Source organism: Apis cerana, linkage group LG13 (genome assembly GCF_029169275.1).
Source record: "Apis cerana isolate GH-2021 linkage group LG13, AcerK_1.0, whole genome shotgun sequence".
Classification (NCBI taxonomy): Eukaryota; Metazoa; Arthropoda; class Insecta; order Hymenoptera; family Apidae; genus Apis; species Apis cerana.
This window is the reverse complement of record NC_083864.1, coordinates 7,321,411-7,465,589: the sequence shown is the minus strand read 5'-3', so window position 1 is coordinate 7,465,589 and position 144,179 is coordinate 7,321,411. Positions and strand designations below refer to the sequence as shown.

Here is a 144,179-nt window from a genome sequence, read left to right as displayed (position 1 = left end):
CTGGTTCCTCCCAGAAAATTTAATAATGATTAATTTTTAATAATATCGCTACTTCAAGATAATCGTGAGAATTATAGATTTTCCTACGAAAAGTGATGAAGAAACCTTCGGTATCCCAAACGATTTTTGCATATAATTCCATTATTATCATAGATACAAAACTTGGATCAATTACGTGTGAATTACAATCTACGAGGAAGAAAATAATCGATTGGATCGAAATTCCTTTCGGATGACTTTTTTCCTCGACACACCGCGCACAAGCCTCTGAACGGTGCAAGCGAATTTTCGAGCGGCGAAACTCGACGAGAGCGAGCGCGAAATAGTCGTCGTTCCAGCCCGATCGTGCAAGCATTCGTCACACCGAAGAAACAGCCGATTTGTTATTTAATTAGAGATTTCGAAAAATGTTGGTGGCGTCTGGCTGGCAGGCAATTTGCGCGTCCAGACGAGTCCCCGTGTCTGTCTCCTCACCCGTGTGTGTTGATTCAGCGTAACCGATTTAGCTTAACCCACGCGATGGACACACTTATACCGTCTTCTCGCCCGCCGATACCCATAAATTTCACGGACAGACGAAACATCCCCGGGACGAGATGAGAAACTCACGACTCGCGTCGGCACACGGCAAAGGACGCGGAGAATCGGGGAACGATCTCCGTGCCTTCACCATTTCTCAATTTTCCCACCCTTCTCCTTCGCTGCCGATCTCTCGGGCCCCGATTCGATCCGAATTCATTTGAGTAAATGCCGAGAGGTAAATTTTGACCATCGCGGAATTTGAGAAAATTGGAAAGAAGGAAGGGTTTATCTTGTACTCGAATCACGACACGATAATTATCGTAATAGAAATCGGTATAAATACGTCCACGTGGCCTTCAACTTGTTGACGATACGCGGGAACCTCGCGCAAGACACTTGCTATCCAAAAGGCGATTCGAATTTCGCTTCGAATCGATGTACATCGATCTAGATCTACATCTAGATCGGAATGTGAATCGAAAGAGCGAAGGGGGAAAAGAAAGGAGAGATAATGGTGTTAAGACGGAGGAAAGGGATAACGAAGAACGAAGACGCAAGGAGAAGTGGATCCTCGAAGGAGAAAGAAGGTGTTCGGATGAAACTGGCGCCAAGACGCCCTCGCCCCGGCGATCCGCGGCGGGGGTTAAAGAAAAAAGTCCGCGGATGCGAATCGTATTATTTCCAGCGGCGAGGAGGATCGTTTATAAAAAAAGGAGGAGCAACAAACACGAAAAGAAGACGAGAGAATCTTATGGCGCCGCGACAACTCACGTCGACAGCTTTAAGATTGGCTGGTGGTGGTCGGAAAGGTATATCTGTTGCCGATATCGTCGCAACGGGACGAGAGAGGGAGGCGCTGCGCGTCGTGGTGGTCGTGCACGTCGTCGGCGTCGTCCCTCCGTCTCATCTTTAACTTTGTTTTCACCGAGGCGCCGGCTAGGTAAATATGCGGTAAATTCGGTGGCGATACGCACCGGATTCGACCATCATCAAACGTGTTTCGCCTTTTAATATGTCTCTCCCGCGTGCTTATTATACACAAATATATAACCGTGGCGTGTACGAGGCCCGGATACGATCGTAACATCGTCCTCGAACGTCACCTTACATTTTCACCCGTGCTCTTTCTCCTTTTTCCTTCTTTCTTTTCTCTTTTTCTTCTTTTTTCTTTCCTTTTTCTTCTTTTTTCCTCTTTTTTTTCTCTTTCTGCATTTTCGAACGAAGCCCGGCGCCGCCTGTATGATAGCCGTTTTTCAGTATTTACGCGGAGACGCGGAGTCGATCGTGGCGGGTTTAACGATAATTATCGCTTTGGCGCGAGAAACGCGAGAAACGAGAAAGACGAAGAGAGAGAGGAGAGAGCCACAGGGCTGACTGGTTTCGAGTGGAGGATGCGAAAATAGCGTTGGCCCATACCTGGAAAACGAGATGCTCTCTCTCTTTCTCTCTCTCTCTCTCCTTCCCTCTTTTCGCCCGAGTAAACAGAGAGGATACGATAAAGTTCCTCCGAGTTCTAATCATCTTACTCCTCGTCGTCGTTGATCTTTCTACTATGAATCGAGAAGTGAAATAAGAAAGTGTGAAGAAAGAAGAAATAGCGATATAAATTGATCGAAATGTCGCGTTGACGCAACGTTCATCCTTGAAAATTCGAGTCTCTATCTCCGGATAAACGGATTAACGATAGAATATAACTTTTCTCGTCCTATTTGTATTTAATACTTTGCGAATAACGGATTAGAATAAAGTTGGCGAATACGAAAAATGTTTTACGAGAAACCACCTCCTTCCATAAATTTATATTGGAAGAGTGAAAGACGATATTACTCGTCAGTTTCACGAGCAATCATTCGGAAAAACGATTGGCGAATTAAGATCTACATAGCATTGATGATCCCGAGACACATCGATATTTTAACACGGCATAAAATAACAATAAAACCGCATTATTGGAATCTCAAACGATCCAATAAACAACGAAAATAACAATAACAAACTTCCAAACGAATTATCGCCTTATCCTAAAAACCAAAAAATCTAATTTTCAACGATACGAGCGGAAAACCTTGAAAACCTAGAAGAAGCGAATGCATCAAGGAAAACGGACACGCTTGCCATTTTAGCTTCCTCCCGACATTTCGAGTCCGCGTTGACAATCGTTTAGACGTACTTTTTAGAGGAAAATCGACGAGGCGAATAGACACGGCGTTCGACGTGCGGGCGGGACGAATCGTGGCGAATAAGACGGGTGTGAAACGGGAAGAACCGTGGGACGCACCTGTGCGGCGACCCGACCGACGTCCCATCACACGGACGCAAATAAACGGCGTCGCGCCGTCTGCGGCTCGGCCGACACTTTGCTCGACCGAATGGCCAAAGGCGACCCCGATCATCATCATCATCCTCCTTTTCCAACGCTCGCTCCACCCCTATCCCCGATCGGATATCCGATCTGCGGGAGGACAGCCACTCCGCCCTGGACGATGATCACTCCGATTCGTCAAATTACGCAACACCTAGTCATCCATGCCCTTGTTTTTCCCCCAATGATTACGCGTTGATCTTTAAAACGCTCGTGACATTTTTCACGATCGAAGCTGCCAAGAAGGAGAGTAACGTAACAAGTCGTGATCGAAGTCACGTTCGTAGAATTTTTCTCTCCTCCTTCGCTTTTATCGATTCAGATTTTTCCTTTTCTTTTCTTTTAGATAGATCAAGATACATTTTTTGTCGCGTTGATGCATAACTGCGAACAGCTTGAAGAAAGTCTATCGCGAATCTCGAGCGGGGATTGAATGAATTATTAATGAATAATATATGCGCGCGTATTGATATTTTACAGCGAAATTCGTGTTTTTTATAAAGAAAATTCTGTGTATCGAGGAAGATGGTGTAAATTGGAAGATGGGAAAGGAAGTAGCTCGGATGAAATGATTAAAAACGTGTAACGCGTGGAGAATAAGTTGTTCTAAGGAGCGATACATTCCTTTGTGCGATGTAACGATAGCCAGATGTATCTGCTCACGTTGCATTTATAAGTGCGTTGTCACACGTTTCATGACCTGGATAACCAGAGACTCTCGATGATCGCGACCACGGATAATAGAGATCCCATTACTCGAGATCCTCACCGCCCGATCACCGTCGTAAACTTTTAATTTTTCCATTCGTGTTTATCGTTGGTGGGAAATTGGTGCCAAATCACAACTTCGTCAGGCGATGAAGAAGTTCGAGCAAAGTCCACTCTCCACAGATAATCGTGGAGCATCGTCGGCTTGACGTGATCGTAGCGCAAGAACCGTTCATTGATCGTCGGAAAAGGAATTAACGCGTTAACGAGTGTGACTATTCCTCGCGAGGAATTACGTCAATTTCTTTGTATCTACCGAAACGAAGACTAGTAGAAGGGCAACGTCTGACACGATGACTCGTACGAATGATGAATGAAGAGCGTTCAATGGAGATATGCTAGGTCTGACTGCGACTTTTGAGGAATCGTTTTACGAATGAACAGCTGTTGCGAAATCGTTGTTAGCGGTGTCGTAATAAGAAGCTTTCAATGAATGAATTTATTATGAAAAAGATATCGTGTGCCGCTTGAAAATTGCATTGCCTTTCTGATATTTCTTTCTTTTTCTTTTTTTTAATCACTTATCGATAATTTATCTCCGTAGCGAAATTACTCGTTTCGATTATTCTTCATTGACACTTTTCATTCCGATTAATCACGATCGATCGCGACTTTGATCTTTCGTGTCGCAAGGATTAGAGGGGGGAAAAAAAAAAAAAAGAAAAATGAACGAAGAATAACAGCGAAGAAATTCAATCGCATCGTTACGAGGGAAAATGGATGAGTCACGCGAGGGATACAAAAACCATTATCTCGGTGAAGAATTTCTGAATGTTATGTTACGATGACCGATGAAAGAAGCGACTTGCGTCAGCCACCAGTTTTAAAGCCCGCCGTACGAGAAGGGTAACCGAGGGGTACCTACTTCGTTATACGCGAAGCAACAGATCCATTGACACCGATCTTTGTCTCGAATATGTGTGGAGCGTGTCAATCTTTTGACTCGTGTTACCCGCGTGCCCCTTTATCGCCAATTTATCGAGCCGAGTGGTGAGCTTTTTTTTTTTTCCTTTTTTTTCTTCGCCACCGACATGGCACACGCACTGTTTCGACGTTTAATTAATGCGCGCGTGTCGAAATTAATCACTTGTTATCTAACAGATACGCTGCAGGCTGTAATGCGTAGTAATTCTTCGTCGTATTCTTCCACCCCCGAGCCGAGTTTTTTCGTGGAAGTCGTGTGCGTCACGAAGTTGTACAAAGTGTATATCGAGAAAACTTTCAAATCTGGTATATACGTGTGTACTTTTCTCTTGTGTCCACTTGCGAGAAAGAGAGAGAGAGAGAGAGAGAGAGAAACGGAGAAAAAGGAAGTCGAACGATAGATATTTATTTAAGAGAAAGAGAGAGAGAGAAAAAAAGCGTAAGATAACCTAAATGTTTCCCTAAGAAAGAGCTCGTAAATCGTTCCAATGCTTGCCGGAAATGATGAAAAAGAGAGGGGGAGGGGGGGAAGAATCATTAAGCGGAGACTTTTCTCTTCTTTCATTCATCGAGACGCATTGTGTAATTTTCATTCATTCATGAAAGTTTTGGTGAATATTTAAAAGAAATTCTTCTTCCCGAGTTAAGTTTGCTCGCGTAAAATATTATTTTTACGAATTTGACAATTTTTTTTTTTTTTTTTTTTTTTCCTTCTTCGAGTATGGGATGACTTTCAACTGTCGTACTATAAATAATTGCTTCCGAGAAAACCGAAAATATATTTCCTTCCCTCTGAGAAACCGTCTGACGATCAGGTTTTGTTGAAAAGCAAAGACAGCCACTGAAATAGGTTATGATTGACTTTCCCTAAATTTTCTACATTTTCTCAAGTTTTGCGGAGAAAGATTCTTGCAAATTTTTGCATATTAAAATAACAGCTATATTTTCCTAAAAATAATATATCTCGAATAATAAATCCACTCGGAATAATCAATAATAAAAATTCAAATAGAATGTACTGAATTAATCAAACGTAAATATAACGTAAACAGTTTCGTTAAATTAAAAATTCGGACATTTTCATTTCATGCATTCAACGAACGTAATACTTTTTCACAAACGCAGTTCGAATAAACGCAAAATAAATTAGCTTCGAAAATTTTAAGCCTTAATTAATTGCCTTCGAGCAATTTAAACGCGATTACAAAGAGATTATACATCATCGGCCGTATAATGTGGCGTTTCATCCCTGCGTCTAGGTGGAAGCATCGAAAAGTTTCCTCTCTCTAATCACCTACGGACAGCCGGTGATTTTTCTTTTTTTTTTTCCAAGAATTTCTTTCCTCTTCGTGGATGATGCTGACGTCATTAAAGACCTACGATAAACCAGCCAAGTTCCCCGTAGCGAGAGGTCCACTACGTGATGACTGTCATGCAGCGAGTTTTGGTGAATGTGTCCTTTATGGCTCGACATGTGTTTCATATTTCTTCCATGCACTTTTAATGAGCGAACGTGCTAGGACAAGACGTTCAGTTCCCGATATATACGTTAATTTCCGATATAATTTGATCGTTTGCGTGGAACTAATTTGATCGTAAACGAATTATCGATTTTGAAGAAGAAAAATAAAATAAAAGCAACGACATCTTGGCGATCTGTACATTCAATGCGTTCAATTTTAATTTGAACAGCTTGCCAGGGAACGGATGATTTCTGATACAGAGAAAATTCGCGTTTGCGCTGGGACAATTAATCATACGATTCAGTGAAAATTGATTCTAATAGGATTACTTAGAAATTCTTATGCAACAATGATCAACAACGATCTTTTTACAAGGATATTGCGAGCAGAAGAATAGAATATCTAACGGAGGAAAATACTGGATACTTCTAGATAACACAAGTTTAAATAAAACGTAGGATCACACGTATCGTTACATCTGTTGATACAATTATATTTAATTCAAGTGATAAAAATTCCGTGAGGAATCTCACGGCCCGATTACGTGACCAGTGGTACGAACTCGCCTGATTTACTTCTCGGAATACGCAACCTCTTAAACTGCAAAACTGAAACGTCACACGTGCACCGGCGAAATTACAGCGTTAAATCAGCAAATGATCATTATCCCGCGGGATGGCGAGAGGGAAAAATAGCGGAGAAAATGGAAAATTAATTGGGAAGACGTTTTAATAGGGCAGTTGCAACGATGATAGAGAAACTTGAGATCGAACCATCCGACATTAGGTTGTTGGAAAAAAACTGTATGCTTTATTTCTCTCGTAGAGTATAAATAGAGGAATACGACATTAGAGATACCAATATTCGCGAACACAGTGTGATTTATTGGGTTACATTATACATTTAGACGGCGGCAGGCAGCCAGCCAAAAGAATATTATACACGCTTATTTTCAATGGAAAATATCCTCGGTACGGGTTACCAACCTCCAAGATGTCATCTTTGACAAAAATATAAATTAAACTTCTGGCAGAATGAAGATCACAGGAGAGAAAAAGTTGACGAGTCACATTTTGTAATTTTCTTTTTTTTTTCTTTTTTTTTTTTGAACCACAGCCGTTCTAAATTTGGAGCTTACCTACTAAACCCACGACACGACAAAATTTAAAATACTTTTTTCCCAATATTTTTAATTGTTACACGAACATCGATCAAATTCTAAAATCGTCGCGTAATGGGGAAAAAAAATAAAAATTTTCCTTTCGAAACAACTTTAAATACGTTGTAGACAACTTTCAATTGCAAAATCGAAACGTGCAATCGTGCGAATTCAAATTTCTCGAATCGTCGAACGTAAAAAGTAAAAATCGTAGGGGCGACGAATAAAGCGTACGACATAATGAAGGCTAGAAAAAATGATGGGGATAAATCTCGAGATGGACTAATCTGTTCGAGTTATTTGTCGGTGAAAGGGTTAAGATGGATTCCTGGAAGGATATATGTATTAACATCCCGAGGACATTTGTCTTCCATCACGAAGAAGAAATATGCGCGAACCGTTCCACTAAATCATCCTAACTAATTGGTTGCAAGAAACGTCCTTTCGAGACTTAAGATTTCGGGCGGTAAGACGAGGGGTGCACAAGGGTGCGGAACGTGACGAAATGGCATTAATTAGCTTTGCACGCATGGAGCCGGAATGACGCAGCGTTATTCGAGTCGCAAAAGCATTTTGGCATTTGTCAGGGACCCTTCTCGTGTGTCTTGTTAAAGGTGTCCCGTGTTCAGTTTTGCTGAGGACTGATACGGACATGTGACATCCCCACGCGTAACTCTATTCAGCCGAATCGCCAGCTGGAACACCGAGCGATTATATTACCCAAGGCCGATCAAATCGATTACGAATCAAGTATAAATCGTTAGCACGCGAGCACGCGGCCTTGTCCACCGCGGTTCAATGCCAACCGACTCGATCGAGTTTTCGATTCAGCGTCGTAAATGATGTTTCGAAAATGACGAAAGAGATTACGGATGATCGTACGCCTAAATGGCACTTTAATGAATCAACGTGGAAAACTTTTGAAAATTGAACGGTTGAATCGATGTGCTCGCTTCATTCATTTCGTCTTAATCTCGATGATGGAATTTTTCTTTTCAAACTCGATCTTTTAATAGGAAAATATTTGGACCAATAAACGTTACAGCTGCGTTAAGATTATTTATAAACACATTGATTACATTTGTCGATTTCTTGAGTTTGAGAATAATGTGAAAAATTAGCTTCTAAAATATACTTTTCACGCATTGATTCGATCCAAAATTATTTTCATTTCATTTCCAACTTCAGAATCGGTCTTTTTCTTCGGCCGTGATCAGCTGTTCTCACTCGGTATTGGAATATTGCGAAGTTTAATCGAGACGTGTCCTTCAAAAGTCGCAACAACGAATTCCACGTGTTTCTGGAAAACATCTGGAATCAGTCCTGCGATCACGAAATTCGATATCGAAGCGCGGGGTTTCGAGTATTGTAAAAATATGCGCTCACCGAATTTCTTACGTCTTACGTTACGCGAATGATGCAACCCATCGTTGACATAGAGAGACCACCGAAAGAGGAACAGAACAGGCGCGTGTTGCATCGTATATCAAGCCGTTTTATCACGAGTCTCGCGCCTTATCCCACGCAAGCTAAGATTTCCTATCTGCAAATACCGCTTTTGCGATGCTTTCTTATGGAAACGCGTGCTTTTCTTTTTTCTATCGCTTTACAATTTTATTAATCGCATCCAAAAAAGCGATTAAACTGCAAATGCAAATGGATCGTGGAAGAACAAATTTTATTTTCTCTTGTCACTTGTTTTTTTTTATTCTTTTCAATCTTTTATTCTATCCTCTTTGGATAGAATAAAGGATAAAGGAACTTCGTTCGTCGTTGCCTAGGTTAGGTTAGGTTGTTCTTTCGATAAAAGTTATAAGTCATCTAAAATTTGTTTTTTTTTTAGATTTTTTCTAGTAGAGAGATGCCTATTCCACGAGCCCAAAATAAAAAGGTCCAAAGGTTCTCTCGCACGATACAATCCATCATAGATCTTTGACTATTAATATTAGCAATTTATGATTTATGACTCGTCAAATTTTACTATCGATCAATTCTGCGAAAGGATTTAGAATTTCAAATTAAATCATATATTCATCTATGTGTTCATCGATTATTTATGATTCTCATTATACGATTCGATTATACAATTGATCTAAACTATTCATCCGACCGATAGATCCGATCGAAAGATCTGTGATTTTTAATAATATTAAAATAAAATAATATTCTAATAAATCGAAACATCAAGTCGTTCGTATAAATAACAATATTCACTAATTTTTACCATTATTTTTAACATCAGGTTTAAACATAAATTTATTAAATTTCGAGTATTCAAATAATTAAACGAATTTTGAAAATTTCATTGTAAAAATTTAATTGGAAATTAAATCTAGAAAAATAATGGAAAAATCTTAAAATCAAAATACCGAATAAATCATGATATTGAATTAACAAGATCTTGGAACTTGGATCCGATAATTGCACTATAAAAATTAATTAAAAAATCGATAATAAATCGAACGATAATTAAGGCAGGAATTATATTCAAAAAATAAAAAATCTTCCAATTGTGAAAACGATGTCGAACAGAAAAGAAAAGAAATCGCAGCTCGATTGCAACTCTCATTGAGAATCCCGTGAAAGAAACACGAGATTCGTTCGCTTCGATCCACGCTCGATGTCCAATGCGAAATCGACGGTGCGATCAACGGAGCAAGTTAATGAGGCACGATAGATCGTGTCCTCCGCACATGATGCGACCAGGCGTCACGTTTAAGGCCGTGTGCCATTGGTCGAGATGCTGACAAGCCCCCGTCAAGCCTCTGCACTTCTGACTCACGTGCGTTTATCTGTCGTCCAACTAAAATGCCGGTGCCGAATAAACAACGCTGTCATCGATCGATGTGCTTCGATCATCGTGGCACAAGTCCGACATGCTGATCAATAGGACTACCGTATTCGAAGCCGATCGAAAGCGGTTCGAAGCGGTTTCATCGCGGGGATTTTCAATCGTGGAATTATTAAAAATGACCGTGACTCATATTCGAGAGACGGAATCGATGGAAAATAAGAGGAAACTTTTCAAATCGGAGCAACGAGATCAATGGTAGAAATTCGATCGTATAGGGAATTTATCTTGAGAATCGAACTCATAATTAAGCTAAGGAATGGATGTTTAATCTTGGGATTTTTTTTTTCTTCTCTTTTTTGGAAATTCGTAGTCGAAGAAAATATGATAAAACGTGATAAATTTGTTTCGATAATGGATTTAATTTTTTTTTTTCCGATCGATGGAAAAGATCAAGGTTACATAATCGAGATTAGCCTCGAATCGTACGACTTTTCGTTTCACTAAATTCAATCCGACAGCGCGATGCGTTTGATCTTTCCTTTACGAGTACACAAATGATCTATCGACGTCATCATTTTTCTGGCTTGCAATCAGTGTTTGACTAATGCTCGGCAGTTTAAATGATTAATAGAAACGTATATTGGAAAATATCTATAATGGAATGAACGAGATATAAGTATATATAAGATAAATTCAATTTAACAAAATATTCAAATTTTTAAATTGAAAGTGTAAATAAAGTATAAATCTAATCTAAATGATATTTAAACTGAAAGAAACGAAAATTTAAAATAACGGAATACCGAGATATATTTTATGATATAATTTTGTATAGTCAGTGAGTAATAAATTGGTTTAGGTAACAATAAACTCTAAACGATAACCGAAAGCTAAGAACAAGCAAAATATTTTTGCAACGTGACATTCGACTACATGATCGAATCGTTACAACCATTCAGTGAATATGATCCAATAATTCCACAGACATAACAATAAAATGATTTATAATAAAAATTGGCACAACAAGTGTTGACGTAGAAAATTTGTTTATTCGATAGAAAAATAGAACGAGAAATATCACAAAACAAGTAAAATTGCAAAACCAATCAGAAAAACTGTCTTATAAATCTCTTCCTAATTCCACATCTATTAAATCCACCGACTCGCAAGGATTTAAACTTTCCTCAATCCAACTCAAAATAATTTCCAAAACGAAGAAACTAAAGAATAATCCCTTCGATTTTTTACCAAATTTTTTTAAAATAAAAATCACAAGAAATTTCTTTCCCAATCTCATCGTATGAAATCGCACGTATGAAAATCTCCAGCTCTCCAACTTTATCAATCGGCATAATCATGAATATCCATCTTTCCACCATTGTCGTATATGTAACGCAAACATAGCGTATTTTTTCTTTTTTTCCTCGAAATTGATCAACTGGTAGCTCGAAATTAACCCCATGAAACGATCTTCGAATCGACCGACGAAACAGAAGAAACGCGAACCCCCACTCCGCCAACTCAGCCTATATAAACCCGCGGCATCTCGCAAGTCTCTTCATTCTATACGAGGCGACAGTCTATGTATACGGTCAGTAGTATCGCGGGTTTGGTACACAACTATCACTGAACGAAGAACGAGAGATAGCACGCGTGTATTTTATTACAATTACGAAAAATCGGCAAACTCTAGCAAACGCGAATAAAATCGCTTCACGAGAACGAGCACCGTTCCTCGAGCAACCATAGCCGCGAACCATAACCACATCCTTTGCTATCTAGTAGTTTGAATCAAGAATCAGTGCGCGGGTCTATCCCGCGTCGAAGTTCGTTTCTCAGAAGATTATCGCCTAATTCGAGAATAACAGAGGTTTCTATAAATTGAAATTGGAAGGAAAAACGGAAAGGATCTATCAACAGGAAGAAACTTGATACCATCTTCGTTCGTCTTCTCAGGCGATAGCCTTCACGTGCCTCGTTTTTTGGAAAGAAGAATTGATTATCTACACAACAGGATGAAGCTAGTACTCTTAGTGACTTTGCTGGCGGTTCTATACATCGTCCAGTATTCCAATAGTGCGGCAGTCAGATCGGAGGTAAGATATATATATGTATATCAACTGTTTATCATAATCGATACACTTGTTGAAATAAAAATCGATGATCGAAATGATTTTTCGATAGCGAATTTGCATGAATAACTTGGTTTTTTTTTTTGTATTTCTGATCTGAGCACGAAGAATTCGTATTATATCGAAGAAATTTTATTAATACGTGATATTTGAATCCCGTTTGGGATTTGAAATAATTTCACGTGATACAAGATTTGAATTTATTATTTTTTAAAAATTAAAAAATACTTAAACTCAACTTAAATTGCATGGTTTCTGAAATGATATAAAGTAACAGATATATTATCAAAATTTTGTAACTTATGTCATCAATGATATTTCGAATCGAATATATTATATCAGTCTTTAAAAAAAATATTCATATTTTATATATTTGAAAATTTGTAAATCACGAATTTAGCGATACTATATCTTTACGTTCATTAAATGGAACTTGAACATTATCGTATGCGATATGATTGCAATTCGTCCGATTCATGATTTCACACTTCAAATACACGATAACATAACGCGTACAAGACTCAACATTTTTTTTTCCGAAATGCGAAATCGATAGCATTGATGATCTTATTGCGTCGATAATTTTATGCGTAATATGTAAAAGATAATCTTCAAAAAAATTTCAATATCTTTCAAAATATTTCTAATGTGTACCAATTATTTTACCAAATCTGATCTATCGTAATATTCTATTCTCTAATCTTTATCTAATCTTATGTGTAGCAAATATAAATTATTTTCTTTTTTTTTTTTGGAATTTTCTGAAATTCAAAATTATGTCAATTATTCCTATATATAAATATATTTCTCTATCATGTGAAATTTGTAGAATTTTTAACATTTAATACTATAATTTTCTAAATATATTTTTAATTGAATTTTATGCAAAAAAAAATATATGTAAATTTTTAACATTTGTTGTAATTTTTTTCTTTTTAGGAATTTGCCGAACAATTACGCAGGATTGTTCACGAAATGCATCCCGATAACCTGAGAACGCAAAGAGCAACCGAAAGCGGAAATGACGACCGTCCGAAACGGAATTGTTATGATACACCCTGCGGATGGAATACATACAATCCTGTCACTCGGCGAAGCACGATTTTCATGCCGAATACGTAAGTTGGAATTATGCATGCATAATGATCAAAATAATTATGAGCACTACACAACATAAAGCAAATAGTTTTATGAAAATTATATCTGATATAATTATACATTTCCCTTTTAAATATTATTTTAATTTATCTTTTGATTGAATTTTTATATTTATATTTAAATATTATTATTATACATAAATATGATATATTGTATGTATATTTTTTTGTTATTACCTAATTTAAATAAAATTATGTAATAATTTTATTATTGCATTAATATATGATATATATGTATAATATTGTATAATTATATATAATTATATAATTTTCATTAACATATTTGCTTATTTATGTCATTGTTTGTAATTATTTATTTAATACTTTAACATATTGAAGATGTTAATCGATATTTTTCAATTTTCAAATATCGTTGACGAAAAATGTTAATTAGCATTTTTTACTTCTCAAATATTGGTGATTGGAAATATCAAACGACGTTTTTCATTTCTCAGATATTAATAAAAAATTAATAAAAGCATATATTCCAATTAATAATTTTAACAACAATAATCAACAATAAACTATATTAATGATGAATCAAAATCATCATCACTGTTATTAAAATTATTATTTGACTAGTAATTTTGAATTCCAATGGTAAACGATTGATTCCTTGCATTTTACATGCTTATTTATAATTTTGATAAAAACACATAAGCCTTCTGTTATGACATTCGATACTCGCTGAAATCTGATATTCGGAATGGAAGTTCCATACTTATTGCCATTTTTCATTCGTTACTCGAGTTTCATGTAAAATCAAATATGTGAAGATTTATTGTGAAAGTCGCCACTTGAATATAAAAAGTTCAATTCGTATAACTAATCAAGACATTTTATAGAATCTTAATTTAATTTTGTTCGAAAATGAACCATTATATTTTACATAATTTCTAAAAATATCCAGAAACTAAGATTTAATCCATTTTATATTCCATTTTATATATTATTTTATATACCGTCAACAATGTATTAAAATTATATATTTATGAATGAATTAATATGTAATTTCTTCAAGACAGAAAGAAACCATAAATATTGTTTATTAAATATTCATTTGCTGCAATGAATACTTAATCTATTTCATTATTTTCTTATACAAATAATAATGATATATATAAACTTATTATTCAAATTAATATCAAAATAAATTTTGCTAAATTAAAAACTTGACTTTTTTATATCTATATTATATAGATATTTTATTATAATAAATTGTTTCTTTTTTATGTATTAGATGCAAGTGTCCTGATGAAACGTATAAGTGTGTACGCACTGGAGAAAATGTATCTATGAGTGCATATGTATATCACTGCCGTCAAAATACGACAGCGGATGACATCGAAGGCGAGACAGCCGAAGATATGGATTATCTTAGTTAAGAAACATGATAAACAGACATACCTGAATGACAAACGTCTTCTCAAACAACCGTGGTCATGGTGGCATCACCGTCCTTATTGCTGTCTCACCGTTGAACGAAGTGAATTTTCCGTTTTTCAAAAAACACTTTGACACTCTGTTTAAATATTATATCAATTATTATACTCGCGTATATAGTTCTATAACAAAAAACATGTCACAATATCACAATTTAAATATGTATTAAATAATTTTATGCGGCCTGTCTAAGTGCTATTAATATTTGAACGAACACTGCGGAAACGAAATCAAATATCGGTTCGATATTTAAAATCAAATATGGCCGCGATATATTTCGATATATTTCGATAATCGAGATTACAGACAAGACAGAATACCGAAAATTTTTTATTCGAAATTTATTAAATTTAGAGCATAAATCAAGAATTAATTGATTGTATTTAAAGATTTTTAACGAATTATTAATATTTATAGATGAATAAGATGAAAATCGAAACAAATTATTTGAACGTGTAATATGGGAATATTGGTCTACCGGCGTAAGAATATTAGAATAGATTTTAACTATAAAAAGTATTTATTTATATATATTCTTATATAAAAAACTTTCTGAGATTATTATTTACAATTTTTTCATAGCTTTAGCAAAAAAAAGTGTTTAAAATTATCAATTTTACCTTTAACTACACGAGATGAATTGGGTCTTCGAATGATGCACCACCTATGACTGGTAACGAAAGACTGCGTACAAATTTCGCGCTGCTATTAAGCAAGTCTCGTGCAGTGGCGCTATTTTCAAATTCGTTTAGTTTATAAATTATTTTAAATTTCAATTTCGTTAAAAATCGATAAAAAAAAATTATAAATATCGCAGTGTCACGTTTATTTTAATGTAAATTGAGAGTAGAAACGGAAATTAAGTTACTATCGTTCGGAATATACAAGACGCACGGAATATGAAGCCGTAAGTTAATTGCAGTTTTTTTTCAAATTATTCATATAGAAAATTCATCATAAGGTAATTAAGCAATAACTAACATGCATCAATATTTTATGAATTTTAATCATAAGTTTCATTTTACTTTCTCTTGATATGAAATAGAAGGAAGTATGAAATGAAATCTTTTCAGACCTGATTGATTTTATCAAACTAAATTATCACAAATGAATTGTACTTGTCTCATCAAAAATATCTAAGTTATAAAAAAGTTACTTAAATATTTCAAGAATGAATAAGATTAGGTCTAAAAAGATTCGAGTTTGTATCAAACTTTAATAAGATTTGAAAATTTGTAATTTTATTTTTAAGTTATAGTTCGTTTATTACACTTGAACTATCATTTAAAATTAAGCGAACTATCATTTAAAATTCGAATATTCATCTCGATCATCATTTTTTTCAATTTTTCATAAAACTATTTTATTGCCAATATAAAATTTATTATTGAAATTTACGAGAAATGTATCTTTTGTTTAAAAAGAAGACAAATGTAAAATTTTTTAATATTTCATCAATAATAATGATGCAATTGAAATATCATTCGACTTTCAAATACGAATTAGCAATCGATTCTTACAATCGATGACAAACTTCGACGAATAGTTCGATATATCGATTTATATTTGAATTTAAAAATATCAGTTACATATAAAAACGAATTTATTTTTTATCGAAGTTTATCAGCGATTAACATTTAATTATTCTTAAGTTAATATGCACCTTAAGAGTACTCAAGGTGGTGTAAAATTAGCAAGTATATAGGTTACAGTATTTTGATAAGGCACGATTCACAATTTTGTACTTAACAGGGAAAATTGTTTTGAATCTTTTTTGTATATCATTATCGATTATTTATAGCGTGCAATAGTAATGTATAATTGATGGATGAAATACAGTAGTTTAATTTACAATCTAATTATATTTCTTTCATCAATTATAATTATCATTCATTCATTATAAATGCCATGTTCGAATTTTTATTCAAAGACCAAAGAGGTTCTTGCCCCAACAATTATTTTTCAACATTTTTCACATTTCATAGATATTACACCGTCTTGCAGTTGCTTTGCAACTATATTAACACAAAACAGAGATGATAAATCATCTTATTCTTTGTTTCCAATTGCATTGCAATAGATATACATGAAAAGATAAAACAGAAAAATAATTATATAGAACCACTTTTCTACACGTTTATAACATCAAAAATATTTCAAAATTTAAGAATTTAATATGTTAAATGTAATTATGTGTGTGTTTAATTATTTAGAAAATTTTTATTATTAGAAAAAATACTTAAACATTACTTAAATGAATTAATAGTTTAGAATATTTTTACTATTTCAAGAAAGCGTGTAGAAAATAGTACAGGCAATGTATTCATATGCAGTATTTCACTTAATATTTAATACACAGGAAGATTAAATTATCTATAGTTGTACAATGATTATCAATGTTATCATTTTTAATAAAAATAAGTAATGTTGCTGGAAATATTATATTGTATTTTTTTAATATTATATCCTCCTTTCACCATTTCTACCACTTACCTCAATTTTTAATTCTTAATAAATATAGATGAATTAATTGCGAATTGTCCTGAAAATAATTTAATAAATCAAATAAAACAGCTATAATATTAATGATTTATTAATATTAATAATGATTTGTGCAAAATATATCAACATTAAATTATTATCTCGAGTAATAAAATTGCCTGTACATTCACTTTTGATACATGGACATACACTTTTAAAATTAGCAATTTCTCGATAAAATACACTATCATCATTCATCATCAATAGTCACAAGTAGTCGAGCATCGGAAGACCGCGTCTCTCTTTTCTTTGTTCATCTTTAATAAGATATACAGTTTAATGTACAAGGGATGAAGGGGTGGGGGCAGTATTATTGCATAACTGAGTAGCACGGTGTCTGTATTTATATGTCTAAATGAACGTAAAATGGCATCTTTTGAAAATTAATCAGAAAAATAGAGACGTCAAGACTTCAATTAAATTTATATAATAAGGATAAAAATGTATTCAATTAAAAATTTATGTATACATTATTATCCGTCAATATTTTTTAAATGTTATTTTTTACTTGAATGTCTTGAAAATCACAGAAAATCCATATAATGAAAGCCATTCATTTTTTAATATTAATATAAAGATTTAAATTTTATATAGAAATTATATACTATTTTCTTTTTTTCACCACGCACGAATTCCTTCATTTAATTATTTTATTTTTTCTTTTTTGTGAATATTTCAAATAATGCAAATCTTAAACACTGTAATCGATATTAACAGTATAAAAAATAATTTATAAATGTTTAATCAGTTCATAGTTTGTATCTCATGCGTAGACTTATAAAGTAAAAGAACTAATAAAAAGATATATACTTAATAATAACATAAAATAATATCAATAGCCATATATCTCGTGCGTGATGAGATAATGTCTTTCCCAATGAACACCGCATTCTAATGTTGTCAACAGCTTTGCACTGTACAGGAACACCGCCACATTTAAATATTTTACAGTTTTTATCGAATAGCCTAAAGATCAGGTAAAAAATAAGGCCTAGTTTTTTCTCATTTCATATGTGTATATACGTATATATGTTTTCAATTATTATATATCCACATATATACACATACATATATATATATACAAGCATGTATTTATTTATACATATAATTATATGTATATCGAATTTAACAGAACGAAAATTCTAATTACCATATTCGTAAGAAAATAAGAGAAGTAAGTTATTAAAAACTTCGAACGAAAGATATTTTACATACATGTATATACAATTTATATTATTAAAAAAAAAGTATACAATTTTGGCCAATTTATTATAATCCAATATTCTGTTACGTTTTAGTTATATATAAATAGAAAGTGTTTAAATAATAGAACATATGTAAATCGAAATTTTAATAGATTTTTAATTACTAACAATATTTAATGTTTCAATTACAATCGTGTAAGTCTCTCTCTCTATAAAAATAAAATACTTAATAAAATAAAATTGACTGAATCTGCAATACGCTTATAAACGACAATTACATGACGATAGAATATTCTTTCTAAATCTTTTAAGATATTACATAAAGTATCAAAAGTTTTACCGTAACTTTACTCTCTTATGTAAAACCTTACCTGGAAAATCTATATCTAATTATATCGGAAAGTATTCGATCTTCGGAAATGAAACATTACGTTTAGATATCTTAGATATTACCTGATCACAAGCTTGATCTTTAATACAACTGGAAATATCGCTCGTTACAACTGTTTCTCTTTTTTCTAATATTCGATTCGATAGTTTATTTAATATTTTAAATTGAAGAGACTCTTTACATTAAACTTTTAGACAAACAACAACAAATCAGCGATATTTCCATTTGCATCAGATTATTTATAACCTGTACAGTTAAAGAATCAAATTTAGTAAAAATTGAATGAATAAGTGTAGTACACAATGTAAAGACGATTCGTTATAGTCTTCGATACTTTCTTTTCTAATGACCATTTCTGCACCTTCTTCGTTCCAAATGAACTTCGTTGGCAAAATAAAACATGCGTTTCATTATACGTGCACGCAATATAGTTCAAGAATCATCTTTAATTTTGCCTTTGATAATTTTCTCTTAACTATTAATTTGTTTTAAACAGAAAATATGAATGTGAGATTACCGAAACGAGTTCTCAATAAAGAAATGATAAGAGAGATCTCTCGTGGTAAAGAAATGATAAAAGACATATGATTATACACAGGATTCTGTCAGAAGATCAGGTTGCAAACGTTCCACTCTATAACGATTGTATTGTCTGTAAGGCGATCTCGTTTGATCATTGTCTGTGATCACTCGTGTCTTATGAGGAATTAAGTTTTCGTAACGTCCCATCAACCAATCTTGACATAATCGATGCTGAACGTCCGCGACATTTTTAGATGCCCAAGATGCCAACCATTGATGGAATTTTGAATTCAAGTGTTTTGTCACAGCTGGATGACACTGTTGAAAAAGCAAATAAGTAATATCGCAAATATTGAAAATCAATATATATTTAAACTTTAATTAATAAACATACCTCTCTGGCACGACTGAATGAATTTTGTTTATATAGGAATGCTTCCTTACTAGCAATATAGAGCATTTGGTAACTATTAGGATTAAATCTGCATTGTGTTTCATCAGAATTGATGATATCAGATGTATCCCCAGAATCTGCTAATCTTAAACTAGGAGGCCGTTTTAAAAGTGCATCAACAGAATCCAATGATTTTTCTTTATCTGTTGTTCTAAAAAAAAAAAAAATTAAAATATAATATATATTGTATATATATATAAATTATTATAGAAATTGAAAAAATACTTACTCTGCACCTTTCTCGGGATGAGGCATGGTATTAGGCATAGATGCCGACATCATTCTCGCAGTTCTTTTCCTCCATTGCCTAACATTACGGTAAAGAAATACAGGCTTACGTCCTGCCAAGATCCTGCCTAAACTCCAACCATTCCCATCCATCTACAACAATCGATTTATGTTAACTTTTTTAACAAGTACACCATGACATGTGAATATAGATTTCTTATGATAATGTTCATTACACTATCGTGGGTAATTACTACTAAGTTCAATATACTTCAGAGCTCTTATTACAGTACAATTACAAAATAATTTATTACAATATTTTACACATTGTACCAAGTTACAAACATTCCTTTTATTTATTTTACGCTTTTTTAAAATAATAATAATAAAAGAATTTAAGTAAAAAAAAAAAAAATTATAAAACAAACTACGATCAAATACAAAAATAAATAAAAAGTATATTCAAAAATAATATTCAACTTTTCTACATAAATTTTCATAAGAGTTTTTCACTTATTTAAAAGGAACTTATTTTTTTATCCTATCTTTCTTCTTTTCATTTTTGAACAAATTATTTGTCATTATGTGATTGTCATTATACACTGACACATTTAATCGCTTACATATCTGTAAATAATTGTATTCTAGAAATAAAAATTATTGATTTGAAAAAACATGGATAGGTAAAAGGATATTTTTTAAAGAATATAATAAAAAAAATTAATATTTTATAAGGAGAGGTTTTATGTACGAAAGTAATAAACGAAATTCAAACACATTCAAAATGATATGTATGCAATCTGTTGTTTTACTATTTTTTAACATATTATCGGTACTTGATAAATAATTAATAAGTAAATAACAATTTCTTAATTTAAACAATAATATATTAATTATAAATTTTCATAAATTGAATAATTAGAGGATATATATTAGCATTTAGTACCAATAATATCTGAAAATAATAAAACAAATTTTTTTTTAATAATTTTGCACGAACAAAGTAAGTGAACATAAGATGAAATGAAAAATGAGTTTAAAACAATATTTTTAGTTCAATTTTCGATCTATGTAAATACATTCATAGACGACGAGTGAACTATTTAAATCGAAAGCACAACAAAAAAAAAGGCGTCGTATTAACATGATTTGGATGAAACTGTTTAACAATTTCAATTTATGACAGTTTTACTATTTTTAAATACAAATGTGTTAGAAAAGAGATATATTACTCTTAATATACATATATTTATCAACGTTTAATATTCAAAACACACATGACATAATATTGAAATGATAAAGCAGAATAAATCGAAGCTAAGCGATAGAAAATATCTAAAATAAAAATTAGATGAGGATAAAAACATAAAAATTTCAACATCTGAATTAAATGTTTGTATGATTACGAAGTATTTAAATATAGTGTTAAAAAATATTTGGTTTACATTGTTTTTTGTCTTGTTTCATTCGTAAAAGCAGAGGCAAAGAATTCTTCTTCTTTTCTTTTCTTTCTTGTTACAAAAAATTAATATTATCGGAGAATCAAAGTAATAAATTTAGTGGTACAAAATGATGTTAGACAATAATGTTTAAAAGCATTGTTCATGTATTTCAATATCTCTCTTCTATACAATATTATTGTTTATCTATTATTATATGTATATTCATTTCATATACAGATTACAGTTACAAAATATATATATATGTCTTATATATATATAGAGTTTAAAATTCACTGCATAAAGTGAAAACGGAGATATGAGCTTATAACAATCACATAAAATCTGTCTGCACGTACGATCTCATAGTCTCAATGAAACTATATTACAAATGTCACAGTAACGTTTAAATCAGATTATTTGTGGCAATAATTACATATATATAAATATATATATTTAGGTATATACATATATATGTATATATATATATATATGTATATAGTTTAAATTAATTTAAATTTGTGCCACGTTATCTAATAAAAACGTATTGAACCGTTAAATAAACGAAAAATATATATATATATATATACACGTACATAATACGTGTAGTTTTTCTCTCTCTCTATATATATAATAGCGCTTAAAATTCCATGATGCAGAGCCTTGTCAGGAAATGCATGTTTTACATTTTGTACAAAATACGAAGATATTATTCAATGAGGAAACAACGTTGCGAACACTGCATCTGAAAATCCACTTGCGTCATAAACGTGTTTCTATAGCTGTACAGAATACTATGGCAAAGAAAACTAAGAAGTAGTACCTGTTATCCATAAAATATACAAAACGTAGATTTTTCTTTATCTCGACGTCAAACAATAAAACTAGCAATCGTCAACAGTATTTCTTAATATTGTTTAATTTAAAAAAAGAAGTCCTAAACGACACAAATTAAAAAGCACATTTTCAATTATAAACTTGGTTAACTCGTTCGTCAAACCTGCGGAGGATACGACATTAAAACCGATACTCTTGAGCTAAAGTTTAATAAGCAACAATTTATATAATTTGCACCGTAAAAAATTATTAACACCTTTGACAGAATTGTGTCATTTGCAAGAGAAGAATGTAGTTACGAGTGAAATTACAAAAAATTTAAAATTGAAGTATCAAACAAAAAAAAAAAAAAAAAAAAAGAAACAAGAAAAAAATGAAAAAAAAAAAAATTAATGGACCTTATCTCAATGCAAAAACCAACAACAACAATCGAGAGAGCTAAAACTGTGAAACCTTTGGCAGATTATTCAAAGTCAATTGAAGGGATATCAACACTTCGTACTGTTACGTTTCAATTAGAGCTATGAATTAATTAAAAGATACAAGTGATTTTCTATTTACATGCTACACCATATAATCTTTGCTTTACTACTTATATATTAATATATATACACAGCAAAGAATTATCATACACGTGTATTTCACAGTGGCGCAACAGTTAAGCCAGGAACACACTTGGTCCACGCCATTGATAACGCTACTTCCAGTTTTCATTTAAGTTTAAGCTAGAACCAATGCATACTATAATTTTACATATCACACTACTTCTAAATCGAACAAATTTGATTCGAAGAATGTAATATATAACACGTCGAATCGACAAGTGTTCGTCGTAATTAAAAATCTTTTAAATAAGGCTGGTATCCTAGCCTAATGTCTAAAAAATATACAATTTCAATGTATCGTTAACATACCCTAATTTAATAGTACGGACGAGAAATTTCCCAAGTTTCTTTCATTAATTTCCGTAAGGAACCATAACACACAACCTTTGGAAGTGTTCGAAAAATCTTCAAAATGGTACTTTATCGTATTCTGCACCTTTTTTTCCAGCACTGGTTTTCTTTTTTCTTTTCTATTTTCTTTTCTGGACTCAATAGTTACTCCGGCATACTAGAAGTTTCATAGTGACAAATTTAAAGTTGGAACGATCAGAAGATAGAAAAAGCCACGATTACCCTGCACGGCGTGATGTGGCGTGGAAGTAATGTGTTCACGAGTCAATATCCATAATTCCTTCCCAAAGGCTTCACTAATGTTCGAATGTATAATAGCGAAATGATGAAATTTCAGATTTAGATTCAGTAGATGCACACTACCAGTCAACCTATGTTGCGTATCAAAACATATATACAAATTTATATCAAATATTTACATTTTTTTTTAAATTCTATGTCGTTAATAAATTCTAGAAATTATTATCTTATCTAATTTATAATAATAGTACGATGAAAATGAACTAAATATTAAGAATTGACCAATATCAAATGTTATGTTCTTTTCCTTTTTTATGCTAACATTTTACATTCATTTATGGCACTGCTCGGATTTTATTTTGTGTATGCCGTGTCCCCTTGATACTTTTTTTTTTTTATACATTTGTAAAATGCGATTAGATGCTGATTAATATCCTTCATTTCGTAACTATAGTTTTGTTCTAATTAGTTAACTTTCTTTTCTCTCTTTTCTAAGAAACGCGAAGTAGGCAATGGAGGCAACACGATGAAACAGCATATTGTAATTATATGTACGAAAATTTTCCTTGTTTGTTTCGTTGAACCGATTCTTTTTTGTGTCAAGTGACAAGTGACAGATTTACAGGAAAACTATGTTTTTAATATAAAAATAAAATAATAAATTTAAAAATACTCTTATCTTTTATAAGCTTTTAAAGCTTTTGTAAATGTATACAATCATCATTTTTAACATATTTTTATTTCAAATAAAAACAAAAAAAAAACAAAACAAAAAGAAGTTATTAGATAATCGATTGCAAAATATAAAATATAATTTTAAAAAAATAACAATAACTTGGAATTTTTTATACGGGATTCTTAACATCGCGCATTTCTTTCCCTCTTATTAAACTACTTTTAATACGAACTATCTTTCAATCCTAAATAAAAATCGCGAATAAAAGATATCACCGGATGAAAGAATAAATCGTCGCGTAAATGATTGCATGGACAGACAAGAATTATTCACGGCATAAAAAACGAGGAAGCAAAGCAGTGAATCGTATTCTTTTGAACAGTATTCTTCTGAATGCCTTTGATAAATATTTGCATTTGAAAATTTAAAAAAATTGCTATTGAGATATCGTTGTTTTATTATGAATCGATATTTAAAATATAGAAATATAATTTATAGTTATGTAATATTTAATGGTGTTGCAATACACCAATAGTACGAATATATAGAATAAAGAATGGGGATTCGTGTTGTGCACTATATTCTTTTTTCTATTTTTTCTTTCTTTTTTCTTTACTTAATTTACAGCACCACAATGGACGCACTGAGATGAAAATCATATCTCTCTTATCTCTTTAAACATTATGAAAATAAATATATGACTTTCCATTCTTTTTCTTTCTTCTTTTTCTTCTTCTTTTTTTTTTATTTTATTTTTATTTATATATTTTTTTTTTTTAGCATTTAAAAGAATATTAGTTCATTCTGGTTATGTATACAAAGTTCTGCAACTTCTATATAATGACAAGCATGAACCAGTGCTCTGACCCCATTCGCATGATAAAGCATTGGTGATAGCAGATCGTATATGGCTACATAGCTTCCTCGTATTAGCAAACAACCGATATTATATGCAGCAATATTCGTTCCTAAAATATTTTCTACTTCTTTTTTTGGTATTTTTCTTAAAGGAAGTCAACAAAGATTTCTTGAAGACCGAATTTGTTTTGGAAAGGCGCCTGATTACGAGATCAAACGTTTCACACACGAATATCTCTGGCATATTTTCATAGTACGATCACACGAAATAATTAGAAGAAAGTAAACTTTCGTTCTTTGGGACACTAGTTGTACACTGAATGGCAACGGTACAACTTCCAATCACAGACATCAAATACGAATGAATGTAAACTTCAACGTTGGCAATGATTATGAAAAGGGATGTGGATCCTATACCTTCTTGCTAGTGTCAGTGTTCTTGCGCTTTCTGCCCCTCCCCCCCCTTGCTGCCTGGTCGTTACTCACAGGATGATTGGTTGTTGGCTCATTGTCTGTTAAGGTAGGGGTGTCTTTCGGGCTAGTCTGACCAGCTGGAGCAGAAAACCTCTCAACATATGTAGACCATTTTTCAGATACAGTAACTCCTTCCCTTTCTCTTTCCCTACAATTGTTGTCCATCGCCTCATCACCTTCCGTATCCAACAATTCCATTGTCATTTTACAGTCTTTTTTATACTGTAACAATAAAAAATTTTACATATGAAATATCCTTCTTTTAATTCATTAAAAAATAATATTTTTTAATATTTATTTTTTTTACATCCATAAATTATATAAATATTAATATTGCCAGCTGAAATTAAAAAATAAAATATTTAATAAATATTAGAATGAAAATATATTATTATATATAAATTTAATTATAATATTTAATACTTAACAAAAAAATTTTATTTTTTAACAATAAATTGTAAGAAAATAATATATTATGTGTAAAAAATTAAATTGTCATTAAATACTTACAATGTATATCTTAAAACAATTCTCATCTGCCATAGCTTTTTCAGCTTTACGTTGATACGACATTTCTGCACCAAGTCTCATGTACGCTGTAGCACATAAACCACCTGCACCACTACTTTCTTTTGGTTGACGTTGTTCTCGCTGGAATAATTCCATGCATTGTTGGCATATAGGATCTGAGACCAAATGCTGCAACTGAGAATTTTATATTTTTATTCTAAAGTTCATTTCGAGTATAAAATTATAATGGAAATGTTTTAAAATACTGATATATATATATGTGTATATATATATATATATGCTTACTTGTCTTACGGCATACGTCACAACCTTATCTAACGTAAAAGCGATATATGCGTGAATACCAAACATTTCTCGCAAAGTATCCTCATACGCAGTACTTTCCATATTACCGTCTAAGACATTCTTAACCATGTCCAAAAATGCAGGATAATAGTCCTCAATTTCAATTTCATCTAAATAATTTCATTAAAAATATTAAATTACAACAAAAATATCTTCTCTGCAAATAAAATTACGATTTATACTCACTTTTGGGTTTTAATCGTAATGCGACCGCTGTACTCTCCTTACGTTGTTGTTTATATCGTGATTCCTCTTCAGCAAGAGCCACAGCTCGATCATACATTTTTGTTAATCTTTCGCATAAAATATGATGTAACCTTAAAAAAAGGTACCAATTGTTGCTCCCCATGAAAAGTGTGTACGCTTCTTCAGGATCATTCGACATGGCATGAATTGGTACTTTAATATCAGGTTCAGTTTTAATCGATGTGGAAGACGGAATCGGAGATACAGGGGCCTTATTTCTATTCGCTTGGAGACCACCACTCAATGGAGAGATATTCATCGTTGCCGATTGAGAATTACTACATGCTGCTACATTGAGATCTTCCTTCTCATCTATAATTGCAAGTGTATAAAATAAATTGTTTTGACTATATAAAAATATTCAGCTATATAATAATATATTTATCAAATTATGATATTACCATCTTCATCTCGTTCATCATCACTCAATTCCTGACGTGGATGGAAAAAAAGATCAGGTATAAAATGCTTTAATAAAAGCTTTATTCGTTGCTTATCTTCCTTGTGGATGGCTGTTTGACGTTTTACATGGTGAATAAGAAGATTAGCTGCGTCATCTAGGACAGATTTATCTTTATAAGGTAATACAAGATGTGGACCACTATTATTTTGGCCATCTCCGCTGCCATCATCTACTTGTTCGTGTCTCTATAAAATAAATTATTAAAAAAATAAATTAAATAACAAGAAATATATAAATATTAAAGAAAAAATAGAATTACGAACCTCATCATATAATGTTTCAATTTCATTAAATAAACTTTTAGATCTTAAAGCTTTCACATCATTTTGCTTGAAATTGATACCTTGATGATCTAGAGATTTCAAGTAGTATTTTTCATTTTGTTCTCTCCAAATTTTATTGAAACCCTTTTGCGCTTCCCGCCATTCTTCTTCTTTACTCTTTAATCGACGAAGAACTACTGGTACTGCTACGACAGGATTTTTCTTAAGACCATCTATAATATCAGCAGCCTTATCACCATATATCCTTTTCAAAGCTCTTTGATGAATTGTAGGAGAACAACCACCGAGACAATCGTCTAACTTAAATTTTTGAAGTTCTTCTTGGCTCATTCTACTCATTTTTTTGTGAACACCCTCTAGAACTCTAATCGTTGATGCATTAGTTTCTATCACACCATCTAACTCGAATCGTTCATCCTCGCAACGATAAATGAATTCTTCATATTGAGTTTTCCTAAACATTCCAAACCAATAAAAAATTTTCTATTGTTCAATATTTTATATAATAAATATTATATAAAAATAATTTTAAAAATATATATACCTGGATGTTACAAATGTACTATCTTCTGACCAAGTTGGAAATGAAACCCATGTATCGTTAAGAACTTCTTTACATAACTGTGTTCTTCCTGTACACTTTGGTTGAACGTAAGACTTTGGTAATGCGCAATATGATGCCCCTAAGCGCTTGCATGCCGTATAGTCAATTTCCATCGCCAAATCACCTTGCGGTCTCTCCTGATGACTTCGTACAACATTATTTGGTAGTGCCTCAACATTTAAATTGCTACTCGCATTTGTTGTATTGGTGTTAGAAGATTCAGGCAAATGGCCCAGGAAATCTTTAAACCAACGTAAAAGTTCAGGAAAGCGACCAAGAAATGGCGTTACTAACTGCACCAATTCAGATTTGGAAACTATTTCTTGATTAAATAAAACCAAACATCTGAGGAAATTTTCATATACTTCTTGAGATCTTAATGCTTTACGAACCTAAAAATATAATAAAAAATATTTTCTTTATGATGTATTTATTTTATTTTTCATTATTGTTATAAAAATTAAAAATTAAAAATACCTTATCGAAGAAAGCATAATCGTTTAGACTACCATATTTTCCAGCTTCCGCTATGGTAACACATTCACGCATAGATGATACTTTATGCTTTTTTAAAGGAGGTGGACCATGTTGTATATGATGAGAGTTTCCAGCTGTTACCGAAGGTGAAAACGATGGACTTCTTTTTAATTGTCCCGTATTGTGGCCAAGTTTTTGTACACTATTAATATCTCGTATACCAGATCTATCTCTTTCCCGTTCACGATCTCTATGATCACGAGTTTCTCGTTCTATTGTATTAATACCGCTCGATTCTCGAAGATCTCTCGAAATATTTCCTGAATTATTATAAGGTGCTTTAGGTCCCAATGGTTTTTTAACGATTGTTGTATGATCGTTAACAGTAGCAGTCTTGTTACTCTGAAATGTTATAAAAATGATGTTATAAAAAAAAATAGTAATTATTTTCAATCTTTTTTATTAATTTTAACAATATGTCAATTTACCAATGCACTTTGTTGATTAGTAGCATCTGGTAAAAATTGTCCAAATTCAGCAAGTAAATCTTCTTGGTTTTCGAATAATTTAGCAACTTGACTATAAACTTCTGCTTCTGTTAAATGTTTTGCTCCGCCTGATGCACCAGATCCACTTGTGCCACCCATATGTCCAGATTCTTTTAAATTTCGTTGTTCTTTCTGATAAGTGTGTAGAATTTCTAAAAATCTTTTATATTTGTCTGGTTGACCTTGGAACCGATTCTAAAATTAAACAAAATTAGATATGTTCAATATTGTATTTTATATTCTTTAACAGAATACAAACCTTAATTTTGTTAACGTAATTAATTGCATGATTAAATTCAACTGGTTGACTCTGTTGAGTTTGCCCACTAGTCGGAATACCATCTTGCGCTTGACTTAACGCTTGACTCACAGCCTGTGCTTGAGCTGCACTAACATGTGAATTATTGTATGCCTGTACTGGTGGTGGTGAGGGTGCATGTACAGTTAAACTGTTATTCGAAATATTATTTGCCAATGAATGATGTATATTTCCGGATCTGATTATAAATAACATGTAAAATATTATTTATTAATTTATTCTACACAAATAATGACGAAAATATATATAATATTAATAGCATCTTACCCTTGCATTATTTGTAAAACTGGTGGAGCTTTTGCTGGTTGTGTCGGTGGACTTGCAACAGGAGGCGAACCAACATTTACAGTGCAATGATGTTGTGACAAGGTAGCAGTATGTGTTGCTGTTGGACTTGGCATACTAACTGATACTTGAAATGCATATCCTTGTTCATTTGCTTGTACCTCTATTTTATATCCAGGTGGAAGAAAGGTATTAAAACCAACAATAAGTTCAGGATGTCCTTTAAATAAATGGCTCACTCTTGTTATTACTCCTGGTGTATCTATGCTTTGTGACTTAAATTCTTTCATAATATCCAAAAAATCATTATACACCTGAAATTAAACATAATTGAAACTATAATTATCATAAATTTTTTTCAAAATCAATAATCATCATATTTTATTTACCTGAGGCTGATCACTAAATTTGTACTTTACTTGATCTAAATAAGACAACGCATCTTCTACTTTTAATCTCTGAAACTGTTGGGATCCACTGCCACTACCTAGGCTACTGCCTGGTGGAGTAGAAGCTAATGGTGCTACATTGCTAGAATGAACCTATATGAATACAATGCAATTTGTAAACTAAATCGTTCGTTAGTTAAAAAAAATCTATCTTATTAATTAAATAAAATTATTTTTAATATTTTATTCTATTTTTATATAATTATGAAAATATATTATATATTATAATTATATATAATACATAATAATATATAATATATATTATATATTTATAAAGATATAATTTATAAGTCTCAATATTTATAATTTATTGATTTATAAAATATGAACCTTATGCCTTATTGTTGGTTGCTGTTGGCTATGAACTTGATTTTGGGTTCCTGGTGCAGGCTGCTGGGAACCCATACTATGATTACTCCCACCACCTATTCCACCATGTAATCCTCCACTAGTGTTTACATTGCTACTACTACATGTAGAAGTAAGTCCTCCAGATCCACTTCCCTGCAAAAATAATTAATAACAATTTGCATATCTAATTCTTAAAAACTTGATTGTATACATGAACTTAAAATATAAGAAAATTTTTTTTGTATAAAAAAAAAAAGATTGTATAAACAAATATAATTGATTATTCTTTCAGTAATAATAATACGAAGCATAAAGATTATTTTCACAAATTTTATTTTATTAAAATTATTAAAATTAATTATAATTAATAATAATAACAATAATAAATTATTAAAATTAATTAATTTATATAACTTATAACAATATATCAAATATAAAAATAAAAACAATAATGTAATATATTTATGTGAAAAAAATATTTCATAACATCATAAATTTATTAATGCAATAATTTAAAAAAACATAAATTAATATTTAATTTAATTTAAACCGCTCTTAAGCAGATTAATCTCATTTTGCATCATTTCATTATACATATTTTTAATACATGAAGAATGATTACGAATGATAAACTTTATATAAGAAAAAAAATTAAAATATGAAAAAAAATTTAAAACAATGAAACAATTAAAAAAATAGTAAAAATTTTAAAAAATGAAAAACCACGTAGTTACTCACTAATATTATTATTATAATGTAGATAATACATACCTTAATAGGGGACGGAGCCGCAGTTGGCACTACAATTGCTCCAGTATATTGCTGTTGAGTTTGAGTAGTTCCAAATTGTATGCTTCCCGGCATTTCTTTCGAAGCAACTGATCGAACTGCTTGGCCAGGTACAACAACGCCTATTCCACTGCTTGAATGGTACTCCAAACCACCTCCTCCGCCACCTAAGCCACTTCCTGCACTCACTGATGAGTGCTTTAATGTTGCTGCTGCTGGTGATGCTACCTCGTCCAGCCCGCGAACACGTTTCATCGCAGATCACATTGGAAATACTATGGATCGAAGAATGATTATTGTTTAGTGACGTTGTAATTCACCAGAAAACTAATCGTATGTTATTTAATGTCGGATTTAATAGAAATAATTATCGTATTCCCATTAAAACTGTCATAAAACGCGACGCAACTCTTTCGCGCGTATCGTATGTTTAGCGCGCCACGAACGGACGGAAAAGGTATAGTAGACTTTGAAAGTATTCGGTGGTGGTATTGTTTCGTTTAAGGTGATAAATGACGTGATCGACGATGCATCCGTACTACGCTAGCTAACATCGTGCGTGAATACATTGATACAATAGAAAAAGCATTCACTAAATTTCGATATTTCCTTTCTAGATCGATTCGAATTTACATCGTAGTATTCGTAATTTTGAAAGCACCGCGCGCTCGGGCACCGTATGACAGAACTTCCGAAGAATCTAAAACAGCGGGAGTATTTTCCTGTAACTTCGAACAGCACAAAACTTTTTCATTGTAGAATAGAATAAAATATGAAATTCAACAAAGATTTTATTATTATTTCAATAAAGAAAATATTTTACAATAATAAAATTCAAAAAAATTTTTAGTATTTATGTTAAATTTAAACACGCTATGTGACCATGTTTAAAATTATTTTTGTACGTATATACAATGATTCGTATATATTAATAAATATTATATTATTTATAATATATTATTTAATTTTATAATTCAATTTTGAGTAATTCGAAACGATTGTGACTTCAGTTTCTTAGTCAATTTAAAGTTAAAAATAATTGAATTACTCATACTCGCAACTGTTATATATATTGCATAATATTAAATAATTAAAATGCACGTGGTTGTATTTTCATGATATTATTTGTGATAATATTAGAAAATAAATTATATGAAAATATGATTGTATCTTCTAGAAAATCAAATCTAAAAGACATATTTAGATAATATAACCTCACAGAAAAAGTGCTATATAAATCATTTAGAATTAAATCTCTAATTTGGAATAAAAGAAATTTTTCTTTCAATAAATATTAGCATTATTATTATTAATAATAATTATATTTATAAATTATTTCATTTATTGGTTTTGTAATTATTTGTTATTATTGTATATACTATCATATATATTCATTTTTATTTCATGCTTTTCAATTAATTATCTATTAGATACGTAAAAATTTAATGAATATAATGAGTATAATGAGCGAAAGATAGAATACGTTAATAATATATTTAATAAAAAGTGAAGATTATATTTGATATATTATCTATGTAAAATTTAAATTTCACTATATACACAATAAAAGAAATGTCCCTATAAGATCATTCAATATTACACAAAAATATTTTCTATTGCTATTATATTATTATTATATTCTATACATTGTTTAAATTTATGAACACATTGATTGGTTTTTTATAGATAAGCAAAAAACTATAAAAGATATATTCTCTTTACATTTACTTTTATATATGAAGTTTTATAAGCGCAACTGCAATTCTTCCAATATTATTTACAGTTTATCAATAATAAAAAAATATATTTTCATAATTCTCATTTTTTTAGAATGAAAGTAAGAAATAAATTGTAACAACAAATAAGTAAATAAATAAATTTTAATATGCATTGATCAATATAATATATAGGAAAACATATTAATGTAAATTTCTTGCATGTAATTATTTTTAAGAATAAAAGTATAATATTATTTTAATCAAAATGATTTATAAACTAAGACTTAAATTGTATATCACAAAGAAAGTTATACTAAAACTTAAATGTGTGTTATAAAAATAATTATAACCTAATACTTCTATAAGACACAGTCTACATTCACATAGTAGTTTATAATGACCTTGCATGAATATAGAAATGTCAGTGACTTAGAAGAAAGTAAAAATCTTATGAAAATATCAAAGATGTACATACCAATTTCCATTTGAAAAGAAGTTGAACGTCCTTGCACCAGGGAATTTCGAGAGAAGTTATCCAGAAGCAAGTGGTCGAGGTTGAAATCAAGTTGATCGCGAGGAAAGTTTGTGCTGTTCCACGAGAAGATACGAGCGTCGGTGGAGTTTCTTCCTTTGGAAAATTTCGATCGCGGTATCGCGAGGGGAATTTCGCTGGGATAGAAGAGACGAAATAGAGCCGGTAAAGCCAGCTGCACGGACGCGTAGAGCTCGTGCTGCCCGTGCTGCAAAGTCGTCGAAGCGAGGTTTGTCAGTGTTGCACGTTTCCAAACACTTCCCGGCCCTCGACGTTACGCAATATTCCACGTAAATACATAACACATTTTCTCGAGAACTCCAGTGAAAATATTCGTCCTGCGGTGCTCCTTTTACACAGGAGTCACCTCGAGTATTCGTACGCGCACTTAGATACACTGGTTTTCGTCGTATCGGTCTTTTTCAATCGTCCAACTGACTTTCTGCACAAAAGCTTCGGCTCCGTTGTTTTTTCACGACCAAAAAATCGACGAAGCCTTAACGGGCCGGTCGGTCTGGTCTCAGACAGGAATTCACTATGCTTTCTGGGATCTCCCTCTCAAAACCATCGAAATCTTGTTGTGTGAGTGAATAAACTTAGTAAAATGCACATTTTCGCGAGTACTTTGATGAATTACCGCACTTTTTAAAAAAAAAGGCAAATGGAAAAGACATACTCGCACTCTCTCGAGGTACAAGGCAAACTATTGGATTTTGTATGGCAAACAAGGAACTGACTGGTCGTATAGCGGGATGAGGAAAGTGGAGGGGATCGCGCAGGACCGTATTCATCTACTAAGCGTCTCTGTTACCAACCACTCGGGTACCTCCTGCAAAGCGTACGTGCCGCAGACCTCACAAGACTTCTCTTCGAACTTTCATTAATTGTGCATCGATTATTCTTCGGTACTTTTTTCACTACTTCCACGATAAAGATATTCCACTCACTTTAATTACTTTAATATGTCCGGAATCACATGGAATGTAATTGCTACGAAAAATCATTTTTGAACATAATTAACAATGACAATTACAATTGTAAATTTCTTGAAATTTTATTTTTCTACAGTTATCGTTCAACTACGCTTTCTAGTCGTTCAATGACAATTTAAATTTCACAAAATTTTAGAATTGAAATATAAATTTCAATTTATGTTTTTATATCTGTTATATATTAATACATTTTCAAAAAAATATTGTCGTAATATATATTAGATTGTATATATTATGCGTAGTACGTTAATACTTCAGATATAAAGTGTTTGTTACAAAACAGCTAATATCTATAGATATAAATACATTGAAAAAAAGAGTATACGAATACTCTCGAACAACATACCGCCAAAGTTTCATTCGAGCACTTCTTCACAATATGAACTTCTTATAAGTCACATTAGAAAAAATAGTTAACAACAATAAAACTTCACACGTTGAAACTTCTGTTTGATCAAATACTATTGTGATCTTTAAAGCATATGGAATTTTAATTACGCCATGTAAGAATGATAATTTAACACAATTGATGGGATATGTATAATTTTTTATAAATTAGGATAATAGTGCGAGGCATTTTATGCGAATGCCATACTACGTAAAAAAAAAAACATAGCAACCAAATAGCATGATACGTACAAAATCGCGTACACTATTTTTAACAAGATGTTTTCATAATAATTTCATTCCTTTGGTTTCCGGTTAATATACTTTCATCATGTAAATTCAGCTATTGTGATAAATTACACAAGAAAGTTTAAATGAGATATCTTCAGAAAAAGTTGCATCGCGTCCCGATGAAATTGAAGAATTGTAAGGTGCCTAATGTGTCGTAAGTAGATACAGCCCTGAAAATTGTAGCGGCGAAGCCGCCAAGAGGCGCGCGCAATCCACGAAATATCCAAGCGTTTCCCCGCGGCCGACATCTTCGCGCGGCCAACAGCTGTTCCGAAAGGCGAGCGAACTCCCCATCATAATCTGGGTCATGGAAACTGCGCAAAATGGGTTGCACTTGCACCAAAATCGCGCATTTCTTCGAAAACCGGTGTATCGTTTCGAGAATTTCGTCTAATCCAATAGACTGAACTAGCACGCGATACGTTGTTATCCACACTATAAAATGCCATTCGAAATATGCAAGCTCCTACGACCAGCCGTTGCATATCTGTCAACGTGCTTGACTGGTTCTCGACGAGAGAGCCGTGCGTCGATTGGCCAACGATTTTCGGACATCGACCTACGCGCGAGCCTCGAAACGTGCTAATCACAGGAAGTGTACAAACGATATTTCATCAAATATACACTACATGCACGTGAAAAATCACGTTCTATCCTTTATTCAGATTCAATCCCGCAAAATATTTTTCTATCAAACCATTCGATATCGTTTAACGCGTCAGAATCTGAGCACAGTCGCTCATTCGTTGCGCACGTAAAACGTAATCGGAAACTATTGAACACGTATATGTATACCACGTGATAGATTCAGTACTTCTTTAACCTTTATTATTTGTAAATTTGTAAGTTCTTTTCAAAATAATAATATATGCTTGTGCACATGTAATCAATATATACGCAATTAAAATTATATAAATGATTAAGTGAAAACGAAATACAATATATATTGTCTTAATTTTATTATACAATCTTCATATATATTTTTCATCTCATTCTAATGTCCTTTAGCATCGTATCGATTAAGAAAAGATTTTTGTTTAAAAATTCTCTTTTATAAAATTTTTTTTTATTATATATTGTGTAAAAAAAAAAACCTATTTTCAATCATTTTTTATATATTGTTTCAAAAAATTTTTAATATCGATATTAATATGATTATATTATATTTGAAGAAATTAACGCATAAATTTGTTTGATATTATTAATCGTATAATTAATTATATGTAAAGAAGAAAAATACTTTACTCTGTAAAGAATTATTTTTTATATAATATTTTATGTATCACTTTAATAGCTTCCTTAATAATTGAGATAAATCAACATGATGTGAAATAAAATTGAGAGAAATAAAAACTTAAATAAATAAAAATATTTGAATTATTTATATATTTATGCTATAATAAAATAGAATTTAAAATGTTCAAAAAAATAATTGTGGGTATATCTGGTGGAGTTGATAGTGCTGTAACAGCTTTTCTTTTGAAAAATAAAGGTAATTTAAAAAAATAAAAATTCAAGATTATATATTAATTTACAAATATAAAATAAAATTATTGATATTAATATTTTTAAAGGATATGATGTTACGGGAGTATTTATGAAAAATTGGGACATTAAAAATGAAACAGGAAAATGTCAAATTGATGAAGATAAAGAAGATGCAGAATGGATATGCAAGAAATTAAAAATCCCTTTTGTTGAAGTCAATTTTGTAAAAGAATATTGGAATAATATTTTTTGGTATGTATACTTTTAAATATTGATTATATTTGTAAAAATTGATATTTTGGTTACTTAACTTTTAGCTATTTAACAGAACAATATGAAAATGGATATACACCAAATCCTGATATTTTATGTAATAAGTTTATTAAATTCGGTCAATTTTTCAATTTTGCTCGTACGAAACTTCAAGCAGATGCTATTGCAACAGGACATTATGTTAAAAGTAGTTTTGGTCCTTATCTTGAACATTTTAAATTAAATACTAGTAAGTATTTATTATTATAATTTTCTTCTTATTAATTTTAAATAATTATTTTAATATATCAAATAACATCTAAACAATTATTCTAAACATTTTGATAGATGTCAAATTACTTCAAGCAGAAGATCCAGAAAAAGACCAAACATTTTTTTTGTGTCAAGTACCTCAACAAGCATTAAGATATTTCATGTTTCCTCTTGGAAATTATTTAAAAAAAGATGTTAAAAAAATTGCTGAAGAAATTGGTTTGGATAAAATCATACATAAAAAGGAAAGCACAGGAATATGCTTTATAGGAAAACGAAATTTTCAAAATTTTATATCTGAAGTATGATATAATAAATGTAGAATATTTTATATTAACTAATTTTATATTCACAACAAAATAATATATGTATAGTACATATCTGACAAACCTGGAGATTTTATAGACTTGGATAGTGGTGAATTAGTGGGAAAGCATAAGGGATTTCATTATTGGACTGTAGGTCAAAATGTTAAACTTGGAGGCTATCCAATTGCATACTTTATATATAAGAAAGATATTCAATCAAATAATATTATTGTAGTATGTACAAAACAGATCTTATATATATATATATATTATATATTATTATATATAATAATATTTATATGTTTATATATATTAATATGTATCAATAGGTGAGAGGTACAAATCATCCAGCACTTTATACAAATTTTATAATAACAGAAACTCCTTATTGGATATCATCAGAACCCAGTGAACTTAATAGTCACTATAGAATGATGCATTGCAATTTTCGTTTTCAACATAGAGATGCTTTAATATCTTGTATAGTTCACAAAAATTTAAGGAATGAATTAATGATTCGTTTTAATCAACCTTTAAGATCACTTACAGAAGGACAGGTATAACTTGTTTAATTTTTATTGTTTAATTTTTTTTTATATAATATTATTTAATAATATTTGTTATTATTTCAGTTTGTAGTTTTATATAAAGGAGAAGAATGTTTAGGTAGCGCTGTAATTTCATTCTGTGGTCCATCACATTTCTTTTTAGAGCAAGAAATAATGAATGATAATAAATTGAACAAACAAATCGCGAACGTAAGTGTGTAACATTTGTTCGTATTTTCTAATGATACAATGTATATTGTAATTTATTGAAAAAAATAAACTATGTTTTAATATTTTAACATAGTTTTATTAATTGAATATTCCTAATTTAATTTTATAATTTTTAATTTATACTAAATCTAAATTAAAATAATTTTTCTCTTTTCTCTTTTACGGTAATTTATCATTGATCGATTTTGATCTTTGACTTTTCAAATGTAATAACAAATTTATTTTTTGTGCAATTATTAAACAAAAGAAAATCATTTATAGAAGTAATCTGAAATGAGAAGTAAAAGAAATTTTTTCACACATCCACACAGAATCTTTGGTTAATCCATCTCGTTATCGAAAAAATGACGAAATAATATCATTCTAGTGATTAAACCACAGACGTTAGTAATCTCTCTTTAATTTTCTTTTTAAAATATTACACATCAAAACTCGCGAGAAATGATGACCGCTGAAGAAAATGAAATTTATGGCTGTAACATAGTATATTGGAATTTCTTATCAAATCATGAAGATTGTATTAATAGAAGGAAACCACAAATTTATAGTAAGTTAATTCGAAATTAATGATACTGTAAAAAAAAAAAGAAAATATTCCATAATATTGTTACATTTTTCATTAAAATATTTTCCATTTCACAAAGTTGTGCAAATTGCAAACAGAGATTCTCCACTCGCAAGTAACGATATCTCGAGTGTCCTTGCGGAAGAAAACTTGAAAACGCGTTTGCATATGGCAATAGTAATTGGCGCGCTACATAACGGATGAAAAATCGGAACTACCTCCTGCTCCGTTAGCCTTTTGAAGTTCCATCTTAAAACGGCAATCAGTATTGGCGATGAGAAAAGACTTAATAACGTTCAGGTCACGTGTAGAATGTAAAACAGCGCGACGCGTTATTGAACGATAACTGCAAGTTATTAGGGTCGATTGACGAGTAACTGGACGTAAGGAGTGCGTAAAATGCCTCTCGCGGTGTGCGTGCACGTATAGAACACCGTCTCGATTGTTGTTGCCATCGCCATTGGCGTTGACCGTCGACGTTACATATGGAAATTACTCTCGTACAAATGTTGCTAGGACTAATTTGGCTATACGTGCAATGTTACATTAACATTCGTGCCGAGATCAGAGCTGCACAATAGCTTCAGTCTGTTCTCTTCGTCACGGGCGCACGGTGTCAATATTTCGAAAACGGTTTACTCGATACTTTCGAAATTTTGAAAATTTCTTCCATTCCATCTCGGTTCGAATGTCTTTTCTTCGACTCGACTAAATGGAAATGTAAAATCGTAAAAGAATCAAGAGCACGGTCATTGTGAGTGACTTAAGGATAGATAGATTCGATTTCGTTTGTGATACGCGAGTGATTCGCAAGTGTGATTCATAACTGCGCGATGTATTACGATGAAATAGAATAGGTAGAATAATCAGATTGAGAAGAAGGGGTCGACTTGCTTTCAGACAAGATGAGAAGCGCGAACAGTTTGGACCAATATAACGACGATGACTTCTTCAGCGGTGGTCCCTGCCCTTCTTGTCGGTTAGCCATTAACAAGGAAACTGGTCGACTCAAGTTCGTAAGATGTTCAAAATTAGCTATTGATTTCGTTAAGATAACGAAAAGATATAGATAAAATCAAAATATTGGAAATTTTTTTTTTTTTTTTGTTTTGATATCGCAGGTGGTGTATGGGCGGAAACGATACTTGGCGCTTCCGAGTGAAATTAATGCTTCTGATTCCCGCTGTGTTATTGCCGATCACTATAATTTTCATCGCCCTCTCGAGGTCACAGGTGATTGGCAAAACTCCTTATCATCGTACGCATTTGGTTCACGCGACTAAAAGACAGGACGAGAGAACCGAGGAGACTTTTCCGTGTAAGTCTATTGCCAGATATACATAACGATGTGGTCATAAAATGAACCTGATATTAACGACGTCCGGTTCGTTGGTTGCTCGTAGAGATTTGAATAGCAGAATAAAGTGCGAGATACGTGGCGTGATTTATCGATTATTGTCAGAGAAAAATAATTCAAATAACGCTCGGAAGATGGTATAACTAAAATTGTTCTTGAGACTTCTTGGTGTAAGTTGTTTCAAGTTTGCCATTGCGGAAGGAGTTTTTAAATTTAATCGTTTTCCTGCCTTAAATATTTTAAATATTTTAAATAGCTTGTTTTAAGATATCAAAAAATATATTGATAATTCTACGAAAGATATTAAATGTGAGTCAAGAACAGGAAAATGAATAAATACATATAAGTCGTAAAATTATAAAGAACGATAAAGAAATAAATTTTTTGTCAAAATTTTATAAAAATTAATGGAACAAAGAGGAAGTATATTATTCTTAGAAATTGTTAGCAGCGACCAGCCGCAGCGAGATAGAGCGGGTAGAAGAAGAGGAAGAAGATAGAATCCTTATACCTGAAATGAAAACTTACTACGCGCCGATGGAATCTCTACTTTCGCCACGACAGCTTCAACGACGCAAGAGAGACCTGGATGGGGTACATTATCCAAAACAAGCAAATTCAAAGCGATTCTACAATGCGATTCTACAGAACGCTCTAGCTAACTGATACCATTTTTTCTTCCTCCGCTTCTTATTCCTTCTTCGCCCTTTTTCCATTTTTTCCAAAAAAAAAAAAAAAAAGAAAAAAAGAAAATTACACACATACACATAAAAAATTAAAAATCATCCTTCCTTCTTGAATCTACGATCGTTAGCTTCGAACAAAACATAGCAACGAACACACACCACAGTGGCCCGTCAATTGGCGAAAAACAGTCCCGAAGAATAATTAATTTAGAGTACTTATTACGAAAGGGTAATTATATAATATTAGATTAATTATAAGTAATTATTTTATGGTTGAATATTTCTATAAAGATGTAGGTATATACAAAATATTAATATGTCAAGTAAAAGAAGACTGCAAGGACTTGGCGTCTTTTTACCATGGAGCGCCATTGTGGTCATATTAAAATGTGCCGAATGAGAATTAGTGGTCAGACGATCGTGTATCGCTGTATTTTTATCAATTTATTTAAATTTTCTATCTTTTAGATATTTTTGAAGAATTGATAGAGACGTCTTCGATGGTAAAAAGTTTTCAAAAGGAAATGAGCCGCTTCGGATAACAAGTGTCGTGCGCAACGACGTTAATTAGAGTTAATCAACATTAAATTAGTGTTACTGGTGTACTGTATAAATATCGATCGCCTCACTACCAATCGTCTCTTTTTGTGCAAGGTCAATTAAATTTGACATATCTTTTATCCCTTGCCAAAATAACTTCGAAATAAAAAAAACGCATTATTTATAAAAATACACAATCTATTCATCTTTCAATTTCTATGTTCTCATTTAACTTTTTATTTTATAAAAATAATATCGCAAAAATATTACTTTTGTATCGAAATAATAATCCAATATAGGATCAAGCAATAGAAGTAGACTACAACACTGAAAAGTCAGATGATCAAAATTCCGATGAAAATTTGAACAATTTCTTGGATGATTACTACTCTGAGATGGATGCCGATGAGATTAAAGGAAAATCTGATATACAAACTAACGATTATCGAGAGTAATTATCAATTCTCATAAAATATTATAATTGTATTTTCTTTTTAAATTGAAAAAAAAAACATATTTTGCCAATTATAAATTCGAACTTTCTTCAAAAAATTTTCTTTCACAGATATGGCGAATATACCCATGACTCTCATAAAAATGAAGAACTACGTTCCAAGTTCTTCAAATACGATAATATTGAAGAACGTTCTCAAGACGAGTCGGACGAGGGCGAACAAGGTGGAAGACGTCAAATTTCCATCGATGACTCGGACTCCAGTTTGCCAATTGATGATTATCAACAGGAAGACGATACTCATACAGATTTCCATGCGTTTTGGAAAGGCGAAGGAAACGAGTGGGCCATCAGAGAGGCTCAAGGTACATTTTCGATATTGTCCTATTAATTACTCTGCGTAATTGCTGCTCATACGCTTTTTAAGAAACAGATATTCGCCGCAGCAAAAATCATGCTCAAGTACATGGACAAGAGTACTGATCCTTGCGAAGATTTCTATCAATTTGCCTGTGGCAATTGGGCGAGACACAATCCTATCCCTAAAGACAAAGCTGCCTATGATACGTTCGAAATGATTAGAGAATCATTAGATTCTGTGTTGAAAGAGCTTCTTGAAGAACCTATATTAAAAGAAGTTATGTTGAATACGGATGATGCCATAGTCAAGGCTAAACATTTGTTTCAAAGTTGTATGAATTACGGTAAATTTTTTTTCAATCGGGTATTTTTGTTTATTAATTTTTATTAAATGAATGTCAATTTTAACACGAGACATGTGGCTAGAGATCTTGGAGCAACGCATGGAACGGCCGCTTATACAACTTTTAGATGAACTCGGTGGATGGCCTATATTGAGACCTAACTGGGATCCAGAAAAATTCGATTGGCTTCTTTTGGTTGCACAATTGAGGCTTTATAATAACGATATTCTTATTTCGGAATGGGTTGCACCGGATATTAAGAACAGCGATCAATATGTTATACAGGTAGAAACTTGGAATTCTTCAAATTTTTATAAAGTAGTGACAATCGATATTTTATACGATATTCGAATGTTACGTATTTTCAATTATATTATTTATTGTTAACTATTATACCTTTATCTTTACTTATTAAATTAAAGTATTAAATTTAAAGAAAAGTTGAATTACAGTTCGATCAGACATCATTGGGTTTACCTACGAGAGATTATTTTCTCCAACCATCGAATATGATTTATCTGAGAGCTTACAAAAATTATTTAATAAAAATTTCTACTCTTCTGGGCGCATCTTTGCAGAATGCTACTATGGACGCTGACGAATTAATAGAATTTGAGACGAAACTTGCCAAAGTATGTATACATAAATTTCAATTCTTCTAATTTTTTTATCTAGTTCGATTGTTTACCATTCAACAATTGACTTTGTATTTCATAGATCACATCATCTCCTGATGAAAGAAGAAATCTTTCAGAATTGTATCAAAGAATGAGTATTGGAGAACTGAGGACTCTGATACCTCAAATTAATTGGCATCGATATTTAACCATCGTTTTAGCTCGACCAACTAATATTTCTGAACCTGTTGTTGTTTATGCGATGCAATATATCCAAGACTTGGTGAATCTTCTTTCAAAAACTAGTCCGCGGTAAGATTTTTCAATATGAACTAAACGTTATTTGAAAAATTTAATTTTAAATAATTCCTATGGATATTTTATTTATAGAACTATCGCAAACTATCTTCTATGGCGATTCGTTAGGCATAGGGTAAATAATCTAGATGATCGATTTCAAGAGGCTAAGCAAAAATTTTATTATATTCTTTTTGGAAGAGAACAAGCACCCCCCAGATGGAAAAATTGTGTAGCACAAGTGAATTCTAATATGGGTATGGCTGTAGGGTCAATGTTCGTGAAAAAATATTTCGACGAAAAAAGCAAAAACGATGTAAGAAAAATTTTTTCTCTTTAATTGATTAAATATTTGTCAATTTGAAAAATTTTTCCACGTAGACATTGTCTATGACTCGAGAGATACAACAGTCGTTTAAAGAGCTTTTGAATCAAACTTCCTGGATCGATGACGAAACGAAAGAATTGGCCACCGAGAAAGTGAACGCAATGCTGTTAAGAATCGGCTATCCTGATTTCATTTTACAACCTGAATTGTTGAATGAACGTTATAAGGATGTAAGAACAACAAAGTTGATTTTTTTTTTTTTAGATTAAATAACGTAATTGATAGATTCGTTGTTACAAATATATTTAAATATCTGGTCAATTTTTAGATCGTGATCCGTCCAGATAAGTATTTCGAGAATACATTAAATATTTTACAACATTTGACCAGAGTGGAACAAGATCGGCTTGGCAGCCCTGTTAACAAAACCCTCTGGAATACCGCACCAGCAGTGGTCAATGCTTATTACAGTCGCAGCAAGAATAGGATAAGTCAGTATAACTTCTTTAATTAAAACAAAATAAAAAAGAATCTATTTCAGAATTTTATTTACTATCATTTTTCATTTCTTTTCATATCAAATGAAGCAAAGAAAATTACCAATTAATTACTAAATCACTTTTCATCCTCAGTGTTTCCAGCTGGCATACTACAGCCGCCCTTTTATCACAGATATTTTCCACGGTGTTTAAATTACGGTGGAATAGGAGTTGTAATTGGCCACGAAATTACGCATGGCTTCGATGATAAAGGTCGATTATTCGATAAGGATGGTAATCTACACAGATGGTGGAAAGATGAAGCTATTTACGGATTTCATCAACGTGCCCAATGTCTCATCGGTAATCAATGGGATATCGATCTTTTTAACTTTTTTTTGAACATACCGTTCGAATATTATTTAATCTTTCAGACCAGTATAGTCATTATATCGTGCCCGAAGTTGGAATGAAGATTGATGGAATAAATACGCAGGGAGAGAATATCGCGGACAATGGTGGCATTAAACAAGCTTTTCGAGTAAGCAATTCCTTTCTAATTCAATCCGCTTTTTCTTCTATAATTATATTTAACAAAGAGATTTATGAAATTTATGAAAATTCTTTAAGAATTGTAATTATTTTTTTATGCTAAAATATTAATGTTTCTTAAATAACATCCTTTTAAGGCTTACGAAAAATGGTTACGCTTAAACGAGGATGCTGACGAAACTCTGCCCGGTTTGAACGCGACCGGAAAGCAATTGTTCTTTCTCAACTTCGCTCAAGTATGGTGTGGCTCGATGAGACCGGAAGCAACTAGGAATAAATTAAAAACCGCGGTGCATTCACCTGGCAAATTTCGCGTGATTGGTACCTTGTCAAATTCGAAGGATTTCGCGGAAGTATTTCATTGTCCTCTAGGCACACCCATGAACCCAATTAAGAAATGTTCCGTTTGGTGATGAACAATGTGCTTGCTATTCTGCTAGTTTCATCGTCATATCGATCGTTAGTCGATTTAAATTAATCCGAGCAACATGATTGAGAAAAAAAGAAAAGTAAAGGAATGGATTGTTCGTTGCTCGATTAAGCGAAGGAATTTACATCACGATGAAAGTTTCATCGTTGAAAGAATATTATAAAACGAAACTGTAGTATCGTGCTTTCAATTGTTGTTGATATACGATTAGCATTAAAATTAGTAAAATAAAATATAGAATGAAGGAAATGAAGAACCGGAGGAAATAATGAAGATAACCATTGTTGAATAATTATAAGTTATCATTTAACGAATAAGGAGCATGCAACGTAATCGAGAAATACGATTCGTATTGCCAAAATATGTTGTGCAGTAATAAAATAATTCTTTTGCGCTACTGAGGTTTGATCTGAAGTATCGCGTAATGGAAAAGCTTCGTAGATGTTGAAAACAGCTGCGCTGTTTAGTTGTGTTAAGAATGAAATTGTAAGACAAATACCAAAGACAATAATAATTTCAGACAATCATAAAAATCTTTACAATCTATTTCCCTGTATATCCACACACTACTACATGTATTGAATTCTTTCATCGTTCTATTTTAGCTTACACTTCCTGCAGATCTTTACCTGACCTTGCGGAATAATCTGAGCTTCGTGATTATTCGTTATCATCCATGTAATCGTACATACTATGGATACAAACTCGTTTCACGTTATATCATTTTTTCCCCCTTTTTCGCAATAAATTTCGCGGAAGAAAAAAAGGGGTAGAGAAATTTTTCTCAATATTCATAATCTGGCATACCAATGTCTCGCAATGTTTCCACGAAACACACACACGAAGAAATCGTTTATTCAATTTAGTGAATACGTCGCTCTCTTTCTTTTTTTTTTTTTTAACGTTTCACTTTTTTCTTCTTCCTTCCTTTTTTTTTTTTTTTACAAATTTCTTAATCTCACATAATTATAATAAATAGTGTAAAAATCGTTGAACATCGCAAATAGAGTATCGACGACACCATGTACGTGGTCATAGCTTTAATAAAAAAGTCCGCAAACATTTGTCTCGCAAAGGGATAAAAAATACAAGGAATGAACTATCTGTCTGTAAATGCGATATCGATTGACTATCTTGTCGCCTTGTACTATGGTACTCTAAGTGACATTAAAATACTTCAGTCAGAATAGCATTCGAATGCATCTCAATGAGTAAACTTTTATTCGATTCATATTGACTCGTTGAGGTTTACTTCTTTTTTTCTTCCTTTAAATTTTTATAGTGAGGGAGAAGACTCGTGGTTGCACACGATAATGCAATATTATCACACTTATTCGTATAAACTTGCACACAAAAAAGGAGAAAAAGGTGTTTCACCAATTATACAATCCTATCTTTACAATTTATTTACGTATTGCCTTCCCTTAACGAGTAATTGATTAAAGTAGTATGGAAAAATAAAATCATACATATATAATGTTCTCAATTATTTAGTATAAAGCAAATTCAACAAAGCATAGTATTAAATTAGAAGAATAACGTAAAAATATTGTTAATTATATTTTGTATATTCTGTAATTATTTAGTTGAGAATTAACGCGAAAACTCGAATATAATATTTTTATATAAAGTATTCTGTATTATTTATAATTACAAAAATTTAAAATTTTCTTTTTTCATTTAAGCGTAAAATTCAAGTAAAACAATAATACTTGCAACATTTGTATAATATGCTTCATACTAATTAATTTTCATAGCATGAATTAACACTTGATTACAGACATACTTGCAGTTATAAGTTGTACTAATAAATCAGGAATTTTGCGAATATCATCTTTTATTACTGACACTTTTTGCTCCTTTACCTCATTTCCTTTCTCTTTTTTTAATCAATATATGCAAAATCTTCATTCCGATTTTGCACTTCATAAATTTGATGTTTATATACCCGTATAATTAAAAGTACAGCCATATTATGACATGAGAATGAATATTCAAGGAAAAATCTAAAATATATAAAAAACAAAATTTCAATACTGTAAGTAAAAATTATCAATTCAAAAAGTCTATTATTTTTTGCATTAACAAATAAAGTAAAAAAATACATATCAAATATAAGAGAATATAGAGAATATAGTCATGATTATTTTAAGTTAAGGAAGAAAAAGTAGGACAAGAATATTATCGATAAAACACATATATGGAGTTAAGAAGGATTCTTTTTTTCAATCTACATGCACCCTGCGTTAAAAAAGCACGCTTTTTCGCCATCGTGTTTTCTTTTTCTTATCCAGGATATTAATATACTTATGAGATATACTTTTGATTGGTCGATTCTAGAAACTAAAACAAAAATGTTGGTTGAGATTTATTTATTAAGAAGTTGAAGTTTTTATTAGATGAAGTGAAATGTAGGTAAATTTCATTCTATCTAATCCAAACTTTAATTACTTATAATTTAATAAATGAACCTCAACCGACAATTTTGTACATTAATTATAGTATCTTTTTTCTTTAGAATTGACTTTCTGAAATCTCATGAATATATTAATATTCTATATAGATTGCATTATACATATTCTCGAATGATATTAAATATCAATGGAAATTCGATGGCCTTAAATCTATCTTCTTCTTTTATGTATAGCCATTACAAATTATATGATAGTTTAGATTTTTTTATTTTCTATGACGCTTTATCAAAATTCGTCTATTAAATATATATATAAATATATATATATATATATATGTGTCTCGCGTTTGCTACTTCCATCCACTTAATTCAAGTGGAAATATATCTTAATTTCCTTTTTTTTTTTAACTCCTATTACCATTGTTACGTATACATATTGCATTAACAAGTATCTTCACTTGTGCAGAAACTGGTACTCCAAAATGTCTTCTTCATCTGTAAAAGAGAAACGTGCATCTTATGTTTTAAGTCTCAAGAATATTTATTTTCTAGCTGCACTAAAAGGACATACTATAATATATTTTGGAGGAATATATAGACAACGATATGTAACAAAAAAATGATTAAAATAAAGGAAATATACGATATGTATACAAGATATAAAAAAAATAGTATTTGTCTTGTATATGTAAATTTATGCAAGAATAATTGCAAACTATCGGCAATACAAATACGTGACAATATATTCTACTATTGCAAATAAACGCATTCGTAGATTTTTGTTACAAATACTCGTACGATGCTGTATTTATTTGAACAAGCAGTGGAGTGCAAAAATCTCAAGACAAATTTAAAGATGCATTGTGTTAATTTTATTGTTAAAATTATCGATAAATATTTTATTCATTAACAGAAACTTAAACAATAAGAGAAAAATTTAATTGAACGTAAAATAAAGCAAGAGAATAGAAATTTAAAGATATATTAAAATAAAAAGAAGATTAATTGTAAAACTTTCAGATACAGATGATTTTCTAATGTTTTAGCTCGAAAGATAAAGATATACGGAAAGAAAGGAATCAGCGATGAGTCACTCGATGTGACAAAATAAAATACACTCACAGATATTGTCTCTGCTATTGTTGTCCAAATCGCTAGTCTGTGTACGAGTTTCCTCGTGCATACGCCGCTCTGCATCAATCGCCAGCGCAGCACAAGGCACAAAAATGACTCGATTACGTCTTTGACACGGTGTAATCCACATGCGCACAACGTAAGTTGCAAAGGAAATTGAGTCATTTGTTAGACAGAAAGCAGCACGTCCTTTTAGAGCGGCACAATAAATAAAAAATAAAATAAACCAAGTTAAAAGTATGTCTGTGAATCGCAAAATTTATATTTTCACTTTTCTTTTTATTAATTTTTTTTGAATTTGCGTTTCTTATCATTTTTAAAATTCAGGCGATGGCGTCATCTTGTAAATAATAATTTTGCATTTCTCAAACATACTGTACAACCTGTCTGCAACATAAAATATGTATATATTTTACAGAATAATATATAATAATTGATACCGTAATGATATCGGTAAACCAGTTTTGTAAACTACCTTCTTAAATATTGAATTACATAATTATTTGCAGCAAAATGAAAACGTTCATTGAAATTAATGATTAAATGCCAGTGCGCAATTTTCCAATAAAATCTTTGCTATACAATATATTATGTGCTTTATCAAACTGGTAAAAAATTTTTTGCGATATATAATACCGTTATATTATTCTCTAGAGACAGTACATATATAAAAGTGAATCTATTTATGGATAATTATAAGATGCCGAAGAAAAAAGAAAGTAAAAAAATTTTAATTATTATTTTTGGAAAATTGCACGAACGATTAATCAACGAAATTTTCAAACATGGTTCATGTTATATAAAAAACATCAATAATATGTTTTATAAATATTAAGAAAGCAATGTAAATAGTTCATATAAATATAAAAAGTAGTAAAATCGATATAAAAAAATAATAAAAATTGTTAAACTGTTCTTTTTCTTTTTTCTCAATATGAAATGTTCAAAAGAAACATTGCACCATATTTGAAATTATTTTTATAATGTTATAACGCCAATTTATGTGCATCGAATGCAAATATTTTCTAGCGGCATTTTATAAAAAGAATATTATTTCGATACAACGTGATATACTAAATAAAAATTTATATAATAATAACGCAACGGCAAGACGCAATTAAATGTAACAAATGTTTGTTGAAATTAAATAAGCTTGTGTGTGTGTGAGATGCAGAAGATAATTCATAATAATTTGTAATAATTCGTAAGATAAAATGACATCAATGAACATAAACAATAAAGAAATGCATACACCTGGGAAGCTTGTATATATAAATTATAAGTCGCAGTTTCTTCAGTATTTTCTAACACTGATAAGATGGCACATTTAATATGAGCATAATTCGATCTATTTACATATTGTCGAACCTGTGATGCAATACCACATAACATAATTGTGAACAATTTTTTTGTCATCATCAAATAACTTGAATTAGTAGGAATACAATAAAAATTTGTCCTTTACGCATGGACAACGTTTTTTAAATGATTCACTAATAATTACTCAATATACAATAGTACTTGTATTGCATGTTCTTTGTACATATATATGTGTTTTTTTTTGTTTTCCTTTCTTTTAAAACAAGTTATTCTTAAAAAATGAATTTGAAAAGTAATAATTAGTGAATCTTTTAACATTTCGAAACAATATCCTCTCGATTTTAAAGAAATAGCTGCCCCATTGTCGTAGACAATCCTAGAACGCAAGCAATGGAAAAATATTAATAAAAATACGTACCTTTTTTTTTTTTTTTTATAAAATAAGTATAATTTACATGCATTACATAGCAAATTGCAATGTTCATTACATAAATTCATTGACATAAATCGTGTTATTTACATGACCATGCTTGTGCTCTACTTCATGTGCGATCGTGCTTTACATCAACAAGTACACCATAATATATTTATAGTAAAGCGTGCAGTATAGTGTATGTATAATAACAATAATGAATTATCGATATTAAATACTGAGTTTCTCGTACATAATAGTTGTACTAGTCTCGTTATTGCTATATATATGCTAAACTTCAACACAGCAGTTGCATATCTCATGCATAAAATTGGAAATGTACTTGTTCATTCTTTTTTATCTTTTTTCTTTTCTTTAGCAAAACTTAATAATACGATTTTATATTTACTTTGTATAATTTGTCTTACATAAAAATTTAATTATATTTTATGATAATTTTATGATGTACATTACTATGTGTAGACTTTCAAATTTTACTTAAATAAAATCGATTAAATAATAAAGATAGAAGGAATTATAATCAACGACTACAAAAACTAATAAAAATAAAATTCTAAAAATGATTCGTAAAATTTATTATTGATATGGCATAAAAAATACCTGCTTTACTCTTGTTGAATTTAGATTTTACATTTTGATGCAACTTCTTTGAACCACATTAGTATATACATTTACATGTTACATGCAAATATTTTAATAATTATTTAATAAATTTATATTTATAAAGACGAACTTTGAAGAATAATTGTCAAATACATAATATAAAGTGGAATGCAAAATTGAGACGACACATATAGACAAATTATTAAAATCTCAAATATGAATTATATGAACCTGAAAATAAATTGAATAGGGCAGCGAATAAATACTTTGAAATATAAAAATTGATGTTAAATATATATTATCATCAATATACAATTTTTATTAAGAGATTCATATTGAAAGTTATATTGTGAAAATATATTTATAGCATTAAAAAAAAGAAAAAGATAAAGAATATTTTTTATACATTTCTAGTATATTCTAGAACATTTCTAGTATAAGATTTTATTTAATTTGATAAATAAAATGTTTCAAAGTATTCATTCGAAAATATTCAATTATATGCTGCTTTCTTTTCTAAATTTATAACTCATCTATTTACAACACCGGCATCTACATAACATCAACAAAGAATTCACAAGGATTTCCCATCGCAATGCGAAATGACTGTCTACTACCAGATAAGTCTTGTTGGTTCTGTTGATTCCCTGAACCAGTTCCTGTCTGCACAGATTGTTCAGAACCACTGGAACGACTGCGACTACCATTAGATCTTTTTCCATTTGAACCATTTCCATTGCCAGAATTCTTATTTGGCATAGTTGGCACTGATGGAATATGTAATTCAGATTCAGATGCTGAAGAACAGGATTTCAAATCGTGAATAGGTTCTTTGCAAATGTGTTCACTACCTGCACTACTGCCGCCTAATAAAATATATTATTTTAAAATATTGAATTTTTAATTATTTTAGTTATGACATTATTGCGCTCCTTACCTGATCCACTATGAACACTTTCTTCTCGGTGATAACCATATACAGTTGGTTCATTAGTGAAATTAAATGGCATTGGACTATAACCAGTTGCAGAATGAGGTGCATATGTTCCTGAATAAGGCATGTCCCAGGCATTCGGCGGAGGTAATGGTCCAACTGTATCGCAATCTAGTTTCATGCTACTCATAGCTGAACACAAATCACCAAATATATAGTAACATTGCTCGGAAAATGTTATCTTATTTACTGTATGCCTAATAAAACCAGCTTTTAGCATAAGAGATGCGTATTTTCTTGCATCGCGTCGATCAATAAATCCTTCTACGTGAGTATTAAGCCAATCCACAACATCTGCTCCAATAAATGCATTTGGTATTATTATTTTAAGCCACATACGATCACGAATTTCCAATCCTGAATCAGGTCGAGCCATCGCTCGCACTATTGTTGGCATATCCGTATTCACCGTAAGATGAAGTTCTTCCAATGGTCCTAATAAAGAATAATAAATTTTTTATGTAATATTTGTTTATTTAATAAATCTAAATCTAATATTTATTTAATAATGGTCTTTGACTCACGTTCTGTATCTGGCAGTGTACTTGCAAGACTGCTTGATGTTGATGTTAATGTTGTAGCACTTGGCGGGCGCGGAGGAAAACCTTCCCCCCTTATAGCAGCTGTATGTGCTACCCAAGCACCAGGATCTATAGGCCGTACAGGTTCTGTACGTGGTATTGTAAAATAGCCTTTAGGATTAGGATCCCAGCACTTTGCAACAACTAATTTGATTGGTCTGTAATATATTTATAATTCTGTTGTAATTCATTTTTAATTCATTTATTAAAATTTCAATATATTATTTTTATAAACATACCCTGGTTTCTGAACTACTTCACGTAGTACTTTAACTGCTTCATCATTAGACATATTTTCAAAATTAATGTCATTTACTTGAAGGATCATATCACCAGGTTCTATTCGTCCATCTAAAGCAACTGCACCCCTATATATTTGAAATTAATTAAATGAAAGATTTGCTATTAGAAATATATTAAAAATATTTTATTGAATACTCTGTTCTAACAATTCATTATACAGAGCTTTATATAAAATATAATCGAAATTTCATTGGAATTTAACACATACCCTTTCATTATTGAACCTACATAAATGCCACCATCTCCACCTTTGTTACTTTGTCCAACAATACTAATCCCAAGGAAATTAACAGTATCCATATTCAATGAAACTGTTATGATGTTTAAGGACATTGTACTGTCTGTGATACTGCTAAAAGATGATGTTCTAGACATAGGTGGCAATCTATGACGCCTTCTTCTCTGTGGTCTACGCCGCTCTAATATTTAAATACATAAAATTCATTTTCTAATTTAAATCTCAGATTTATTTTTTTCTTTTTTAAAATGTATTTACCTAAAGTTGCTCTGTCAACTGTACTACTCATATTGGTATGTCTGCCTGTAGTTGATGTTATACGGCTACTGGCATCATCATCTGATTCTAAAAATGTTGTTGTCTCTAAATCTGAACTTAAAATAGAAGCAGTCTCATAACCATGGCCTGATCTGTGCTTTGAATGACCATTTATACGAAGTCCTAAATAGATAAACAAATAAGAATAATATAAACATTTTTTATCTTTATTATTTTTACTATTTCTATCAAAGAATATCTTAAAAGTTATATTTAAAAAATTAGACATTATGGATTAATTCATAATTAATAACATACCATTATATTTATTATATTTCTCATATTTATCTGAATGATGTCTTGAACTTTTATGTAAATGATGCCCTTGTCGACTACTTGTAATACTTTCAGTTTCAGTTAAAGTGTCATCATGTGACAAAGGAGGTGGACCACGATTTGTGTGACCAGGTGTCACATGATCAACACGATCATGTTTTGCCTCACTATGTGCTACTGAATCTGTGCATTGTGAAGCACCATCTGACACATTACTGCCTTCAGCAGAAACCAACTATTTATAAATAAATTAATTTTTTTTATTAAAAACTTATATTTCAATAATTCATATTTTATTAAATATTTTTAATAGAAAAAAAGATTTGTCAATATAAAAAATATATGAATCTTTGAAATAATTTTTTTATTTTGATAGTATACTAAATTATTTAGATTTTATGTTTTTATATTAATTTTTTAGAGTTAGCTATTGATAATTCTAAAAGTTAATATTATATTTCCATTATATTATATTTTTTACTAAATTATGTATCTATGATTGATATGAATCTTTAATAAAAATTAAATTATAAAATTTATCAATTAGAATTTAAAAATCTTACCCAAGAAACAACTCGTCCATTAAAACATGGAAGATGGGCATCATCATCTACAATCTCTTCTTTCACCACACTATTGAGCAAACAAAATTTTTTAATATACCAATTATTTGGCCTAATAAATCTATTCATATATTCAATCCACTTATAAAGATTTACAAAAAACTATAATAAGTATAATATAGATGATATAAAAAGTAAAATAAAAATATAAAATTAAATACTGTTTATAACAAATTATTTAATATAAAAATATAATATTTTGATTGCATTCGCATTGATACTTCAAAAAAAAAAAAAAAAGAAAATAAATAATAATCGTCACAATCAAACTCAAAACAAGAATATTGTCAAAATGTAACTCTATTCCCGAAGCGGATACTGTTTAAATCGTAGGGCATTGACTCGAGTTGAAGATGAAAGATAATGTCTTGCCACGGTAACAATCATTAATCCATATTATATAAGAATAAAAATAAAACATTTAAGAGACATATGTATCGATATGACACTCACCCAAAATCATCGTCCATAGATTTGAAGAAATACTTATAATTCGGTCGATTCAAGACATTTTTGAAGTCGGCAAGAGTGACCCTTTCCGGTGAGATGGTAAGCTTCACTAAATAAGGAGTTTCTTCGTCGTCAATGTGATATATGATTTTAGTCTCTTCCATTGTTGGAACTTTATTATACTATGTGCATTTGCAATAAAATTGATTCACCCAAAGCTCACTAATATGAACAATTCTCTTAAACCAATATGGCGCGTCACAGTTCGAGCCAAAGCCCTCGCGCGTACGATGATTGTTCGTTCATGAAGTCTACGAGTTTATGTGAACTCCACAGTACGTAACATTATTACGACTGCGTGCAATAAGTTACGAGGAATCCATTGACATTATTCACGAGGCTATCACGGCGCGTATTCGTTGCTTCCGACGAGCTGAATTAAACGTCAACATTCTTGTCGACATTACACACACTCGCGACAGTCGGCTCGACACTCGACAGTACGCTCGAAGATTGGAAACGAACGAAGATAGAAAGACAATCTTGGGTCTCATTTTTACACCCTTTCAACTATTCACTGCCTCTATCGTCAGATGGCATTGCTGCACCATTGTCAAAGATGGCGAAGAATTCCGAATCCAATATGCATGACATCTATTTTTGAAGTTTATATGAATTTTGTGCAATTATAATTGTTAAATTATTTCATTAAATTCATTACTATTTTTTATACTTTTTTTGGAAAAAAAAATGTGGAAAATTTTTTTCCGTTATCATTTTCAATTATTAAATCAGCGAAGAAGAATTACATCAAATAATTTTAACCATTCACTAAAATTTTAATTAATTTTTGAAAGTAAAAATTTATTGAAGAATAAAATTTAGATAACAAACAGATCGTGTATCAGTTATATTAAAATCAACACGGATAACAGAAATTCAAACAAAAAAGAAATGTCATATTTATGTCATATTTTTCTTATTTGAATAAGCTGAAATAAACGATTTTTTAATTATAAGATTATTTTATATGATTACTTTACATCTTTTTTATTTACAGATAATATAATATAATGATAATATATTCCGATATGTTTTCACATAAGTTATTGATTATATTTTATTCTTAAATCTAAAAATTTTATTTAATAATTTTATTGATTATATTATAGAAAAAAACTATTGTTCTATGTTCATACATGGATATATTTTTCTTAGCAGGAAAACGCATCTTTTGATCCCATTCAACTTTCGATTATTTCAGAAGCGACAGGTAATGTTTGCATTCGATAGTCATGTATACAATACGATCACACCTTTTTAACTGTTGGGTAATTTCTACGCAGGCTCATACCGCATCATTAAGCGTAATTCTATTCATTTTTTTCCGGACAACAAAAAAAAGACAGTATGGCTTTCAATGTAGCAGCCGACTTAATTATACGGTTGCACGAGCAGAAGAAAAGAGATTTTAAATGAAATTAAATCATGCATCCGTGCAAAGGATTCACAGAAACAGTCATATAGCGTAAATAAATCACGTTGTCTCTTTGAATAAAAAGATTACGATGAATTGGTTTCATAAGTTTATCATTGATTGATATTAAGTATCTTTCATGATAATTTTATTTTTTCAAGCATAAAGTATAAATGTAATAACACCTGATGATATAATAATAACCACAATATACATATAAATATTTTTTGATATACACACATACATATATTAAAAATTGAATGAATAAAAAAAATTTTATTTATTACAAATTTTATTTAAAAATATAATCATTTGATTAAATTAATTTTTCAACTAATAACAATTAAAAATAAGTATAATTTCCAAAAAATTTCATTTATAAATTTTTTTGAAGTAAGACTATATTTTAAAGAAATTAATCAAAATGATTCAATTTTAGTAAATAAAAGATAAAATAATAAGAAGAAAAACAAATAATTAAGTATTATTTAAATTTTAAATATATAATTATTTGCAAATAATTAATTAAATTGTCATTTTTATTCATTTATAGTTATGAAAATTATTATACGCTATATTTTCGATAAAAATATGCCATTTCTTTTCCCAAATATTTAGGGCTTCTTTCTTTTCACAATTACTTAAACTGCTATAAGAAAGAGAATTACGAGCTAATTGTTTAAGACTTCTAAGATCGGCATGTGTTGACATAAGTGCCATAAAAGCTTCGTAAAAATCATAGCTAAGAGCTCTTGAGCCCCACAAACCGGGATCGTCGTTAGATATTACTAATGGATATCCTTTGGAAAATAATGTTTTTGCCTGATGATTTCTAAGATCATCAACAAGTTTTAAAACTTGATTTGAGATCGGATTTATTTCGATAGCAATGTCCATTTTTCTGGCAAGTTCCAGAAGAAAGGGATGAGATGCAAGCGCATATCTAAATAGAAATTATATAAAACAAAAATGATGAAGCAAATTTCATATAGTTGTATTAATATTTGAGATTAATATTAAAATTAAAATTTGATCATTAATATTTGAAAACTATTATAATTTTCAATTTTAATTGTGATTTTCTATCTCTATTTCTATTCTTTATAATCTGAAACGATAAGACAAACGATAAGATAATCTTTTTTAAAGTAAATAGTTTCATCAATACTTGAATAATATTGAATAATCTTGAATAATCTTCAGTATAATTCCAAGAGAATTTTTATAACTTATAATATTATATAAAAAAATTTATTTTATAAATGAATCACATCATATATCTAATATATATTTAATACTTACTTAAAATATTTAATATTTATCAATTCAACAAATTTCATTAAATTATTATTAAATTATTGAATTATAAAAATTTTTTTCATTTAGGCGTTACTCACCCGTGACCAATACGTCGAGTATTTAGTAAAATAGCATCAACAAGATTTTCATCAGTAGAAGCACCCAACCAATTTGTTTCACCAGCGTGAAAAAAGAAACTAATATTATATTGTCCAATATTCTTCAGCAAATCTGCGAAATACTCTAGTGTATGTCCTAAATCTTCCTGGCCGACCAAATCGAATCCTGCTACGAAATTGGGGTACATTTTTTTCAATTTTTTCAAAGTTTTTATATAATATTGCACCTCTTTACGGTCAACAGATCGTGCAGGAGCGTAAATTAATTTGGCTCCTATAAAGTCTGGATGATCTTCTTTAAATCTACATATAGAAAATTGATTTATTACATATACTATTAATATTCTCCAATAGTGGTACAATTACAAGTGAATGACAAGAAATTTAATAATAAGCGAACAAGATTATTGCCAAACAATATTAAATAATTAATATTAAATAATTTCATATATATAGTAATTTAAAATAAATTTATTAAAAAGCATATCCATATATATTTGTATTCTAATTATTACTTCACTAATTAAACTTCAAAATATTATATCAAAATATTAATTCTTCAATGAATTAATTATTATTAATTAATATGTAATATTAATATTATAATATATAATTATTAGTATTACAATTAATATTGCAATATTAAAAAAAATTAATCTATATATATATAATATATTTTTAAATTTTATATAATAAACTAAAACTTTAAATCACATATAAAATAAAAATTATATCAAAGAAAGTTTAACTTTAATAAATAAACGTATTAGAAATATCTCATTTTGAAAACTATAAAAATTTTATATATATGAATAAAAAATGAGTATATATTACTAATGAATGTTTAAGTATTGGTCTAAAGATCGATCTAATCTAATTTATTCAGATTAAAAAATTTAACATATTCCACCGAATATCAAAAATACATAATCTTAAATAATTAATATACAAAAAAAAGAATACCTTCGAGTAAGTGTCTCATAGATACCAACCACATCTTCCGGTTTATATTTGATTCCATTTAAGTCATATAAAGTTGGTAAGGTCGATCTTATTTCGAGATACATAACATTATCCTCGTATAACTCTTTTAGAGCTTGAAGATAATAATCCTCATAAATGGGTTTATATGTAAGCAAAGGATGTATGAATATGAAGATATCTGTGAATTTATTCCAGGCTTTATTAATATCTGAATAGGCAGTTATAGGATCATTACATTCCATCGTCATTCTTGCTTTGATCATGTTGTTCACCATCTCTCCACGTACCGGGTCTTCACGTATTTTTTTCAGAAGTTCCCAGTTACACGATTTGTCAGGTAATTGAAAGAAACGCAAATGAACAACATCTTTATCAATACAGACATATAAATTGTCACGAAATGTGATATTGTGATATGTATAATTGCTGCTAACAAGAGATGTATCATGAACATGAAGTATCGCTCCTTTTGGCATATCGCGGAGTAATTGAAAGACCTTTGATCTCTCAATATTCCTTTTTACTTCGAGGAAATTTCGTGAAGGAGCAAACTGATGAGGATCCTTAAAACCTGAAAAATTGGAATCTGCTAAGTTTTAAATAAAAATAAGAGGATTTTGAATTCTTGTTATTTTTCTCTAATGACAATAGAAATGGAAATAAAAATAGAAAAAATTGATGAAGAAACGATTTCCATTGTTCATGATGAAAAACAATTCTCTGTTGATCAGATATAAAGTCAATATAAGTAAGAATGCATAGCAATGATAATAAGAACAAGATATTACAGTCAGATATAAAATGATAGTATAGTCACTATATAATTTTCTTATAATTGTTTTTTTGAATGTAATGTATAAATCTAAATTATATGTATATGATCAGTCGTAGTTAATAATATTTCTTTCTACAAATTTGAATCGTTTTTATGATTATTATTAATTAAAGGATGAAATGTAATTTATACTTTATTACTATTTCGTATTTATGCTCTAGTTCGTTCTATTGAATATAAAATTATGAAAAAAAAAATCAAAGATTTTATCTTTTTATTGAGATACATGGGATACATGTCTCTTTCATATTGATGAGGAAATTACAAAATGTTCATTGATAATTGTTGTAATAGAAGTATTAGCAATAAGAGTTTTCTTTAAGAGATCAATTATCAATTTTAATTTTATTTGAAAGCATTTTTATCATATTTATATAGTTGTATCTTTTAAATATATTAGAATAGTCTTAAAAAAATCATAGGATATCTTATCATTTTATTCCTGATTGTATGTATTAAACAGATTTTTGGCTTTTTACATAGGATTACATTTATTTCAATTCTATTCCATATAATTGGTTGAATTCACTCGTTTGAGTTTGAATTATTTGAATTATAGCTAGTAAGGAAATCGTAAATTCTCATTATATGAACTTCAGTTATTTGAAATTGTTTATTTCTTTATTTAAATAAGTGAAGTTTTATTGTATTCTATTGAACGGGCAATTTTTCAAAATATTATTAAAATTTTAAAGAATAAAAACAAACCAATGTATAATTCTTCTTTCTTCGCCTTCATTAAAACTTCGTTAGCGATTTTTTCAACGTCGTTCAAAATTAGATTAGCACCTATCATCAACTGCAGATCGTGCTCCAATATTTTGTTTCGAAGGGATGTATAATTAGTAAGTGGAATAGCAATATTCACAGTTGCATGACCGAGCAATATCATAAATGAAAGAATAAATTTCTTCATGATTAGTGATTTCTATTTAGCGAATACTTTATATTCAAAATAGCCGTACGAGAATAGTGATATTAGAGATCCGAACACTTTGACTGTTTATACTCTACTGACTAATCATTTCTACCAAGATGGTTCTAGCAGCACTAACAACTTTGAACAGATGGATTGAACGCATAAAGCTGATGCTTGTTTAAGTATCAACGTTCATCAATCAAATGTCTTGGTTTTTTGTCTAAAGAAGAGAGAGACCTTAAACTGAGTAAAACTGATATAGTTTTTATCCCAATCAAGAATCAGTGCATATTATCAAAAGTCTTGAATAAGATATCCTTTAGATTTTATATGATTGTAAAATAAAAATATATTGTTTTTAAAAATTCTATTTAATTATCAAAAAATGATTATATTCTATAAGAATATAAAATTAATTAGTTCAACATCATATTGAGAAATTAAAATTTATTTAGAATTTTGTTTTCGTATTGTAAATTAATGAAATAAAAAATATATTTATTATTCTTTTATTATTTATTAATTATAATATTTCATTAGAATATTGTGAAAATGTAATTACACAAAAATATATTGAAATCATTATTAATGCTTTATAAAATAAATATTAAAACTGAAAAAAAATTTGTATTAAATAATGTTAATATAATTGTTTCGTAGTTTTTAAAAAAAAATATTGTATAGCACTCCATATTTTTTTTATATCTTATATAAAAATATAAAATAAATAATATTTTAACTGATATGCGCATACGCTCCACGGTAAACTTTCCGTTCAAGCTATTTGAAATTTTCATAAAACAGAAATTTTTAAAAAAATTTGTTATAAAATCATATATCCTTTTTTTTTGCATCTTAAACTATATATCTTTTTCTTTATAATTATGATTTTTGATAATATTTTAAATATTATCTTCAGAAAAAAATTAATTATAATAGGACATATAAGATTTACACTGGCTTGATCAAAAAGTCACCAAAAATTGATCCAATTAAGCATTAAGTTAAAATTAAGTTTTTGTTCATCATTGTACGTCATTATTTCTATTTTCATTGTAAATATCCCATAAAGAATATTTTTATGTGCAAATATTGTTCAATATACATGTACAATATATGTATATAAATATATATCTAAGAAGTTAATTATTGTTTGTATCTATACTTACATTTTACTATACTTTACATAAATGACAAAATTTTCAATTCAATATCTTCAAAATTACAATGAAATGATAATAAAAAGTTCATAATTTCGTTATAAAAATATACAAATTATAAGATATACACCCATCCGTGGAAAAAATTTATTTTCAGTGCAGACATCTTATTTTGTTACAAATTATAATCGATTGATTGGAAATGTTTAAATTGTCGAGAAAAAAAAATATAGAATGCTCGCAAAATTATTTTAATAAGATTTAAAATTTCCTTTCTTGTTATTTTATTAATTTATAACATTAAATAAATTTAAACAAAAAAATATTCTTTTTTTTATATAGGGATCTATTAAAAATTATTGTAATATGATGGCCGAAGAGAAAGTTTCACTATGTTAGATTTCTAGTGAATAATAGCAGAACATAATTTAAGGCACTTTTTGTGTAAGCACCTTAGATTTATAATAAATATTCATTTATTAATCACATTTTAAAATGTGTGTAATATTTATCAGCCTTTCACTATAAGAAGTTATTTGTTTTTCAATAATATGACAATAACATGTTACGTAAATAAGCATTTGTTAAAATCATGATGGTATTGCAAATAAAATATTATCAATAAAATTGTCGAAATTTTGCAAAATTAATGTACACGCATATTAATCAATTTTGCAATCATTTCCGACAATTTGTTTAATCCCATTAGCTTGTTATATCATATGTTATAAATATCCGTTCAACTACATATATAAATTTTCATTATTTTCGTAATTTCATTGGTACTAATATGTACAATGATAATATATAATTCCAAAATATATCGATGATAATAAAATAATCATTATTAGAAATCTAATAACTATCTGTTGCACCCACGATGAATTTCTATCTAGAAATAAATAACTTAAAATTTAAGATTTTAATTAAACTATTTAAGTAATCGTACCTAGTACTTCAATGCACAAACGTGTGTGCATCAGTAACATTATTGTCTTATTGTATTACTTTATAAAGATGTTCATAAATGATATTTATAAAAAATTATATTACGTGTTCAAATTGTTTCAGCCCGATATTTCGATGATTATTTATAATATTTTATTATTATTTCTAACATATATGTTTATGAAGAATATTTGGACCAATATTTTTTCGTCATAGATATTAAAAAATAAAATTAATATTTTTTGTTTTATATTTCGAAAATGTTAGCAATTTTATATACGTTTCTATATATATATATATATATATATATAATATAATTACTTATAAATCATCATATAACTATGATATAACTTGACTTAATGTAATATAAATCAATTAACAAAAAAAAAAAAATATTAATATTTTAATTTAATAAAAGCCATGTTTTTTATCAGTTTTAAATGCAATATATAATATAGAAGTTATATAAACTTCATTAACATGAAAATATATATTGCATAAATTCTGAAGAAAAAAAAATCACGAACGTCTTATTTTATAACTAAACAACTATTTTCTAAACAATATTATTATAGAAAGATATTTTTTGACGTAAATATTCTTATTAATGAAGTTTATTAATAATCTATAAGTATATAAGTAATAAATTAATATCTGTCCCATATCATTGAAAGCGGATATGTAAACATAAGTTTTCTTGACCAATCGGATAACTTGCAGTTTTATATTCTTACATTAAATCCTTTGTATATCAATTTATTATTTAATTATTATATTCACTCTGTTCCACGCACTTATAATATTTTTAATCGTAATATATAGAACATTTCATTTAAATTATTTATCTTCCATATTTATGTTGATATTAACGATATAAAAAAATGTTTCAAACAAATTTTAATTCTTATAAAGCATTTCTTTTTATCGTTAATACTAATGAAAATATTTCAGATGTGTAAATTACATGAAACATTCTATATTTTATTAATTGAAAGTTCTATTATTAAGAGGTCAGAGTTATCTTTATTATGCATATTTTATAAATATCGCGCTCAGTATCTTTGATAAAATTTTTAATTTTAAGCTTTATAAGAAAATAAAAAAAAGGGAAAAGAAAAAATTCGTCAGTTTTTACAACTTTTAAGAATTTAAATTGAAGTATAAAGAGGGATATTTTTTGCATTAATCGAACTTTCATCTTTCTAACGTGATTCTATAATCAACTATCATTAGCATACGATTTTTTGATAATATCTTTTCATCAAACCACCTTATCAAAGATCCCTGAGTATGAAGCGTCAATGATCAGGACATCGAAAAAATATAAATTGTCATCAAAATGTTGTGCTATCGTTTTAAAAATTTTGTTAATAATTCTTTCCAATCAAAAAGTATTTTTAAAACAGTCTTAAGAAATATAATATACTATTTAAACTCAATCGCTTGTTTGAATTTGCAATTGTAGCGATTTCAAAAATCTTGAAATACATCAGATTTTTTATGTTTAATATTTAGTTATTATAATTCCTTAAGGCTCGAATCAAGTTCGAATATAAAATCTTTAAACAAGATTGTAAATGATGCCGATTGACGGCTAAAAATGCATTATTCACAAGATAATGATGATAGTGATTATTATTAAATTACGTTAAGAAGTTTTCAGTGATTTATCTGCGTGTGCTAGTGTGAGAGATCCTATGAGAGATACTAATGTACGGTCCAGCCATGTTATGGGGTTTGGATATAAAAGACCACCTTCATAAAATCCCAAATGTCCGCCATGAGCAAGTTCTACATATAATGTATTTGAATGATTTTCTAAAAAATTATAAAGAATATATATTAAATTCTAATATATTACAAGTATATATATAATATATTATAATTACGTTTAATTATATTATAATTACTTACTGGCATATTCCTTAATAGGTTCCAATAATTTATCAGGTACAATAGGATCATCTAACGCGTTAATAAATACCATAGGTGTTGCAATGTTATCCAAATAGAACAAAGAACTACTCCATTTATACATTTCCTTTACAGATCTAAAGTTGTGGACCTGCTCAGTAATAAATATTCAGAAACAAGATTGTTATTATATATAATTTATAATTTATATATGTATTATTATAAATTAAATGATATTATAAAATTTCTGATATATTAAGAAATATTTTACCTTTCTAGTATAAGCTTCATCAAGTTCTGGTAAAGTTGCAGCAGAAATAATATCCCATTCGTTTAAATTACATCTTTGTTTAATTTCTTCAGATAATAATATATTTTTATGTTTAAGTATAATATTCTTTACCGATTCAGTCATTATATACAGATAGAAACGTCGAAAGTTTTGCCAGTTAAGTAGGAACTTCGTACCTCTGCACATTATATAGAAAAAATATTTTATAATAATTATTATTTGTAAAAAAATTTATATTTATTATATATAATACAATATTCATATTATACATAAAAATATATGCTTACTCGATAGCATTATATCCTTGACAAATAGATATGCCGCCAATTATATTGGATAATTTATTTGATCCTCGTTCTCCTAAGTACTTAGTTACAAGATTACCACCCAAGCTAAAGCCAATGCAAATTATTCTTGTATTTGAATGTTTTTCTATCAAACTCTGTAGCATCATATGATAATCATCAGTGTGTCCTGTAATGTATAAATCAAGTTAAAAATCAATTGTGAATTCAATTATAATATCATGTTGACAATTTAAATTACATACGAGATCCTTAAGACTTTCATGATCTAGATTATACTAGTTAACAACTAATAATACAATAATTAATAATATTTAAGACTTCTATTATAAATAAATATATTTTCAGAATTTATTTTTTAAAGAAAGTAAAAGAAGAATATATAAATTTATTAAAAATATCCAAAGAGTATAAAAATCTTGTAAATTATTTTCATTTTAATCAATTGATTTATTTTTATTATAATATTTTTATCAATTGATTTATCAAACGTTTTAATTTGCAGTCTCAAAGAAAAAAAATACAAAAAATAGAAATAAAAATAGAAATTATATATATATTAGAAATTATTTATATTCATTGCGTAATATTGTCTAACATTAAATAAAAATAATATAGAAAACTTGAATTGCGGAAAAAATGTTAATAATGAAGTAATAGAAATTATACTGATTATATATAATAATCTGTAACAATATACTTAATATTTTTATATGATAATTATATAATAGTTTTACGTACCATAGGTAAAAATTCTTGGAGCGGTGACTTTTACACTGGAAAGAACTCCAACATGATTAAGTACTGCACATCGATATCCATGGCATTGTGCAAAGTGCACGAAAGTTCTGATATAAACACTTTCGGAACTATTGCAGATCCCAGGGCAGATAGCAATTGTTATATCATCTGTAATGAAATAAAATATAAAAAATTATATCGAATTTATAAGTATATTAAAATTCATTTTTGTTTTTAAAATATTAGATTCTTTTTTATTTTTAATTTTTAATTAATATTTATTTTTTCGAACATTTAAAATTATTCATTATTTATCAATTATCAGTTTTTATCGAATAAGACATTTTATCTATATTTTTATATATACGATATATTTTATCTATATTTTTATATATATTATATATTTTATCTATTTTTTTATTTTACAATTTCATTATTTTTATAATTATTATTAATCTTAAAATATAACAAGAAGCAATAACTTCAATTAAATTGCGAATTTATTAGTTTATGATATAAATTCAGAACGATATGTCAGGACAATTTTATTTATATTATAATATTGCATACATTGTAATTTTCAATTTTCTTAATCTTAGTTTGATAGAGTCACAAAATGATTTATATTGTTACTTTAAAGCATTGTATTGATTCGTGAACTATGTTATTCGCTTTAGACCTAGAATATTCAATCTTTAATCTTTAATCTTTAAGCGGCATGTATAATAGTTGAATTTGAATTCGAAATTATTACAATTTTTGCATTTAATTTAATTTATCCAATTGTTTTTTTTTCATATTATTTAAATATTAATAAGTGATAGATTCTTATATGCTCTACTATTTTAGTATGTTAACTTATTTTTTCAAAATCTATTTTCAATATAATCAGATAAATAAAAAATTACTTAATAATATTTTTTTAGATATTACTTATACATTTCAAAAAATTTCATAAAACAAATTATGAAACAAACCTTCGTAATCATTGCTCAATGGTTGATAAAGATCGTAGGTGAGTGTAGTTTCATCCGCAAGTCCGATATATACTCGTTCTCCAATCGGCCAAGGGCAACGTACGCGTCCAATAATACTGTGAACAATGGTTTGTACATGGCCACTGAAACCCCATAATCTTGTTGGTTTATATCTGAAATAGAAAAATATAATTATAAATAAACGAATAATTTGTATTTCAAAGATCTTAGGAAAATCATAAACGAAAAATGTGTTATTTTTCTCGAAACATTATTGAATAATTTTATGATTACGCTTTTTAATGATATCATGAAATTAACGTATATTTTGGAGTACATAAACATTTACAAATTATGTTTTTAGTTGTAAAAAGAAAAAAAATAAATAAAAATGAAGAAAATTATAACTCCATATAAAAAAATGAAAAACAGGTCAGGTTGATGGTTTGAAAACAGTCATAAATTATTTTAAGAATAGGTATACACACAGCTAATAACTATAAATTTCTTTTCAACACTTACATCTCTTCCTTAACCCGCAATTTCTTTTTGGATTCGTTGATCTAATTCTAAACATTATACAATATATATTGTGCTTAATTTATTTTAAAATATGGGAACAACCGTTCAATGTCGTGAAAGTTTCTTCTTTCTCGTTAGTTCTATGGAATTTTTGTCCAGAAGAAAAGTGAAGTTGAGTGTAGTAGCAAACCATTAAACCTTCTTTCTTCTTGCAATGTATAAAGAATAGTAGATCAGTGGAGCATATACGAAGCCGTAAAAATCATTGGTATTAAACAGTATTTGTGAAAAATATAATCTACCCCCTAAGTAGGACGACAAATAAAATCGTTGAATTATTTCTATGGAAATATTTCTTTATATAGCTTAATCCAAAAATGTTTACATATCTTTTATAGTTTTCAACATTTAACATTTTATTAGTTATTAAATAAACTATATAAAATTATACAAACGAGGTCAGCAACTGAAAGATTACCAGTTTCTTTTTCGGCCAAAGTAGGCCAGAAGTAAAATTTTATTATAATTTCTAGCTATGTCAATATGCTATAAAGTCTTCGAAGAACGACATCTTTTTATTCATCGCATGATCTGATCACAAAAAAGTATTCAATGAGTTATACATTCCTATTGGATTATGCATATCTAGAATCTCTTAGTGATTAAAATTTATATGAGAGAATTTTTCGATCTATCTATTCGATCTATTATAAAATTTTATCATATCGTATTTTTTTCTATCTCTATATGATTATATGACTATATATATCATGAAATTAAGTATAGCATTCAATTAATAAATATATCATTTAATATCACGCGAGATAAAAATAAAAATAATTCTTACAAGCGAGATAATCTTGAAACGTTGATAATTGAAAATAAAATAAAAAATTATTCTCTGATGAGTGATTGATCTGAATGATTAAATTAATAAAATTTTATATGGCATGTTAAAAAAAAGTTTATAATATTACGCAGCAAGTGAAATTTGCTGCGTAACGATTGATCGACAAAGAAGATACAATTCTTTTTGCTTCGATCGTGAAGTGTCAATTCACATTCGTTTAATGCAGAAATATTTCTCACGATTAAATAAAAAGAATTACATACGATTTAATGAATTTGCTCTCAAAATAATTTCTTTCCTAGAAATTTTTTTGCATGTAATATCAAAACTTTGATGATAAGAAAAATCTTAATAACATAAATATAATTAATAATATTAGATTGTTAATTTTTAATTAAATATACAGTACTTAATAGAAAGAAAGTACATGTTTTTTATTACTTTTTCTATATATAGGAATTATAAAGAAATGATATATGTTTCTCGTGCGTTTTTATACTTACTCGAAGTCATGGTCAGTAATGTAATCGATCTAAGGTCAACAGCTAATTTTTTCATGTTCAATAGATTACTTTAAGAAACTTTAAAACTCTTCTTTTATAAAAGAAAACTTTAACATAATAACGATCGATAAGGAGAAATAAATTGTGAATCAGTATGTACGATTCAATTTGCAGTAAAATTAACCATTTCCTTTCAACCGGAAAATAATTCGTTTAATTAAAGTTCTATCATTGGTATAACTTTCGATTATTGTGATGTGAATATTGTCTTTGAAGATAATTCTATGGTATTATGCCAAGGATTTTATGTTACAAAAGTAAAAGCGAAAGTAAAAAATTGCTAGGAAACGCGATCAACGCGAACAGAAAATCTTCCTATGGAAATATTTAGTTGAATAATTGTTAATTATGAGTTAATATTGATTTGTCTGGCATTTAAAGTACGAAAAGTATTTACATTCAATCAAGAAAATAAACTATTAAAATGAAGATTTTAAAATTTCATAATACATGAAAATTTCACTAGAGAATTAGAGAATTAGAAATTAGAATTATCAAATTAATCATATGAACTATTTATTTTCATTTGTGTATTATTTTAATTAATTATTAATTATGTATTTAAATGTCATAAATTAAATTGTTAAATCTAGTAAATATTTATAAATAAATATTGATATACAAAATATTGTTTTTTAAAATTAAAACTTTCTAAGAATTAATGAATTCACGATTAATTTCATGACATTTTATGTTGCATGTTCATCATTTATTTAAATTTTTCATGGGATGATGAAAATATATACCTTTTAATATAGAATTATAATTTCAATAAAAAAAAATATATAAATATAATTTTTATTTTCTAGTCCTTTGAAAGAAATTTTTTAAATTATTTATCCTTACTTATTTCATGTTTCTATTATAAATAATTTTTTTAAAGAAAAATTTACGAAGTGTTTTTTCAATAAACATTTTTATGCATTCTTTTATAGAAACAAATTAAAATAAAATACGAAAAAAATATATAATTTAATTGTATTTATAAAAAATTTACAACAATAATTCATCAAATTTTATTTCATTTATTCTTGTCTGTTTTGTCAATTTATTTATCTAAAAAAAAAATTTTATTTTTTGAATTATATTTAATGAATTCATATTTAAACATTACAAATATAAATAATCAGTTCTTTATTTCATATCAACATATTTATATTAATATAAAAAATGAACATGAGTCATCTTGTGATAAGTTTATAATATAGTCATAATCTTTTGATAAATGTGATGAATGCATATTGAAGTTTCTAAAGTTGTTTAGTGAGGTCATAGCCAAGATCAGAACAAATCATTATGCAATATTCAAAATGGAAGAACAATGCTAACGGTTATATTTTCTATATTGTTATACAGACTATATTGTTTCCATTTTGTCAGTTTCATTCTTTCTTTCAATAATTTAATACATTTTTTTTCAATGCATTTAAAAGTGCATTCATTATATTTATTGAAAATAAAATCATATAAATACAAAATTATATATATCATTTAATGAATAATGTTAATAATGTTAAAAATTAATGTTATTCATTTCATTTTGAAAAACTAATTAATTAAAGTAGACTTTCAAAGAATAATTAACATAAAATTTTTTTTCTTTATATATGCATATAATTATTTAAATATTTTTTGGTAATTGTTTAGAAATTTAAAAATAATATTATTATAATATTTATTTTTAAAAGTATATATTATTATTTATAATTTAATATACTATTTTCATTAATTATTTAATTTTTTAATGAATATTAAACTATTATCAATATGCACTAGAGCAATTATATTTATTATTTAGGTACATTATATAAGTATATACATGTAATATATAAATAGTAATAATAAATTTTATTGACAGTTACTACGTAACGAGATAATATTACATTTTTTATAACGTTTATTTTGTGACGTAATTAAAAAGATTGATAAACTCAGTGTCTATTAGTGAAAACTAGATCATACCCGTGCTAAATAACCAAAATAAAATTCTATCTTCAATTGTGTCTGGTAATTTTCGCGAATTTTCGATCTTATCGATCGTTAAATCATCTTCAAGATATTTCATTATCAATTTATCAGATATAAATTAAAAATAAATGATCATCTTAGAAAATTTTCCACATGTATTCTTAAGGACATTAAGAAAAATGTCCGGCATATTTAGAACTGATCTAACCTCACTTTCTCTCTATGGACACCATAGAGCGAAAGATTTAGAATTTTACATGTAAAATACATGATATAATTTATCAAATGAAAAATCGTTAGAAAACTTACGGTTCTGTGATAACAGGTGCAATTTTAAGGATCGTCGTAAGAAATGATTGATCTTGACAGATGACCAATGGTTTTTGCGGTGCACTGTTTACGTTTAATATCCTAAACAGGATACATAGGATTACGGCAAACACGGCTAACAATGCCGTGGACATGTTATTCTTTTGCTTTGTTACGCCACAAAAATTATATTTCCTGTTATCGTACAGGTATCGACGTATGAAAAGGAACGCTTGAACTGATTGTTCCACACTCAGCAATATATGCTGGAGGGTTATGAAGGAACGGCTGCTGTTGCGTTGACGATGCTCAACAACGTGATACTCGTATCAAGGATTGTATCCGACTATTTCGCGTTTGTTTTACCGGCACTTCTTGACGGTTGATTTGCGCGTGCCTATCAATAGTTAAGTTTGCGAAACCTCCATCTGTCCGTGTCAATTGAAACTTCAATTCGCATATAGACTATGTTAAATCAAATCAGACAGAGCAACAGAGTTGAAATTTTCAGATGCTGTCTTAAGTATAAATAGTCAGAAAGCGGTATATCTAATGTCATAAATTTTAGTTCGTGAATCGTATTTTGCTATTCCGCTAACATTATCGGACTACTTTTCTTTCCTCCATTTCTTCTATTAGTTCTACAGTATGGCCGAGTTAACCGTAAATGCATAGTAATTTCTTTAGCTATATTAAAAATGCAATTCCAAAATTAATTTTAGTTCTCTTTTCTGAAATTAATGCTTGAATAGATTTCGATATCAATTTATTGAATGGAACATCATATTAGTATTTTATAAAAATACTTCAAAATTAAGACTAATATATTTAATAACATTTAACATGATACATTTAATGATAAGGAAATTTATATTAATCATTATAATTTTTCTATAAATTGATTATTTTTGTTTTATTCATTAATAAAATTTATACGATATATGTTTAAATTAGACATATTAATTAACAAAATAAACCTTATAATGATTAAATATTATGAATTTATCTTATTCTATAATTTCTACTTTAAAATATTATAATATAGCATAAAATGAAATAATAATATTGAACGTATGTTTTCACAAATATAATAATTAAATTTTAATTTTTTTTTATTTTTTACATTATTATGATAAACGCAATTTATATTATGTATGTAAAAATTTCATATGTATATAAAAATATTCATATATTTCTTTCTTATAGCAAAATAATCGAAATTTTATCCTCGTTTAAAAATCAAATATCTTTTTCAAGATTATGAATATTTTACTTTATATTATGAATATTTTATTTTATATTATAAAAGAAATCAAGAAATATCATGTTACTGACCTATTATTTTATTTGGAATTTCTATAAAAATATAAAACACTACTGAGATAAAATCAAGATCGTTCACTTCGATCTACTAATAATTATCGATATTTCGATAATTAATCGATGTGGAAACGATATCTATTTCATGGTTCGATATTTAAAAATATGATTATCGTATCGTAGTTTTAAAAATCGCATCGTAGTTTTAAAAATCGCATCATATTTGTTATTCATATATTCTTTTTGTTTTCGTGCATTATAATAAAAAATAATTAAATTGTTCAAGAGTATTATATAGATAAAAATATTGTTTGTGTATGATATATAATGTTCTCTCTGAAAAATAAGTAAATTAATAAACGAATATGTGATACTTTGAAATGAGTGCTCCTTCATAATTGAGAAAAAAAAATTCAAACATTAATTAGATTTATGAATTAAATTATATGATATTATATGATTATTAAACATATTCTTTTTTCTATATTTTAAAATATACAATTGTAAGAAAATTAAAATCATTAATATAATCAATATAAGTTCCTTAGAAACCACTATTGAAATAACCATGTACTTAGTAACGATTTTCATATAGATGTGATGATATAAAAGTTTAATATTTTTTTTTATTATTGAATTTTTTATTTTGAGAACATATAAAAAATGCGAGGAAAGAATAAAAAGAAAATGGCCAAAAATTATAGCAAAAATTTAAAAAAAATGAAAAATAATAAAAACGGTAAAAATAACAACAATGGAAAAAATAAAGAAGCAAAAAAATCAAGAAGGAGTGGAGGAAGAACAAAATTTACTATGGATATTTTCAATGAAGAAGTCATGGAAAATGCTTATTATACTTGTCATAATATTATGGATGTAATAAAGTGCAGAGGTTTCCCTTGGCCTGAAGCTCAAAAGAAGAAAAAAAAGAAGGGGAAGAAATGAATACTGTGAATCTGCAATAAGGTATTGAAAAAAAAAATATTTTTTCATTTAAGATTATTTGCATTTCAAATATTGTAGAAAAATTTATAAAAATAACAATAATATAAACTATATTTCTTATCATAAGTATTCTGATATTGTATAATACAATATCAATATAACAAAATATCTTAAAATATAATAATATAATAATATAATAATATAATAGTTAATCATTATTCTCAATTTCTTTTTCCATTGTCTTAGTAATGAAATTACAATATTGTTTTGTATCAAATTCAGTATGATTAATCATAAATGGTCCATTGAATACACAATGTACCGTAACTGTTTCTGAATATTGTAAATCAGGTAATAACTAAATAAAAATAGATACAGAATTATTAATCAGATATTTTTATACTTAGATAATAAATAATTAAATAGAATACCTTTGGTGTAAGTAAAAAATATTGAGAACTATTTGGTCTTCCAGTCATTTTTACGAGCAAATTAAATACTCTTCTTTCATTTACTACATCCATACCCTATAATAAAATTAAATATAGGAAAAGAATGATAATTATATAAATTTCATTATAATTACCTGATTAATTTCATCCACACAACGGAAAGGCACTCTTGATAATTCTTGAAGTGAAATCATATAAATAGCAGTAGTCACAGCTCTTTCTCCACCACTTTGATGATGTCGCGTTAATTCTTGTAATTGATCAGTATCTCTGAATTTTACTTTAATTTTTAAACCATATTGGTCAAACTCCATCTAAATATTAAATTTTTTATAAGTTTTTAAATAATAAATATAATATCTTTCCATATTTAATTTTATTTTAAGATAACTCACATTGTTATCTGGTTGTGCTAAAATAACTTCACCAGCACAACCCATTGCTGAGAAATACATACTAAAATTAGAATTTATTTTTTCAATGGTTTGTGACAAAGGTGTTAACCATTCTTTTCGTAATGTTTCTATGCTTTGTGTAATTGTTTCTAATTCATGCGTTTTTCTTTGAATGATATCTTTTAATTGATGTATATCTTGCTCTATTTGTTCATATTCATGTAATACCTGAAATTAAAATACTTAATAATTATATTAGTTATTAATTATTTTTTTGATAAATTTATATTTATATGAAATTTTTTGAAGCTCACATTTTCACCATCTATATTATTTCCCATACAGAATACTTTTGCTTGCGCAATGTTCAATTCATTATTAATCTCTTCTATAGTTGGCGGTAATTTATTAAATACTTTATTTATAGCCGCAAATGCATCATCTTGAGGGCTAATACCATCGGTAGTTTCTAGTGCTTCATTATATATTTTCTCAACTTCTTTTCTCAGTGGATGCAGTTCAGAAATAAATTGTTTTACTTTATCTTCTGCTATTTTAAGTTTTTCTCTCAAATCTTGAGAATCATTTATTTTTACTCTTAAGGATTTATTATGTAATTTTAATGCTAATTCAATTTCTTCACTGACTGTAATGCATTTAAAGCAATCTTCTAATTCAGTATTGTATGCCTTATAAATTTTTAATTGTTTATCCATAGTTATCTACAAAATTTATATAAATTTATATGTTTTTTAATACGAAAAATAATTATTTAATATTTAATAGAACCTTTATTTCATTAGCAGAAGATTCTTGTATTTTCTCAATACTAGTTCGCTCATTTTGCAGATCTACAATTTTTTTTTGTATCATAGATATTCTAGATTTTAAAGTTTGTATTTGTTGGAGATCTTGCTGATATTTATTTCTGCTAATTCTGTATTCATCTAATTCCTTATTTTGTTCATGTACTTGCTCATCAATTTGTTTAATTTTATTAAATACATTGCTTTTTCTTTCTTTTAATATTCTCAATCTAAAAAAAAAAAAAATTTCAATAACAATACATTCAATTTATATTTTATCATGTAAAATTATTAACAAACTTTTCTTCAACGTTTAATAGTCTTGATTTATCTAATACAATAGATAACATTCTTGTACTTGATACTGGTTGCATTCCAATAGATTTTTCTCCTGTATATTTAGATCTATTTACCATATACACATTGTTTACTAAAAAATATAATATCAAATATTATTAATTTTATTTATGCAAGATATCTGCTAACGTTTATTGCTATTTATGCAAAATATCTGCTCTATGTTTATTTTACTTAATTTACTTACCACTAAAATAGTAACGTATACTATTAGGTATATGATCAATGTTATCATCAACTTGATTTGTTCCTACAGGTATGTTGTTTAAATTATACATAGTTACTAAATATTTCATTATGATACTCGGAGCTTCAATTAATGATACTAGATAATGGGTAAAACCAAATTGTTTAATATGATGTAATGGAATTGCCGGATTCATAGAAACATTTTTCATAGGATCAGAATGTACAACATTTACTTGTAATTTTTGCTCGTCTCTTAAATAATGCAATAACATATTCATATCTCGTTTATTTTCACAAACAAATGCTATCAAATCCCTAAATGGAATAACATTTTCCAAATATTTTGCATATGAAGCATCTTTTACATTTATATTAAGCAATATTGGTTCGTGTACTGTATTAGAAAATTTATTTTGATTTTCTCTCAACCATTGTACTGCTTTATATGTATCAATACTTCTCTCCTTTAGTAATTCTAATCGTTTTGTTTCAATGTTAAGAAGTTGTAATTCTGTTTCTTGAGCTGAAAATTTTATTTTATTATTGAATAATAAAATATACATGAAAACAAAATAATAAAAACAAAATAAATAATTCACTTCTAATTTCAAGACTTAAGCGTTCTTCTTCTTGTTTTAATCCTGAATCTTTATTTGTTAACATATTAATTATGTTTCTTTTGTTTTCTATATTGGATAATATTTCTTGTCGTTTTTTTATTAAATTTTCTTCTGTAAAACATAACATATTCTAAAAATGTAATAATATATTAATTTAAATATAAGTACAATTAATAAAACAAACCAGATCCAATATCTTTTAACATTAGCAATAAATCATTATCAAGTTTGTTTTTCTGTTGTTGTGCAATATCAATATCATGATCTCGAGCTTCTTCCATTTGAATTCTATGCTTACATGTATTTTCATAATCTTTAATATTATTTTCACAATCTAGAATATCATCCATCATTTTTTTTAATTTTAAATTTTTGATCTTGATTTTATTACTCTAAAATTATAAGAATAAATTACCATTAGATTATATAATTAATTACAACTTATCTTATAACTCAAAATATATGATCTTACATGATCTGAAACAGAATTTTGTAGTTGTCCAATTTCTGATTTTATTTTTTCTATTGCATCATCAATAGGTTTTATGTTTTCTTCTAATGATGTTACTACAGTTACTGCAGTTTCCTTTTTTTTTCTCAACTGTAATAATTAACAAAATGTATATAATAATTAATTACAAAATTATTATAGGAAGATTATGATCATAACTATTCTTTTTATAATTTTTTATTTTTACCTTGAGCAATTCTCTACGCTTTTGATCATATAATATCCATGCTTTTTTCTGTTTTAAGCTAATAATTTTCTTCTTTATTAATTTCTTTTCTTTTATACTGCTAACACTTTCTTTTAAACCTTCATATATTTGAGATTTTTCTTCTAATATTTTCTTCTTACTTTCAATCTGTTTTTCTAAATCTTTATGATCTATTCTATATTGTACCAAGTTTTTGTGGTGTTCTAATATTATAGGATCACCAACTGATCTTTCTGTATTTTCTAATAATTCTTGTGCATTCATTTTTGAAAAGTCTTGTACTTTATCTTGTGGAAGAAATTGACAAAGATTATCCACCTAAAATTCAAAATAAATTAGAAATAATGAAAAGATTAATTTAAATAAAAATCTTTTTTAAGTACTTGAATGTTAAAAGTTTTTGTTAATTCTTGTATTTCTTTGATATTTGATGGTCTTTCATCAAGAAACCATAAAGATTTCCCACTTATATTAAATATTCTTTGAATAATAACATCATTCTTTTTGCCATTTTTGAGGTGAATTTCAATTTTTGCTTCTTCACATCCTCTTTTTACATAATCAGCGACATGAATGGCACGACCAATGGTACTAGGTTTACCTCCTAATCCAAGCACAATGGCACAAACAATTGTTGATTTACCAGTACCATTAGGACCAATAATAACATTCAAATTTCTCCCAGGTTTTATACAAACTTTATTATAAGTTCTAAAAATATAAGAAATTTTTTACACTTATCTTTCTTATTAGAATTAAAAACTAAAAAAAATTAATTGATACTTACACAAAATTTTCTAAATAAATATAGGTAATTATACCTTTATCCATACTATTCATAATGCCACTTTAAATAAATTAAATTATTTCATTGATGAGAAACAATTATTTAAATAATCATTATTAAATGTTTATTATAATATTGATTTATTATATATTGAATTATTGAATTATATATTATTGATGTTTATTATGTATTGAAATAATACAATTACTAAATATAAATAAAATTAAAACGAAGAATTTTACTAATTTATTTATTTATACTTTAGATTACATGATCCATTTTATATGGATGGATAGCATTCACATAACCTATTCAAAACAAATGCACTCCGTTTCAAGAAATATAGTATATATTTATATAGTGTCGCTATATTTAAAGACTATATGAATTATTTAAAAATAAGTAAATTATATATAAAAATTTATTTAAAATGTTAAAAAAAATATGTATATTTTTTGTTTAAATTTATAATGATTATTATATTATGCAATAATTTTATAAGATTATATATATAGATATGAATAGAATTATAAAATTATTATGTTGTAATTATGTTATAATCATTGTATACATGTAATTATTTTAATTATGTTATAACTAATTTTATTAAATTTATTATTTATTAATTAAAATATGTAGTTTTTTTTATTATTAATTTATATCAATAATATTTATTTAATATTGCTCGAAATTATATAATTTTTTCTGGAATAAAAAAAAACTTTTATAACAAACTCCGATATGCTGATAAAAAACATTATATCTAATAACAACAGTAAGCACAGGAAGTTGATAAAATAAACGACGTACATATAGAGCAATGACGTCAAGAGATATGTTCTTAATTGAGAAAATAACGATAACGTGTAATTTAAATGAATTTTTTTTACTCTTATTGTATTTTTCACAAATAATAAAAATATTATTATATAATTTATTAATAATTGTATATTTAATAATTGAAGTTTTGGATCAAATATAAATTTCTAGAGGAGAGAAATGGATAAATAAATTTCATCGATTTAATCAAGATAATGTTCTTATTATTGCATTTTTTATATTTTTTCTAATGTTACGAAACTCTTTTCGCTAATGGATTTTACTTTCTTTCAGTTTTAGATGTCCGAATTAGATTCGCATAAAAATGATTAAATTCTGTTATCGCATAATAAACTATGACATTCATAATTTTCTCACAATGCGAAATATCTTTTAGTGTAGAATACGATCTCGAAAGAGAATGTAATTTTGGTTCTTCAATACAAAATAAAGTTTTGTTCTTTCAAAGTGAAATTTCGTGGAAAATTACTTAAAATTTGTGATATTGTTTTAATTTAAGCTCTTCAAATGACTCATCGATTAAAATGTAATGGAAAAAGAGTTAAAATTTGTAAAAAACAATTATCGTTTCTACGTTTTGAAAATTATACATCATTAATATATTACATTGCATTCATTAATCGTTTGATGGGTTTTTTACCTTATAAACTCGAATCGTCGAAATTTATGTACTCGAAATTACACTCCGTTTTCTCTACAATTATAATTATCATTTATTTATTTCTCGCAATTATCGCTTTATATGAAATTAACTTTTATATTATAGCAGATGACGGGATACCTAGAATGTTGCATCGTAATTCTATTGCGTTATTTGGTCCCGCATTACTGTTTTGTAGTTATATCTCAAATCGATCAACAGTTCAGGCAATTCAACGTGTTCAGTATGTTTCTTATATATTATCTGCAGAAATTTTTAATAAATTGATCAAAACACTTTTTATAAAAGATATATTATTCTTAATGCCATTAGGAGTTTTTATATTATACTTCATAATCAATTGTGATTTTTATGTTTTTCTTTTTATTTGTTGGTATTCATTTTTTGGACTTCTCGTAATAAGTACTTTATACTTGAACAATGTGTACATATTAAATGCCTGTTTCAAATTTATAAATAATTCTTTAATAAAAATTAAAGAAATTTTAATCAACGATGAGCCTCATCTTCTCAGAAGAGAGTATCATATGAAAAAGAATCCCATTTTACTTATGGAATTGAGGATTCTTAAGAAACAATATATGGAATTGATAGAAGCTGTTCAGTTATTAAATGATTCATATAGCTTGAAAAATGAAATGATATTATTAATGTTATTCTTCGATATTACGTTCAACTTATATGTTTACCTAATATTATACAATACAGAAGGCAAAATTACAAAGATAAACAGTACTCTTGGATTTGCAATTTTCTATCCCGTATATATTATTATTTCTATTTCAATCATTGAAATTATTAGAGTTCAAATGAAAAAAATTGGCACAAATATTCATAAAATTCTCGTGCATACTTTTGACGATCAAATTATAGCAGAGGTAAGATCATTTGATTCGCATTATATAGATTTTAATGGAGAGATTCATCGATTTGATAATTTTAGTTGGAGTTATTTTCTTTAGAAGTGCTGCAAAAAGACAATACATTTATAATGTTTGGGCTTGAAATAAATTTGACTCTTGTGACGGAGGTAAGTAAACAGAAAATTTTGTCGAGGAAATCAATTTTTTTTTCATTAATTCTATTTTATTTTATAGATGACGTGTAAAATTACTACCTTTTTATTAATATTGATACAATTTTTGTTTGTTCCACCTTGTTAAAGAAAAATTTCGATCAATTACGTTAATGTGTATACAAGAAATAGTTGATTTGGATGAAAAACTGATTCATAAAAAATTTTTTATAATAAAATTATGTTATTTCCAATTATGTTAAAAGCATTTCCATTTTATGGAAAATAATTTTGTATAATATATTTATCATTTTCATTATTGAATTGCATTTTATCCTATTTTGATGATCGAATATCATTATCCTAAGTGCTTCGTCTTAAAAACGATAGTTGTTCGTGAGAAATATTAGTCCATTTATATGAATAGGTAACTTTTACACGTAATATTTTCAAAATTTATTATTTATTTGGCATTTGAAAATAATATTTGAATAAATAATGTGGCTCCAAAAATTAAAAAAACATAAAATATGGAAAATATTTAACGCGACAGATTTTAATTCATTGATGTTTCCTTGTTTCTTCATATGCGGAATAATTGGATATTTTCCTTACAAATGGAAACGTCCAGTATATTTATTTTCGAAAACTCGTTTCGTTATTAGTATATTTATACTGTTACTTTCCATTTTTATATGGTTTAACTTGTTTTACCAACTGAATTTTACTGATATAATAAAAAAAAACACAACAGAAATAATTCACGAAAACATGTACGCGCTTTTGATTGGAATTGGTATTATAACGATGCATTTTTTATCCAGTACACGATTGTGCATGATTCAAAACTTATTAAAGATTTCTTCCATATTATCTGAAAAAGATTTCAACGATTTAGCGAAACGGATTCACAAAAAGGACATTCTTGGTTTCTTATATATCCTTATTCATTTACCAAATTGTTTCAAGAACAGTATCCATGTGACTCTACGAAATGTTGCACATTTGTATATATTATTGATTAATTTTTCAGTAGATATGCTTTACATAAACTGTGTCTGGGTGTTAAAAGTTTGTTTTAAAAAATTGAATAAATGCATTTATAAATTGAAAAAGTTACAATTCGACAATGATCTACGAGCAGAGACAATTGTGCACCATGGGCAAAAAAATTCTTTGTTGCTAATAAAATTAAAACATTTAGAGGGAAAACATTTAGAAATCAGCGATGTCGTTCAATTGGTGAACGATACATTTATAATACATATTATAGTTTTGGTTATCACGACGTTTACCACAATTACTTTCAATCTGTATTTCTTCTTACTTAAAATATATTCACCTGAAACTGAAAACATTAAGTTATGGTTCATACCGAATATTGCTCCAGCGTTCTATTTTTTCATTAAATTTGTGATGATAATTTGGATCTGCGAGTCGACAACCAATGAGGCGAAGAAGATTAAATGGATTCTTTATGATGCTTTCAGCGATACGACTGATCCAATGGTGAGACGCGAGGTAAAAATTTAATACCAGTGATATATCGTGTATCTATTATTAAGATCAATTATAATCGATATCGGTAAAGATCTAAGACTACTTCTAAGAATTTTAAGAAACAATATTTATTTTCCTTAAATGATGTTTTTATTATTAAATTCTATTAATCATAAAATTACAGGTACACCTTTTTTCTTTGCAAATAATGCACAGGGACAACAAATTCACAGCAAAAACATTCGATATGAACAGTGTGCTGTTGGGACAGGTAAAATGAACATCACTCATAAAAGATCAATTTATTAAACGTAATATCAAAATCATACGTATTTTTATAGATTACGAAGGGAATTCTAATATACATTTTGATTTTGTTTCAATTTTTATTAAACTATCGTCTGTGTTCTTAATCGAAAAAGCAAGATGTTCAAAACACAGATGTTACAGCAAGATGTTATTCTGGGTAATATGTGTGTTCCCTTCATCGATTCTTTCGCAATTTTCTCAGATACAAAATATTATTATTTGTAATAATAGTTTTAAATTTGCACTGAATTATGTATACGTATTATTTATAAGCAATAACATGCATATATATAATGTCAATAAATTTATCGATATAAATTAGAAATATTTTTTTTGAATAAACTACTTAAGAATTTCTTTTTAAACATTTTATATATAAATTTTTCATATTTATCGACCACTATAATTAAAACTTAATTTTACCCTTTCAAATTCGTTATTATAAATAGATATAAGACACATTCGAAATTTGATCTCAACTCAGATTTTCAAAAATAAAAATAAAAATAAAAATACAGTAGATAATCATTATGGAAACGATAAAAACATTTCAGAGATATCAAAGTATCAACGATAACAATTTAACGATACGTTTTCAATCTAAATATCTCTAAATTTATTTTTGACGTTTGCTTCTGACAATGGATCGTTTGTATGAATGTAAGTTTCACTCATTCACTCGTCCAATTTTGAGCAAATCATATGTTGTCATTGCAACAAAATGATGGATAATTGCACTCGTGATAAAGGATTATAATCTATGGAAATTAGAATTAATTTTCTTTCGTTTCTTTCAATTCGTCTACAGAATAAATAATAATTATAATTGTAATAACATTTCATTTCGTTGTTTTTCATTTTGCAACCGTGCATGCAAATGTTAAAATATCTTGTTTTCGTGGTCGAGGTTCATGGCGCGGATGATTTCAATTTTAATCATAACGAGAACAAGGAACGCGGTGATTTCTCGAAGGAGAAATCAGAAATGTTATTCTTATTTGTTATATGGGGTGGAGTCGAATCAATCTATTCTTCTCAAGGTTAATGTCGAGATCAGAGATAATGCACAGAGGTAGTAGGAGTTATTTTCTGTTAAATACTATCACGTATCGACGACATTAATACCGTGAAATATGTTTGTAATGATAATTCAACGTTGTTATTCTACGCTAAGAATTCTCGCGTCAGTTAAACAGATCACCCAAGCGCACCTCTTTTTATAAAATGCATAACAAAATATTGGATCTGCCAAGAAATAAAATTTTCATATTTTCTCTATTTAGATATTATCATGATATAAAAGTTTTGTAAAACGAAATACTTGAAAATTTACTTTGTTTTTATAAGATATTTAAAATCGTAAAATCAGGTCATTTGAATAAATTTTAGTATTAAACGAGCATTAAACGATCTTCAAGAAATGAAAATAAAGTGATTTAAAAAAATTTTTTCAAAGTCATTTAATTTATGCCTTTGTCATTAGAAATAAAGGAAATACAAAAGTATTGGAGAATTGTAATTTGCTTAATAACGAGCAAGATATATCTATGTATACCGATATAACGCGGATTCATTCTGTTTATTTTCCAATCGTAGCTCCACCCTTTCACCCGGATCGAACAACATAAGTTGAACAAACAACACGTGATGACTCTTCAAATTTACCATTCCATTCTTTACCACTCGTTATGAAAACAATCGATGAAACGCAAAAAACGCGTCTTCTCTCGATTCATCATCAACTTTCATAAATCACGGCTAAAGATAAATGCATTAGCTTGGCCAAACACTTTCACCCATCAACAATAACTACGCAAAAAAGTTTGCCAATATTCCCAAGTAAACTCTCAACGCAATTCCTCCGATATATCAATGTCAAACTTGTTTCCGGAAACCACGTGTCGTCACCGTGCGCCCATCAACTAAACATCTCGAAAACGAGGAGACACGGGGTAAATGTGGCACGATCCTTTGACGAATCGAACCCCCGATTAACCCGATCGGCCTTTTAAACGATCAAGCTTCGTTCTTTCGTCTAATTCTGGCGGTAAACAAGCGGCGGCCGATTTGTCGTGTAGGCGATCACGCGACTGCGCGAGTCATCGCGCGCTCTGAGGCGCCGTCATTTATGACCGACACGCAGTTGTTCAGTATTGCGCCAACAGTCGCGCTGTGAACGTGCGTGTGGGGTATCGTTGGTCCTCTTGATGCGCCGAGTGTCGCTTTATCAGTTAATCGAACGCGGCAAATCGACGTTGTTCGATTAAACTCTTGTCACACGTGTCAAGAAATGTCTACGTTGCGATATCCAAGTTACACCATAGACTCGAGATTAAATTTGGAAAAGAGGGAAATTTAAGGGAAATCGATAAATTTTCCATCCCCCGGTTATCGTTCCTCGAATTCGAATCGTGCGAACACACGGTCATAGACGTGTAGTGTAGTTTTATGTAATGTGTGACCTAGAAAAAGCACTACTGACCGGTTCTGGAGCGATTAGATAAGAGGGGAAGCATACAGAAAAGCTGGAATTGTACGCTGGTGTATGAAATACCGCGAAACGGGCCAGTGGGAAATCTGACGTTTCATTGATACGTATATACAAGCCTCTATTATGCGATGTACATTCCATTTGCACGAGGTGAATAAAGCGAGAAGTGTATAAATACGTATACATATATATATATAAATAACGGATATATATACACACATATATATATGTATATATAACGGTTCCACGCGCGTTAACGCGGTACAATGTGTTTTTAACCGTTTGATGGGATTTCTCCAAGCAAGACTAAATCGTGGACAAGGAGTTGCTACGTGATGAAGTAAGTATCGTCGCAAGACGATTTAATTCATTCGAATATAACTAGTCCTCGTTTTAAAGGGGGAAGAGTTGATCAAGTTGCGAGTAGTTTGTATCGGAAACTATATCTTACGATAGATTTAAACGAATGAAAGATAATTTTGTATTTATAGAACGATACTTTGGATTCATTGTTCGAGCATGAAAAGTTAACGAGAATTTATGGCTCGCGAATTAGTCTATTAGACCACGATTCTTAATCATCAAACGACACTCTCGGTTCTCGTGATTTCATCCACGTTCATTTTGGTTGCGCAAAGTATGCGCAAAGCGGTATGCGATTGTGTTATTCCCTCTAACTATCCGTTTGAGCCGTTTAGCCGTAAACAGAACAAGTTGAGGCGGATTGCAAAACAAAGCGTTATCATAACATGAATTCCATCCGTTTCGCAGATGATCGATAAGATTTCGCCTCGACAACAAGTCGATGAACAATGCACCACGCTTTGTTTCTTACATCGTTCAAGACAAAGATGTTTTGAAAGTTAGCGTGAATCGTCTCTATCTCTCGCGCGAGCAAATATTTTCGTCCATTACCCATGACGTAGTAGAATCCACGGAGATAGATCGTTTCCAACGTGTTTCCATCTTTTTCTCGCGGAATACTTTTTATATCTATGTATCTCTAAATCTCGGTTCAAAGCTCATCTTTCTATTATGAAAATACAATTAACTCTCCGGTTCTCAGGGGATTGTTCGTGGAAGAATAAGAAAGGAAAAAAAAGAAGAAGAAGAAAAACGTGAGAAACGTTGGAAGGAATAAATGGCAATTAAAGAGAAGAAAAGGATCGTTTCACGGTTACACTTTCACATTGGGTTCGGCAGCTCAACCGTAAAAATGAGCCGTATTTTTCGGTTGACGACTTCCTACCGGGGAATGCGGACTCGTTGTGCCGCGAATAAAATTCGATTCCCCGTCATGGGAATCGGTCACTACTTTTTCTTGCCTTCTATCAATCTCGCGACCTTGCCACGACTGTCCTCCCCCCTCTTCTTTCACGAGGTTTCTCGACCGGCTACTTGGGAAACAACCGACCTTGCCTGTGATAGTCATTGTCACGGTGCACCGCCACGATACGAATCAAGTTGTAATAGTGCATTGAATGATTTGCAAAAAACTTGTTTGCTCGCGAGCCAATTGCACACCACGTCGTGCGCGTCGTTTTGTTTGCAATTATCATAAAGAAATCTTGGGACTTGTCGTTGATATCGAGTCTTGTCGCTCTAATGGCCGCTTCTTCTTTCTTTCTTTCTTTTTTTTTTCAATTACCGTTAAACCGGTTGCCTCGTCTCGTTCTTTTTTCGTTTTATTCGCGACTCTCGATATTCGTTTCTTCGTTATTGTTCGATTATTAATTGTTTCATTGACCGATCCACTCGATATCGTAAGGACTAGTTAGATAAGATTTATTCTAACGATAGTTATGTAAGTTCTTTCGCAATATTTACAAAACAACTCACGAATACAAGAGTCACGAATGCTTTTTATATCTGTACCGGACGTGTTCTCCAGTTTGTTTTGACGTTACATTACATCTCCTCGCGAAGATTCGTCGATGATAAGTCTTCGCGGATCTTCGTGCAAAAAATTTTCACGATTCGTCTTTCGTTGGAATTTTGTTGGAAAATAATCTTGATGCTGGTTTTGCCAGGCATAATATCAGCATGTTTTCAAGCCGCTAAGGCAGAAGGATGTTGCAATACAGGGGATTTATTGATTACGATATCAATGTATTCGTGGAATTCTGATGAATCATTTTTCGAAAGAAAACGATTTATAGCTGGAACTAAGTTTCTGTCCGCAAAGATTGTGATCTTTCCTATTTCTCGAGAAAAATAGATTTTTATCTCAATTTATAGGGAAAAGAAAAATTTTCCGTTTAAAATTAATTTCCCAATTTACATCGATCGACGAGCTCGGACGAATTATCCTATATTTCCTGACTATTATATTTTCTCATTGAATAACAAATGCAATTGGATCGTCATGCAGCTTTTCAAGTCCAAGAAGTCAGGGTCTCCGTCACACCATTGCATCGCAAAGATAAAATCGAATCTGGGTCGCAAGACTGTGCGGTGCCTCTATCGGAAACAACAAATAGAAAAGTCTTGTTCGTTCTAGCGGACCTGTTCCTGTACGAAAATTTTAATACTTGAAAACCATTACATTTTTCATGCATAAAATTAATCAACACTTTCAATCGAGAGAGAATTAATTAAAATTATCGTGTAATAAAAACTTGTAAATTATCTTGTAATAATCGAACAATTTGCTGATCTTCGTTTCGTGTTTGCATAAAAATTAGCATGAAAAAAAAATCTTGGTGGCAGAAAACTTTTGATAAAAATAATTTCAATTAAAAATAATGGCAGATCTTCTTTGAAAAATCACTTTGGAATCCAGATACTTGAATAGGATTAGAATCAGTTTACCTATAAAAAAAAAAAAAACAAAATCTATAGATCGAAATTCATATTATTAAATCTTTCTTATGACACGTTAAGAAGATCGACACGTAAACAGGTTCTTATTATTCCAATCAAGTAAAGAAATAAGTTAGTAAAACTGGTAAACAGAATTTCGAAAAAACTGGACTCGGATAGTTATTACGGCCGGATACAAGTTTATCACAATGTTTCATCGGTCGTATGGCCAGTTACGTCACAACTGGATTTTCCAAACAGCTTGTTGTTTATACGTCTTATATTTACATAGATCCCTTGATCCATGAAACTTTGTCAACCGTAATCTCGTTCGCAAATCTTTTCCTTCATATCGTGTCATCGTCCATCTTTTGCGTCCCCATTCGAATCTCGCGCGTGTTCCCACGTATCGAAGCTCTATTCTACGTAATCGAAGCTCTATATCGAAAGCGATCACTACGTTCCTTGATCTCACCCAGCGCACAAGGTTCGTTGCTATTCTCGTGAACAACTCGAGATGACGACTTGTGTTCGGCCGAGTTACCCACCGTGTCCTCCTTCTGTGGCGTTCACTGTGACTCACCACTCGATGACGGTGACGCTATGACGGAGCTATTTTTTGACAAGGAATCTTCTCCCTCTTAGGAAGAGGGAGAAAGATGCGGCCGGATATGAATCGAGACGCGCTTGCGAGAATTTACTCGTAGGCGCCAAGGCAATGCACGTCTTGCGGCTAAATTGGATGTGCATACATCTTCTCTGAAATTACGGAATTACGCACAAGTGATGAATTAAGCTCAGGGTGGGATATATTCTCGATATTCCTCGTACGTCCAGTTGTAGGAATATTTATCGGTCCGAATTGCGAGAAGTCGGTGAAAAATAGACGCGGTTCTTTTGTGAACCGCATAACCGATTGCGTAATCGGCCAATTTATTCCACGCTTTCACCGGTCTGAAAACATTTTCGAAGTCATTCAAGGATCGAGGCTACCGAGTCGTTGAGTAAAACGTCGACTTGGTTGATTCTTCGTAACGGTTGAGCAACGATAATAGGAAAATTTATGAAGTGGCTGTTATGGCTTGTTGTTGGCTTGCGTTCACCATAGATAAATAGAACATCGTCGTTTATTTGTCCGGATTGGCAAATAGAGTCGGTTAAATTGTGCGAGTTATTTTTTTCTCAAGCATTTCCGGGGAAGCCGGTTTCTAGAATCGAAATATCCAAGTCAAAAGTCTGGATTCCGCGTGTAGACAATTCGAGTGAGAGTGATAAAGGAAAATGAATAAAAATAGAGCGAAGTCGTAACGTTTTGCTTATGATGGAAAGTGGCTGATGAAACTAGTAGAAATGGACGCGTCATGATCAGACGCTGTACTCCTACTGTACTTCTGTGGGCGAACGACCCCTCCTTTCAACTCGCGTCTATTTTTACAGCTTACCTTTACTACGAAATTCACAAGACAGAGCTCAAAATTGTCAAACGAAGCAAATTATATTAAACTTTTGTCTTTCGACAGTTTCAATTATAATTTGCACAGCTTGTTAGACGAAAATCATTTGTTTTATATATATAGCATTTATAAGATAGTTGCCAAGATACGTTAAAAGTGGTAAATATTCCATCAAATTTTTATTCTATATAAATTTATTTTTTCAACCAGAATTCGTTTATTTTGAATCGACGTTATTCGATTTAAAGATTATTTTAATTTAATAAGATATATATCGTGATCGATTCAAATTTATTCCATATATATGTATATATATTTACTATATACTTTTGTAAATACACGAAGATATTTGAAAGACGTATGTGTACGCTTGTTATAGTTAAAAGATTAATCAATTCGAGATTAATGACCCCTAACGAACGTCCAACGCTACGAACAGCTAATGACGCAGCACATTCGTATTAAAAAAAGAATAGCGTTATATATACAAAACAGATACGGAAAATTCAAAAGTTTGAACTTAAAACCAATCGAAATCTAAATTGTATAAAATAATTATAAACCGAGCCTTTACAATTGGTTACAAGGATTTTGCAATCTAACGATAATTGCTCGCGTTCGTGCACGTTCGTGAAATGGACACATTCCTGGATCAATCGTTCCTCTGATTAGATTAGAACACGATTAGGCGAACGAATCTTGCGACGAACGGCCACCACTTTGCATCATGTTAACGAGCTACAATTAATAAACGATTTCTTTTTAACCTCTAAACTCGGAGAAAAGCATCGTGACCAACGATGACGTCGCGGAGATCAGCTGCTGCCCACGTCGTATTTCGTTTAGTCGACGAAAGCGCAAGCTGCGTCTCGATGGTGCAACCAACTGCCCGAGTTACGGGTCATAGATCCGTTTTATTATATATACGCTGTATATACACACACACACGTACACACGCAGTTTTCGCGTTGAATAGTGTATGCGAGAGACTCGCGTGTCAGGGACAGTGCTCACGTTTTCTCTGGCTGATTACAACGGCGAAGAAACGTACTTTTTATAGGTTCGTTACTATAGTTGGCGCGGGCTATGGTTAGAGTTGTTCATTAATGTGACGGCGGCCGGGCGCGAAACGATGATCGTTAAATTGGTACCGACAACCGCAATTATATTGTTCCGTTTGACGCCGCAGTTTTGCGGCCGATTACCACAGAATTTTGTAACGAACGATTCTTCAGGACTGAATGGAGGTTTACGGCGTAAATCGTCCCCGATTTCGATATAACTCGCGAGCGAGGGAACAAGACAGAGATCTTGTAATTTTTTTGTTTTTTCGTTTTCCTCCTTTGGCTCGCGTTACTCCGCATTACTTGGTGTTGAGTATTGTGTCGATGATAAAAACAATTTTATATTCGTAGATATAATTGGCGTATTTTTTCAGTGAAGTTGTTTCGACGTTTAGAGAAAAATAGTTTGTTGACTCTTTTCAAACGATGATCGACTCGTTCAACAATTATCAGGATCGAGGTCTAAGCAGACATAAGCAGTGTTCCCTTGGAGAATATTTCATCAGCTGTTCGCTGATATCATTCGATTTCTTCTCTTCCTCTTAGCAACCAAGAAATTTCTTTGAGAGAGTGCCTGGATTCTCGATCCCGAGAAGTGGCCTTCATCGAAATTAAATACCAAGGACATAGATCTACTTACATCAGCGAGAACCTTAAATATTAAACGAAACAAATTGATCATTTGATTCCACGATATTATCTGCAATGTTTTTTTCTTCTTCAAAAGGATATATTATAATTTACATTTGGAAATCTCAACGTTGATTACTGCTTATAGAATCTGTAAAAAAAAAGTAACCTCAAATTTTTCATCAGATAATTCGACCATGCGCAAATATTCCTTTTCATGTCGGACGAATTACGAATCATCCGCGTCCTTCGTCGCGATTTCGACGCAAATAATGCTCGTCTGCACGTGCGTTGCCGTTGCAGGGCGTCGTCGTGGTGCGCTATTCATTTATTTATCTCGTACCTCCGCATCGGTGCCACGCGCCGAGATTTCCGCGTCGCGTGCCAAATATTTTCGTGGATGTTGCGCCACACGCAAGATTTCGAGAATGCATATACAGGCCATAAACGAGCACGTTAGCTTCGAGCAACGGACGTTTACCTCGTTAGTTGTCGTTCGTCGATCGAAAGTGTTCCGCCTTTCCTCGCACGCGTGCCGATATACGGAGCGCGCGAGCCGAGACGCCATTGCAGACGTTTGCACAAAGCGGGTCGATGACTTCCACCCACCTGCCCATCGGGTACACTGTACAGTCCGTGCTTGGCCTTGGCACCTCGCGATCGGTCAGCTCGCCTGGCACGCGTGTCCACGTGGTTACCAATCCTGAAACATGTTCGTGCTTCTCTTTATTGGCTTTGCGGCACTTTGACCGCGTTCGAGAGGAATTCGAGTAGATGGGATGACGGGAGTGGGGTTAGCTTCGAACAACATTTGCTCGAGCAATTTCTTTTTCCGAGTTTTGCACAGTTCTTCTTTTTCTTTTTCTTTCTTTTTTTCTTCTTTGATACCGAAAAGTGACACGTCACGAGTTTTAATCGACGAGTCGTTTATACCTGCGCTGTTATTTCTGTTATTTCGGTGTAAAATTATTTTCAGCCGTTGCTTTGGCGAACCGTTCTCAAACTTATAAACTTGTAAACAAGAGTCGCATACAACTGTAAAAGAAAGTACTTCAGAATGCGCGTTTGAAACTTCCTCTACCTCTCTCATCTTCTTTCGAGAGATTTAGCAATTTAACTTTCACTAAATAGTTGGAAAAAAAGTAACGAAGCAACGATGATTGACCGGTTTCGAGCCATTTCGATTCTCAAACGCTTTCGACGAATTTTTACTCGAAAGAGGCTTCGAAGGAGAAATTCACAATGGAGTGTTCCATCATCGTTATCCGCATACCAACTCCGTCATTAGCATAAACGTAAAAGAATAGACGAGTCTCGGTTCGAAGCGACTTCGCAGCTACGTTTTCTAATTATACGTTTACGCGGTTGAAATTAGGGGCTAGGTGAGTTGGCCGGATCCAAGGATTTACTTTTCGTAAACGGGCTGGAAATATCTCTACTACGCATCACCGATATCGAGCATAATCGCGTGTAACGATGACGCGCCTTGCCTTTCAACATTCACTCTCGAAAATCCAGTTTCCACGATTCGATATAGTTGCTTTCGCGCGAAAATGAATTGCCCCTTGTTCGCGTGCAACGATCCAACGTTTCCTGCTAACTGTTGTAGAAAATCAAACGTTGCACATTGCACAGATGGATATGTACGATACGTTGGATTGGACCACGTGATAGCTAGCATGAATATAAAACTTGTTTACGAGCTCGTCGATGCAATTCCGTGGAACAAGTTGTTGTTGTACAAAGAGCCTTGATTTCATTGCCGTAGACGAGCGTGTAATGCGTGCACGCCAATGCTTCGGTCTTGGCATTCCGTGTTCGAGGGTCGTGATCGTGCTCGACAAACACGGAGGATTAATTAACAGGAATTTATACGAAAAGAAAAATTCCTTCTTTCTCTCTCTCTCTCGACTCTCTTTCCATTCTCTTCGTTTCAAACGCGGGAAATTTCTTCGAAGCGCAAACTCACGTGAATCGCGAATGATTTTCGTAGATTTCAGCTAATTCCTGTTTAACTTCGGATCAAGCGATTCCCGGAAATTCATCTATTCGCGAAATGATGATGAAGTTGTGATCGATCTATTCTACTCATTCTTTGAGATACGTGGAAAAGAAGTAACGTGATTGAAATTTATTATTCTTAGCTCTTGATATTTCCCTTTTTCTTGGTAAAAAAGAGCCTTCTATTGCGAGTGGAAGGCAGTAATGCTTTAAGGCATTCGTTAATCGTTGTTTTAATTGCTCGTGTTTTCTTCTCCGTTTAAATTCTTCAGCGTTGACACGTATATCTTGCATATTCCACGATATAAGTCTCAATGGAAACTAATCTCTCTTCGCTTGACTCGAAGCCAACTTAGCTTATCTATAAACTCAAATACAACGGTTCACTATTTCACAAATGTTTACTATTTCATAAATTCTTTCTTTTTAATCGAGTGTAGAGTAACTTTTCAATTTTCTCAATTTAAAAAAAAGTGTGTAACAATTGGCAAAAAAAAAAAAAGAAAGAAAAAGGAAAGAAAGAGAGAAAGAAAAGTTTGATAAAACTGTTCTGTCGGCTCGCAGAATAAAATAAATTTCAGAGATTGTAGACTAAATATCGATCGTGACAAGATCCACGCCAATACGATTTAATCCTTCTCAAACGATGATATTCTGGATTTGTTAAAACGTTGTTTATTACGGTCTGGCATTCCGTAACGTCTGCCTACGTCATGAGTAGCCATTGACATAAGTAGCCATTATCTGGTGCGTCAGAGAGAAAGAACGAAAGGGTTAATCGTAATGTCACAACGTTACCAGAATATATAATGATTTACAAGAAGCGAGATAAAGGTGGTGATAATCCGGCAGTGAAAAATATCGATCCCATCTTATCTTTGTTCTGGTTTTATCTGGTGGCGTGGGTAGCTCGAATCAATAAATCGAAACGCAACGTGTTCTCCCTGCGAAAAGTTATCTGTGAATACAGGAGATGCGTGCACATTTCATTTCATTTCAGACTGTCTGAAAATATTTGGAAAATAGACAAAGAGATATGCGTGGAACAACGTCGTGGATATTGATCTTTTAATACATAATTGATAATTTGGAATTGTTAATTTGGAAAATATGGTTTCTTTCACGCGAAATGTTAAATTGTAAAAGATCGATGTTGCATTCGGGAATTCAGGAATTTAGATTATAGCTTTTTATAGGTGGTACAAGTTTAGTTAGAAGAGATATAGTTAGATGTGTAGAAACTTTATTTACTCGAAAATTGAAGGAACAATTTTATGATCCAAGTAACATTGGACATTTTATGCCAACTAGTTCAGAGTCAAATAAATTAAATGTATTTTTATATTTTCGTAACCAGTCAGGTTTATATATTTTTATCAAAGTATATAAAACAATGTACTTTATACAGCTTGATTTTTCAGATTTATGGATCAAGTTATATTTATCTAACATTTTTTTTTCTTATTTTCATTCGCATAAAATATTCTTGCATCCATTACATTGGATAAAATTGAAAAGAAAAAAAAAAAAATCAAACGAAACGGAATAATCTAATTCGACATAACATCTCCAACGGTTAAAATTAACTTTAACGAGAAAAAAAAAAAATTGCAGACGCATTCTTCGAATTCTCAAAATCACAACAACACATCTCATCTTTAAATATGTATTTTCTTAGAATCCACGAAAAAACTATCTGAATATTTATGCACAAGCGGTAGATTTCTCTTTATACATATTTTTTGTGGAACAAATTCTGAATCGAATATCCAGACAATCACGGGGAATTCTACGTCGTTTGTAAAAAAAAAAAAAAAAAAAAAAACCAGTTTATCACAAACACTATAGGTTTCTGTTAAAATGTGTTAACACGTATTTTAAACATCGTACGATTTCGATTGGGGGAGTAGAAACTTGTTTATCGACTTGATCGCGTAAAAACAGTTCGGAAACGATTACGTCGATCCTCGATGTAAAAAGATTATTATTCAAGAGACGAGCGACAGGACGTATCTGAGACGAAATACCGACTGGTTTTCACGACCACCGGCCAAGATTTTCGAGACGACCCCGTTACTTGTGCGATTCCACGGTTTTCTTGATCGCGGGCAAGGTTAACCGGTCAGTGAGCTCATGAGCAAAACCCCTAAATCAAAATTTAAAAGATTGTAATTTTTCTTTCTTTCTAACTTTTTTCTTCTTTCGAAGAATTCGATCTTTTTCAGTTTTTCGAAAATAGGATATTTAAACTAAAACTAAACCGTTAAAATAATACGTAAATCGATGTAAGATATAATTTCTATTCAAAGAATAAGATAGGATATTTAATCTATACAAAAAGTTCTAGAAAATTTCTAACTTTAGAGATTTACGCGTATATATATATATATAGTATTTGAAAATAATCAGATATTGTAAATATTAGATATTACATTAAAATATTCTTTAAATTTTTTGAAAAAAAATTTCTTGAAATTTTGCTTGCCGAATATTATACGTAAGATAAGTAAAATTTTTTTCGATTAATGATTCTTTTTCCTTTTTTAATAAATAATATTTAACTATGATGTCGTAAAAATGTTGATTGTAAACAAGTTTTTGCTTATTAAACAAGAAAAATAATATCTATGAGATGAAATATCGATACTTACAATAATAATTACAATAACTGTCATTGAAAACGATTCTTTGTTCTTTTGAAAGTTTCATAAATCTTCTTCTTCATATATTCGATCGATTCTATCATAAATCAATGACTTTATTCATTAACGATTTCTTTAATCCTGATCATATTTTTCATATTATAACATCAAGAAACGCTGAGAACTGATCTAAATTTAAGTGTCTATAAAATTAATTTTAATGTTAAAACGAATCGTACAAATCGTTTGAGATCTATAAGTTGAGAACTTGTTCGATCATTCGTCAATTACGGAAATTTTACTCCCAATGTAATAATTTTACTTCTTTATTTCATAATTCGTCAATCTGTCATTACACTTGTTGTTTTCCTCGTTCTTTTTTCATACCAGTCTCTTAAATTGCTTGAATTTTACGTAAGAAAGATGTGTTGATGAAATATTTGCATATTTTGCAATCGCTCGATTCTTGTAAATTTCAATACCGTCAATATCCATAGCATACCATGATTGACGTTAAACTTTGTGTACTTCCATTTTCTTGGTACTACGTTATACTCCTCCTATGATTATTATTATCCAAACGTGGGCTCCACCTTCCACTAGCAGAGCTCTGTCATTATCATCGAATGCAAATAAAAAACTGTCCGTTTGCTCGTCTCTGTGACGTCTCTCGAATCGATTTATCGCTCCCAACCTTGGCTACTTGATATCACGTTCTCGTGCAGAAGATAGATAATAGAAATAGGGGAATATTGACAATGTCTCGTCCCGTTCCGTTGAAAACTGTGTAAATTCGCACATGCGCATCTCAAAATTCTAGAATCGATCCTCGATCGAAACGAATTGAACATGAAATTGGATGGGATCGATGGGGCAAAAATCTCTACAGACAGAAAAAGAAGAAGGGAAAAGAAGAGAGGGGATTAATTTTGAGAAAAATTGCAGATTCTCGATATAAATTGAAAAGGAAATTATCATCAGTTGTTTACCCTTGTCGTACGAAAAATAACATCTTTTGTAATAGCAAAGTAACATCATTTTCTACGTTCGTCTGTATCTTCCGACTCAACTCATTAATATTATAAATAGATAAATTATTGCCAAGATGGTTTCTTCCGGTGTCTCAATTCTATCTCAATTTCTCTATATCAAGTGAGTGTGATCGATCATTGATCAAACACGTGCCCATCATCCTTTTCCATTGAGAAATCGTCGCCACTATTTTCAGGCCGCCTGCGTTCACTATTTATCGTTATCGATTAGCGTGCACATACACATACACACACACATACACATTTATTTATTATACGTACTTGAGTCGCTCAGACAAACAAGTGTCATCATGACGTCAATCCACAACGACAACGGCGTAGCTGTGTTTCGTGCGTAGTTTTATCAAGATAATTAAATATCTATATCTATGTACGACGATATACAAATATGCTCGTGTTCACGAGAGTATATGCATTTTGGAGTAATTACATTACGCCGTGTAATTTAAAGGCATGCATGAATATGCTGTTATCTAGTCGAACCATTGTTACTCGATCGTGGCGAACTGCATCCGGTTCGTTGACTTCCTCTCGTTCATTGATCGTAAGTATAGATAAAGAGCGCTTGTCTCGTTCGACCCGATCGATCATCTCACGATTTTAGATGTCTATCGTGTTAATAATTATTAGCAAAAAAAAAAAGTGCATTTACACAGTATAAAATTAGTATAATTACTAATTTAATTTAATAAATGTATTAATACATTGTGAAAATTATATTTTTAAAATATTGTGTTATCCAGTAACGAGAATATTATGTTAATTTTTAATTGTTCTATGTGTTAATTTTATTATCAAACTGCTTATTACATTGTTTATTATGTTATATTTTTAATGATATGTTAAATAGCAAGAAATTATATTTTTATATTGTACGATTTTATTAACTTAATATGTGTGATTTTAGATTTTATTCTATTAATTTTTTATAATTATTGTAATCTAAGTAATATAATTTCTCTTCTAATGTCTTCTTCTTTTTCTCTGTATTCGAGTTTTAAGAGTTTTTCTCCAGATGTTTAATGAATTTATCTATGAATCAGATTTTTACATTACGTAATAATAGTTTACTTTTTCATTGTCAGTGAAATTCAATTTCATCCTTTCTTTAATTTATATTAGAAAGAAAAATTATCATCTCCATAGACATCCGTTGATGCATAAATTAAGAAAGCAAACAAATCACGCGCGTTAAATGAAAAATTGGCTTAACTTTTCGACAAATGGAACAATGTCAAAATATTTCATGAAAATCTTATAAATTTATAGTAAAAGAGTTTCAAATTTAATAGATCCTTGACAAGGAAACACGAACCCATTGAGAATAGTTAATTAATTAGATGATGTTCAACCCTTAAGCATTGACGTAACCTTGCACACTTGGATGACTCGTAATTGGATTAGCGATTGAATCGAAACATGGCTCGTTCCCATGGAAGAGATTGCCATTATCGTGTCATTGTGTCCATGTCGATATCAGTGAACGTCAACAACGACTCTTTTAACATTGTCCGCGATAGAAACGGTAGCGGCCACCGAGAATCATGTTTGTGGACGAGGATCGGCACGAAAATAATTTCGTCATCGTGTACTAATCGATTTGTTTATCAGTTGTAACAAACATACAAGCGAGGCGTTGCATTTCCGTTAGGAAAAAACAATTGATAAGAAGGTTGTCTCGTATTAACTTACCTCCTATTAGCCTCTCGCCTCTCTTATCACGCTTCAGTCTACTGATTTCGCACGGTATTTGAAGAATGACGTCTCGTCGCCGAACGATTATCCTCCATGCTTTCGAAACTCCTGTTTTTCATCGAACAATTCGCAATTGGTAGGTTTGAACAGATAAAATGATCGTTTCGGAAAAAACAATACCACGATTAAATACATATATACAAGTGTCGACGTATTATTCGATTTTTTGCAACAAAAAAATTTTCTTTCCAAATATTATACGATAAATTAGTAATACGATAATTGCAATTTTTTCTAAATAGACTTTTCTAAATAGACTTCTTTCAAATAATTTATTTTGTTAAAGAAGTTCTTTAAGGCTGTCTATCGAAGTTGATTAGTTGGATCTGAAAAAAAAAAGGCAATGAATCGTATTATTATTTTGCTTTCTTTAGCAGTTTTTTTTTAGTAAATATATAATTGGTCAATTTGAGCAGTTCGATCAATAAGTCAAATTGCTATTTATTAACGTTATTATATTTAATCTTGTCTATTTAAAATCTCATTTAAAAAGCTAAATAGAGCGTATATCTAACTAAATATGTATCTTACGTCAATGCTACAGCGATTCTATTTAACTTACAAGCTGCAAAATATATGTAAAAAATTGCCAATGAATATAACAATTTTGAGAAATTTCAACGAAAATACGTACGAAAAAGATTCTACCGTATATTCCAAAAATTAATGGAAATTTATATTACATTAATTTACGTTATATTTCATTTTAACATACAAATTGCGAAAATATTTAATTAATGCGATCGTATTTACGATTTATTATTATACAAAAGAAAATACTATATATAAAAAAAAAAAAACTGGTTCTACATCATTAAATGGAATAACAACATGATTCATTTGAATCACGCCCAAGATTTAAATTAAATTGTTGATTTCAAAGAATTTTTTGTAGAATTTATCGAGAAATATTTATTTCGCAATTTGTCTCCGTATCTCCGTCCAAGGCAAGAAAATTTTTAATAAAATAATAAAATAATTTGAATACGTATACTAATCGCGAGTTTTCCTTTTTTTTGCTAAAATAACGTTTTTCCACGTTATCAACGATGTAGTAAGGTCGCACAAGTGCTCTAGTCTAATTTTCGACGTCGTCAGAATCTATAGAAAGCCAATGACACATATCTCACATATTCCTTCACTCCGTTTCCGTGAATTTTAAAAATGATTTATTGACAAAGTTTGTCGAGTCGATCTTCTTAACAACATCGCGAGTAATAAGGATGACGTTTGTGACGTTTCTGAGAACAAGCATTTTATGCATACGAGTCACTGTGACGCGAGTTACATATCGAAAGTTCCGCTATTTTTTTCCGAATCGGAAAATCCATGCTCGTCAGAAATAAAGAATTTTTTTTTAATTTTTCCCCCCTCTCTCTTTCTCTCTCTCTCTCTCTCTCTCTATCTCTCTTTCTCTCTCTCTCTCGCGCGTTTTTGTCTCTTTTACATTTTTTATGAGTAGATAGGAACACGTGGAGAAACGAATGAATGTTCCCGCCTCTTTTCTTTGTTCGTCTTCTCTTTCGCTTGTTCAATTAACTCGGCATATCGCACAGTTGTATACTAATCTTAATGAACGCGTTTATCTATTCGTTTGCATATGTGCGTACATTATTCGATAAGTAGCGTCAATGTATTTTCACATTTTTCTCGAGACCTGTTTTTGCTCTAGAAATAAACGAAATTCAACTTAAATATTCAGGAATCAACTTTGTTTTTCTGCGACATCGTGCCCGTATTATGAATTTTTCGAATGTTTCGTTTGATAAAATTTGATGACACTTTGAAAAGAGTTTTGATTTCAGAATACAAATATAAATACGTAAAGTGTTATCTCTGAAAATGTATTTAAAAAAAAAGTATTAAATTTTAAGAAAGGAAGGAGAAAATCGTGATATTTAAATAAATAATACATTTCACGAAATTTATTTACGCGTTAAAAGCTTGAAAAAAGTAAAAAAAAAAAAAAAAATATCTGAAATTACATTACTTCGTATTTTTATCGCACAATATTATCACTCTATTATTTTTCTTTTAATTCACTATCTATTTTTTCATTCGACTATTAAACTTCTCGGCCAATCGGACTTTTTTTTTCTTTTTTTTTTGCTTTTATTTCTTTACAATCGTCTTAACGAAAACATCCAAAGTAAATATGTTTACGTTTAACGTTACATCGTTTAAGATAAACGAGCAATATACTTCATATCGAATGGCTATTCGATCCAGAACTTCTTTTTCATATTATGCATTATAGACAATGATGTAGAGAACGAGAAGAAGAAGAAAAAAAGAAACAAGAAAGACGAAGAATCAGTATCTCACGATGAAAAGGTTAATCGAATTATTTCTGCCGGTGTTCTATAATGTTTTATTCATTGACGATAAAAACTGGGCCATAGGTCAGGCTTGGTTTAATTTTTTATTCAGTGGTAAATTGCAAACGAGTATCGCCACGTGCGTGCATCATCCTGCGTCATGCATCGCCCACCACGAAATGCTGTCGATACATTGATATTTTCCTCCTTCGTTTCTTCATAAATGACGTAACGCCGATGAAAATATCTGCGCTAGTTCCAATAAATTGCGATATTGTTGTCAAGTACGCAGTCTGATTATCGAGGGTGTTCAAGGTATTCGATCAGGATGGTGTCATTCTACCGACTTGGCATGATTAACCGATTGTCTACCCTGAATCATAATTTCCAATGAATTTCGAATTTCAATGAACCGCGTTATTTCTATTTTTCAACGTGGAAATATAAAAGATTCGATGACGCACGATAGAGTGGAACAGTTGGATAGTTTGAATTATGAATGAGAACACAGACGAGATTTTTTATTATTTTCAATTTCGAAATTTATGAAAATAGAAAAATAATTACGGCTACGGTTTTGTTTATCGTTGTGTAATGCCGATGAATATTTAGGAGTTGCGAGTCACAATTGCGTATCACAATAGAATTTAAACGAAAAAAAGTAGACTATTCTTATTTTAATAAGTGCAAATTATTGGCAATATAAATTATACGTAGAGTTTCTCGTTTATCCGTTATATCGAATCTTTGAATATTCGAGTAATAATAATTTTCAAGAGATTTCTTCTACGGAGAGGAGCATTTTTGTGTTTTTGTCTTCACAGCAGATTATTATTAATAAAGATTATTAAATGGATAACAGGTTGTTTATATCAGGATACAATAATAATTTTTTTGAACGAAATAAAATTAATTTGTACATATCACATGTGTATTTTCAGGGAGTCGTTCGAGCAATAATAACAAATCAATGAATGCACGCAGTTAGAACTAGGATAAGTAAGACAGAAATACCTCAAGTAGTTGAGCATGATTTATTGTCACAGATGTATATAATTAGTATTTGTATACGTGACACGAATGTCTCGATGATTTCTTTGAAGAATTCGAAATGGCATCGCCTAATAGTAAAACAGAGTTACAAATTATTCATCAAATTGCCAATAACATCATTCCGATTGATTTATTGACTTCGGGACTCGTAAGAATCGACTTATTGACTTGTACGACGTTTTACGAGCGCAAAAATTCTCCTCGTAATCACGTATATAATTTAATATCGAATATTTTTATTCATTAGTTCAAAGAATGAATTCTCGACTTTCAATTATTCCCATCGAATATTTTCTTTTCTCGCGTTAAAACGCAATATTTAACAAAGTTTTTACAAGAGTGTCTTAAGTGTTCGGATGAACACGCATCCAATTATTCGTAACACGTAAATGATTCGATTATCTAAACGATATCGCAATTTGATGACGCACAAAGTGGAAGAAACTAGCGTCATCTTTGTTTTCGAGTTTGACCGTGCAAAGACAGGTGAATATCTAAAACAGTTGCTAATTGTAAGTAATCGTTCAGTTCAGCGAGTGACCTCAACACTCGACCAAATATCCCGACGCGTTTTCTCAACTTGGAAATCGATCATTGGCATCAATGAACAAGGTCCAAAAACATCGATATTATATCAACTCGTTCCAAGAAAAATTACGTTCTTGAAATTACGTTTCAAAGAATTTGTTTTTAACCGGCCGTGTTTTATATATATATATATACACGTATACTACTTCTTCGAACAAACTTAGTCAGAGTTTCACGTGGTTTCTCACGTGGAAGAATGCAATCGACCTAATTCTCGGTGGAGGATTCGATTAAGGAGAAGAAGAAAACGGCGCAGTTCATTCGCCCACGGGTTGAAAAGTCAAAGCGCCCGCGCTACTCGTGGCTAAGAATAGCAGCGTGGTGATTATTGCCTCTCTTGTCACCTTCGACGACGTGTGCTCGTGTTTCAGTTCGTCGTTGTAAACAAACGGCACACCTACGACGACGGAGAAAGAAAGAGAGTTTGCGGCGTTTGTCGACGCCGATTTCTCTCCTCGATCTCTCCTATTTTGATTGGTGCCCCACCTGTCCAAACTTACCTGAAACGATCCGTCTCTCTCTCCGTTTCACGTGAGAAACAAGCGCGTTCCTAAGTTCGTTTAAATTTACTGTTGGTCGTTTAAAGTCGAATCACTCTCTATGTCGTGGCTATTTATACACGGGCTGGTGCATTGTTAGCTGGACTGTAACCTAAGTCTTACTTCGTGAATCTTAATATATCCTATAGAGAACGTCCATTGAAATGCGGAACGTGCTAGTATTCTTCGCTGGTATTTTTCTCCTCCTTCGGTGGAGTACTATCTTTCATTTTTCAGATGGATTTGTTGATAGAGTCTCTGAAATCGTTAATATAATGATTTAGAATCGACGTAGTCATCATATAGTCAATTTAGATTGATTTTATATTTGTAATGTAGAAATTTTAGCACGTTTGGGAGGATGTCAAATCAAGTTGGTTCAAATATTCGATTAGAATCCTCTTTATATTTCTAATAATATCGTTTCATCCACTTGCGATGAATTGCAATAATTTTTCAAGATTCCTTGTAAATAAAATAATTTAAATTTATAAAATTGCAAATAATGACAGAATATTCGTTTTCTTCTTATAGGAGGAGAAAATCAGGATGTTGAGGTTTGGATCCATATTGGGCGTGTTGGTCTTTCTGACCATCGCGAAAATCGTGATCTCAAATCGATGTCTGACCATGCTCGAAGGTAAATTACTCCTCCACTGCATCGTCTGATCTTATACGAACTTTTTCTCCTTGCTTAATTATGAATAAAGAGAGCCAATTTGTTAACCGTTTTAAAAAATTAATCGAAGAATTAATGCTTTGACAGATGTGAATCCAAAGAGGGTAATCCACTTGGACGGGCAACCATTGAACATAAATTTCGAGGTGTCTCGTAGAGTGACTCAGAGGCTGGCTACTATAATCATGAAAATATTCTTGACAGAGGTGCTCGGTTATTCGCAAGTGTCTATCTATGAAGTGGAGGATGAGTTCAGGGCGGAGGAAACTTTCACTAGATTGTCCGACGACATTACGTTTGATAACAACGAAAAGTAAGATGCAAATTATTTTACGTCGATTATTCTCGATACTCTCTATCTAGTTTCTATGAATTAAAATTAAGCTTCACGAAAGAGAACTTAAAATTTTAAAATAAATTCCTAAAGATATTGCAAATAATATTTTTAATATCTTTAATCAGGTGGTTTTACGATAGAAAAGGTATACTAACTTATATCGAATAAGTTTTTTTTCAAACAGAAACCTTCCAATGGTGAATATGGAGGTGTGGATTCCGCCACAGCTAGACACGATGCCACTGTTAAATTCACATGAAGTGAAAGAATGCGGATCCATCGCTCCTCCGGGTCATTTCGGTTGGTTCGTTCCGATTGCGTTATCCAGGCGCAGCGACAGTTGGATAATCTTCACGGAGCTTGAAAAAGCTTCCCGCTTCGAAATGGACGAATCCACGTTGGAGAACATTCGGAATTTTACCATAGACCCGAAAAACAGAACCTATTACTGCCAGGAATCGTATTGCCAGCGGGGAATGTACATTCCGGAATGGTGCCAAGGGAAACCGTGCGCTTTATTGTTGACCAGTTACATCAATGCTACCAGTTTTGTCAAGGATCACATAGATCAAATGAAACTGTACGTGAAAGTAATCTGGTTCGGGTCGAATTTGAAACACGTGATCAAACTTGCCGAGGAGCTGCTGTTTGATCGAAACTCGTCTACTTCGACCGATAGGTATTACACACGTTCCTTGCTTCTTAAACGTTATAACCGTTGCTTCGGTTTTAATTTCTTTTTTTATGGATTTACGACGTGGATATTTACATTATCGAAGAATTCATTTAAGAAACGATTCTTCTCGTCTCCTTCTAGAGGAAAACCGTTTAAACATTTCTGTCCGTTGATTACATCTTTAATTACATTTAATTACATTTCAGAAAAATTCGCACTTAATTGAACGAAAGAGTCGTAATCGAAAGAGTCGTGTTTTTTTATGAATGCTTCAATTCCTCCTCGATGCGCAATATTCGTGTTTTTCCAACTCTCGCATATCGAAAAATGTATCAATGGAAATCGATTTGCAAACGCGTGGAACAAAAGAGCAGGAAAAATTCGCATTGCCCGAGGTCCGTGTTATTACCTCGTTGATCGTGTCGCGCAATAAACGTCTCCTCGAAATAGAATTCACTGCAAAAACAAATTTCGTACGAACGAACATTTTACCGGTTTCTTTTTCTTTTTATTACTCACCATCCATTCCAGACTAGCCTGTTTTTCTCGCGCCGTCTCGAAAAACATTCGTCGCCTTTTTATATCTTATTATTGCACGTGAAAACAAATTTGCGTTCTCAATTCTCCTCAGATCGTTGGTATTTCTGCATTGGACTCCCAGCACCGTGATACCTAACGAGAGGGAATTCGTCAGCATCGATTTCCCCCGATGCAGCGCCACGAGCTCGGAAATCGGTTGCAAATACGAATCCAATAGATTGACCAAACTCGTCTGGGCTAAGCTCGAATACGCCGCCAAATTAGCCTACGAGGCGATTAACTACGCGAAATTCACCCGCGAGATGTACGAGGATCTGATCAACCGGCGCAACCACGATTTATCCAGAAACGAGGAGGAAATCGCGTGCGACTGGTTGAGAGACAATCTCAATTACACTCTCGATTTATGGATGCCGAACATCGCCGACAAGAACATTCTTTACGTGGGTGGGATATTTCCTATGAGCGAGACGTTTTATTCGGGGAAAGCGATATTGATCGCGTCTATGATGGCAAAGGAGGCGATCAACGTCAACAATACCATCCTCAGAGGTTACAACTTCACCCTGTTGGTGAATGACGGCCAATGCAAATCGGATATGGTGATGAGATCGTTCATCGATTACATAGTGCACAATCAATATGAGAAGCTTGTCGGTGTTTTGGGGCCGGCTTGTTCGGAGACCGTGGAGCCTTTGGTCGGTGTTTCCAAGCATTATAAGACGGTGGTCATTAGTTATAGCGCCGAAGGATCCAGCTTTAACGATCGCACCAAATATCCTTACTTCTTTCGGACTATCGGTGAAAACAAGCAGTACAAGCACGTTTATTTGCAATTGTTGAAGAAACTGGGATGGAAGAGGGTGGCTTCGTTGACGGAGGATGGACAGAAATACACCGAGTACATATCTTACATGCAAGATTTGTTCAGAGACAATGGAATCGTGTTCGTGGCGAATGCAAAGTTTCCAAGGGAACGGGAACCCATTGTGATGACTAAGGTGATGATCTTTGTTGGATGCTAATGTTTTCTTTGCTTGTAAATAGCCCAAGAGAAGAGTCCAAGAGACCGTTGAACAGACTTCAAATTGACCAGTTATTCTCAACGTAATGACGCGAAATAATTTTTGAGAATAACTCTGTAAAATTTGAGTAAAATTTTTCTTTTCCGAGATAAATATATATATGTTCTTTTTAAACTGTGATCTATATGAAAATTATTACTCTATTTCGTTATATATATTTTCATAAATTTCGAAAAATTAAATAATTTCCATATTGTTTATAAAGGAGTTTTTGGACTGACGATAAATTTTAAGAATCGTTGTGTAAGGCTCGATTACTCGAGTGTAACGTTATGATTCTTCCAATAGAAAATTATATATATATCGATGAATAAATCGAACAAATGAAATACTAGAGATTAGACATGTAAAAATTATGGAAAATGATTGCATATGCATTTAACGTATATTATTTAACGTATTTATTATGATAATACTGACCAACATTATTTACACGAATGAGATAGAAATTTAGCTTCAAACGATGTTGCGTAATACTTGTCAATTTATTAAAGTACTTTTTCTTTCAGCTTGTTCAATGTTTTTGTCGAAAATATATCACTTACCACTTGAAGAAAATCGATGAAAGCTTTTTAACCGAATATTAATCAATATTAATCAGTTTATAAATTCTTGAGTAATAGAACCACGTATAGATCCGGTTTTTTATTCTAAAATTTCTAAAATCAATATCTTTTTTCAAAAAAAAAAATATATTAATATTCACGTTTTTGAAGAAACATCATTAACTTGATACATATATGATGTTTATATAATGTACAATGAGTCACATGCGATAAATTTAATAAAAATATTTTAATTTATAGTATTTGCAAGATTTCAAACAGAAGAAGGCAAAGATCATCATCGCTGATGTATACGATCAAGCAGCCCGGCAAGTGATGTGCAACGCGTACAAATTAGAAATGACAGCGGCTCAGGTAATTTTTATCAGAATAGAATATCACAGATAAAGTTGAAAAAAATTCAACTCGATAGTTTTTAAAATTCTAATTCGTTTATTTTTTTTGTTACATAAAGTATATATTACTTGTATCGCTAGTCTTTGAAAAATAGAGATAAGAGTTTAACAGTGTTAGTTGTATAGAAGAAGTTTGAAGTTTAGTCTAATAGACTATCTCCATTTTTTATCCACTTTACCCAAGATTTAATAAGCACGTGATTGTGCAATAAAAAGATGGTAATGAATAGCGATAAAGTTTCATTAAAATCATTCGATATGAAAAAAATTAATATAGAAAATATCGTAATCAATACGATGGCCGATTTATTCTTTCAACGTTTCCTGTTCAATTTACAATTTATATATCATGACATCAATTTTTCAAACCGATCATTCCACTATACTTGTATATTATTACTCGTCGAATACTCGTGTTTTTATTTTATTTTCCACAAAATTTTTCCAATTCTTCTCGATCTACGTGTTAATAAAATAATTCTATTACAAATTTTTCGCAATTGAAGGGTTACGTGTGGTTCTTGCCTCTTTGGCTACGACCAGAATGGTACGATACGGATCGATACAATGAGAAAGGAGAACAGGTTCCATGTACCACGGCAGAAATGAGTAAAGCGATAAACGGATATCTCGGTTTATCTCACGCGTACTTTGCACCGGATAACGACATCATGCAAGAAGGGATAACGGTGCGTCAATGGCGCGATCGTTACGAGCTTTATTGCGAGAAGAAGAAACAACCACCGTCTAATTACGCCGGTTACGCGTATGACGCCATGTGGACTTACGCCTATGCGATGGACAGGCTGCTTCGTGAAAATCAGAGTTACGTTTTCGATCTGCATAGCAATCATACTATCAATCGATTAACGGACATCATCGGTGAAACGGATTTTTACGGGGTACGTAACGAGTGAAATTTCAATCGATCGTTCGTCGATTCTGCAATGGCTTTCGACTCATCGAATCATATATTGAGCTTTATCATTATTTATATTGGATCGCGTAGAATTAGATTTTCATATTTGCAATAATTTTTATGTATAATACAATGAATGAACGAAAATTAATATTATTTTATGCCATTGCGGAGTTAATATATATTTAATTTTTGTATAGAAAAATTATAAATACGAAAATGAAATGAAAAAATTAATAAATCCGTTTAGGTGTCTGGGAGAATAAAATTCTTTGGTGGCCCTTCGAGATATTCTGTTATCAATATCGTTCAGCATATTAATAACGAAACTCGATTGGTCGGTAATTTTTACCCTAACGTGTCGGAAAAGCAGCACGAAGTGGTGGGTGGTAAACTGGATTTGAATGTCTCTTCTTTAGTCTGGCTATCGAAAACCATGCCAGACGATGGCTCTGAACCACCCCCACGATGTGTCATCGGTGGATTTGCAGATTTCATGAACGTGTCTTGCGAAGTAGCTTTCGTGATCGTCAATATCTTTGGTTTTAGTTTACTGGGGACATTTTTGATCATTGGTTTCATCATCATCAAACGAAGGTGAATAATCGAACGAAATTATTATTTATTTAATTTTCACCGATTAAATAATTATGATTCAATCATCGAACATTCATTGAATGTTTCAAACGTTTTATAATATCTCTTTTTCTATCAGATACGAAAGAAAAGTACGCGAACAGAGAGAGTATTTGAAGTCTATGGGTATATCCTATGCTTGTGACGACTCGTCTGATCTGGACAAATGGGAGATACCTCGACACAGAGTAGTTATTAACCGAAAATTGGGGGAGGGTGCTTTTGGAACGGTTTACGGTGGTGAGGCGTTCTTCCCTGAAAAGGGTTGGCTAGCCGTGGCCGTGAAAACTCTGAAAATTGGAAGTTCCACCGAGGAAAAATTAGATTTTCTAAGCGAGGTGGAAGTGATGAAACAGTTCGATCACAAGAATATAATCAAGCTGTTAGGGGTTTGCATCAAAAGTGAACCAGTCTTAACTGTAATGGAATTCATGCTTTACGGCGATCTGAAGACGTATCTTCTCGCCAGAAGACATCTCGTGAACAACAGTTACGAAGATTCGGATGAGATTTCTAATAAAAAGTTAACCGCAATGGCGTTAGATGTAGCTAGGGCGCTCAGCTATTTGGCTCAGTCAAAATATGTTCATAGGTAAGTCAAATAAATTCGATCCGCTTGTTTCTCAACTTGCTTCACCTGTTAAGTTCACTTTTTCTTTCTCAGGGATATTGCCTCGCGTAATTGTCTGGTGAACGCGCAACGTATAGTGAAGCTTGGAGATTTTGGTATGACGAGGTTGATGTACGAGAACGATTACTACAAGTTCAATCGAAGAGGTATGATGGCTTCAATAAAAATTTATATATTTGTTATTTTTTTTTTGGTCGATAAATAAAATAATTTTCTCTTTGTTTCAGGTATGCTACCGGTAAGATGGATGGCACCAGAATCCTTGGGACTAGGTATCTTCACTCCAGCTTCGGATGTGTGGTCCTATGGCGTTCTCTTGTACGAGATTATCACGTTCGGTAGCTTCCCTTTCCAGGGTATGAGCAACTCCGAAGTACTGAATCATGTTAAGAGTGGAAATTCGTTGATGGTCCCCAAAGGAGTGAAGATACAATTGTGAGAATCGATCGTCTTGTCGCAACTGATATTATATATAATCATTATTCTAACCATGATCGTTTTCACAGAGAAAACTTGATGTACTCTTGTTGGAGACTAGATCACGTAAAGAGGCCAACTGCTCCGGAGATCGTCGAGTTTCTAGCGACGAATCCTCGAATTTTATCTCCGTGTTTAGACGTTCCTTTGGCCAGTGTACAAATCGAGCATACTGGACAATTAGACATAGAGTTGCCAGAGAATTTGAGGAAGTTTTCATTGTCGTGGCCACCTCAGAATTCCACGACTCGATCCACGTCTACGTCCAGCCCTTTCGGTATACCGTATCCTCCTTTGCTAGACATCAATGATCACGACGATAAGCCGATTGAAAACTCCATTATGGGCAACGGAATCACCGATATAGAGAGTTCCAGGCCACTTTTGTTGAACGCTAACGAATCTTTGTCGGGTTTACCTATGATTCTTCAAAGTTTCAAGCAGAAAGAGGAGTCACCGCATAAATATGTGAACATTCAGCCGGGAATATCGAATAATTGCGATTATTCGAGCGACCAGAACGGCGGTAGTAGCATTCAAATGGAGGAAAGAAGGGCCATATTGCCGGAAAGTAGAAAGTCGGAGGACGTGTCGATTCTTTGACAGCAAAAGAAACATACGATTTCGCGGCAAAAATCAATGGTGCATTTCTATAGGCACGCCGAAGGCATATTTGGAAAATATGCAAAAAAGTCTTACAGAAAGACCAGCGTTTAATCACCTGATTGTGGACCTAATTTTGCTGATCGGGTTGACATGTTTCCGTTTGAAAACGGACGTTTTTACAAGTGTGGTGTCTTCGCTATATGTTTGCGAAGTGAGAAGATGTGCAACGCGTTTAATTGATACATTGCGAATTAAAATCCTTTAATTAAAATTAAAATCGATTTAACTACGATGAAGAGAGATTTACAATAGATATCAGCGATGAAAACGGAAAACAATATCAGCTGTGACGGGCGGAAATGATTTTTCGAATGCAAATAAGCGAAATGATTCCTTAGATTTTCGCTCAATCCATTTTTGAGACTGATAAATGTAAAAAAAAAAAAAAAAAAAACAATTAATTTACCGATTAATCGACGCGATAGTGTTGGATATTTCATGGTAAAAGAAAAGTAAACTTGCAGAATATAAAAACTTTCTATTTGCCTTGAGAAAAATTTGATATTTTAATAAGTTATATCGAATGAAGTATTTTATCGTCGCAAGCAGAAATTTCCATTGTTTTCGCGTCGAGAAAGAAGTAAACAGAAAAGAAAAGGCTGTTTCGGTTAGATACGCAGTAGATAATCGAAAGGAGAATGACTGATAAAATTTCACGGCATTTCTCTGTCCAAATAGACAATCTCGAGATTGAGAACTTGTGGAACTTCATAAAATTTCCAGGCAATTATATCGACACGAAACTTTGTGAAGAAGTTTACAGCATTTTTTTTAAAGATAAAACTGAATACAAAATTGAAGCAATATTTTACACACAAGAACTGATCAAGTATCGACGTTCATGTGTAACCATGACATTTATATAAAAGAGTATATATTTTATGCGTACACGTTTAACATCACGGATCGAGGGAAAATAAAAATATAGAAATGAAAAAAAAAATATGCGCCCTTCAGTTCCAAGTATATATAGTATATTTTTTGACTCGTTTTTTTGTGAAATATATTTATCGATTTGAAGAGAAAAAAGCGACTGTGGCATAGTTACTAGCTATTATGGAAAACGCTTCGTCCTCGCTAAAAACTATAATGAAGCGTAATAAACCGAATAGTTACTATTATTATATACTGTATCTAGTGATTGTCCATCAATTTAATCAAAGAAATTTTGATCGAGATTTCTTTTTGTAAAATATATATTTAATACACATTAAATTCCTCTGGTTACGTGCTTCATTATGAAAGCAAACATTTTTTTTATTCGTAGATAGAAATATTATGATTCGTGACAAGATTCATTATTAATTATTTAGGTGTAATAACATTCTCTATATCTTGTAGAAACAATTTGTTAAAAAAAACATAATGAATCACATACATTGAGGAGATTGATTATTGTTGAATTCAAAAGAAGAGGAATATAAAATTAATATTAAGTATTTAAAAGCAGTAAAATTTTGCAAAATTTTAGTGTAATTTTCTTTAAGAACTACAAATCACCTCGATGTATATTACACACGTATACAGGTTGCTTGAATTTTAATAATAGCAACCAAAAATGATATTACTCTTTGTTTCATTTAACGAGACACATTATTTATTTTCATATTCATTATGGAACAAAATATCTTTATTATTTCGTTTTGTTCATTTTACGAACATCTCATTAATCGAACCATCATATTATATATAGTTTATTTTTGATACAAACTTTCTTTGACGACGCATTTTCTTTTTCTTACATTATCCAAAGAATATGTTCCTAATCGATTAAAATCCAGACATCCTGTGGTACGTACATAAACTATTATTATTGTCCAGTAATTCTGTGAGAGACGATCGATAAAAACAAAGTATTTTTAATTTCCACACTGATTCCAATTCATAGTTACTTTATTCGTTCGAATATTGAACAGAGATTATACGCGAGAAATCTTTTATTATTAATCCATTTCTTACGTACATCTGAAAAAAAATAAAAAGATATTGATTATATTTTACGTTATATTGTGTCGATCATGTTTATCGTAGTATCTATTTATCGAGTAAATTTCTCCTCTTTTCAATTTTCAATTTTCTTTCTCTCTTTTTTTTTATACCGGGTTTAGATTAGATGATGTAATTGAACGTTCATTTACTTTATTTACTTTATTTAATGGACGTTACGGGTCTTGTTCTACGTCATATGTAGAGAATAAAGTAAGAAAATTTTTAGTCTATTATACGACGTAAGTATATCGGATTTGGACGATACAATCCTTCCTTAAATAGCTTTACACGAGAGAAATCGTTAATGTAATATTTATTTTCGAATTGTACAGTTGTAATTTTATATTCGTTGTAGATAATGAGAAATTGATGAAATGTTGAGTACTGTTCCATACAGATACTATTGTTATTCCTTGAAAAAATATTTATTATACATTCTCGAATTAAATTATATAAAAAACGAACTTTTGAGTTAATTTTTTTACCTGTATATATCTAAATAAATCTTATTTAATATATATTAATATATATTAATACATATACTATATATATATATAGAATGGATTACGAAATATTGAATCATAGGCGGATTCAATTACTTTCATTATAGTCAATATATGAATTAAAATTTTTTTTATTCTGGAAATAATATCATATTTCTAAAATTTAAATTAGAATAAATTTTTAAAAAGAAAATTTCGAATGAAATGTGCAGTTTTTTGCAATTCTTTAATTATTTTTATTTTTTTGATTATTTTTATTGATTATTTTTTTGAAAAATGTCAATCTTTCTAAAATTATTCAAAATATCATTAGCGTTCAAGAGATGGCACTGATGGTTATTTTATCTTTATTTTTTCCAATTCTTGCTTCTATATAGCTTCACTTGCGATTCCTAGAGATGGCATTAAATGCAAAATTTTTAATTTATTACCATCATTAAAAATTAAAAAAAAATTTTTAAAAATCGAACATAATGAGAAAAGTATAAAAAATTATTAAAAAAACGAAAAATAGTAAGAAAAAAATCAGAAGAAATTAAGAAATTAAAAATTTAGTGAATTATCAGGTTTTAGAAAAGAATGTGATTATGTATCGAAACCTATATATATAAAATAAAAATATATTAATAAAATTTATTTAAATTATATTAAAAAAAAAAAATAAATAAATTTAATAATAATTTACTAGTAATTAAAAGTACCTGAATAAATAAATATAGAAATAAATAAAATAAATAATTATATAAATAATTAAAAGAATAAATACATTTATAAATAAATATATAATTAAAATAATTAATAAATTATAAATTAATAAAGAAATGAATAAAAAATAAATAAATGAAAATATAAATTAATGAATAAAAGAATAAGTATAATAAATAAATGAAAATAAAAATTAACAAATAAATATCTATTTAAGTATAAATAATTAAAAGAATAAATAAATCAAAAAATAAATATTTAAATAAATTTTATAATATTATATTATAAATTAAATAAATTATATAAAATTATAAAAATTAAATAAATTATATAAAATTATAAAAATTAAATAATTTATAAAATTATTTAAATATAAATTATATAAATTATATAAAAATTAATCAAAAGTATGAGAATAAATAAATATTACGAAATAAAATAAAAAAATAATATATATTATATATCAGCAATATTCAATGTTAATTCAGAATAAATTTTATTAAAATGAATGATAAAAAGTTTTTTATGTTATAAAAATTTGATTAAAATATTGTAATATCGATGTTCTCAACAGAAAAGTTTATTGAATAATGAAAGTGCTCGCGCGACTCGTCCTCTATTTATAAACGCTCGAGAACCGAAGTTCGCCGAAGATATACGTTGTTTCCCGAATGTATTAAAATTTTTCGAATTACGATTTTTCGAATACAGTGATCAATAATTTAACAATTTTTAGATTTTTATTGTTAATTTATGAATATTACAATTCATTACATTATTATATATAATAATTAATTATATATTTTAACGAATTAAAGCTAGATTTATTGTTTTATAATTTTAATTTTCAATTCAATGTCTATATTAAAATATTTCCACTGTTATTTTGCACAAAAATAATATCTAAAAATTCATTGTAATATAAAATATAATAATTAATATATATTTTTATAAACTATAGGTAAATTTACCATTTTAAAATATTTATTTATATATATTTTATATTTATTGTATATAATAAATTAAATTTAATATAATTATAAATTAATAAAAAAATGAATAATAACTTATATTATATAAAATAAATATATATATATATATTTATTATATATAATTATATAATCTTCGATTTACAGTTCTATATCATACAATACTTTAATTTTCGCGCCTATTTGAAATAGGGAATTTATAATTTTAACCAATTAAAAAAACATTAAGATTTAACCACGAATTGAAACAGTGCGCATCATTGTACGCATCATAGTGCGCATCATAGTGCGCATGACGTCAGTGTACAGTTGAAAATCATAGTGTGAGGCTGCATTTCATCGGCTGAAGAATATAATTACATAAAATTTTTGTGGATAAATATTGTGTTATGGTTATTAAATTTAACTATGAGTTACTAAATCTTGTTTAATAAATATGTGTTTGTTTAATTATTATTATATTCAAGAATTGAACAGTGAAATTTTATCATCTTTGTGCAGGTTATTGTTAGATTCAAGTATCGAAGGCGGGCTGGATTCAGAAATATAATCATTTTTACATGTGGCATGATGATTAAAAAATAATTTGATGAATAACTTCATACAAATGGTAAGATTTTCTGATATATTTCTTTCCTAAATATTCCTCTATTTATATTAATTCATGTATTATTTCTTCGATGAATTTCGACTTGAATTATCGAATATATATTCCCCTCCCCCCTCTTCTTTGGCTTCTCAATTTGTAATTCGATACATCGAAATTGCTATGCGAGATATCATTCTATTATCGATATTTTAGACAATTGGACGTTTCGCTTCAGGTATGTGTTCTATCTATTCTATAATATTTATTTGACAATTATTCTTTTACTTTTTATATTATGCGTATTTCATCAATATGCATTTGTTCAATTATTTATTGAATATTATTATAATTGATAATTTGTTGTGGAATAATTTTTTATTCGTCTATTCGATTATTAGAGTTATTACTAGTTCATTATCATTCTTCTAATTTTTCTTTTGGGTTTTTAAAATAGTATTTAAATTAGTTTTTTATTTCATTTTGATACAATTAATTTAATTTTATACAATTTTTATATATTTATTTTTAAAGATTTTACTTTTTTTGCGCACATAAGTAATTAATTATTGAAATTGCTGTAGATGAGAAAAAAGATTTTCAATATAGACGCCATGATGATATTTAGAGGAGAATTGGATATTTTAAGAAATAAAATTTAAATTTCTAAAAAAGAAAAACATATGTAAGTACTTTTGTATTTTGTTTTTATTGAATTAGTATATTTTTATGTAATTCATTATATATTATTATATAAATTATATCAAGATGATAATAGTAATGATTTTGTAATCATTAAACAAATTTTGTTTTTTGAACGAATGCTTTAAAAAGAAAAAATATAAAAAACATTTTATTTTTCTATCTTCTTTTCTCTATTAATATTGTTTATGATATTATTTCCAGATTATTGTGACCGCGTGCAATGCGGTTAATAGATTCAGTGTTTGCTTCGTAATAGTATTTTTAATGTTTTTTTAGAGCACAATAGCTCCAAATGTAATATAATCATAGTGAAATTAGAGTTAGTGTTTTGTTCTGATTATACAATATAACCGAACGTGTTAATGACTTCCTATTTTTATTTTTTTATATAAATTTTCGGTATAAAATAGAATCAGTGCTTCTCTCAAGATAATAAAGCAATCATCCACCACGTGAAGAGGTAATTGTCTTTGTTTTTGTTTAAATTTTTATTCTTCTATTGCAAAATAGAATTATTAGAGAATTCCAATTTTTTAATTTTTAATTTTTATTTGAGAACTTCAATTTTTAATATTATTAGAATCTTTATTATTATACTATAATTTTTTATTATAGATATTTCCCAGATGATGACTTTTTATGAACCACAACATCGCTGATGGCAACGCAGATTCTTCGCATCTAATGGTGAGTTGCATGCATTTATGTTCCTCTGGTCACTCAATCATGTCGTAGGATGAAAGATCCAAATCGACACGGGTGACTAGTTGTATACGTAGAATTTTGTATGAGCACAGTGACCACAATATTTTTCTTTTTTTTGTGTTTTATTTATTAGATTAGGATAGGTCTTTTTGCACAAGAAATTTTTAATAAAATGATATTGATAATTGAATTTGTATTGATTAAATTTTAATATGTTAGTAATTAGTATGAATAATATAAATATTTGAAATATTTGAAATATAACTACATTAATTCTATTTTTTAAATATTAAATTTTATGTGCAAAAAGATATTTCGCGACAGATAAATTTTTGAATCAAAGCAAAAATAAATATTGTTTTTTGAATTTTCGAAAATATGCTTTGATGAAAAAATTGCCTGAGGTTATTTTTATTAAATATTTATTTAGAATCATTACATTGATATTTTTCTATTTAATATTAATATTAGTATCCAGTAATTCATTAATTTTTATAATAAATCTATTAAAATAAATTTATTTGAAATAAAATAAACAAACTTTAAACAAAGAAATATTAGTCGATTAGTTAAAAAATAAATTAATACCTTTTTTTAGCTCAGGATTTTCAGATTTAATCCTTTCCATATTCATTGCCAGGATCTCATTCACGTGCTCAGATGCTACTTGGATGAGAGAGAGGCGATGAGTATGATGACCATAGTTTATAAATTTATAACAATTTTTTAGCGATTGACGATGCGTTAGTGTATCGTGCACGACGTATTTTCTACATTGTGTGTGTATATGTGTGGTTAGGCTGTAGAATTGCGTCGTTTTTATTCCACGTAGTATAACTTGAAGTAGTAAAAATATTATTAATTTTATTTTTAAATTACAATGGTATTAAATTTTGTACTGTTGTTTAGTAAAATATAATTGCTTTAAAAAGTATATTATTTATTTTTATAAATATTTATGATTAAGATTATATCTTGTTTTTATTTTACACGCAATGATCGCTATCCATCGTCAGTCGATTTCAGGAAAATGGTACGTAAAGTTAAAGTGTGAAAGTAGCATGCCAAGCTCGGGTGTCGGAGGCGTCCCGGGACGCTTTCCCTAGTGTAGGCTTTTGCGCCCGAGTATTATGAGTGAGAATCGTGGAATGAATGTGTTGGTGTGCCTGCTTTGTCATTTTTTAAATATAGGGTTAGGTAGGATAGGTAGTATACTTCTGGTGTGCTTGTTAATTATAAGTAGGTAGGGCCGGGCAGATTGTCACAGTCTCTGATCGGGTAGGCGCGTTTTCGCGTGACAATCTGTTTCAGGAAATGTAATTTGGAAAATCGAGGGTGAAATTGAAATGAATGGAGCACATCTCTGTTCCCCATCGATTTTTTGAATTTTCGCGGTCGTGGTCGCGAATAATCTCGAAACGAACGTTGAGCTCGAGATCTTGTACATGTACGATCTTCACGATCATTGGTCGTATATATGTACCTAATTTTCAAGCTTTTTTTTTTTATTTTATAAATAGTGAATCTCGAGCCTAGTTTTAAGTTTCAGCGGGCATTGCGCTCGAAGGAGGAAGACCGAAGAGGCCCGACAAACTGTCACGAAGAGGGCTGCAACGAATGGTTTCTCATTTTTTGGATCTTCTTTGGGTCTAAAGAATGGGAAATCATTGTCACTGTGCTCATTTAATATGTAGTTTTTATTGTTATATTATTTGGCCAATTTGCATGCTGGCCTATCATTCAGATCCAATCATGAACATCGCGATTTTTTTATTAGTGTTGCGATTGATTAATAACGGGTTGAATTAGAAAAACTAATTACGATTTGAATTAGTATTGCGTTAAAATGAAAGTCGCGTTTGTATTAATGTTGTGAATTATAAATATCGCGTTTTTTTTATTATAAATTATTATATTTTTTAAATTCAATTTTTTCAAATTTTTACTCATTATTGCATGTTTAATATATATTTTTTTTAGTTATTAATTTTTTAAATTATTAATCCAGTAGATAAATTTGTTTCAAATTAATTTGGGAAAAACATAAATCAATCATCAATTGGGAAGTAATTATATTATGTAAAATTTTACTAATTTTTTGTAGTTTGATTTGTTTCAGAGATTATGATGGAATTAAACAGAAGATTCATATTTCAAATAACACCTGTTTCTTTTTTTCTAATTAGATTTTTGGGATATTTGAGAATCTAAAATTTTTAAATTTTATATAGATTATTATATTTTTATAGGTTATATATATTTTTTATATAGGTTATATATAGGTATTTTATTTTATTTTTATATATACTTTTAAATTATATAAAGAAAAAAAATTTATTTTTATTTAGATAGGTTTTCCATAATTTATTTAAAATTTTTTATATATAGATAGTACGTTTAAATTTCTTTACAGCTTAAAAAAATTTAGCTTGGGTTATATAGATAAAGATTATATTTGAGACTAATTGAGAGGTTATCATAATTTATGGAATTTTACAAATTCTTTATAGTTTTGTTTATTTCACAAACTTTTATTGTGGAATAAATGTAGAATTAAGCATTAAATAAAAAAATATATTATTATTATTCTTATATATTATTCTTTTTCTTTTCCTTGATTATATTCAGATTCTCTTGTAGATAGATTTCAAACAAGTATTAAACATAAATTATTAGATAGATATATAGACATTATCTTTTTTTACTAGGCAATTAAAATATTTAGTTTGTACATATAGATAGAATACATATAGATATATAGATAGAAAATATAAAGAATATAAGTTTAGATGAAATTATTGAATTTATTCATTTCAAATCTATAAAATCTATGAAGACTAATAGTAAAAAACATAATATTTCTAAGAGTACACAATGCATGCAAGATTTTTAAAAATTATATTCATTTCATATAAAAATCTTCTTCCTAGATCTATTACAATTAATTTAAAAATTGGTAAGTTATTTTTTATAAAAATGTTAAGAATTTTGAGATATAAGTAGATTTGTAGAAAAACATTAATTACTATTGCTCTAAGTAAAATACATTTGTAAATAAATGCATATACAATTAATGATAATAGTGATGATGGTAATTCTGATTTTGAGAATTTAAATCTTTAAAGTAAGTATAACTTTCTTTAAGATATATTTCATTTATCAATATTATTATTATCAATATTTTATATTTTCATTGCAATAAATGTAAAATATTGATATGAGTATCTTAACATGTGTGTATCTTATATAGTTATATAATTAAGTTAGTTATTTTTTTATTTTTTTATTTTATTTTATTTAATTTTTTTATTTTCAGGTTTAATTTATTGCATCGATTTTTCTTTTTGTTTTATACAACGATCAAATATTTGAATGTTTTGCAAATGCCCTAAAAAAACTATTTATTTGAAAATAAATAAATTTTTGCATGAGATGGATAGGATAAAATAGATCTCCAATCCGTAGTAATATCTAGGCAGCAAAAGATGGAAATTTTTATTTACAATTATATATATTACAATTTGTAATCATATCATGTATATCATATCATGTATAATATCATGATATAATTGTAAATTGTATAACAAATGGAATGAATTAATTAGCTGTGTACATAAAAGATTTATTTTTATTATTTATTCCTAAAACTATAAATTTCTAACGTAAATGCATGTACGTATAAATTTTTAGCATGATTGTAAATACTTTTATCGTAATATGGTAGATGGCGCAAGTAGTATTGATTGAGGTCGATATGTTAGGACAAGTTCCGTAAGATGTCGTGTCTATTCTGTTTCTCGTAATTATAATCTTATTTTTTACTTAATCGATAGTGGTGGAAATGATATTAACATAGAATAGCAAAATTTTTGAAATTCTGAGATATGATAGAAAAAATTAGATGATGAATTCATTTCATTGTTCATTTATCTTTACTTTTCCATGATTTTCAAAATGAAATTTAATCGAAAATTATAGTTTATTGAATTGAAAAGCAATCGCTCCATAGAAAACGGGGATATTAGTTTAGACAATTTTCAATAGATAGCGCCACTATGATGTTACATCGAATTATTTATTAAAATAATAATAATAAAATTTCAGAATAATATGACGAAAACAGATATATCATAAATTTAAAAATAACAATCTTCTAAATTAAAACGAAATTATTTCCCTTCTTTATATAATTTGTTCTCAAATATAATATTTTTAAAATCATCTTTCTGTTTTTTCTTCTCAATTAGAATCGAGAGATTCTCATTTAATTCTCATTGGATTCTTTAAATTTATTAATACATTATTAATTAATTCTAAAAAATTTCGTCAATGATACAACATCATACAGCAATTTTTGCCGATCTAAGATCATCGAAATCAAACACAGTTAGCGCTTAGATCTAAGAGATCTCGATTCAATGACTAAATTCGAACGACTAAATTCACGTATCATCTTAATCCGCCAAATGTATACTCTCCTCCGCCAAAGAGTCGAAAGTAAATCGAAAAAGGCGGCGAGAAAAAAAAAGAGTCTCAAAAGTACCGTAAATTGCGAAGGGTACAAGAATTCCAGAATGTCCGTGTAAGAGAGGCAAAAGAAAAAAGAAAGAAAAAAAAAAAAGAAAATGTCCACCACCAGCGGGGCCATTAATTCCTCCAAAAAACGCAGGATACAACGCACATGCGGGCTCCTCTCGTGGCCACGACGCTTCCAAGATCGGCGCGATAACAACGGCGGAGCCGGCTCGCGATATTTTCGCGTAGATCACGAACGAGAGAAGATGAAAATATCGATCTAACTTGCTTCTCTAAGCCCTCGATAGATGAAGATAACATCTGACGTTGGTGAACGCAGGCTGCGGGGGGTCGGTTCTCTCTCGCAACAGGTCTCGCAACGTGGTATGTTCCTACCTGTTACGAGTGTTCTCGGAGGCCACGTCATTATAATGTTAAACGATTCGGGAGAAGATCGAGAGATCGATGCTTGCATCAGCTCCCAGATACAATTCTATCTCGAAGTAGAACGGAATTTCTTTCTTTCTTCTTCTTTATCTTTCTCTCTCTATTCCCATTTTTCGCTCCTCGAGATTCGTGGTCTCGTGTCCGGCGTGGACACTTCTCCACATATGTGCTTCTTGCACAATGATCCTCGTTCGATTATCGATTCGTTTCGTAAGATTGTTCGTTTAAAAAATTGCTTGCCTTCGTTTCATCATTCTTTTTGGACTATTTAATTTTAAATAGCAATCAACACGAATTTTTAATAATTCAATACGAAAAAAATGGAATATCTGGATCGAGGAGATCGATTAAAAATAATTCAATTGGAATTTAACAAAAATAAATTCTTTAATTAATCTCGTATAGACGTGTATCGTTGGAGTATTTATTCAAATATCGGATAAACAAAATTTTCACCGGTATATATATTTTAATAATCGGTCTGTGATAAATTGATAAGCGTGATAAACATACGATACGAGTGATTCATCCACGGCGTATTGTTTTCGTTTCATTGTTTTATTCCACCGTGACAATATGACGAGACACCACGAGAGCCGCGCTTTCCCTATCGTGGAAGGTTCGCATTGCTCGAATAATTACATTTCAAGGGGCGTGTTTCACGATCGATTAAGCAGGTTCTCCACCGCGGCGACACGCCGAAATTAATTCCACGGCGTGTGTTTACCCGATTTCGCGAGGGCCGACATTTATTTCTTTTTCACCGCCGGTGGATATCATTAATTATTCAGCGTGCGTGCGTGACGCAAGTCGATCGCGGCACAACGTTGTCGTCCAGTGTCTAGCAAGCCTTAGCATGCCATTATCGAGCATGATCATTGTGTCACGAGCAAGCGGCAATTACCCCCGCGTATCCGATTGTCACGCCGTGATAATCTCTTAATCCGATGACATTTTGTCAATACGAAATTCAATCGATTTTACAGGGTGATAATTATTCGTTTGAAACCACTGCCATTTTTATACTTTTCAACCCGATCTCTGTACTTTTCCGATGTTAAAATGTATGAGCGATATTAGCAGATACGTCTTCAACGTTCAATTTGCATGTAAATTTATCTTAATTGGTATTTGCCGTATATTAGTATTTCTTATAGAACGAGACACGATGGATTAATCTTATTTTTCCCTTCGATACGTACATTTTATTCAGATATTTCGATCGAGTTCGCATTTTCTTTAAAACTTGTTGAAATATTTTGCACGTTATATATTTTACGTGAGTTTTAGATATAGAAACTATGTAATCCGCACTTACATAGTTTATTCATTTTCCATTCTTTCCGCTCTTCAAAAAAAATTCTTTTCACTTTGAATTTATCTTCTTCCAAACACATCGATATATTCTTATTTATCGTCTCTTTTATCGTCTTTCGATTGCGAACGCGTTGTTTATTCAACAGAAGCGAGTACACGCCGTCTTCCTATCACGATCCCCAAACTCGCCCAAGAGAAACCAGCAAGAAGAACAAACTCGGCAACGGGATCAAAAAGAGTATAATACCCACACGATCGCAATTCGTGGCGAGTCGCACGCACGTTGTAACGCGTGCACGGTTACATAAGATCGCGCGGGTGTTCGCCGTTATCTGATTGTCTCCGTGGATCTGGCCAGAAGTCGTTTCACGAGAGTTATGCGAGCGTCATTACGACGTGGCATGGAAGGGAATAAGAAGAAAGAAAAAGAAAACGAGGAAGAAAGAAGGAAAGAATAAAAGAAAGAGAAACAAACAAGCGAAAGAATCGGTGTAATTGCGTAAAAGGGCCTCGAGAGACCTTCCTTTCCTTTTTCTCATTTTCCTTTTCGTTTGAAACAACAAAACGAAGACCGAAACATTCCACCTTAATTACCGCCCCTGTTAAAAATCAAGCTATTTAATATTGTCATGCTCCTTCTTATTGCGCAACCTATAAAATTAATAACAGAAAGTCGCGGCCGTTCGCATTTGCGTCACGTTATAAATCCTCCACGAGCTGTTTCGAATGTGCTGTCGAGGATCTGCACTCTGGTGTTCGGTCGAAGCCCCAGTTCAGATTTGCCGTAAATTTTTGAATCGATGAACAAGTGCTCTTTCTTATTTTTTTGCTTTTAAATAAGATATAATGCTTAAAGTTTAAATGGATAAATTCTTGGCGGGAGAATTTTTCTGCGCAGAAGTCAGCTTTGTTTTAAGATCAGTCATTTAATTTTCTGAAAATGTAAACATCACTTAACGTTAATCGTTTGATTAATGGGCAGATTGAGGATCATTTGGAAAATGGAATTTAATTGTTACATCAATGAACTAAGATTGTTTGCTTGTAGGAAGTTTAAATGATCAAGAGTATACGGCTGGAGCAATGAAATAATTCGTCACAAAATATATAATACTCGGAACACGAGAGAAACATTTCGCAAATTTTATTCTATTTCGATCCGAAATAAATATCTTCGGTTCTTTAATCGGAGAGAATTATTGGAAGAGAACAGGTAACGAGCTCGTAGATCCATCAACTTTGTGAATAGAAAATATTCTTCAAGTACTTATCTAATCAGGACGTGTTCTATTAGCCGAAAATGCGTGTGTAAATTGTTAATAAAGCAGCTGCGTGTTTCTGCTGATAAAAATCTCGAGATCTGGCAACGAGAGCCTCGTAATTTCAGCTTAATGAAATTCATTCGTCGGCCGTCGAGCTGTTTAAGATAAATAAATTTCGTTTATGCAGCAGTTAGGGGAGGGAAAATGGCGATTGTGCTGCTCGCTGGACGTATCGTTCAACATAGTAGATTTCTTAACCTAGCTTCCCTAGAATTTGTAAATCAACGCGAAACGGTGTGTGTGTGTGTGTGTGATGCAAACGTATTCACGCCCACATTCACAACCGTAGCTGCCAACTATAATTGACTTCGTATTAAGATTTATTCGGTTCGCGGTGATCCCTTAACAAAGATTTCTTCAGGGTTTATTGGCTCGTGTTGCGACATAAACGCTCGTGGTGACCACCGTGGTGTGTAATTAAACTAACGTCGTACTTTATTGCAATCTTTTCACTCGAATCGTATCAATGATTTGTTGATTTTGATACGATAGGTTTTGCTCGAACGAATTATGAATCGTTGTAACCTGTTTTTCTTGATAATTCAATATTGGAATGTTCTTTGATCGTTTGATTCTTCACGATATTTTCTTTTCGTCAATGTATGTTCGTCGCGTTATTTTTTTCAAAAGAATTTCTTAACCCAGATTCTTGTAATTCAAATTTAATTTATGGAAAAATTGGAAAGAAATAAGAATAATAGAATCGAATAGAAATGTAATTTCCAATTTGAAGAATCAATGTATTCAAAATCCTTTTAGGATAGAGTACGACAAATTCTTCGGAAATCTTCGTTTCGACAAAAATAATTCGAAGAACGGGTTGAAGAAACTCGATGCAACTCGATGTTCCGCTATCCCTTTGTCAATGCTGCAATATATAAAAAAAAAAACTCGAAGAAAGAAGATAAAGAGGAGGGGAGGCACGCTTTATTAAAGAACGAAATTAGTTCTGCACGTAAGACGAGGTAGTAGCGCAGGAGACGAAGTGAACGAAAAGCGAATCGAGCAAAGCGAATAAAGTCAGCATCTACCGACCGAAGGCCGTGGATTTATGGTCGGTTTTATGCCCTGTTTGTACAAGAAACGTAGAAGACTCCTTGATTATTCCCTAGCTCGCTTTTACGTTTCAATCTAGCTTCCTCGTATCCTCGCTCGAGTTTCTCCGTGTAATCGGTTTATCAACATGTTAGAAAATTGACCGACTCATCGAATCTACAATTATAACTACAATTATAACTTTCTCGACTTCTTCTTTTTTCGTGACTATACCATCGAATTTAACGCATCTTCTCACGAAAATATCCTTATTTATTTCTCAAAACTAATCTCGAAGTGTTCCTCAAAAAACAAATCGCAAATTCGTCTCCTCGAACCGGTTCACTTTCACGCATATTTCTCGATGTAAAGCGACAAAGCTAATTTTTTCTTAACGATATAATTTCTCACGCGTGCTCTTGATTGTCCACCGAATCGAAAGGAAGAAGAAGCGCGGATGCACGGGTTGCGTCCCATTTGCTTTGGTGTTGCGAGGAGAGAGGGGGGCGAGATTTTTCCAAATTTTTCAACGCCCTCCCCGTGTCGACGCGTGGGCGTCGATGCTTTCTCTTCCGTTTGTAGAACGATCGGGCAGAAGAGGCAGGCGAGAGAGCGCATGGGTGTGCTCGGCTCGCCGGCACGGCCGATATAAACGGGAGACAAAACTAATTAGCCAGGATTATTAGAGACAATATGGCAAATTGCGCTTACTCACGGCCCCGCAGCACGATCGTGCGCCGCGATAGACAACACTCGGAGCGTCAGCACGATTCAGTTCATTAATTATACCCGGCTTACGATTACAAGATCGGTTTAATTGCAATTACGCAATCGGCCTCTCGATCGATATATATTGCTCCACGTCGAGCCTTGTATCGCTGCAGGCACCTTTTGTGCCGCGTTGCCAACACGTAAATATGGGCGCACGAACGGGCAAATCCTTTTCTTCCTTCCCCTTTCCTCTTCCTTTTTCCCTCCTCTCTTCTCTTTTTCTTCTTTTTTCTTTTTTATCAAATACGCGATCACGCGCGATTCTTATTAAAACAACGGATAAAAGGTTGCGGTGTTATTAACGAATTCTATTGATGAATTCTGCTAAATAATTCATTAAATGATACAGGGAACGTGTTCGGTTTCGAGTTTACCGTGTTTTGAATTAATCACGTGGACCTTTTGGTTTTAGTGGTTTCACTCGTAAATCACACACGTCACGGTGTTTCTTTTGTTAGCCGACACGGGATTGATTTCGCGTGAAATGTCGTAAAATGCGTAATGAATATTGACAACGGTATTGTTTAATGATCAATGCGTATTTGTGTGAATTTGTTGAATCAGGAAGTAAGATTGAACCGAAATGATAAATAATTTCGATCAAGCTCGCCAATCTTCAATCGCGAATTCTTTCTAAATTTCTGTTAATCTTTCATAACCATGGAATCACGCGTTCGTCCTACGATTCCCATTACCATTTAAATAACCATATTTACCGACTTTTATCCCCAAAACAAAGACGAAGATTCACACTTGCGTAACGTAAATGTCATCGAAAGACAATTCGTCAGTTCAGTGTCTCAAATGAGTCAGAATGACCTCTCACCGGTCTCGAGAGATCGAGTGGCGTGGATCGAATGTCCGCCACCCACGGTCGTCGATCGCCGATAGATCACACCTGATCGTAAATAGATCACTCGCGCCTGTTCCAAGCCGTAGGTGTATTCCATGCGTTTCGTCAAAGTGATTTTCAACTTTGTTTCTGAACCAATGCCACCGATCTCATTATAGATATATCGCGAAAAACGTTGACTCCTCTCGATTCCTTTTCTCTCTCGTTTCCCTCTATTTTTTTCACTCGTGTCCCGGGTCGAACGATCGACGGAAGGCTGAGTTTATTAATCGCCGCGAATGATTTGCCAATAAAGACGATTAATTAACTTATTTCGTCGCTCGTTTAGTTCGATAGATTTTCAACGGTAGAAGCCTTGACGTTATCCTTGACGTATCGAAACGCCGAGCAAACTGCTCCAATTAAATCGCAACGTAGATACGATTCGATCGATATTACTCCAACTGTTCGAACGAAATGAAACGAAACGAATCGGTTATTACAGTGCGATTACGAGTTATCATTTCTTCGCGGATAACTCATTGGGACATTGAACAAATTTCTATCTATCATCTCATAGATTTATCAGCGAATTATCAGAGAACGTAAGAAATTGCTTCAATTTTTTCCCATTACAGTTGATTAATTTCAATCAAAAATTTCACGTTTCACGGATCGAACTTTCTCACCCGATAATATAAAAATTATTGGGGGTATCTTAGAAGTATTCTTATAGAAGAAATTTTTAGAGGCATCGAAGATTAGATTTCTAAACGATCGTTGATCACCGATCGCTGCTCCCGATCGATCCCTCGGGAAATAACGTCCAGCGACACGGTGGGAGTTGGTGAAAATTATTATGCAGCGTTAACGACCTGCGGATAAGGGGATTGTTTACGATCGTCGTAAGTTAGCCATTGTTTGCACAGGAGAGAATATTGTCTCTCTATCGTTTGCTTTATGGCCCTACTCCCGGTTACCCCGTGTGTGCATTGTGGCACGCCACAAGAGGCGACCAAGGGGAAAAAGAGTGTGGAAGGGAATAGGGAAGGAGGGAAGGAGAGGAGGTGAAATCGTGGAGGCAACGATCGAACTCCGTGCTTCTTCGGGATATCGAGAAATCTCTGTATCCAGCAACGTCGAATAATTCTCTCTCTTCTTCTTTTTCCATCTTTCTCCCTTTCTTTCCCCCCTTTCCCTCTGGGCCTGCTTCTTCCATCGCTCGAATCAATCCAACGACTTTACAATTTTTATGCAACGTTTGCCTTAGCAGCGGTTTCTTGCTCCTATTTTTCCATCGTGTCGTGGAAAAACGAAACGAAGTAGAATAAGGGTGGAATTCAATAGTTGTTCGGATTATTTCGTTGGATTCGTTGGATTAAGGGGAAAAAAGAGATGGTTTATATAGCGTTCACACCTTTGAATTCCTTTAGCTAAAAACGATATTTGAGTGTATCGATATTTCGAAAGAATTTTAAACTTTTTGTCGGTAAAAGAGAGTTATTGAAATTTTTGAATCGTATCTTTGATTTCGTTTCAACAGGATTGAGCAATTAGTACACGTTTGCGTGATAATTCAGGATGTGAAAGAGCGTAGAAATTCGAGACTTGTTCAGCACGGTTTATCTCGTTCGCATGTGCCTTTAAAACTGCTTTAAATTTCACAGACTGCTGATGTCGGACAACTCATGAGAATATTGTAATTCTCACTCAAGATAAAGTTTCTGAAACACGAGACTAGTTACCAAGTTCGTAAACCGCAATTTTTATTAAATATTATACGATGATTCGAGCAAAGATTTCGATTAGATAAAAAAAAAAAAAAGAAAACAAAAATTCCTAGCACTTTCTTTCACTTCGATCCACCTTACCAATCCACCATCCCGTTCTACGGTATGTGTAAATGTCTATTAACCCCTGGGACAAGTTCACGAGGAGGCAAGCAGCTCATTAAGCTTCCTAATTATAGGACACAATTGCGGAAGTATCTCCTGCTCGCAGAATCCGATTTTTCCGACTCTGGATGAGATCGAAAGCTGTAACCGGTCTAGAAACTTGGGTACAACCGTCGTCTTCGCTCGAATCCCGGTTTCACCGGTAGATACAGGCGAAAAATCTTGTCACGAACACAGGGGAGGCATTAACGACGCATTGTCTTAACGCGCGGGCCATTGTTCGACGTTTGTTCAGTCAGTTTCAAGCGTGTGACGCATTGTCTGGACCAAGTGAGGCGCCAGGAAGCAGTAAAACCGGATTTTTCTATGTTTCGCTTTTTGATTTACGAATTCCTCGCGCGAACGATTCAATCCCGCGCGATACCTCTCTTGTTTCCAAACCAAACATTAATCGTCGTTCAACAAATGCTTTTTGACAGATGTACGTCGCTCGTAAATATCCGTAATGAGACGTTACGTCTAATTGCCTAGATCGTATTTTATGCTTCTTTACAACTTGGAGATAATCAGTGTTAGAAGAACGTTTTTCGTCACAAAAGTATTCACAAATTTTATACTTCGTAGAAGGACAATCGGTCGAATATTGATGCGAATTAATTTTAATTTAATCATCGAAAAAATTATTTTTATCGAAATCAAGATAGAAGATCAAGAGCTTGACAAATCGATCTCAAGTCTCGGACGAGCGATACTTTCTTCTCTTCATCCTTCTCCTTCATCTTGATCAAATTAAAGAGAGAGAGAGAGAGATCGAAGATTTATTTTTACTCGAATGGAGCAAATTTTCAGCGTTCTCGAAGCGATGCTCGATCAATGGTATCGTTTCGAATGCCGGTGCAACAGGAGAAGTGGCAATGTCGACGTAGTGCGGCCTAGCATCGCGGAGGTGGTTTCAAACGTGAAATAATCACGCGTGGTCGAGCAAGAGACGTCGAATGAGTCACGTCTTGCGATATCGTAAGCGAGAGCTCGCGCGCGTTTTGTCATCGCGAGGACTGTTCGACTGGGAAAAGAATGATCGCGGAGGAAAAACAAGATTAATCGATCAAACCTGATACGACAGCATCGTGAATTTCGTGGCATGCCATTATCGTGACGTTTGAATCGTTGATTAACATTTTTCGCGTCACGACTCTGTTGCGCCTGTATGCATAATTTAATGAGAAAAACTGCCTCCCCTTTGAGATATCGTCTTCGAAATGGCTTCCCCTCGTAATCTTTGCTTTATTTTAAATTATACGTCTCTTTACAACTGCTCCTCTTAAATTTTCCATACGTTCGTGCCTTTCAATTCGACTCTGAATTTTCATACACGACGAATATCAAGTTTGGAATATTTTATTCTAAAATATTCTATCGATACTTTCATCACCGTTCGTCGCGTTGTATTTTTCGCAAGAATACATTGTGCTCTTATTTACCACGGTAAAAACTTTGCTCCACTACTAATTCATTTCGAGATTGAAATACGAGGAGCAGCGGGGATCCCGAAAGCACATTAAACAACCGTATCAACGTCGAATAAAATCCAGCTTACCTAAAATAACGCGTCACTTCCGTCACCGGATTTCTTCGGAAATCAGTTATAAATTTGCAATTAGCGAATCCGCTGGCGTTTCGAATCGATTATACGCGCACTCTGCTCTTCCCCCCGCTACTTCTCGGCCTGCCGATAATACGTGGGTGTTCCCATTAAGATTACCGATCTTCATGACCATCGATCGCGACAAGTGTCTCGTGGAACGATCTCAAGAACGCGAAACGATTGTCCCCACAGTCGGTCGGAGAAGATTAGATTGCGAGCTCGGTGATCCAGGTTCACGATCGTGAAATACCTTTATTTCCACGGGGATCCACGACTTTTGCCTCGATCGGATCGTATAAGCCGATCCTGTCCCGGGAGTCGCTCATAAACGAGATCGTTATCGTATCCCGAGTTATCGTAATCGTCTATTCGCGATACACGTATAGCTACCGATCGTGATACCTTAGATAGACCCCGATGACATCCTCCACGGGGGATAACAATGGTGATAAGTATATGTCTAGTATCGAATCACGATCCGCAATTGTGACTCCACGTCCTGCCCATAACTCCCTATTAATATATACAATCCGGCGAACGAGACTTAATGTTGATGAGTAAACATCGACGTCTGACATTTCCCACGTATATACGCTCTCGTAATTCCACCATCTTTATCGATCATAATTTTGCCAAATGTCACTCTCATTAACCACCCTCGAATTTGTTTCTTTTCTTCCTTTTTTTTTTTTTGAATTCTGAACGAGTGAATAGTTATACCTTTCGAAAATTTGATCAATCGTTCGGTTACTCGAGTAATTTGAACTCGAATTTTTCTGCAATCGTTTCTTCGCGAAGTATTGGAATAATATTCGCGTTACTGGAATATCAATCGCGTAATAAAAAATGTAAGATGGATTTAAGAAGAGATTGGCAGGGAACAGATTATTGTTACGGGTGAATCATTTTAATTACACGGGATGAGATGTGACGACGATCCGTTCGTGGATGCTCGTTGAAGAAGGAAATTCGTGTAAGACCATTGGCACGTTTGTTCTTGCAGTTATGCCGCACGATGAAGTATGTCTGGTAAGGTGTACGTGCGGGACTACCACTCTTTGACTTCGGACCACGCCGTCATTTTCATAATGACAATGGGCCGACAGCCTACACGGGGTAACCATGATGAGTAGTTTACGGTGTACGGTTTACAGTGCGACTCCTGCCACCTTCGCAAATCTCGTGCCGGTCGAGTCATGGATCCCTACCGATCCACGTCGACCGACTTACATGTACCACCTTAACGATTATATTAACAATATTCCACGATTGATTTATACGGCTATCACTTGAGATATTATTGCTACGTTATCGTTACATTTTCTTCGAAAGAGAACCTTGAAATAATTTATTATCGTTCGAATGATCCATGGAAAAAAAAAAAAGGAAAGAAAAGTTTTGACAGTTTCTTACCAAAATTTAATTTCGACGTCCGCTTCCAGAAAAGTTCAATTTAGTTATATAAAAAAATCTATACTGCTTATAAAGTCAATTCATCGATCGTAAAATCCAAATAAAGGAAGAAAACCAACCATTTGTCCCATATGGGGACACGATTTATTCGCAAACTCGATTTCGAGGTCGAATCGAGAGGGGACCTCTCTCTCTCTCTCTCTCTCTTGGCTTTCACGATTTGCATTCTGCATTCGAGGTGGCACGTGGGCCCCGGTGAGGCCGCAATAATGAGTCGCGCTTATGCATACAGCCAAGTGACACCTTCCCCTGGTCGGAGAGAAGTGTGAATCATCGGTCGGCTCGGTGAGTTTCTCTCCACGCTGTTCTCTCCCGTCTTTCACCTACCTTGCCCCTCTCTGTCGCGGCGCACAATGCACGTGCATCACGCGGCGCCCCGGCAACTAGTTATTATAACGTTAAATTATAGGTATCCCCACGTAGGTGACACGCAACGGCATCGATGCGCGAGTCGGCCGCGATTTATTCGACGCGTTTTGTCTCGCGGCGCCGGATGCAACAAGTGGGCTGCGAGGATTCACGCGAGGGAATCGTTGTTCTGGTAATTAATTCGATGAACGCGTTGTCCAACGTGTTCGATCTCGTATTTTTAACGGAGAGTGTATTTAAAATTTTAAATAGGAAAATTGTTCCTTTTTCAAGCGTTTACGTGGCTTCTCAACGCGATTGAGTTCCTCTTCGAAATTTTTATTCGGTTCTCGATTTAGCGCGATCGAAAGATTCTCCTCGCTGCTCACGATCCCGATTCGACGAGCCTATTGTAACTTTCTTGGAAACCTTCCTCTCTTAAAATCCCAAATCTTCGTTTAATAACGAAGGCATCGATAAAAAAAAAATCCATCCACTCCTTATCGAATACGAAACGGTATTGAACCGCGATCAATTATCCTACCTTTTATGTATCTCGAGTGAAATCTCGGTTAACAAGAGTCGTACCAATTTGCTGAAAAACACCGGATTCCAGTGGTTAATCGAGCGAGATCTCGGTTTTTGTGCGCGGAGATTCGTTAGAGAGAGGTTGGCCCCGGGGCTCATTGTGGAATATTCCTATCACCGGGGTACCATCCGGCGAACAAAGGCACCTGCGTTCAAATAATAAGGATCTGGAAAGTAAAGGTCGCCGATAGCCGTTAGTGTCCGGGTGCGCGAGGTTATCCGTGGCATGGATCGGCGGGGCGTTCTGAATTCCCTCGCGAGCACTGATCCAGAAGAGAGGAACGGACAACGGTGTGTAAAACAAGGGTATACCGGTGCGCGGCGAGGGAGGGGAAAAGGCACGGTTGACACCCACTTGCGTTTCAGAGCGGGCCGGGTAAATAACGTGCAATAATACGCGGATCGCAACCGGATCGTCGCCGGGGCGCAAGGATGCATATAAATCGAGGTGACATAATTTGCTTAATTCGCTCGGGGAGAGGGAAGAGAAACGTTCAGTGGGCTCAGCCTCCGCGTGATAAGGAATTAGACTGGTCATACGCCAAGCATTTCAACCATTATGCGAGCTCCCTTCCTCGGTTAATTGATAATGCCAGCCGGATAAGGCTATAGAAATAGATCTCTAAGCTTGATGTACGAGTTCCGCGGGACGGAGGAGTTTAATGGAATTATGCGGACGAGGTTCTCGAGGTTGGTTATAGTAGGATGAGATGACTCATAATGATCTTTTTCCTCGGAGTAAATATTCCTTTGGACGATGTTGGCCGAGTCTTGTTGGCTAAATAATAGGAAAAACTTATCGGTGGCGTTGCGATACATTATATATACGTTATATAAGCTTGTTATTATTATTTTATCTTCGATTCCTAATGATGCAACGCACGATCGAAAAGGATTGGAAGTTGGCCCCGCTCGCAGATTCGCACGAAATTACACTATGACGATAGATATATTTTACTATATATAGTTTACTCCTCCACCTGCGCAACGCGATATATCTCACATCGCCAATTACTTTTACTCAACAGCTTATTATCACGCGTTTTAACGGCGCGAATTTCTATAAAGTCCGACTCCATATAATTAAATAGTTGCCAGTAGCATGATTAAGTGCCCCTATTCCGGCCATTAAATGTCGGGGCACGTTGCATTAGCGGCCACTCGCTGAATCGCGCCGAGTATCGTGGCGATCAGCCATCGCCGAGACAAGAATAAAGCCCCGCAATTCCGGTAGCGATCGTGACACGTACACGCAACGAGACATTGTCAATCGACGATCGTTACGTCGACGGCCAGTTCGTCCAACGATATCCGTGCTCGCGATCCAGCTATGAATGAATGTGGCGCCAAGTGAATGGAGAGTGCGTCTGTTCGAGCTTGCCTACGCACCGAGGTTCTGAACCCTCGATCGAGCACTTCTATTAAATCTCCTTTGGATCAGCTCCAGTTACTTGAATTCGAGCGCATTTTCAAACCGCGAATCGCTTACCTCGCTTCCTCTACAACTTCCCTTCGAATACATTTTTCACTTTTTCCAGGGATCATCTGCTTACCTGTTATATCGATAAGACGCTCTTATTATATATCGAGGGATGAAAATGTAAAACCGGATGGACCGAGTTAAATTTTCGCGAGGATCGTTCGTTTACCCTTACGAGCCGCTCGTTAATCTATCTCTCTATCGATGGACTTATCTCGTCGAAGCTTGTCGATAATTCTTCCTATAAATTTCATCCGGCTCGAAGATCCGTTCGAGCGATTGTTTCGTTTTTGCTCGTGACTCGATTCCAACCTATTTTTCTCGGCCCTACATTCGAGCATAAATTCGGTGTTGGTTATTCCTTTGGATCCTACGAGTTATCGACGCGATTATCGGTTATTAAATCCCCCGGCGAACGCGTTCGACGACTCTTTAATCGCGATAGTCGATCGCTGGCAGCGACAAGCCACGGTATCGTGGCAGCGAAATGCCAACCGGTTGATATCTACGGCCCGAAGCGGTCGAGCAACTTTGATGTGACGTGACCAAATTGATTCATGGCTCATTGTCACGCACGGGTACGATCGCGAGCTAATTATCTGCGACGAGGTTCTCTCGCGAGCGAGCTTGTTACATTTTAGAAGGAGGGAGGGAGAAGGGGTTTGTTTCGTGATTCCCTGTTTACCTAATCCAACCGGTGCCCCGCCTCTTTTTCCCAGATAACGGTTACTTGTAAATCGCCACGATTAGACCCCCGCGTTATCGGTATTAGACCGTATATTAGTGGCGACAACGTTGGCCGTGTGTTACTCGGCCGCTATTAGCGAGAATACTAATGAGCTAGCGTTGAGGGATTATCAGGTGTTTGCCGAGCGATTAGGTATCGGCGCGATAGATTAGCGGGTAATCGGTGTAATTGGGAAAGGAAGGGATATCGAAATTTTCGAGGCGAGGAAAGTTTGGGTCGAGGTTTCGTTGCTACTCTGTCTTCTTGGCCAGCGATTCCGCGTTTCTCGAACGCGAGTTCTATTTAATTCGTGGAATAATCTACGCGACTCATTATGCGAGCAAGGGATAGCTGCGTAGCTGCACGAGTCTTCCTCGATGTCGGGAATTATATCACGGTCATTAACGAATGTTGCTACAGATAAATACGTACCGTACAACGTTGTCAAGGGAAACGAAGAAGGTTTATCGCGTGGACGAACCGTACGAACGAATCTTGCTTAATTAAATAAATTAAACCTCGATAATTTAATACCGATTTTTTTTATCTTAATCGAACCTATACCGAGATAACGTTAAATTTTACTCGAGTAACGTTCGATTCTCCTTTACCCCTTCGTTCGCCAATCGCGAATTAATCCATAATCTCTCCGTTGTACTTCGTTCAATTCGAGTGATCGATAAAAAAAAAGAAGAAACTGGTAAACAAATCGCGAAACAAAAAAAACTTCCACAAATATTTCTCAAACGATGCAACACTTTCTAATCGTCGATCGATATTTAGAGAACCGGGACTAAGAATTCACTTTGGTTGAAAAATAAAATAAAATAAAATAAAATAAAACGGTTGGCAGCTACCTGCTGAACGGATAAAGGGGGGAGGGGCCCACGGAGAAATCGACCGAGCAGATATATACGTATACACATTTAACGATTGCCCGGAGGAGGCTGGCCGGCGATCTTATCGGGGACGGGGCCCGTGGTCGGATGACGGGCAGGAATTAGGCAATTACGCGCCGCTTAATTGCTAATTACTCAAGGGCGCAACGAGCCGGGGGACACTAATTACTTCCGCTGACAATTTATATCACGGGCTTTGAACGCGCGTGATAATCGTCACCGTTGTGCGCGCTGGCCACAAGGAGAGAAAGAGGGGGCGGGGGCTCGTGTATTTACGTATCCCTAGGAGGAAAGAGGTTTGTTCCTACGTTTTTCGGCTTGGAGAGCAATCCCGGATTGAAATGCCGAGGAGGGACGATGGGAGAGCTCGCGAGGATTACCGGGAATCATCGAAAATCGTAATTCATCGATCACGACCACGGGTGGAACGAGAGCCCACTATAATCTCTTTGATTACCGGTTTTTTGGAAGGCGAGCGCGCATCGAACGGGGGGTCAACGAACCCCGACGAAACGGGCCCGCGAGCCAACGCGGAATGGAATGGAATCCAGCCAACGAGATTTTCTACTTCGCCGGCCACCAATTGCTCCTTTCGGATCGCCGTTTATCCGGAAATTGTTTTAACAGCGAGTGTATTCGATTCGCGTATTCGCAAACGTTCGCTTCGAATCTTCCTCCCTCCGATTTGTGGAAATGGAATTTGGGGATTCGTTGGAAATTAATGATCGTGCGGAGGGGAATGTTTTCAAGTTTTCTTCTTCTCTCGGGTTTTTATCTAAAAATTTCTTTATTTTTCGAAAGGGTATAGAGGAGTATTGTATTCATTTGAATAAATCCTCGGTTTGTCCTCAATTTTCCCGTCGCTCACACTCCTTCCATTTGTTTTTTTGCCCAAATTTTATTGGTAACACAGTTGCAATATTTCGATGGAAATTAAAATTTCAAAAATTACTGCACAGGAAAAGATCTGCCATTTGCACTGGCAAATTAATTTCTCGCTTCGACGAAACGAGGTGACGATGAAAACGAGTCACTGTCACGGCCAACGTGATTGAAAAGCGGCCTGGTGGAAGGAAATGGAAACGCCCACGCATTATTTATTAGCACGCTCGCCCCTACGTGAATCGAACCCCGTGAACGCGCGTTACATCGCGAATCCGTGTACACACATGCATATATTCATGGGGCACTGGTACGCGTGTATTCCATTAACGTGATCCACGTGCATCACGTGGAGGGATACAAGCGCATCTCGCCTCCCTGGTTCCGTTGCACCGCGTTATTTATGTGACGTGCTATTATAAACTCTTAATTGTTTGACTAATGCGCGCCTAAGTGTACCGTTTCAATACGACTACCGTACGACCACCTTCTTCCTCCTCCTCTTCCCCTTTTTTTCTTTTTTTTCATCAATTTTTGACAACGCGATTTCTGGTTACAAGCGCCCCCTCTCCCCTCCTCCCCTATTTCTCGTCCAATTAAAACGGAAATTCTCTTCTCCGAAACGTAGCGGACGAAATTGCATCGCCTTCCACCGAGTAGAATTCGTACGTTCATTTGTTTAATAAACGATTAACATATTTATGGGACGCGCGTACGCGATGTACGCTTCGAGAGGAAGATTGACGATGGAGGAACGGACGGATGGATGGATGGATGGATGGATGCCAATTTTAATCGAAGGTTTATTTTTAAAAAAGAAACAAATAACCGGCGAAACGATCTTCCAGAAATACCTGAATAACACGTTCGCTCCCCCAAACATCCTCCGTTAAAATTCCATTAACGTGTTAAAGAATCAGGGGGGAGAGGGCGGAGAGGAGGGCGATCAAGGCGGACCGTTTCGAGGGTGGGAAAAATAGGAGGCGCCAAATTTCGTGAAGTCGACTCATTCGAGGATCGGCCTTCGATCTTCTTCTTATTTCGAAACGATCGTTATCGCGGCCGATCGCGTCCAAAGATCGCCGAAGACAAAAGAAATTTCTAAGATACCCCACGGCGGTGGATCGTTACACGGTTGAAACAGTGCCTCCACGGTTTTCGCACCTGGCCTGTACGAGCTAGCTGGAAGCCCGATTAAATATTGATTTTAGCTAGAAGGGAGCCGGAGTCCGAGGGGGGTTGGAAAGACGGTGATGGAAAGGGAGAGGAGAAGGGTAACAGCGGGATCTCGAAGAAGAGCGTTGGAAGGCACCTGCCAATTTCGGAAGATGACTTTGCGACCGGTTTCCAGGGCTATTGTTTTTGCGATCTGACCGGGCTCGGCGCCCCGTCGTCTCTGCGGGTTATGCGCTTATCGATACATCGATAATGGAGTGTGGGTGCCCCTCTCTGCTCTTCTCTGCCCTCTATACTCGAACCGAGGTCACGGTTCGTCCGTCTCGAGCGTGGCGGAGCTAATAGACCATTGAATATGTTGATGGAACGCGTGCTCGTCGATAAACCGTGGCCCGATGTGTACGATGGGGGGAGAGAGAGAGAGGAGAGGGCAGGGAAGGAGAAAGAGAGAATTCGAATTAAATTGCAAAACGTTGCTTCGGTGGAAGTGGGCAGCGAAAATAATTGAAAGACTAATGGGCTTCCTCGAGTGGCGCAGCGAGTGGCAAAAATTCAAAGGCCCATTAGAATTTCAAAAACCTAACCCGTGTGTCTATATATATATATATATATAGACGTGAAGGAGGAAAACAACGTGGTGGAGGTGTGAAGTTTCTTGACGGTGTATACGGCGAGGTTAAAATGATTAACGGTGAATTTCAAATTGGCCATTAAAGATGACAGTTTTAGTCCCTTGGGTGTCGAATTGGTTTCCGATCGTGTATCACGAAAAGAAAAAATCTACCACGACGCGATTTACAGAGATTTGTCTCTAATCGTTATTAAACTCTTTCTTCAAAATCGAGCTTTACTATAATCGTTAAAATATTCTCTGTCCCGGAAGCGAGGCGAAATTAATTGCCGTGCCCTTTAGAAATCCGCACAAGCGTTAAAAGCTGCGATAAAACAATCGCGAGACGATATAAATCAGCATCATAGTTGTGAACGGTGATAGAATTACTCGGGCATCGAGGTAAATTAAATTAACGAGCTCGTTGACTTTTCACTCTCGGCTGTTGTACCCGCGCATATCCGTTATGGCAGTGGTTGGGAACGAAGGGGGGAAAAAAAGTTGCTTAGCGCGAATGATTCAGGTGCAACGAAGAAACCTTAGAAGGTGGTGGAAGGTTCGTGGAAGAAAGCCTTGCTCGCTCGCCTTTCGTTTTCAATTTTTGCCAGGCTTCAGGGCCGGCTATTTTGCAATTGATCTTCGATCGCCCTCGGCACTGGGTCTCCTCGACAGGTGGGGACGTGTAGGACGATCGTGGTTTATGGCAATAGCGCGCGAGCCTCGCCCATTATGCGCCATCATGCATTCATTCGCTGAATACAACAACGATTTTACATACAAGGAGGCCAGAGACTGTCTAGCCGCTCTTTGGCTACCGGAAGGGGCTGTACTCGACGACGACGACAACGAGGACGACGGCGATGATGATGTCACCGAATAAATCATTCGATAAATCTATTTATGCGAGCGTAAGAGAAAAATTTGCTCCAAGAATATCTTACGAACGAATATCTTTTTACATTTTCTTTTTTTTTTTTTTTTTACGGAGAATCACGGGTAGAATTGATTTTTCGGAGGAAATTTAAAAAGAATCGAAAAGCTAGGAAAAAAGGCAGCACTAATCAAAAATCTTGTTAATTCTACCACAACAACGTTGTTTTTTGCTCTTGAATAATTTTTTATTCAATCTAGAAAATTGATAATTTCGTCGACTCACGCGTAAATTGCATTTCACTTCCTTCCTGTCTTGAAAGTGTCTCGAAGATGCAATAAATAATCGTGGAGGATCCTTCAATAGGACCCGACGAGACATCCGTGAAATCTTTCTGTCGAGGATCGATCTTCCCATCCTGTTGTAAAGGATAACCGATTTCAAGCTTGGTTTTTACGTGAAATCCAAGTTCCTTCTTGAGATGATAGTGCAACCTTATGCATCGACCTGGAAACTTGTTTCACGATCGCTTTTGATCGGACGCAGCAATTGCGTGATAATAATAATAACGTTGCGTTCGAGCTTGTTCAAGGTTTCCAAGTGCAAATCCTTGATAGAAAAACAATCCTATATATAATTTATAAAATCTCTACAAATTTAACGAATTGTTAAAAAGAATTATCTTCAAATTTTGGGATTTACTTTTTGTTTAATATAGATCGTATATTAATATTATTTTGGAAACATTTTATCGCATTGATATTAGTGAAGAATGAGACGAGCCTGGTGATTCCTGCGATGCGAACAGCGTTGCGTTTCTTTATTCTTCATCGACAAGCACAAACGTCGCGACTTTCGTTTATTTTTCCAAATAATAAAAAATCTAGCAAATGCGAAGCGAAAAATTTCGACGAAATTTCGGATGGGCAGAGAGAAACGCTATTTTTGGAGCACGGTTTCGGTCTTGTCGTGCAGTCAATGCCCGTCGCGCCGAATAATACGAGGCCTGCGATATCTTGTCGATCGTGTGCGGTTCAGGTTCGGGTTTCCGGGTAGCGTGTCAGCCTTGACTCCGCTCCGATAAGCCACGAAAACAGGAAGGGATCGAAGCACCGTTGACCCAGACCCGATTCCACCTCGCTGAAAGGGAGCACCGCGCGTTTTAAACGTCTCGCCCCCGTCGAACGCCATTGTTTTCCAACCAAATGTACGTATACTTATATCGAACGATAATACGAAACGGGTGATGGCGGAGATCGATCATAATTTTCCACTTGGCACACAGATATAAGCGCGGTCGCTTATAACGCGGTGAAAAGAATGCGAAGGATACGGTCGAACGGTCCCGACAATATGGCTGTTATTACATCGTTTTGTTATCTATCGATCGTTGCATAGAAATCAGACGGTTGGAGCGCGGTTCCAGAAGCTATATAAACGCGGTTGATACGCGTGTGTCGACCGATCGTTTTACACGATCGGCCAATTCAACCTGGATGGAATTGAATTTCTAATAAACTAAGCGCAATGAAGATTGCGATTTATGCTTCGCGGCAAGGTTTTATCCTTAACGCCGATTGAAACGGGGATTGGAACCCGGTCACCCGGCTCGAAACTTTCGAAATTCTTCTTTTTACCGGGTGTCGTAAATTCGTCCGTAAAAAGAGCCGGTAACGAGTAGCGATCGGCTTGTACCCGATATCGATTTCCATTACGATATTGTCGTTACTCGCTGAGCGGAATCGTTATCGGCCGCGATTTCGTAAGACCATCTTGCTCGCTGGCTTTTCTGGCTACGGAGTTGAGACACCGAGATGTTTATTGTCTTCTTCGCATTTCTTCTAGAAGATTTCTTTTTCTCCACAAGAGAAAATAAGAATTCGTTATCCTAATTTTATTCCCTTTCGCTTAATAAATCCTAGTTTCTCGTACAGTCGTAGAGGATTAGACATTTTATTCCAAGCTTCTCGAATTTTTTTTAGTTTCTATTTCTTTAATTAATCAGTTTTGGATAGCCAAATTTCATCTCTCGAGTTAGCGTGATTTTTGTTCTTGAGAAATTCTTGAGATCTTGCGTTTCACGATTGATTAGAGGATACAGGTGAATAATAACGTCGGATCGTTTGTCGTAAGCGAATGTTTATCACGGTATTATCGAGTGACGAAGAACGTCACTGGAACGATCCGCTGATACCGATGTCCAGCAACGTTGAAGATTCCTGAGCAATTTAATCTGTTGATATGCATACGTGCTCGGGCTATCCCTTCTCGATTTCACGTTGTCCTCGACGTCATCGTCGCCACGTCGACGCGCAAACGTGCAAAATTGCGCGCAAGAAAATTGTGCCGCTGCACGTTTTCGTCGGCCGCGTAGCGTTTCGTTAAAATGCGAAAGCATAACGGAGGAGAGTAGGAAACGAAATTAATAAAACGTAGAATGCATGCAACGTCGAGTCAGATTCGTAAAAAAAAAAAAAAAAACAACTCGATTCAAACATCCATCTCGTCCCTGTACTCGAATTCGAGGAGCAACCTCCTCTAATCCCTATCCTTTAATCGAGATAATCGTCATCGAGCACGCAAGATCCAAAGCCGAAAGCAATATTTCGTCTCAAATATCCGGCATCTAACGATCCAGTTTCAAAATCTTGCACCGCGGATAGAGGCACGCGAACATCCAGATCCCGTTGTCCCCCGGATCCCTGTTACATTAATCTCGCGCCCATTACCCTCTCCGTATAGATATAATTGAACAAAACTCCCTCCGGAACACGAATCGAACGAATCGCGATCCGTGTTCTCGAACCGTGTACATTGTAATTGATCCGATATAACGATCTAGACCTGTCAGAGTGGCGGTGGATCGGGCGGTGCATGCGCGCATAAATGCATCTGAAATGCTCCAGCCCTGAATGGTGCACACGCACACACACATACACACATACACACAGGCAGAGAGAAAGAGAGAGAGAGAGAGAGAGTCGCAGATAAGAGGAGCGGGAATCGGGCGCGTACCGAGAATGCCTCGTCGAGGACATTCGATCCAATCTTCAATGCCTCGACGGATACGTTCCTGCCGGAGGGAAAACGGTGCCAGGAAGGTGGTGATAATCTGCACGTGTCGCGAATAATTCGCGGGTTGGAGCACGCGCGGACGTAACCCGAGACGATGCACCAAGGCGCAAACCGGAGGTGTCGTCGCCGTTGTAAACACATTGTGGAGAAAAGAGGAGGCAGGAAAGAGGGGAGGGGGAGGAAGGATGGTCCTGCAGGACGCAGACGACGAATACCGGCTCGAATGACACCTGGACCCGTGGCCGCCGCGCGTTTAACGACGTATGCGCGCCGCCACTTATCTGCCCCGGTGTATCGCGGTGGAAGCGCGCATTATCATTCGGATTTATGCTGATCTATGCGTTGATCACCTTTCTTCCTTGTTTATTTGCGCGGCTCGATCGTCGCCGCGTAAAATTCGGATAAATCGACGCTACGCTGATTTTTAGGGACGATAGGTAAATCGATCGAAGTCGTTCTTTGGGTTTTTTGGGTTTTTTTCTTTGTTGCTTTGTCGAGTTTGGGAGTTTCTCTTCGCTTCGAGGGGCTTGGGTTCGAGGGAGGCAAAAGTTTTGTTGCCTGTTTTGTATTTGTTGTATTTATTTATTTTATTACGGAGATAAACGTTATCCGAAGCAAGATTGTAAGTTTATGTATATCGTTTTCTTTTCCACGAAGTTTGTGCAAAGATATCTGGTTGGAAGGATTGAGTGACAAGTTGATAATTGACTCGGTGCCGAGAACTAAGTATATTAAACTCGAAAGTAGTATCCGTTGTTGCAATTATTATTATTTTGTCTTTGTAAACGTGTAAACAAATAAATAAGAATAGCATGGTAGATGATTCATAAGAGACGCAATTGCATCGGTTACCCTTATCGATTGTTCTTTCTTAAACGTATAGATCCTAGATATTTGGCATTTCATTTTATTATTTCAAACCTATCTTTCCAAGATATATTTCTTCTCCACTTATTTCGATATAAAAATTATCGCTTAATTAAGAAAAAGAAGAAAATACAATGTTACGATGAATGTTTCTCGAACGTTTCGTCAGAGAGTAACCTTTGATGCGCTCCAATTTTTCTCCTCTCTTCGATTCTTACGATTCGAAGATGGACGATCATGGCCAATTCGAGGGGCATTGATTAGATTACCATCGTTGGAAACACCGCCGTTGTTAGTCACTGCTCGTGCATCTCTTTTTCTCTTTTTCTCTGCATCCACCAATGCGCCTTCTAATGTATGCGCGCTTACTGGTTACCTGCATTCAGATGCGAGCACGCTGTGCGTGCGGAATATCTCGCGTGGCTGGTTCCGAGGCAGGCGAATCCTACACTCTCCTCTATGTAAACGTTGGATATCGCGGATTCCATGCTCATAAGTAAACGTTGTTAACACCTGACCGAACGACAATCGGTAATGCCTCCTGTTTTGCTCGTCTCCTTTCGAAAAAGATCGGGAAATAATTTTTAAAAACACTCTCGATTACTCAAATTATTTTTTCTTAATCAATTAAATTTTGTTAAACGGACAAAAATATAATATATTAGCGGATCGTTCTTAAGAATCTATTGATATATCGCGTATAAATATAAATCTCGACGCATTAATATGCTAACGATTAATAATCGATTCCCAGCACGTGAATCCTCAACTCCGCCGAACAGAGTTAATTCTCACGATAAACCATTAGTCGTTTCTCGTGGTAAAACGCAACATCTCGTACCACAAGCATCCGAGCGGTTACTTTACAACCCTCTGTACCCGGCCAATGAAGCAATTTCCTCGAACGGCGGAAGCTCGAACCCGCCGATAAATAACAAAATTATTGATCAATTAATTAAAACCGGGAGTCTTTCGCGCACATACGCGCGTATGTACATAAAGAGAGAGAGAGAAAGCGACGCGAAGTAACGCGTATACAGGTTTTACGGCCCCGTAGAAAGCCCGTTTCGCCTTACGGTATTAATATTGTCCACCCTTGGCTCCCCATCGCAAATTACCTCCCGTATTATCCGGCTTTTTCTTGTACGCCGACAGCACCGATGGACATTCTCCGGCTC

The 144,179-nt window shown here is 32.1% G+C and overlaps 11 protein-coding genes and 1 long non-coding RNA gene across 51 annotated transcripts; 7 read left to right on the top strand and 5 right to left on the bottom strand.

Moving 5' to 3' along the window:
• The first annotated feature begins 11,542 nt into the window (after positions 1 to 11,542).
• LOC107996191 (uncharacterized) lies at positions 11,543 to 17,161 on the top strand. The gene is made up of 3 exons (XM_017054123.3): positions 11,543 to 12,088; positions 13,064 to 13,242; positions 14,522 to 17,161. The coding sequence occupies exons 1-3, from the start codon at positions 12,008 to 12,010 to the stop codon at positions 14,664 to 14,666; spliced, it is 405 nt and encodes a 134-aa protein (XP_016909612.1). The 5' UTR covers positions 11,543 to 12,007; the 3' UTR covers positions 14,667 to 17,161.
• Positions 17,162 to 17,299: 138 nt separating this feature from the next.
• LOC107996189 (paired amphipathic helix protein Sin3a) lies at positions 17,300 to 33,571 on the bottom strand. 6 transcript variants are annotated; one of them, XM_017054118.2, is made up of 18 exons: positions 33,430 to 33,571; positions 31,219 to 31,511; positions 30,427 to 30,600; positions 30,037 to 30,189; positions 29,630 to 29,961; positions 29,303 to 29,540; positions 28,984 to 29,238; positions 28,496 to 28,897; positions 27,959 to 28,410; positions 27,394 to 27,868; positions 27,069 to 27,315; positions 26,608 to 26,979; positions 26,362 to 26,531; positions 26,056 to 26,250; positions 25,489 to 25,767; positions 20,067 to 20,218; positions 19,778 to 19,988; positions 17,300 to 19,701 (listed from the first exon to the last, which is right to left on the bottom strand). In XM_017054118.2, the coding sequence occupies exons 2-18, from the start codon at positions 31,489 to 31,491 to the stop codon at positions 19,450 to 19,452; spliced, it is 4,632 nt and encodes a 1,543-aa protein (XP_016909607.1). In that variant the 5' UTR covers positions 31,492 to 31,511; positions 33,430 to 33,571; the 3' UTR covers positions 17,300 to 19,449. The 6 variants fall into 6 exon arrangements, 3 of the variants coding, with proteins under 3 accessions (XP_016909607.1, XP_016909608.1, XP_016909609.1); XM_017054119.3 differs by having other exon boundaries at positions 25,558 to 25,767; XR_009832419.1 differs by lacking the exons at positions 17,300 to 19,701; positions 19,778 to 19,988 and adding an exon at positions 23,256 to 23,668.
• A 2,285-nt stretch (positions 33,572 to 35,856) lies between these two features.
• On the top strand, positions 35,857 to 38,324 carry LOC107996190 (mitochondrial tRNA-specific 2-thiouridylase 1). Its single transcript, XM_017054122.3, has 8 exons — positions 35,857 to 35,998; positions 36,451 to 36,648; positions 36,731 to 36,896; positions 36,962 to 37,146; positions 37,245 to 37,471; positions 37,544 to 37,711; positions 37,807 to 38,034; positions 38,110 to 38,324. Exons 2-8 carry the CDS (start codon positions 36,573 to 36,575, stop codon positions 38,245 to 38,247), a joined length of 1,188 nt encoding a protein of 395 aa, XP_016909611.1. The 5' UTR covers positions 35,857 to 35,998; positions 36,451 to 36,572; the 3' UTR covers positions 38,248 to 38,324.
• Positions 38,325 to 39,406: 1,082 nt separating this feature from the next.
• Positions 39,407 to 45,798, top strand: LOC107996196 (neprilysin-4). Of its 29 annotated transcripts, none has more exons than XM_062083978.1 (15): positions 39,407 to 39,837; positions 39,943 to 40,139; positions 40,627 to 41,093; positions 41,704 to 41,855; positions 41,970 to 42,223; positions 42,305 to 42,562; positions 42,645 to 42,847; positions 43,015 to 43,194; positions 43,280 to 43,491; positions 43,570 to 43,792; positions 43,858 to 44,034; positions 44,133 to 44,295; positions 44,437 to 44,646; positions 44,718 to 44,824; positions 44,973 to 45,798. In XM_062083978.1, the coding sequence occupies exons 4-15, from the start codon at positions 41,800 to 41,802 to the stop codon at positions 45,246 to 45,248; spliced, it is 2,319 nt and encodes a 772-aa protein (XP_061939962.1). In that variant the 5' UTR covers positions 39,407 to 39,837; positions 39,943 to 40,139; positions 40,627 to 41,093; positions 41,704 to 41,799; the 3' UTR covers positions 45,249 to 45,798. The 29 variants fall into 29 exon arrangements, with proteins under 29 accessions (XP_061939962.1, XP_061939950.1, XP_061939955.1 ...); XM_062083966.1 differs by having other exon boundaries at positions 42,292 to 42,562; XM_062083971.1 differs by having other exon boundaries at positions 42,286 to 42,562.
• LOC107996198 (segment polarity protein dishevelled homolog DVL-3) lies at positions 45,780 to 56,303 on the bottom strand. 3 transcript variants are annotated; one of them, XM_028665913.2, is made up of 10 exons: positions 54,955 to 56,303; positions 54,442 to 54,511; positions 53,861 to 54,113; positions 53,543 to 53,725; positions 53,255 to 53,465; positions 52,983 to 53,111; positions 52,687 to 52,901; positions 52,106 to 52,597; positions 51,786 to 52,034; positions 45,780 to 48,173 (listed from the first exon to the last, which is right to left on the bottom strand). In XM_028665913.2, the coding sequence occupies exons 1-10, from the start codon at positions 55,113 to 55,115 to the stop codon at positions 48,133 to 48,135; spliced, it is 2,004 nt and encodes a 667-aa protein (XP_028521714.1). In that variant the 5' UTR covers positions 55,116 to 56,303; the 3' UTR covers positions 45,780 to 48,132. The 3 variants fall into 3 exon arrangements, with proteins under 3 accessions (XP_028521714.1, XP_016909638.1, XP_016909636.1); XM_017054149.3 differs by lacking the exon at positions 45,780 to 48,173 and adding an exon at positions 48,528 to 50,508; XM_017054147.3 differs by lacking the exon at positions 45,780 to 48,173 and having other exon boundaries at positions 51,677 to 52,034.
• LOC133667175 (uncharacterized) lies at positions 56,085 to 56,651 on the top strand. The gene is made up of 2 exons (XR_009832420.1): positions 56,085 to 56,224; positions 56,298 to 56,651. It is a non-coding gene; the product is annotated as an uncharacterized LOC133667175 (long non-coding RNA).
• A 41-nt stretch (positions 56,652 to 56,692) lies between these two features.
• On the bottom strand, positions 56,693 to 60,944 carry LOC107996199 (adenosine deaminase 2-like). The gene is made up of 4 exons (XM_017054150.3): positions 60,374 to 60,944; positions 58,810 to 59,401; positions 57,826 to 58,149; positions 56,693 to 57,371 (listed from the first exon to the last, which is right to left on the bottom strand). The coding sequence occupies exons 1-4, from the start codon at positions 60,579 to 60,581 to the stop codon at positions 56,972 to 56,974; spliced, it is 1,524 nt and encodes a 507-aa protein (XP_016909639.1). The 5' UTR covers positions 60,582 to 60,944; the 3' UTR covers positions 56,693 to 56,971.
• Positions 60,945 to 61,077: 133 nt separating this feature from the next.
• Positions 61,078 to 73,381, bottom strand: LOC107996224 (abhydrolase domain-containing protein 2). Its single transcript, XM_017054181.3, has 7 exons — positions 71,134 to 73,381; positions 66,922 to 67,094; positions 65,945 to 66,112; positions 65,186 to 65,372; positions 64,878 to 65,076; positions 64,607 to 64,757; positions 61,078 to 64,510 (listed from the first exon to the last, which is right to left on the bottom strand). The coding sequence occupies exons 1-7, from the start codon at positions 71,286 to 71,288 to the stop codon at positions 64,341 to 64,343; spliced, it is 1,203 nt and encodes a 400-aa protein (XP_016909670.1). The 5' UTR covers positions 71,289 to 73,381; the 3' UTR covers positions 61,078 to 64,340.
• Positions 67,782 to 77,995, bottom strand: LOC107996225 (structural maintenance of chromosomes protein 5). Its single transcript, XM_017054182.3, has 14 exons — positions 77,724 to 77,995; positions 77,320 to 77,647; positions 76,916 to 77,254; positions 76,690 to 76,818; positions 76,402 to 76,609; positions 76,197 to 76,328; positions 75,596 to 76,120; positions 75,352 to 75,481; positions 75,035 to 75,281; positions 74,560 to 74,967; positions 74,246 to 74,473; positions 73,985 to 74,164; positions 73,830 to 73,925; positions 67,782 to 73,756 (listed from the first exon to the last, which is right to left on the bottom strand). Exons 1-14 carry the CDS (start codon positions 77,774 to 77,776, stop codon positions 73,607 to 73,609), a joined length of 3,153 nt encoding a protein of 1,050 aa, XP_016909671.2. The 5' UTR covers positions 77,777 to 77,995; the 3' UTR covers positions 67,782 to 73,606.
• On the top strand, positions 73,280 to 80,539 carry LOC107996226 (uncharacterized). 3 transcript variants are annotated; one of them, XM_062083981.1, is made up of 5 exons: positions 73,280 to 73,419; positions 77,989 to 79,089; positions 79,330 to 80,102; positions 80,168 to 80,254; positions 80,322 to 80,539. In XM_062083981.1, exons 2-5 carry the CDS (start codon positions 79,071 to 79,073, stop codon positions 80,385 to 80,387), a joined length of 945 nt encoding a protein of 314 aa, XP_061939965.1. In that variant the 5' UTR covers positions 73,280 to 73,419; positions 77,989 to 79,070; the 3' UTR covers positions 80,388 to 80,539. The 3 variants fall into 3 exon arrangements, with proteins under 3 accessions (XP_061939965.1, XP_028521707.2, XP_028521706.2); XM_028665906.2 differs by having other exon boundaries at positions 77,989 to 80,102; XM_028665905.2 differs by having other exon boundaries at positions 77,989 to 80,102; positions 80,168 to 80,539.
• A 198-nt stretch (positions 80,540 to 80,737) lies between these two features.
• Positions 80,738 to 82,422, top strand: LOC114577311 (uncharacterized). The gene is made up of 3 exons (XM_028665902.2): positions 80,738 to 81,760; positions 81,924 to 82,010; positions 82,081 to 82,422. The coding sequence occupies exons 1-3, from the start codon at positions 80,738 to 80,740 to the stop codon at positions 82,150 to 82,152; spliced, it is 1,182 nt and encodes a 393-aa protein (XP_028521703.2). The 3' UTR covers positions 82,153 to 82,422.
• On the top strand, positions 81,857 to 112,497 carry LOC107996213 (receptor-type guanylate cyclase gcy-4). 3 transcript variants are annotated; one of them, XM_062083953.1, is made up of 12 exons: positions 81,857 to 84,879; positions 102,972 to 103,077; positions 103,204 to 103,429; positions 103,638 to 104,132; positions 104,761 to 105,670; positions 106,561 to 106,674; positions 107,222 to 107,617; positions 107,885 to 108,231; positions 108,350 to 108,862; positions 108,935 to 109,047; positions 109,129 to 109,336; positions 109,408 to 112,497. In XM_062083953.1, exons 2-12 carry the CDS (start codon positions 102,987 to 102,989, stop codon positions 109,979 to 109,981), a joined length of 3,987 nt encoding a protein of 1,328 aa, XP_061939937.1. In that variant the 5' UTR covers positions 81,857 to 84,879; positions 102,972 to 102,986; the 3' UTR covers positions 109,982 to 112,497. The 3 variants fall into 3 exon arrangements, with proteins under 3 accessions (XP_061939937.1, XP_016909652.2, XP_028521697.2); XM_017054163.3 differs by lacking the exon at positions 81,857 to 84,879 and adding an exon at positions 96,488 to 96,728; XM_028665896.2 differs by lacking the exon at positions 81,857 to 84,879 and adding an exon at positions 96,582 to 96,728 and having other exon boundaries at positions 103,623 to 104,132.
• Positions 112,498 to 144,179: the final 31,682 nt, after the last annotated feature.

Excerpts from the sequence above, each read along its gene's own strand:
- LOC107996191 (XM_017054123.3), top strand. The coding sequence starts at position 12,008 with ATGAAGCTAGTACTCTTAGTGACTTTGCTGGCGGTTCTATACATCGTC. Across the intron at positions 12,089-13,063 it reads GTGCGGCAGTCAGATCGGAG|GAATTTGCCGAACAATTACG; the intron begins GTAAGATATATA and ends TTTTCTTTTTAG. Across the intron at positions 13,243-14,521 it reads ACGATTTTCATGCCGAATAC|ATGCAAGTGTCCTGATGAAA; the intron begins GTAAGTTGGAAT and ends TTTATGTATTAG.
- LOC114577311 (XM_028665902.2), top strand. The coding sequence starts at position 80,738 with ATGTGGCTCCAAAAATTAAAAAAACATAAAATATGGAAAATATTTAAC. Across the intron at positions 81,761-81,923 it reads ATCCAATGGTGAGACGCGAG|GTACACCTTTTTTCTTTGCA; the intron begins GTAAAAATTTAA and ends ATAAAATTACAG. Across the intron at positions 82,011-82,080 it reads ACAGTGTGCTGTTGGGACAG|ATTACGAAGGGAATTCTAAT; the intron begins GTAAAATGAACA and ends GTATTTTTATAG.
- LOC107996226 (XM_028665905.2), top strand. The coding sequence starts at position 79,071 with ATGACTCATCGATTAAAATGTAATGGAAAAAGAGTTAAAATTTGTAAA. Across the intron at positions 80,103-80,167 it reads ACGATCAAATTATAGCAGAG|TTGGAGTTATTTTCTTTAGA; the intron begins GTAAGATCATTT and ends TGATAATTTTAG.
- LOC107996196 (XM_017054137.3), top strand. The coding sequence starts at position 39,727 with ATGAGAAGCGCGAACAGTTTGGACCAATATAACGACGATGACTTCTTC. Across the intron at positions 43,195-43,279 it reads TTGAGACGAAACTTGCCAAA|ATCACATCATCTCCTGATGA; the intron begins GTATGTATACAT and ends TGTATTTCATAG. Across the intron at positions 44,035-44,132 it reads TGAATGAACGTTATAAGGAT|ATCGTGATCCGTCCAGATAA; the intron begins GTAAGAACAACA and ends GTCAATTTTTAG.
- LOC107996213 (XM_017054163.3), top strand. The coding sequence starts at position 96,573 with ATGCTCGTGTTCACGAGAGTATATGCATTTTGGAGTAATTACATTACG. Across the intron at positions 103,430-103,637 it reads ACGTTTGATAACAACGAAAA|AAACCTTCCAATGGTGAATA; the intron begins GTAAGATGCAAA and ends TTTTTCAAACAG. Across the intron at positions 105,671-106,560 it reads AACCCATTGTGATGACTAAG|TATTTGCAAGATTTCAAACA; the intron begins GTGATGATCTTT and ends TTTAATTTATAG.
- LOC107996189 (XM_017054118.2), bottom strand. The coding sequence starts at position 31,491 with ATGAAACGTGTTCGCGGGCTGGACGAGGTAGCATCACCAGCAGCAGCA. Across the intron at positions 26,980-27,068 it reads TGATGAACGAGATGAAGATG|ATGAGAAGGAAGATCTCAAT; the intron begins GTAATATCATAA and ends TTGCAATTATAG. Across the intron at positions 19,702-19,777 it reads CATTCAGTCGTGCCAGAGAG|TGTCATCCAGCTGTGACAAA; the intron begins GTATGTTTATTA and ends CTTTTTCAACAG.
- LOC107996198 (XM_017054147.3), bottom strand. The coding sequence starts at position 55,115 with ATGGAAGAGACTAAAATCATATATCACATTGACGACGAAGAAACTCCT. Across the intron at positions 53,726-53,860 it reads GAAATATAATAAATATAATG|GACTTCGTATAAATGGTCAT; the intron begins GTATGTTATTAA and ends TTATCTATTTAG. Across the intron at positions 52,598-52,686 it reads TACACTGCCAGATACAGAAC|GACCATTGGAAGAACTTCAT; the intron begins GTGAGTCAAAGA and ends ATTCTTTATTAG.
- LOC107996224 (XM_017054181.3), bottom strand. The coding sequence starts at position 71,288 with ATGTCCACGGCATTGTTAGCCGTGTTTGCCGTAATCCTATGTATCCTG. Across the intron at positions 65,077-65,185 it reads CAAGGATATAATGCTATCGA|AGGTACGAAGTTCCTACTTA; the intron begins GTAAGCATATAT and ends TATAATGTGCAG. Across the intron at positions 64,511-64,606 it reads ACCTATTAAGGAATATGCCA|AAAATCATTCAAATACATTA; the intron begins GTAAGTAATTAT and ends ATAATTTTTTAG.
- LOC107996190 (XM_017054122.3), top strand. The coding sequence starts at position 36,573 with ATGTTCAAAAAAATAATTGTGGGTATATCTGGTGGAGTTGATAGTGCT. Across the intron at positions 37,147-37,244 it reads ACATTTTAAATTAAATACTA|ATGTCAAATTACTTCAAGCA; the intron begins GTAAGTATTTAT and ends ACATTTTGATAG. Across the intron at positions 37,472-37,543 it reads TTCAAAATTTTATATCTGAA|TACATATCTGACAAACCTGG; the intron begins GTATGATATAAT and ends ATATATGTATAG.
- LOC107996199 (XM_017054150.3), bottom strand. The coding sequence starts at position 60,581 with ATGAAGAAATTTATTCTTTCATTTATGATATTGCTCGGTCATGCAACT. Across the intron at positions 58,150-58,809 it reads TATGAGACACTTACTCGAAG|ATTTAAAGAAGATCATCCAG; the intron begins GTATTCTTTTTT and ends TTCTATATGTAG. Across the intron at positions 57,372-57,825 it reads ACTCGACGTATTGGTCACGG|ATATGCGCTTGCATCTCATC; the intron begins GTGAGTAACGCC and ends ATTTCTATTTAG.
- LOC107996225 (XM_017054182.3), bottom strand. The coding sequence starts at position 77,776 with ATGAATAGTATGGATAAAGGTATAATTACCTATATTTATTTAGAAAAT. Across the intron at positions 77,648-77,723 it reads ATTTATTTAGAAAATTTTGT|AACTTATAATAAAGTTTGTA; the intron begins GTAAGTATCAAT and ends TTATATTTTTAG. Across the intron at positions 74,968-75,034 it reads CTTCTGCTAATGAAATAAAG|ATAACTATGGATAAACAATT; the intron begins GTTCTATTAAAT and ends TAAATTTTGTAG.